This window comes from Dermochelys coriacea, chromosome 4 (assembly GCF_009764565.3).
Source record: "Dermochelys coriacea isolate rDerCor1 chromosome 4, rDerCor1.pri.v4, whole genome shotgun sequence".
Taxonomy (NCBI): Eukaryota; Metazoa; Chordata; order Testudines; family Dermochelyidae; genus Dermochelys; species Dermochelys coriacea.
The window spans coordinates 137,401,553-137,545,731 of record NC_050071.1 but is presented as its reverse complement, the minus strand read 5'-3'; the positions used below and the strand labels follow the sequence as shown (position 1 = coordinate 137,545,731).

Sequence of the window (144,179 nt, the reverse complement as noted above, 5' to 3'; positions counted from 1 at the left end):
AGTCTCACAATAGTGGATATTATTTTCTGAGTTGCTTTGATGTCAATCAGAGAATCTTTCATCTTTTAACTATTTATTTCAGCTAATATTTCCCTTGAACATAAGAACATGAGGGTATGACTATCCTCAACAGCTGTCATTCCAACTTGAGTTTTTGATCTTCCAGTTTAGCTAGGTCCTTAGCTAGCTCACTTCCACGCACACCAACATTTGATGGAATCCACTGAAAAGTCAATTTATTGGCTCCCTTTCCAATCATCTGCTCCTTCTTGTGAATTGCATTGTTGCTAATGTTCTGATTTCTTTGAAAGGAACAGAGGATCACTGACCATAAATCAACAAACATCACATCATCTGCCTCTATTTTTGACATGTTTGTTTCTTGCAGTGCAGTGAAAATAGCTTTCAGTTTGGCCGTATAGTTCGAGTTAATGTATCCTGAACTAGAGCTCTTTATTGTACTCTCTCTATGAGGCCACTAGATGAAGACACTACAACTATCATTCTTGAAGGATTTGTCTAATGAACCATCAGTGTACACATGAATCTGTTTGACTCATGACTGATACCATTGGGTAGTCTTATCTACAATTTTCCCTGGTGTGGCCAAATCCGTGTGTTCCTTTGAGCAAGGTTCCAAAAGAGAGAGACATTTACTAAAGGAAATAAGGTTATGTGGAGGAATTACTGGGTATACAAACTTCTTCATGCACTCTAGCTTCCTAACATCATCAGATGCTTCCATTTCTTTAGTAGTCTTTACATACTGTGACAATACTCTGTCCTTGCCTCTGTGGGTCCCGCGTTTTCTGGCAGATTTCGCTAGCCTCAGAGGCTCACTGTGACCCTCCATGTAACCCTTCTCTCTCTAGAGACAAGGGTCACAGTCTACTGAGCCATTTTCATCATAAGCCAGCGAGGGAGATGAGGAGAAGTTATCCTTCCTTGCAAAGTCTCTGTTGTCTCCCAGTCTCAGTGATTAATCAGGGGCAAAGGTGGGGGGGGAGCCCAGGCCCACCCTTTACTCCGGGCTCCAGCCCAGGGATCCTAATAGTATCAGCTATGGTAGCTGACCTTTTAGAAACATGACATGTACAATTCCCTGGGCTACTTCCCCCACACAGCAGCCCTCACTTCCTCAAGCTCCACTTCACCCTTACCTCAGGGCCTCCTTCCTTGTGCCTGATACGGTGTGTACTACTCAGTCTCTCCAACAGCGCAACTTCCTCCCACAGCTCCTGACATGCACACCCACCTAACTAACTGGGAGGCTTTTAACTAGTTTCAGCCAGCCCCTGATTGGCTTCCGATGTCCCAATCAACCTAGCCTTCTCCCTGCCTTCTGGAAAGTTCTTAAATGGCCCCAGGTGTCTTAATTGACCTGGAGCAGCTGCCATTTCACTTATCCTGGTACCAGGGATTTGTTTAGCCTGGAGCTAATATATCTATCTCCCACTACTTTTCTATAGCCATCTGGCCTTGCCCCGTCACAATACCTTTTGAAACAAAATGATCATTTCAACTTAATTTGGCTTTCCAATTTCTGAACAGACCTGAGCAGTGATGACATTCAGGTAGGGAATGAAGACAGTTTCTATACTGAATTTGATGTTCTTTTCTTTGATTGAACATCAGACTCTTGTTCACAGATTGCTTTTGGAATATCTCTTACTGCTCCAATTATCATGAGAATTGCAGACAACAGCACAACATCCGTCTTAGCAAGATTACCAGAAGCAGAACATGATCAGGCAGGTAATGGATATTCAAATTTTGGGCGAATTATTAAGCAGTATGTTGTTTTCAGTGTCTTAACATGTGAACCTCAGTTGGTACTGGCAATACATCATAGAAGATTATAGCCTATAGAGCTAGCTTAAGCTATTTTATGTAGCAGCTACACAAGAAACCTACAGGCCTACATCCTGTAAAGATAATTAGCTTAAATACAGGTTTCAGAGTAGCAGCCGTGTTAGTCTGTATTTGCAAAAAGAAAAGGAGTACTTGTGGCACCTTAGAGACTAACAAATTTATTTGAGTATAAGCTTTTGTGAGCTACAGCAATAAATAAATTTGCAATAAATTTGTTAGTCTCTAAGGTGCCATGAGTACTCCTTTTCTTTTAGCTTAAATAGTTAGCTTAAGGCTTTGAGGCCTATCTTCTGAGTGTATGCGCAATGTGCCTCAGGTGGCATGTGACCAGGATTTATCACCGAATTTGGTCCCCTGGTTGGATCATTAGCTTCCTGGCCCAGGTCGGGTACTGATGGGGAGCACAACACGAACACTGATCCATGCCCTCCCTTTGAGGCCTATGAGCCTTAACATAAGTGTGTTACCCAACAGTGGCAGCCATCTTTCCGACTTGTGGTCCAAACCTTAGTTCTGTGTCCAAGGTCACTCCAAAGTATACCAGGTTCCTCTAAATGGCAATACCTTCTCCAGCTAGTGTCAATTTTGGCCTGTAGTTGAGCCTCCTACAAGTTGTGGTAAAGTAGGTGGACTTTATTTTTGCTTGATTCAGCTGGAATTGATGTTCCTTTGCCCATCTAGTTATAATGTCCAAGTCTTCATTTAATTCATTCTCCAGAACATCTATTTCATGATCTATGATATGAAGCATAATATCATCTGCATATGGACATACAGTTGATTTCAAGCAGAGCTCCCTCTGACTTCAGTGGGCATTCCATGTGCAGAATGGGCCCTTTTTTATACCTCGAGCATGGGGTCAAGTGAGGACCCCAGCAATGGGGTTTTTTCACACTTAAAAAAAAATACAGCCCAAGGTGACTATTAAAAAGCAAGACATGTGAGGAGGAGGGAGATCAGGATTATGCAAGGCACCAAGTGATGCACAACGTGAGGAACTACAACGACACTTCAACTGCTAGAAGAGGGCCTCATCCTCCCTGATTGAACTAACCTAGTTATCCCTAGCCTGATTCTTGCTTGCATATTTATACCTGCCTCTGGAAATTTCCACTACATGCATCCGACAAAGTGGGTATTCACCCACGAAACCTTATGCTCCAATACTGTCTGTTAGTCTATAAGGTGCCACAGGACTCTTTGACGCTTTTACAAGTAAATGAGAACCAAACCCACTTGTATAACACAAATGGGATTGCAACGTCAGTGTGACAAAACCCAGCATGACTCATCACATAAACACCACCCTATACCGGAAACCTACTGACCGCTATGCTTACCTACATGCCTCCAGCTTTCATCCAGACCGCACCAAATGATCCATGGTCTACAGCCAGGGTCTACGATATAACCACATTTGCTCCAACCCCTCAGTCAGAGACAAACACCTACAAGATCTCTATCAAGTGTTCTTACAACTACAATATCCACCTGCTGAAGTGAAGAAACAGATTGACAGAGCCAGAAGAGTACCCAGAAGTTACCTACTACAGGACAGGCCCAATAAAGAAAATAACAGAACGCCACTAGCCATCACCTTCAGCCCCCAACTAAAACCTCTCCAACGCATCATCAAGGATCTACAACCTATCCTGAAGGACGACCCATCACTCTCACAGATCTTGGGAGACAGGCCAGTCCTTGCTTACAGACAGCCCCCCAACCTGAAACAAATACTCACCAGCAACCACACAACAGAACCACTAACCCAGGAACCTATCCTTGCAACAAAGCCCATTGCCAACTTCGTCCACATATCTATTCAGGGAACACCATCATAGGGCCTAATCACATCAGCCACACTATCAGAGGCTCGTTCACCTGCACATCTACCAATGTGATGTATGCTATCATGTGCCAGCAATGCCCCTCTGCCATGTACGTTGGCCAAACTGAACAGTCTCTATGTAAAAGAATAAATGGACACAAATCAGACGTCAAGAATTATAACATTCAAAAACCAGTCGGAGAACACTTCAATCTCTTTTTGGTCACTTGATTACAGACCTAAAAGTGGCAATTCTTCAACAAAAAAAACTTTCAAAAACAGACTCCAATGAGAGACTGCTGAATTGGAATTAATTTGCAAACTGGATACAATTAACTTAGGCTTGAATAAAGACTGGGAGTGGATGTGTCATTACACCAAGTAAAACTATTTCCCCACGTTTATTCCCCCTCCAACCCCCCCCCCCCCCCCGTTCCTCAGACGTTCTTATCAACTGCTGGAAATGGCCCACCTTGATTATCACTACAAAAGGTTCCTTCCCCCCCCACTCTCCTGCTGGTAATAGTTCACCTTATCTGATCACTCTCATTACAGTGTGTAAGGTAACACCCATTGTTTCATGTTCTCTGTGTATATAAATCTCCCCACTGTATTTTCCACTGCATGCATCCAATGAGTTGAGCTGTAGCTCATGAAAGCTTATGCTCAAATAAATTTGTTAGTCCTCCTTTTCTTATCACTAGAGTGGAAACTTTTCCTTTAATTTCAGTGGCTGACAGTTGGGGCTTCTAAGGGCTATTTCAATACAAATTATTATGAAGTCACAGATTGTCGAAAGATCAGGCACCTGACTGAGGTAAGGACAGATACAGGAGATAGCCTTTGATTTAAATATGAAAAAAAATTAGTGGTCCTGATTCACAGCACAGAACCCGTCCCACAGTAGGCACTGCCTAGCCCCTAGGCTGGCAGCCTCATTAGATAGGCCAGAATTGATTGAGCATGGAGAGAGACCTCTTCTCATGTTTAGAGGCTTGTCCCTCACACTATCTATGACTTACCTGCCCTGGATAAATAGAGGACTTTGGTCACGCAGGGGGCTATCAATCCAGCCATGTACTTACAAACAACCACCATATTTACTTCCAGAGAGCTTGAATGGGAGATTTCTCCCTCACTGACTGAGTTCTAATCCCTGTGGAATCTCTAGCAGATTGACCTGCAATGGCAGTGGCTGGGAGAGAACGGTTTGTCGCAAATGCAACATTGATTAGCTCTAGTTTAATGCTAAATTATGTTATTGGAATTCAGAGGTTTGCAGCTTAGATGGCAAATAGCGAGCAGTTTAACAGCAGCAGCTGGGACTGTTTTCTTAATATGTACAGACTGCAAGAAGGTGCTGGCTGGGATGTAGTTTAACGACTATCGGGATTAGATACGACCATGGCTGACATAGTGCAGAGATCTAGGCCGAACAATTTCTATATACTGTTTTAGTTGCCTAAGTACATGTTCTGCAGGCTTCAAGAGAATGTTTCTGGATCAAAGCCCTAGGTGTTTTGAAGAGAGAGTACAGTTTCATGGCATGAGCAGGGGACTATGAACCTGGGCTCTTGGCTCTGCCTAAATTAAATTCATCACTTATAAGATGACTATCGCTGTAATGTCTAGGCTGACTCACTGTATGACCTTGAGCAAGTTACACAGGATCAAAGGCTCAAAAGCAGCCACTCAATTTGGGAGTGTCCACTTGGCAGTGTCCAACAGTTTAAGATATTTTTGGCCACGTGTCCTAAAGGGCTAAGCACCCCTGCATGGGGCCAGGTTTTCAAAGGTGCTTGGCTTCCATGTAGGCAACCAAATGAGTAGCTAGCTTTTCAACAGAGGCCAGCATGCTGGGTGCTGAAGGGTTGTGAACACCTGGCCAAAGCAGCACAATACATCGCTGCGGGGTGCTCAGCAGTTCTGAAAATCTGGCTTGACTTTGTTCCTAAATATGAGCTGAGCTCTTTTGAAAACATGGGCCCAATGGTGCGCATGAAGAGCCCAATTTGCAAAAATGTACAGCTGAAGCCCATTGAAGTTGAGTACTCAACACCCTTGAAACATTACCTCATTAACCTTTTCCCTCCCATTTCTGTACAATGGAGTACTCCCTGCCTCACAAGGAGGCATTAGTATGTGTAATTCCCTCCAAGGTCCTTGGCTGGAAGATACCACCCGCAACTAAGTGAGTTGTTATTTCTTGTCCTGTTCTTACAAAGGAACAAAGGAGGGAGTTGAACCAGCTCCTTGGCTGGAGCCAGGCCTTCCTCCAGTTCCGCTCCCATTCATGACCTAGGTTTCAAAGGGTGGACCCTAGGGCTGTCGATTTACTCGCAGTTAACTCATGCGATTAACTAAAAAAAAAATTAATCATGATTTAAAAAATTAGCCATGATTAATTGAAATTTCAATTGCACTGTTAAACAATAGAATACCAATTGAAATTTATTAAATATTTTTGGATGTTTTTCTACATTTCCAAATATATTGATTTCAATTACAATACAGAATACAAAGTGTACAGTGCTTCATATGTTTATATTATTTATACTTTATATTATTATTTTTGATTCCAAATATTTGCACTGTAAAAATGATAAACAAAAGAAATAGTATTTTTCTGTTCACCTCATACAAGTACTTTAGTGCAATCTCTTTATCACGAAAATGCAACTTACAAATGTAGATTTTTTGTTACATAACTGTACTCAAAACCAAAACATTGTAACACTTTAAAGCCTACAAGTCCACTCAATCCTACTTCTTGTTCAGCTAATGGCTAAGACAAACAAGTTTGTTTATATTTATGGGAGATAATGCTGCCCTCTTCTTGTTTACAATGTCACCTGAAAGTGAGAACAGGCATTCGCATGGGACTTTTGTAGCAGACATCGCAAGGTATTTCAGTGCCAGATATGCTAAACATTCGTATGCCCCTTCATGCTTTGGCAACCATTCCAGAGGACATGCTTTCACGTTGATGATGTTTGTTTAATAAAAATCATGAGTTAATGAAATTTGTGAATGAACTTCTTGTGGGAGACTTGTACGTCCCCTGCTCTGTGTTACCCACATTCTGCCATATATTTCATGTTATAGCAGTCTCAGATGATGACCCAATACATGTTGTTCATTTCAAGAACACTTTCACTGCAGATTTGACAAAACGCAAAGCAGGTACAAATGTGAGATTATTAAAGATAGCTACAGCACTCAACCTAAGATTTAAGAATCTGAAGTGCCTTCCAAAACCTGAGAGGGACGAGGTGTGGAGCATGCTTTCAGAAGTATTAAAACAGCAACACTCTGATGCAGAAACTACAGAACCTGAACTACCAAAAAAAATAAAAAATCAACCTTCTGCTGGTGGCAACTGACTCAGATGATGAAAATGAACATGCGTTGGTCCACACTGCTTTGGATTGTTGTCGAGCAAAACCTGTCATCAGCATGGATGCATGTCCTCTGGAATGGTGGTTGAAGCATGAAGGGACATATGAATCTTTAGCATATCTGGCACATAAATATCTTGTGACATCAGCTACAACAATTCCATGTGAATGCTGTGCTCACTTTCAGGTGACAATGTAAATAAGAAGTGGGCAGCATTATCTCCCTTAAATGTACACAGACTTATTTGTCTGAGCGATTGGATGAAGAAGAAGTAGGACTGAATGGACTTGTAGGCTCTAAAGTTTTACATTGTTTTGTTTTTGAGTGCAGTTGCTTTTTGTACATAATTCTACATTTGTAAGTTCAACTTTCATGACAAAGATATTGCACTACAGTACTTGAAATGGGGGAACTGAAAAATACTATATTTTGTTTTTTATAGTGCAAATATTTGGAATAAAAATAAATATAAAGTGAGCACTGTACACTTTGTATTCTGTGTTGTAATTTAAATCAATCTATTTGAAAATTTAGAAAACACCCAAAATATTTAAGTAAATAATATTCTATTATTGATTAACAGCACAATTCATCATAATTATTTTTTTTTAATTGCACGATTAATCACAATTAATTTTTTAATAGCTTGACAGCCCTAGTGGACACTGATATTAGACCTGACAAACACAAGTATTTTCCTGTAACATTTTAGATTATAGCCTCACATAGGTCTCTGGGCACTAGGACATAACTTTGCCTGCTGTTTTACATCTGACAGCAGAAACTCTAGGCGCAAAAGCGTGCAGCTACAGTAGAGTTTTCTGTGTCTATGGACTTGTCCGCTGTGTGTTCTGTTGTTGAAAGGAAGAAGGGATTTATCGTGTCTGATCAGAACAGTTGTGCTTCAGGTTCAGTATTGTGCTTTCTGCAGTGCCAACCTGCAGTACAGAGCGGCAGTGTTGAAATTGTTGTTCATTGTTTCTACATCTTCCTCTAGAGCAAGCAGCGGAGCAAATTTTCTGTCGATCATTGCTTGGAATTACTCTGCAATGCTTCGGTCTCTAAGTGTTTCTAAGTCAAACTTGATTCTCGTGAACTTTGGCCTAACGATTTTCCTTAGCTGCAGTCAAAAGTTTAGCATCACAAGGTCATGATCACTTCCAATATCAGCACCTGCGAAGCTCCTTGTTTTAGCTCTGTTGCTCTCAGAACGAAATCTGTTTTGCACCATGATGTAGTCGATCTGACTGTGATGTAAACCATCAGTGCATGCCACATTGATCATCTAGATGCTTTATGTGCTCCTAATGTGTTTGCAAGAACCAGATTGTTATAGTTGGCAAAGTCCAAAAGTCTCAGTCCTCTCTCATTGGATATCACATTACAGAAAGGGCCACAATTATCTTGCCAATCTGCCTGGGCGTTAGTACCCACTTTAGCATTCCAATATCCCTGTACAATCAGGATATCTTTCTTGTGTACCTTATCGATGATGTCTTGGAGCTGATTGTAAAAATCTTCAATTTGCTTATTGTCATAGTCTGTTGTAGGGGCATAGACTTGTACCACTGTGATATTGAACGGTACTGCCTTTAGACCGATGGAAATAAGCCTGCTGGATATTGGGTGGCATCCTAGTACAGAATTCTTGATATGTTTTTATGCACAAGAAATCCTACACCATTGACATGTTTGTCCTCTTCACTGTAATAGAGTACATGACCTTCTTCCGGTAGTGCCTCTCCAAAGTTCTTCCATCTAACCTCAGAGATTCCTAGGAGGTGCCAGGTGTATTGTTCCATTTCGTACATGAGTTCTTTCAACCTGCCTATTTGTCTCAATGTCCTTACATTCCCTGTGGCTATGGTGATGTTATCTCTTCCACGGTAGAGAACCTCTTTGTTGGGGTTACACCAGTAGTATACTTGTCATGTCCACCCTGGTGGGAGATGATTGCCGCGGTCATTATTAACCCAAGACATGGAACCTAACAACAGAACTTGAATGGAAAAACAGGTAGTAGAGATGAGATACTTCTGTAAAATTCTGGGCATCTCCTACTTGGACCACATCACTAATGAAGAGGTCTGCAACATCATCACCCAACGTGCTGGGTCATATGAAGACTTCCTGATGACTGTGAAGAAGCACAAGCTGAAGTGGTATGGCCATGTAACACGATCATCTGGCCTATCCAAGACCATCCTCCAAGAGACGGTACAGGGGAAGAGAAGAAGGGGTAGACAGAAGAAGAGATGGATTGACAACATAAAAGAGTGGACAGGAATGGACGTCGCGGAGACTCAAGCACTGACACACAATCATCGGGGTGGAGACAATTGGTTGATTGCTCATCAATGATGGTGCCCCAATGACCAATGTGGTTATGGGAGTGATGATGATGTTGATGAAGAAGCAAGAGTTACAGACTCAGGTATGGTTCCAAACAAAACAAAACATGCTTTCTAGGGACTGAAACTCAGTTGTAGCAAGTACAATCTTTGCTTAGGCAGTTTTCTCTCTTACACGCAGTGATCAGCATCTCCAGCCCTCCAGGCCAGAGGATCCAACGTTCACAGAATCAGTGTGTGCCACCCTCTTTGTTCCCTAACTGAGCAATAACTAAGGAGTTCTTTCTCCTTTTTATAGTCCACTAAACCTTTGAAATATATTTTTGCAAAGCAAACCCAGACAAAGTTAATCTCCCCTGCTGGGGTGAAGACGCCATGCTGTCTTCCTCATCCTCTGGTCAATTTGCTTTTTCTATTGGCTTAATCACTTTGTTTACCGTAGATGTAAATGTACTTCCATTGTCTCTGGCCTCACCTTGCTCCACTTACATTGGAGATCCAGGTGAAATAACATTCCTTTGTCTCCGACAACTGTGTTTATTCGCTCTGCTCAGATTGCTTGGTCTGAACCTATTTTAGGAACATATCCCCAGCGCACGCGCACAGTTCTTTACACACTAACCATACATACATCACTCACTAATATTAACAACCAGTGTGTTGCTGGCTTGTATATGACACCTTACAAGACACTGGCTACATACTGGGAGCACCCTTTGCCAGTTGGCATAAAGGAGCTCTTAGGGTCACAGTCAACCCTGACTATTGACCCTATAACTTGCTGAAATAGGGCTGGCCATGCCCCCGGCGCTCCCACTTAACCTGGTACAGAGGAGGCATCCATTCTTCCTTCTCCTATCTCATTAGAAGGGGCCTAAATAGCTCAGCCAGGCCCTCTAACTCACAAAGACAGGTGGCTACCAGATTACCTCAGGGGGATTTGTAGGCTGTCTCAGTGGGTGTTGTGTAGCAAGCCAGGGGAGTAGGTAAGTGTTAAGAGAGGCCACTGTGTCATGGTCTCCATTCTCGCTCTGAGATGTGACCTCACACCAGCCCTGCCTAGCCTGCCGCTCTTGGCTTCAGAATCTGGCTTTCTGCCCCCTCCTCTGGCTCCCCTGGTGAGTCTGGCTTTCCTAGGCTGGCTGCCATGAGGCAATTTTTAAAGTGAAGCCCCTCTTTTTATTTGCCTACGGAGTGGGTGAGTGGCTAGAAGACACCTTGTCTTGGCCCATTGCTGGGAGGAGGGTGTAGGGGATGCTGTCTCTTTGCTTTGACCATGTGGTGCCCACAGCACTTAACAATTGTCTGCCCAGTGTGAGCTGAGTTGTGCTCTGTACCTCCCCTCTTGCAGGGGAGAGAGAAGACCGGAGAGTCTGGCTTCTCCCCTGCTAGCCAATGAGTGCCCCAGGACAAAAGAAGTTCACTGTAATCACTCTTCCTGAACCATTGCCCCACATCTTGACTTCCCTTTATCTTAGCTCTGACTAAAAGCATTCTGGGGGCAGAGAGCATCCATTATAGTGTTGTGGAGTGCCACTTACTACTGCAGAGCTACCTAAGTGAGATCAGTAATAATGAAGCTTTGTTGGGTTAATTTAACAAGAGCCTGTGCTATGCAAACAGTGAAAAAAAATCTTGCTTGAAATTAATTCTTGCCTGACTCCTGTAAGCATCATGGAAATGAAACCTGGTGCTTAGTCCCCAAAGCAACAAGCATCACCTACCCAAGCATTTGAAAATCATGAGTCAGACCCCACAAACTCATGACATTTTTAAAAAATAATAAGTATAGGGCACTTTTGATTTGCCTTCTGGTTTCTGAGCATTTAGGCTTTATGTCTTCAAGCTTTACTCTGTAACCTGGAGAGCTAGACAGTTACAGGGACTTTTGTTTCAGAGGGGTAGCCGTGTTAGTCTGTATCAGTAAAAACAACGAGGAGTCCTTGTGGCACCTTAGAGACTAACACATTTATTTTGGCATAAGCTTTCGTGGGTTATAACTCACTTCATCATATGCACAGAGTGGATTTTTGTGTGGTTATTTTAAATGAAAGCAGTGATCCTCATATAATTACTTGACTCAAAGAGACAGTGCTTTAACAAAATACCCAATATCATGAGACGCATGATAAAATAGCAAGAGAGGTCTTTCGAAAGGTGCAAGATAGCTGAAATGCAGCAACCAGAAGTCAAGGTTTGCCAGAGTTGAATCATGGAACCATAGGGTTAGAAGGGAATTCAAGGGTCGTCTAGTCTAACCCCATGCCAAGATGCAGGTTTTGTTGTGTCTAAACTATCCAAGACAGATGGTTATCCAGCCTCCTTTTGAAAACCTCCAGTGAAGGAGCCTTCCACAACCTCCCTAGGCAGTCTGTTCCATTGTCCTTGTCATAAATATTAAGGGAAGGGTAACCACCTTTCTGTATACAGTGCTATGAAATCCCTCCTGGCCAGAGGCAACATCTTGTTAGCTGTTAAGGGTTAAGAAGCTCAGCTAACTTGGCTGGAACCTGACCCAAAGGACCAGTAAGGGGACAAGATACTTTCAAATCTTTGGGGATGGGGAAGGCTTTTGTTTGTGCTCTTTGTTTACATGGTTATTCTCTCTTGGGATTGAGAGAGGCCAGACAGAAATCCATCTTCTCCAACCCATCCTAATCCAAGTCTCCAATATTGCAACCAGTATAGGTGAGCCAGGTAAGACGGATTAGTTTATCTTTTGTTTTATGTGAATTTTCCCTGTGTTAAGAGGGAGGTTTACTCCTGTTTTCTGTAACGTTAAGGTTTTGCCCAGAGGGGGATCCTCTGTGTTTTGAATCTGAATACCCTGTAAAGTATTTTCCATCCTGATTTTACAGAGATGATTTTTACCTTTCTTCACTTTGGTGACCAAAACTGGACACAATACTCCATCTGAGGCCTAACCAGTGCCAAGTAGAGCAGTACTATCACCTCCAGTGACTTGCATGCTATGCCTCCGTTAATGCAACCTAAAATTGCATTTGCTTTTTTTAATCTGCAACAGCATCGCAATGCTGATTCATGATGAGGTTGTGATCCATCACAACTCCCAGATCCTTCTCAGCAGTGCTGCTACCAAGCCAGTTTCCCCCCATTCTGTATTTATGCATTTGGTTTTTCCCTACGTGTAGCACCTTACATTTGTCTTTGTTGAATTTCATTTTGTTGACAATAGTCCAGTTCTTCAAGTTATCAAGATCCCTCTTAATTTTTGCTCTTTCCTCCAAAGTGTTGGCTTAGCTTTGTGTCATCTGCAAATTTGATCAGTATGCTGTGTATATTCCTACATCCAGGTTCTTAATAAAGATGTTAAACAACACCGGGCCCAGAACAGATCCCTGTGGAACTACACTTGAAACTTCCCTCCAATCTGACACCATTCTATTAATAGTTACTTTTTGGTTGCCGTTGTTTAACCAATTATATATCCACTTAAGGGCAGTTCTGCCGAGCCTGCATTTCTCTAGTTTACTTATCAGAATGTCATGTGGGACTGTGCTAAAAGCCTTGTTAACGTCCAGGTATATCATGTCCACCACATTTCTTGCTATCCACCAAACCAGTCACCCTATTAAAGAAGGAACTCAAGCTGATTTGGCATGATTTGTTCTTAGTAAATTCATGCTGGCTGCTAGTGATCACCCTTCATCCTCCAGGTATTTGCAAATTGAATGTTTCAAACATTGCTCTTGTAGCTTCCCAGGTATCAAAGTCAGACTGACTGGTCTATAGTTCCCCAGCTCCTCCTTTCTCCTCTTTTTAAAGATGGGCACCACATTAGCATTTCTCCAGTCTTCTGGGACCTCTTCTCTTATCCATGAGTTAGCCCATGGCTCTGAGATTTCTTCAGCTAATTTGTTCAATACCCTCGGGTGAATTGTATCCGGCCCCGCTGATTGAATTCATTCAAATTGGTCAGAAGATCTGGCATGTTCTTGACTTCTCCCAATCTCCATCCCTTCCCCCTTATTGTGTACTATGGGAACTTCACAAGTTGCCTGGTCATGTTATTTTTTGTGAGAAGATTGAAGCAAAGGAGGCACTGAGCAGCTCTGCCTTCTTATCATCTTCTGTTACCACTCACCTTTTCCATTGAGCAGCTCTGCCTTCTTATCATCTTACGTTACCACTCACCTTTTCCATTGAGCAGCGGGCCCACTTCATCCCTGATCTTTCTTTTTTTCTCTGAGATATTCTTTTGTCTCTAACATTTCTTCCCAGCTGTAACTTATTCTTTGCCTTTGCTTTCCTGATTTTGTCCCTACACGCTTGCACTATTCCCATGTATACTTCCTTTGTGACATGTCCCTCCTTCCATTTCCTGTATGTATCCCTTTTGGCTTTTTAGATCACTAAAAAGATCCTTGTGCAGCCACATTGGCCTTCTGTGGCTTTTCTTATCTTTCTTCTGCATCGGAATAGCTTGATGTTGAACCTCTAATGTTACATCTTTTAGGAACTGCCAGCCCCCTTACACTCCTTTTCTTCCTAATTGGTCTTTCCATGGGACCTTGCCTACCGTTTCTCTGAGTCAGGTGAAATCTGCCTGTCTGAAGTCCATTGTCCTTGTTTTGCTGTTCTCATGTTCTCCTTTCCATAGGATCTTGAATTTTATCAGATCATGATCACTTCCTTCCTTGAACCTCCAAAGTTTTGAATTTTCCTCTCTGTTTAGAACCTATGATCTGTGAAAAGGTTCTACGTGTGGCAAAACAACTTCTCCTCATTTGGATACAAATACCTTTAAAAATATTTTAAAGATTGGAATAACACTCAACAGTGAGAGCCCAATGACATCTTCCCCTGCACAGGGGTGTCAGAAGGAGCTCAGAGGGTACCTTCCACCTCATCCAGTCTGGCACAGAAGGCAGATGTTGTTTGGCTAGAGGCCGTTTGCATGTGGGATATTGGCTAGCACTGATCCAATGCTCCAGAAGGGGTGTGGGTGTCTAGGTAGGATCATGGCCCTGCCCACAACCGCTTCCCTCGCTGCTTGCCAGGAGACAACTAGCCGGTTGCAATGGAGTAGTAAGTCCCATTGCTCGCCAAGGGGAGGGATAATGTCTTTCGACAGCATAATGCATCTTGACACTGACATTGCAGCTGTGCACCTGCTCCTGCTCTCCAGAACAGCTTTGCTGCTGAAGAAGCATAATTTAGCCCTTGGGGATGGAGCTTTTTTTATTTGGGGCTACATGCTTGATGACCAGGATAAAAAGATATTTATTGCCTCTAACTTTTCCCCCCTGGGCTATGTAGTGACTCTGCTCTTTGCCCTTCTCCCTTTAGGGAGTTCCCTCCCCACTCATCTAACAGCATCAAACCACACTTTCCTATTAATGGAGGAGGCTTTCCCAACCCCTTGTAGGGCACATTTGACATGTGGAAAGGACTATGATGTCAAGAATGGTTGCTGAGGCAACAGAATGTCCAAGTGCATGCACCCCATAAAGAAATGCAGTTGTGGCTCAGGCCCCGGCCTCTGGCTTAGTTTTGCCTGAGCATGAATTTCTTCTGAGGAGCTGAATGGGATCCAGACTGTGGGTGAGATGTTTGGAGGCAGGCGCCAGCCAACTCTAAACAGAGAACCGCTCCAAAAACTACACTGGACACAGGGAAATGTTTTTCAGACAGATAAGTGACTTCTGTATACAGGAGTAATTGGATCTCTACAATGGTGGGACCTCATCTTGGAAAAATGCAGTGACTGGCAGTGTCAGAAAGAGAAAAGAAAGAGCAGAAAGAGAAAGCAAGAGAAAAGGTGCAGAGAACAACAACAAAATGATTGCAGGGTGGGGGTGGAAGGGAGGTTCTGTAAGAGTTTTTAAAGAACAAAGCTGTTCAGGAGTTGAGCCTGTGAATACACAGCCCCTCAAGAGACTAGCTGAGGGCCCTCAGATCCCATAGACAGCAGTGGCCCTCAGCACTTCTCCAAGAAATGCTTAGTTTCTCGCAGATTTGGTTCCATTACACAGGAATACCCAATGGTATAGGAGAGACTAACTGGGTGTTCCTGAAGTCCCCATCCCATTATGGAAGATTAAGAGACCACTCAATAAAATTAAAAGGGCAAGTAATTTCAAAAGGGTAAACGAGAAACATTTTTACCAAGTACGTTGCAAGGAATTGGCTACACTTTGCACCACTGCTCTCTCTGCAGGAGAGAGAGTTGAGCTGCTCAGCTGTGTGACATCAGCCTTATGTGGCTAATAACGAATGGAAATTCTTTGTCAGGGCAGGAGCCTGTGCTTTTGCAGTAAGAAGGAGCCGAGTTCTCTCCCTGCTGTAGCCTTGAAGTTCCAAGTGGCCGTGTTGGTTTACGGAATGCTATTAACTGGGAAGATGGCCATAGATTTATTATAGCATAACCTGTGGAACTCCCTGAAGGCTACATTGATACAAATACTGAAGTATCATAAGTTTCCAAAAAAGATCTGCCATCTATGAATAAGAATAGTGTCCTTCAGTTGTGTTAGCTAACCAAAAAATGATGTGGGTTATCAATATTCCTCCTTTGAATTGCCAACTCCTTTCAGCTGGAATCACTGAGAAACCTCCATGGCGCAGTACAAAATGTTGTTAATATGCTGTACTACAGGCTCAGCACTGTGTTTGTTTTTTACACATTTTCCACAGAAGCATTTGATATTGGCCCCTGCTGAAGGCACCACGTAGGCCTAGCTGGAGCTGGAGCTGCGTGACCTAAGGAAGTAACTCATGATTGCTTTTGAGCCTGAAAAGTTCTCTGGTTACTTCTCAGGACAATGTTTTACAACTGTGACCGTAATTGGCCCCCGTGCAGAGGGCCAGCCTAGTCATAGTACTGCTTAGGTCCCAATTTACGAGGTGCCTACGTCCAAATCCACAAAGGGACTTAGGCTTTGTGACATTCAACCACTATACAAAGAATGGGGGGAGAGAGGTGCTTAAGAAGGTGACTCACAAAAGTCAGCAAGCTAAATGGGGAGCTGCCTAGAGTAGCCAATGGGAAATGCCAGCAAGAGAGGTGTGTCCTAAGTCCCAGTCCTCTCTCAGAGTTAGGCATCTAAGTCCAGGGTAGAGGGGGGTGCCTCACTTTGCTTGCGATTCACAACCTGGACCCCCTCTCCTGGAGTCAGGCAGTGTAGGTGTCTGTAGTGTTTCTTGTGAGAATGACTTAGGCACCTGCCACACTCCACCAAAACAGTAATGATGCCCACCCTGTCACCCTGTTAGCCCTGTGGTTAGAGCAGTCACATGGTATGGGGGAGACATAGGTTCTATTCCCCCCACTTTGCCTAGGGAGGATGATTTAGTAGGGCATGTGCTTAACTTCAGGCACATGACACATTTTAGTCAATGGGACTTAAAAACTAAGCATGTGGTTCAGTGCACTGCTAAATTCAGGCCTCAAAGGGCACCCAGGGCAGGAAGGGGCAAAGGGCAGCTAAACATCTCTCATTCAAGTAAAGGAGAGTCAAACTGCTGTGTGTTCTTTACCCAAAAGACAAGAGAAGCTCTGCTCTAAATAGTAAAAAAAAAAAAAAAAAAAAATAGAGTCCTCAGTCCATCCCTCAAAATACTCCTCACTTTAATACATTGATGCAGTGAAGTGTGAGGGCATTCTCATAGTTGCTCCAGTCCGACAAATGTGAGGCAGTTTTTTTTAATGGAAAACACACGTGTTATGGATGCAATTGATCTGATGGCTATAGCACAGCAAAGCTGATTAGATCACTGTAACTATATGCAGTGAAGTGTCATTCTTGCTTTTATAAATAAAGGTCAAGCGCAAGGCACTTCCTGTTACTCTTGCTGACACGTGGCTGCCCTTTAATGATTCATAGTCTCTACACACTGCTTGGCAAACAGATGGCTTTGTGTTTGTTTTGTTTTTGAAACAGTTTTTGACATATACAAGCACAGCACAGGATCTTAAAGGGACATGGTTAGATCCATGCAAAGTGCAAAATGTATTCCAAAAAACCTGTTCACAAAATCTAACCTCAGTAGAAATGAATCCGTACAATTAGTTACACTTCTACGGAGATTTATTACTTTTAAAAGAATAACTTTTCCTTGCAATGTTTGCAACACAAGCATTACCTCTGCAAAAATGCTGTATGAGAACCAGAACCTGAAACTGATTAGAAACTGACAGCATCAAAATATTAATATCTTGCACTTTACATAATGTTTTTATTTATATATCTTAGGGCTGTCAAATTATTACAAAAATTAATCGCAATTAAACACACTTAAACAATAATAGAATACCATTTATTTAAATATTTGTGGATGTTTTCTACATTTTCAAATATATTGATTTCAATTACAACACAGAATACAAAGTGTACAGTGCTCACTTTATATTTATTTTTATTACAAATATTTGCATTGTAAAAATAAAAGAAATAGTATTTTTCTATTCTTCTAATACAAGTACTGTAGTGCAATCTCTTTCTCATGAAAGTTGACCTTACAAATGTAGAATCATGTACAAAAAATAATTGCATTCAAAAATAAAACAATGTAAAACTTTAGAGCCTACAAATCCACTCAGTCCTATTTCTTGTTCAACCAATTGTTCAGACAAACAAGTTTGTTTACATTTTCAGGAGATAATGCTGCCCGCTTCTTGTTCACAATGTCACCTGAAAGTGAGAACAGGCGTTCACATGGCACTGTTGCAGCCGGCGTTGCAAGATATTTACATGCCAGATGTGCTAAAGATTCATATGTCCCTTCATGCTTTAACCACCATTCCAGGGGATATGCGTCCAGGCTGATGACAGGTTGTGCTCGATAACAATCCAAGGCAGTGAAGACTTGCACATGTTCATTTTCATTATCTGAGTCAGATGCCACCTGCACAAGGTTGATTTTCTTTTTTGGTGGTTTGGGTTCTGCAGTTTCTGCATTGGAGTATTGCTCTTTTATGACTTCTGAAAGCATGCTCCACACCTCATCCCTCTCAGGTTTTGGAAGGCACTTCAGATTCTTAAACCTTGGGGTGAGTGCTGTAGCTATCTTTAGAAATCTCGCATTAGTACCTTCTTTGCGTTTTGTCAAATCTTCAGTGAAAATGTTCTTAAAATGAACAACATGTACTAAGTCATCATCCGAGACTACTATAACATGAAATATATGGCAGAATGCGGGTAAAACAGAGCTGGAGACATACAATTCTTCCCCAAGGAGTTCAGTCAAAAATTTAATTAACACATTATTTTTATAACGACAGCATGGAAGCATGTCCTCTGTAATGGTGGCTGAAGCATGAAGGGGCATACAAATATTTAGCATATCTGGCACGTAAATACCTTGCAATGCCGGCTACAAAAGTGCCATGTGAAAGCCTTTTCTCACTTTCTGGTCACATTGTAAATAAGATGTGGACAGCATTATCTCCTGTAAATGTAAACAAACATGTTTGTCTTAGCGATTGGGTGAACAAGGAGTAGGACTGAGTGAACTTGTAGGCTCTACAATTTTACATTGTTTTGTTTTTGAGTGCAGTTACGTAACAAAAAAATCTAAAGAGTATTAGATAAATAAATAAAGAGATTGCACTACAGTACTTGTATAAGGTGAACTGAAAAATACTATTTATCATTTTTACATTGCAAATATTTGTAATAAAAATAATAATATAAAGTGAGCAGTTTACACTTTGTATTGTGTACTTGTGGCACCTTAGAGACTAAGAAATTTATTTGAGCGAGCTGTAGCTCACGAAAGCTTATGCTCAAATAAATTTGTTAATCTCTAAGGTGCCACAAGTACTCCTTTTCTTTTTGCGAATACAGACTAACACGGCTGCTACTCTGAAACCTTTATATTGTGTGTTGTAATTGAAATCAATATACTTGAAAATTTAGAAAAACATCCAAAAATATTTAATAAATTTCAATTGGTATTCTATCATAGATTCATAGATACTAAGGTCAGAAGGGGCCATTATGATCATTTAGTCTGAACTGCGGCACAACGCAGGCCACAGAATCTCACCCACCCACACCTGCGAAAAACCTCACCTGTGTCTGAGCTATTGAAGTCCTCAAATCATGGTTTAAAGACTTCAAGGAACAGAGAATCCTCCAGCAAGTGGCCCGTGCCCCACGCTACAGAGGAAGACGAAAAACCTCCAGGGCCTCTTCCAATCTGCCCTGGAGGAAAATTCCTTCCCGACCCCAAATATGGCGATCAGCTAAACCCTGAGCATATGGGCAAGATTCACCAGCCAGATACTACATAAAATTATTTCCTGGGTAACTCAGATCCCACCCCATCTAACATCCCATCACAGGCCATTAGGCCTATTTCCCAGATTAATTAATTACCAAAATCATGTTATCCCATCATCCCATCTCCTCCATAAACTTATCAAATTTAATCTTAAAGCCAGATAGATCTTTTGCCCCCACTGCTTCCCTGGGAAGGCTATTCCAAAACTTCACTCCTCTGATGGTTAGAAACCTTCATCTAATTTCAAGTCTAATTGAATCTAAATCTAATTTCCTGATGGCCAGTTTATATCCATTTGTTCTTGTGTCCACATTGGTACTGAGCTTAAATAATTCCTCTCCCTCTCCGGTATTTATCCCTCTGATATATTTATAGAGAGCAATCATATTGCCCCTCAACCTTCTTTTAGTTAGGCTAAACAAGCCAAGCTCCTTGAGTCTCCTTTCATAAGACAAGTTTTCTATTCCTCGGATCATTCTAGTAGCCCTTCTCTGTACCTGTTCCAGTTTGAATTCATCCTTCTTAAACATGAAAGACCAGAACTGCACACAGTATTCCAGGTGAGGTCTCACCAGTGCCTTGTATTACGGTACTAAACCTCCTTATCCCTACTGGTAATACCTCTCCTGATGCATCCCAAGACCGCATTAGCTTTTTTCACAGCCATATCACATTGGCAGCTCGTAGTCATCCTATAATCAACCAATACTCCAAGGTCCTTCTCCTCCTCCGTTACTTCTAATTGATGCGTTCCCCAGTTTATAATTAAAATTCTTGTTATTAATCCCTAAATGCATAACGTTACACTTCTCACTATTAAATTTCATCCTATTACTATTACTCCAGGTTACAAGGTCATCCAGATCCTCCTGTATGATATCCCAGTCCTTCTCTAAATTGGCAATACCTCTCAGCTTTGTATCATCCGCAAACTTTATTAGCACACTCCCATTTTTTGTGCCGAGGTCAGTAATAAAAAGATTAAATAAGATTGGTCCCAAAACTGATCCTTGAGGAACTCTACTGGTAACCTCCCTCCAGCCTGACAGTTCACCTTTCAGTAGGACCCGTTGTAGTCTCCCCTTTAACCAATTCCTTATCCACCTTTCAGTGTTCATATTGATCCCCATCTTTTCCAATTTAACTAATAATTCCCCATGTGGCACGGTATCAAATGCCTTACTGAAATCTAGGTAAATTAGATCCACTGCATTTCCATTGTCTAAAAAATCTGTTACTTTCTCAAAGAAGGAGATCAGGTTGGTTTGGCACAATCTACCTTTTGTAAAACCATGTTGTATTTTGTCCCATTTACCATTGACTTCAATGTCCTTAACTAATTTCTCCTTCAAAATTTTTTCCAAGACCTTGCATACTACAGATGTCAAACTAACAGGCCTGTAGTTACCCGGATCACTTTTTTTCCCTTTCTTAAAAATAGGAACTATGTTAGCAATTCTCCAATCATACGGTACAACTCCTGAGTTTACAGACTCATTAAAAATTCTTGCTAATGGGCTTGCAATTTCGGGTGCCAATTCCTTTAATATTCTTGGATGAAGATTATCTGGGCCCGCCGATTTAGTCCCATTAAGCTGTTTGAGTTTTGCTTCTACCTCAGATATGGTAATATCTACCTCCATATGCTCATTCCCATTTGTCATGCTACCATTATCCCTAAGATCCTCTTTAGCCTTATTAAAGACTGAGGCAAAGTATTTGTTTAGATATTGGGCCATGCCTAGATTATCCTTAACCTCTACTCCATCCTCAGTGTTTAGCGGTCCCACTTCTTCTTTCTTTGTTTTCTTCTTATTTATATGGCTATAGAACCTTTTACTATTGGTTTTAATTTCAGTTGCAAGGTCCAACTCTACTTGACTTTTAGCCTTTTTCACTTTATCCCTACATGTTCTGATCTCAATTAGGTAGCTTTCCTTGCTGATCCCTCCCATCTTCCACTCCCTGTATGCTTTCTGCTTTTTCTTTTTGCGAATACAGACTAACACGGCTGCTACTCTGAAACCTGCTTTTTCTTAATCACCTCTCTGAGATGCTTGCTCATCCAGCTTGGTCTACAAATCCTGCCTATGAATTTTTTCCCCTTTCTTGGGATGCAGGCTTCCGATAGCTTCTGCAGCTTTGATTTAAAGTAATCCCAGGCCTCCTCTACCTTTAGATCCATAAATTCTTCAGTCCAATCCACTTCCCTAACTAATTCCTTAATTTTTGAAAGTCAGCCCTTTTGAAATCAAAAACCCTAGTTGCAGATTTATTTTTGTTAATCCTTCCGTTCAGTTTGAACTGAATTAGCTCATGATCACTTGAACCAAGATTATCCCCTACAACCAATTCTTCTATGAGGTCCTCACTACTCACCAAAACCAAATCTAAAATGACATTCCGTCTAGTCGGTTCAGCAACTACTTGATGAAGGAATCCATCAGCTATCGCATTGAGGAAGATCTGAGCCCTATTATTATTCCTAGCACTGGTCCTCCAGTCTATATCTGGGAAGTTAAAGTCTCCCATGATCATGCAGTTTCCATTAGTATTTACTTTATTAAAAACATTAAAGAGGGCTCTATCCATATCCAAATTAGATCCCGGAGGTCTATAGCACACCCCAAGCACTATCGTAGGAGAGGCTTTACTAGTTTTCTTCCCCAATGTAATTTTTGCCCAGATGGGCTCTGTCTTATCCATTCCATCGCTTCTTATTTCTCTACATTCTACCTCATCCTTGATATACAGTGCTACTCCACCACTTTTACTGTTTTAAATCGCAATTACTTTTTTTGAGTTAATCACGTGAGTTAATTGCGATTAATTGACAGCCCTATGTATAAGCACTGCTATTTCTAATACGCAGATGGCAAAAACTGAGGCTCAGAGAGGTAAGAATGACTTGCCAAAGTTCACCTACTGTGTCAGCAGACTCAGGTTTCCTGATTCGCAGCCTGGACTTTTGCCACAAAGGTGAAATTCACAAGATTGATTTAATTATCCAGGCAGAAGTGCAAAAAGCTTGGATGTGATTTTAAGTTCCTTAGGGAAGGGACCATCATTTTGTTCTGTATTTGTACAGCACCTAGCACAATAGAGTCCTGATCCATGACTGGGGCTCCTAGGGACTCCTGTGATATAAATAATAAAAAGCAAGCAAATGACATTAATAGTGAAAAGTGCATTTGATTTTAAAAAAATTCTATTGGATTTAATATCTGGTGCTACTGCTAGTGATTTAAGTAATGAAATCTTTTATTTTAAAAAGTTGATATTTGACCCCAATAGTAGCGATAGTGCAAAACTATGGGCAAAAAGTCTCATCCAATCCTTGGATGCATAAATAGAGAAATCTTGAATAGGAGTAGAGAGATTATTTTACCTCTGTATTTAGCACGGATGTGACTGTTTCTGGACTGTTGGGTCCAGTTCTGGTGCCCACCATTCAGGAAGGACGTTGACACATTGGAAAGGGTTCAGAGAAGAGCCACAAGAATGATTAAAGGATTAGAAAACCTCCTTACAGTGACAGACTCAAGGAGCTTAATCTATTTATCTTAACAAAGAAAAGGTTAAGGAGTGACTTGATTACGTGTATATGTATCTTCCTGCGGAAGAAATAATTAATGCTCTTTGACCTAGCAGAGAAAGATATAACACAATCCAATGGCTGGAAGATGAAGTTAGACAAATTCAGTCTGGAAATAAGGCATAAATATTTGACAGTGAAAGTCATTAATCATTGGAACAACTTACCAAAGGTCATGGTGGATTCTCCATCACTGACCATTTTAAAATCAAGACTGGATGTCTATCTAAAAGATCTGCTCTAGGAATTATTTTGAGGAAGTGCTATGGCTTGTGTTACACAGGAGGTCAGACTAATTGCAATGGTCCCTTGTGACCTTGGAATCGATTAATCAAATTGAAATGAATAATCAAACTTTAATTTTATTTGAAAAAAACCTTTCCATTTTATATTTTAATTTACAGTCCACTTACAGTAAGAGCTGTTTTATCCGGCATGTTGGGGGGAGCCACTAAATGAAAAATTCCGGTTAACTAAGAGGGAGGGAATTTGGATGTGGGAGGGGGCAAGGGGTTGGGGCATGGGAGGAGGTGCAGGGTTGTGGGGTTCTTGATCTGGGCGCGCCTACCTCGGGCGGCTCCTCTCAAGAGGTGACCTGTTCCTGCTGCTCCTAAGTGGAGGGGTGGCTAGGCAGATCTGTGCACTGCACCTGCCCGCCCCAAGCGCTGGCTCCGCAGCTCCCATTGGCCAGGAACCGCGGCCAATGGGAGCTGTGGGGGCAGCGCTTGTGAGTGAAGGAAGCACGCAGAGATGCCTAGCTACGCCTCTGCCTAGGAGCAGCAGGACAGGTTGCTGCTTCTGGGAGCCACTCAGAGTCAGGTACGGAGCCTGCTGGCCCTGTGCCAACCGGACTATAAACCGGACTTTTAATGAAGATCAGAAATGCCAGTTTAGAGAGCTTTCGCGGTGGTAATGTGCCAGATAACACAACTTTTACTGTATATAGCTGAAACACAAGCTGATTCTGATTTAAAGATAACTGAATTAGGAAGGGTGTTCTCCTTATAAAAAATAGTAAAGCAATGGGCCCAAATACTGCAGCAAACAGTGCCTTGAACATTAGCATTTTGGATCGTGACTGAATGCAGAAGACTATAGTTGCTCTTTTTATATAGCATCAACATTTTCATTATACCCTGATAGAGCTCTGCTAGATCTCTTATTCTAATTAAAAAAAAAATGAGTTGATCCTAAACTTTCTTGCTGAGGAAGAGCTGCTAATTAGAACTGGGCTGAGATGCAGGAGCTGGGAACCGTGTGTGAACATTAATTCACATACGAACCATAATTTCTCTTTGATGTTTGGCCCTTTCAATTCATTTTTTGTAAACAATTTTACTTTATTTTCTGTCTGTTCACTAGAAAGTGCAGGTCAGTGGCAGAGCTGGGTACCATGGTCCTATCCACTAGATCAGTGGTTCCCAAACTTGTTCCGCCACTTGTGCAGGGAAAGCCCCTGCTGGGCCGGGCTGGTTTGTTTACCTGCCACGTCCGCAGGTTTGGCCGATTGCAGCTCCCAGTGGCGGCGGTTCACTGCTCCAGGCCAATGGGAGCTGCTGGAAGCAGCGCAGGCTGAGGGATGAACCGGGCGCCACTTCCCACAGCCCCCATTGGCCTGGAGCAGCGAACCGCGGCCAGTGGGAGCTGCGATCGGCTGAACCTGCTGATGTGGCAGGTAAACAAACCAGCCCGGCTGGGGCTTTCCCTGCACAAGCAGCGGAACAAGTTTAGGAACCACTGCTCTAGATCATGCCACTTCAGTAACTTATTCAAAGCTGCTTCCTGGTTAGGGAGCCGAATCAAATAGTATGTGATTAGGTCACAGAACACAAACATCACACTAGAAATAGCAAATCATTGCAGCAATATGAATAATCCATAGACTGAAATTTAGTCACCAAAAACATGACCAACGGCTTTGAAAAATATAGCAAATCTGTAGAAATGCAAGTCTGTTTTTGCATCCTTTGTGAACAGAAGTTATTCTCTAGGCATAGTTTGCCCAGCTCCAGTATTAATCTGAGGTCCCCAATTTGTGACGGTGTTTGCTGAGATCATATCACAATTCTTGCTGACTTGAGGTTCTTTTTTGCTGTTGGCAGAACAAGGCTATGGGATAGTGTTCATGTACTGTTTGTCTAATGTCACGGTAACAGGATGCTCAGCACCTAAAAATATCGTGTTTCATCAGCCTTTTTTTTACTTTGAAACTTAAAGCAAAAAAAAAACGTGTAAACCAAAACATTAAAAAAAAGCAGATTACGGGTATGTCTACACTGTGATAAAAAAACCCGCGATACTGAGTCTGAGTCAACTTATTTGGGTTGGTGAGGCTCGGGTGCGGGGCTAAAAATAGCAGTGTGGACGTGCAGGTTCAGGCTGGAGCCTAGGCTCTGAGATCCTCCTCCCTCATGGGGTCTCATATGCTCAAGCCCAACCATCTGCACTGCTATTTTTAGCCCTCCAACCGGAGCCCCACGAGCCTGACTCAGCTGACCCGGGCTAGCCACAGCCGTGGTGTGGGTCTTTTATTGCAGTGGAGACATACCTTTAGAGAGAGATGAAACATAGATACTTGGCCAAATTCTAATCCAGCATAAATCTGAATTTAAACCGGTGTAACAGAAAACAAAATTTGGCCCCTAGTAATAATGATGCTTTTTAGAAGGCTTCCAAGTTTACATTCCTTGTTACCCTCTTATCTGACTCAGGATATATGCGTTCAGATGAGGACTAGCTGGACTTTGGGCCCAATCCAAATTAAGTCAAGGGCAGAATTTCCACTGACTCCAGTGAAACCAAGACTGTAGTGGTCCAATGTAAGGTCTGTAAAAGAAGAATAGAATTGGCCAAACTTTCATCCCTCCCTGGTATGGAGTTAGTACTTAATGAATATCCTAGCACAGTGTCAGGGGCCAAGAAACGATAGCGAATTGAGATTGTGACTCCTTGTGGCTATTAAGGAGCTCATAGGGATTTTTATATCTACAAGAGTAGGGTTTCCCTGATGTCCTAGCCAAAATCCAATCTGGGTAATTACATACTATCTACCTAAAAATCTTTGGTTTCATTTGCACATAATATTCTTCCCTTCTTGACCTAATCGGCAGTGTGATGCTGCTTTCTGTGTCCCACTCCATCTGGCAAAAGAAGCAGAGCACCAAAGTCCAAACATCCTGGTCTAACTGCTAGGCATTACTGCCTCCTTTTTGCACCTTCCTGGGAAAACATAACCATGTAAAAAAATTCTAGCAAATGTGTCATTCTTATTTTAGCAGTACTGCTGCTTTTTCCTTTCTTATTCTACACGCTGGACACACATCAACACAGTCTGCAACTTCTGAATTATGTTATAGAGTTTTTAACGTTACAGCAGGCAAAATAGTTTAACAAAGGAAAATTTTGTACCGACTTTAAAGAGCAATAGCTTGCTAATGTTCCCTTGGGAACTAGCCATCAATCTAGCTTGCTGGATTCCTTACTGAAGTGCGTGTGGGAGGGGAAATTCTTCACTTAGAAATAGTTCTAGTTCATAAGGAGGGATGCAAGGTTCTTCATCCTTCCCTGGTTTTTAAGCTGGTTGATATGGACTGGTTTTTGACCCTTGAAGTGCCCCTCTTTAACAAGGGGGAGGATGATGCTCTGACATCTACTTGTGGTGGCTTTCGGCTGTGCTGCTGCTGGCATCTGACTGTGTGATGGAAGAACAGACTTCTATAAATAATTAATCTTTTGGGGGGATTTTAGCTCCAACTGTCAGTATGAGGAAATACTGGAAATCCATTGTTACCTGCTTTTTGGTGCTATAAATGGACTTCTGCCGTGGAGGTCAAGCATAGTCCCTTCCTAGCTGCCCTGAGGGTCATGTCGCAATGACTATATTTCCACATTTAAGATGTTGCTTCTGTATTTGCTGTCTTTCTGCTTCCTCCATGCATCTGGCCCCTTTATACAAGGGGTGGCCCATCTGGATGCTATTGCCTTTCTCCTATGTTGAATTTGGCTGGCTGGTTCTATTTTTCTGCCTCTCTTAAAATTCAGTATTATTTTTATTGGGTCAGGTTAATGATGCATGGATTTGCCGCTTTCCAGGTAGGAGTGCTGCTTCTACACCTCTGTGTCCCTTCCCATTGCCCCACACGGATGCTATGATTGGCTAGAATGCAGCATCCCAAATCTCCTCCCAACAGAGGGAGTAGTCAAGGAAAATGCTGCATAGGGAATTTCAAGGGATTTCCTCCTCCCTTGTTTGGTTTAACACAGGGGTGACTTGAGCCATTGTTTGGTATTTAGATGATTTACCATTGTTAGATTTATTTACAATGCACTTATTCATCACTCTAGACATCTTGCAAAATGTTTATTGAATAGTAGTAGGGATTAGCCTTCCTTAATATAGCTGAATTATTGTAGCTGTGTATGGAACGGCAGATAGCGTAGAAGGCCTTTGAACAAAGGACAGTCAGTCTCTGTGAACAAGGTTTTTGGAACCAATCATAGCTTGCTTTGGGATATCCTTCACATATGATTTGAATGAAAAAAACTTTCAAATAGAGACTGCTAGGTTTTTCAGGTCCCAAATGTAGGTGTTGTAAACCTTCTGTAGAAATATTGTCTTGAAATCGCAGGAAGAGGTGGAGAAATTCAATGAGAACTGGGGTTTTTTTTATTGTCAACATTCTGCTGTTGAAAATGCATCCGATGAAGTGAGCTGTAGCTCATGAAAGCTTATGCTCTAATAAATTTGTTAGTCTCTAAGGTGCCACGGGTACTCCTTTTCTTTTTGCATTCTGCTGTTGTGTTTGTGACCCACAATCTGTAGCATTGCACTAAGAATTCATCCATGAGCACTGCCTCAGAAAAAGAATGTAGTAGTAGAATTTTGTATCTATTTTAGAATATTTCTCTCTAGCACACATTTTGTGGTGTAGCACTCTGCTCTACTTTTAGGTTTTGTCTTATAAGTGCTGTGACACGGGTAAACGAAGTGCTCTGGCTCTGGCCAAGGTCATAGGCGCTAGCTAAGAACTGACAAACTCCTAGCTGGAGACCAAACTAGTTCACCTGTATGTTCTTTTTGTTCAAAATAGATATTTGTCTTATAAGGATGTATTTAGTGTTTAGATTCTATGAAATGCTTGTAAGTTGCTGCATGCATTAATCTCACTTGTAAAGTCTGTATTCCATGCTACAAGGTAAAATATAAGGCCAGGTTTACATTACAATTTACATGTATAAGTTGCTCTGGGGTGTAAAAAATCCACACACTGGAGCAACAGTTATATTGACCAGTGCTATGTCAATGGGAAGGCTTCTCGCGTCAAGGTAGCTACCGCCTCTCGCAGAGGTGGATTGGTGACACCAGTGGGAGAAGCTCTCGTTGGTGTAATAGCGTCTTCACTAATGTGTTACAGCTGAGCAGCTGCAGCGTTTTAAGTGTAGACCTGCCCTTAGTTTGTTTTATAATTGTAAAAATGCCTGCTCTGAACTTGTGAACTCAGGGCAGCTCTACACTTTAAAATGCTGCATCATCCAGCTGCCATTTAATGAAGATGCTCTAAGCCAGTGGTTCTCAAACTTTTTTTTTTTTTTTGCGGACCACTTGAAAATTGCTGAGGGTCTTGGCGGACCACTTAATGATCTTTTCTAACGTCATTTGTACCGTTAGCTAACTGTTGTAAAGCACTTTGGATAAAAGCGCTATATAAAACAAATGTTATAATTAATGGGTTTTTTTCTACAAATAAAAGCACACAACTCATATTTTAATATCAGTAGTCTTACCTTTCTAATGTGATGAATATGCCCTCTCTCCCCTGCCGTAGCAATCCTCGAGCTGAGGCTGGAAAGGAGGGCGGTCTCTCCCTTTCTCCCCAGCCACTGCAGCCCCTGAGCTGAGGCTGGGAAGGAGGGCGGGGGATCTCTCCCCCACCACAGCAGCCACAGAGCTGAGACTGAGAAGGACGCCGTCTCTCCACAGCAGCCGCAGCCCTGGAGCTGGGGAAACTTGCCTCTTTCTCTAGCCGCTGCAACCCTGCATGTCCCAAATTCCCCCCACCTCCTCTTCTCACCCCACTGCTCCCTCCCACCTACCCCCATGCCCTCCAAGACCAACACCTCACCTTACATGTGTGTCTTCTCCAGGGTCCAGGCACCTAATTAGTGAAGCTATGCCTGCACGGCTCCACTAATTAGGTGGGTGGCCCTTCATTCTGTTGTGTGTGCGCACCTTAGAGGGTACTATCTGTGGCCATCAGAATGAAACTCAGTCCGTGGATCACAGTTTGAGAACCTCTGCTCTAAGCCAATGGGAGAGAGCTCTCCCGTTGGTTTAGTTAATCCACCTCTGCAAGAGGCAGTAGCTACATAGCACTGTCTACACCAGTGCTTAGGTTGGTATTACTATGTTGCTCAGGGGGGTGGATTATTCACACTGCTCAATGACGTAGTTATACAGAAGTAATTCTGTAGTGTAGACGAGGACTCAGATGGGAAGAGGGACTCCTTCAGCCCATCCAGGAGGACTATCAAAAATTAAGTGGGCCATCATAGGACAAAAGCTTTGTTAATTGCCCCATCTACACATCAGGAAGTATGTGTAGAAGGCCTCATCCTAACAGTTTGAATGCTGGAAGAGGGAAATAAAAATATTTGACATGTAAATGTTTCATCTCTTTGCTGTTTGAGCTCTCACAGGGCCAGACACATTAAGGCAAAAATCCCTTGTGGTTACCCCTGGGTCCATCCTGAAAGACCTTTTGAATGGACAGATTACTACTTCTCTGTCATCTTTGGGAACCGCAGATGGTAACTCGTGTGTGTATGCTTGCTTGCTATAACCTGTAAAAAGAAAAGGAGTACTTGTGGCACCTTAGAGACTAACAAATTTATTAGAGCATAAGCTTTCGTGAGCTACAGCTCACTTCATCGGATGCATCCGATGAAGTGAGCTGTAGCTCACGAAAGCTTATGCTCTAATAAATTTGTTAGTCTCTAAGGTGCCACAAGTACTCCTTTTCTTTTTGCGAATACAGACTAACACGGCTGCTACTCTGAAACCTGTCATTATGTATAACCTGTAAATAACTCTTGTTTCTTTTCCCTAGTTAATAAGCTGTTAGTTAGTTTATTACAGGATTGTCTACAAGCACTGTAAAATAGCCAGAGCCTCGCGAACCAGCTGAGCGGCAGCGAACCAGCGGAGCAGCGGGGACAGCAGAGCAGCTCACAGCAGGAGTTTGCCTGGGACTGGTAAGTATCCGAGTGTGTGTGTTTGCTTGCTGAGGAAGTATCCGAGCGTGTGTTTGCTGGGAGGGAGCCTGAGTGAGTGTCCGATTGGCTGCTAGCCTGCAGGGGGCGGGCATTAGGGTGTCTGTGTGTTTGCGTCAGGGAAGCCTGGCTGTTTAAAAATAGCCAGAGCCTCGCGAACCAGCGGAGCAGCGGGGACAGCAGAGCAGCTCACAGCAGGAGTTTGCCTGGGAGTTCGCCTGGAGTGAGCCCAGTGAGGCTTACATCTTGCCAACGTCTCTGAGGAAGCTCCGTAGTAGGTAGGTGATATGGAAGGGGGGGATTCAGCTGTTGTGACCTGCACTGGATGTGCCATGTTTGTCTTTCTTCCACAGGACAGAAGCGACTTTGTCTGTACAAAGTGCAAGCTGGTCTCCATATTGGAAGAGAAGATTGAAGGTCTGGAGCAACAGGTAACGACCCTGCGTTGTATACGAGAGACTGAGGATTTTCTGGACCAAACTCAGGATAGCCTTCTAGGGGCACAAAGCTCTAAAGATGTAGAGCAGGTTGCACAGAGGAGCCAAGAGGCCAGTGAAGAAGCTTGGCAACATGTGACCTCCAGAAGAGGTAAGCGGAATGTCCGGGTTCCAGTAACACAGACACAGGTAACTAACCGCTTTCATGTTCTCTCCACAGGTACCAATGCGGAGAGTGGACCAGATGATATGTCTGGGGGGAGAAAGCGGAAGGAGACTCCGCTGGTTGGGAGGCATGAGATGCGATGTCCTGAGGTTAGGGGTTCCACGACCACCACTCCCAAGAGGAGAAGGCGGGTGGTGGTGGTCGGGGACTCTCTCCTCCAGGGGACTGAGTCATCTATCTGCCGCCCTGACCGGGAAAACCGAGAAGTCTGCTGCTTGCCAGGGGCTAAGATTCGTGATGTGACGGAGAGACTGCCGAGACTCATCAAGCCCTCGGATCGCTACCCCTTCCTGCTTCTCCACGTGGGCACCAATGATACTGCCAAGAATGACCTTGAGCGGATCACTGCGGACTACGTGGCTCTGGGAAGAAGGATAAAGGAGTTGGAGGCGCAAGTGGTGTTCTCGTCCATCCTCCCCGTGGAAGGAAAAGGCCTGGGTAGGGACCGTCGAATCGTGGAGGTCAACGAATGGCTACGCAGGTGGTGTCGGAGAGAAGGCTTTGGATTCTTTGACCATGGGATGGTGTTCCATGAAGGAGGAGTGCTGGGCAGAGACGGGCTCCATCTTACGAAGAGAGGGAAGAACATCTTTGCCAGCAGGCTGGCTAACCTAGTGAGGAGGGCTTTAAACTAGGTTCACCGGGGGAAGGAGACCAAAGCCCTGAGGTAAGTGGGAAAGCGGGATACCGGGAGGAAGCACAGGCAGGAAGGTCTGTGAGGGGAGGGCTCCTGCCTCATACTGGGAATGAGGGGCGATCAACAGGTTATCTCAAGTGCTTATATACAAATGCACAAAGCCTTGGAAACAAGCAGGGAGAACTGGAGGTCCTGGTGATGTCAAGGAATTATGACGTGATTGGAATAACAGAGACTTGGTGGGATAACTCACATGACTGGAGTACAGTCATGGATGGTTATAAACTGTTCAGGAAGGACAGGCAGGGCAGAAAAGGTGGGGGAGTAGCACTGTATGTAAGGGAGCAGTATGACTGCTCAGAGCTCCGGTACGAAACTGTGGAAAAACTTGAGTGTCTCTGGATTAAGTTTAGAAGTGTGTGCAACAAGAGTGATGTCATGGTGGGAGTCTGCTATAGACCACCGGACCAGGGGGATGAGGTGGATGAGGCTTTCTTCCGGCAACTCACGGAAGCTACTAGATCGCATGCCCTGATTCTCATGGGTGACTTTAATTTTCCTGATATCTGCTGGGAGAGCAATACAGCGGTGCATAGACAATCCAGGAAGTTTTTGGAAAGCGTAGGGGACAATTTCCTGGTGCAAGTGCTAGGGGAGCCAACTAGGGGGAGCGCTTTTCTTGACCTGCTGCTCACAAACCGGGTAGAATTAGTGGGGGAAGCAAAAGTGGATGGGAATCTGGGAGGCAGTGACCATGAGTTGGTTGAGTTCAGGATCCTGACGCAGGGAAGAAAGGTAAGCAGCAGGATACGGACCCTGGACTTCAGGAAAGCAGACTTTGACTCCCTCAGGGAACAGATGGCCAGGATCCCCTGGGGGACTAACATGAAAGGGAAGGGAGTCCAGGAGAGCTGGCTGTATTTCAAGGAATCCCTGTTGAGGTTACAGGGACAAACCATCCCGAAGAGTCGAAAGAATAGTAAATATGGCAGGCGACCAGCTTGGCTTAATGGTGAAATCCTAGCGGATCTTAAACATAAAAAAGAAGCTTACAAGAAGTGGAAGGTTGGACATATGACCAGGGAAGAGTATAAAAATATTGCTCGGGCATGTAGGAAAGATATCAGGAGGGCCAAATCGCACCTGGAGCTGCAGCTAGCAAGAGATGTCAAGAGTAACAAGAAGGGTTTCTTCAGGTATGTTGGCAACAAGAAGAAAGCCAAGGAAAGTGTGGGCCCCTTACTGAATGAGGGAGGCAAGCTAGTGACAGAGGATGTGGAAAAAGCTAATGTACTCAATGCTTTTTTTGCCTCTGTTTTCACTAACAAGGTCAGCTCCCAGACTGCTGTGCTGGGCAACACAAAATGGGGAAGAGATGGCCAGCCCTCTGTAGAGATAGAGGTGGTTAGGGACTATTTAGAAAAGCTGGACGTGCACAAGTCCATGGGGCCGGACGAATTGCATCCGAGAGTGCTGAGGGAATTGGCGGCTGTGATTGCAGAGCCCTTGGCCATTATCTTTGAAAACTCGTGGCGAACGGGGGAAGTCCCGGATGACTGGAAAAAGGCTAATGTAGTGCCCATCTTTAAAAAAGGGAAGAAGGAGGATCCTGGGAACTACAGGCCGGTCAGCCTCACCTCAGTCCCTGGAAAAATCATGGAGCAGGTCCTCAAAGAATCAATCCTGAAGCACTTAGAGGAGAGGAAAGTGATCAGGAACAGTCAGCATGGATTCACCAAGGGAAGGTCATGCCTGACTAATCTAATCGCCTTTTATGATGAGATTACTGGTTCTGTGGATGAAGGGAAAGCAGTGGATGTATTGTTTCTTGACTTTAGCAAAGCTTTTGACACGGTCTCCCACAGCATTCTTGTCAGCAAGTTAAGGAAGTATGGGCTGGATGAATGCACTATAAGGTGGGTAGAAAGCTGGCTAGATTGTCGGGCTCAACGGGTAGTGATCAATGGCTCCATGTCTAGTTGGCAGCCGGTGTCAAGTGGAGTGCCCCAGGGGTCGGTCCTGGGGCCCGTTTTGTTCAATATCTTCATAAATGATCTGGAGGATGGTGTGGATTGCACTCTCAGCAAATTTGCGGATGATACTAAACTGGGAGGAGTGGTAGATACGCTGGAGGGGAGGGATAGGATACAGAAGGACCTAGACAAATTGGAGGATTGGGCCAAAAGAAATCTAATGAGGTTCAATAAGGATAAATGCAGGGTCCTGCACTTAGGATGGAAGAATCCAATGCACCGCTACAGACTAGGGACCGAATGGCTCGGCAGCAGTTCTGCGGAAAAGGACCTAGGGGTGACAGTGGACGAGAAGCTGGATATGAGTCAGCAGTGTGCCCTTGTTGCCAAGAAGGCCAATGGCATTTTGGGTTGTATAAGTAGGGGCATAGCGAGCAGATCGAGGGACGTGATCGTTCCCCTCTATTCGACACTGGTGAGGCCTCATCTGGAGTACTGTGTCCAGTTTTGGGCCCCACACTACAGGAAGGATGTGGATAAATTGGAAAGAGTACAACGAAGGGCAACAAAAATGATTAGGGGTCTAGAGCACATGACTTATGAGGAGAGGCTGAGGGAGCTGGGATTGTTTAGTCTGCAGAAGAGAAGAATGAGGGGGGATTTGATAGCTGCTTTCAACTACCTGAAAGGGGGTTTCAAAGAGGATGGCTCTAGACTGTTCTCAATGGTAGCAGATGACAGAACGAGGAGTAATGGTCTCAAGTTGCAATGGGGGAGGTTTAGATTGGATATTAGGAAAAACTTTTTCACTAAGAGGGTGGTGAAACACTGGAATGCGTTACCTAGGGAGGTGGTAGAATCTCCTTCCTTAGAGGTTTTTAAGGTCAGGCTTGACAAAGCCCTGGCTGGGATGATTTAACTGGGACTTGGTCCTGCTTTGAGCAGGGGGTTGGACTAGATGACCTTCTGGGGTCCCTTCCAACCCTGATATTCTATGATTCTATGATTCTATGATTCACTGTTGTTGGTGTGTGATCTGAGATACAAATTGATTTGTGTTATTTGACTGGTCCCATGGGACTGGAAGTAACCTGAATATTTTGTGATCTTTGGTATGGGAGACCAGTTATCATGTCTAGCTTGCCTGGGTAGCAGGATAGACCGGAGACCCTAAGGGGACTGTCGTGACTCCATGGTAAAACTGTTATAGTGATCCAGGAGTTTACATTTGTTACTGGGTTGGGGAAATCTAATTATAGGACATACCACCAATTTGGGGCATCTGCCATTTTTGACAGTCTGCCCCAAGGTTGGCACCCATGGTTGTAAGCTGCTCCAGACTTTGTGACAGTGGTGTACATTTTTGCTTGATTAGTCAAATGTCACTGAAGTGGATTGAAGGGATAATAAAATACTGTATCTGAGATTTATAACTACATTTGCTATGTCTGCTTGATCTTTGCCTTTTTTATATTTTAATGTTTAATTAATTTTTTTTAAAGATTGCAGAAAGCAAAATGAGTTTGTCTTTTCAAAATAAACAAAACAGCATAAGTGGTGAAAAAGTAAATTGGACTGTTCTGGATTATTCTAAATTATCTAAAGTATAATACAGTTTATTTTTTAAAAAGTTATTATTTTAATCTGACAATGTCCCTTTTGAGTAAAAATTATGCCCTGATCCTACAATGACTTAAACACGTGCTAAGCTTTAAGCATGGTAATAAGTCCCTAAACTTCAGTGGGCCTGCTTGAGTGGTTAAAGATAATCACGTGCATAAATCTTTGCATGATTGAAGCCTTAATCTATAAAGCCTCGTGTGGCCCCATGGATTGGGCACTGCAGTTGGAACATCAGTATTATTAAACTATTAATTTGTAAACTTAGAGGATAATAAGGTGAAAAGCAATAGCCAACATGGACTTGTCAAGAACAAAGTGTGCCAAATCAACCTAGTTTCCTTCTTTGACAAGGTAACCAATCTAGTGCATAGAAGGGAAGCGGAAGATGTGATATATCTGGACTTTATTAATGCTTCTGAGACAGTCCCACGTGAGATTTTCATGAGCAAACTAGGGAAATATGGTCTAGAGAAAATTAGTATAAGGTGGTTGAAAGACAATGCTCAAAGAAAAGGAGGACTTGTGGCACCTTAGAGACTAACAAATAACTAACTAGTGCCACAAGTCCTCCTTTTCTTTTTGCGAATACAGACTAACTCGGCTGCTGCTCTAAATGCTCAAAGAGTAATTATCAATGGTTCACTGTCAAATGAGAGGATGGATCAAGTGGGGTCCTGCAATCCATCCTGGGCCCGGTACAGTTCAGTATTTTCAATTACTTGGGTGACGGAGAGGAGAGTATGCTTATAAAATATGCAGAGGACATCAAGCAAATGGGAGATAACTAGCAAGGCAGCAGTGCTGCATAAGACCCGGGTCCAAATTGTCCACATTGTTCTTAAAGTGTGGCACCCAGAACTGGACACAATATTCCAGCTGAGGTCCCCTCAGCTCTAAGCAGAGCAGAACAACTGCCTTCTATCTCTTATATATGACACTGCTGTTAATGTGTCCCAGAATATTAGCCTTTTTCACAGCTGTAACTCATTGTTGGTTCATATTCTATTTGTGATCCATTATCACCCCCAGATCCTCTTCTGCTGTACTAACTGCCAAGCTATTGTTCCCTATTTTGTTTTTGTGCATTTGATTTTTCCTTCCCACATGGACTACTTTCCACTTTTTATTGAATTTCATGTTCCTGATTTCAGAGCAATTCTCTAATTTGTTAAGGTCATTTTGAATTCTAATCTTCTTTTGAATTCTCAAACTGCTTGCAACCTCTCCCAGCTTGGTATCATCCATAAATTTTATAAGCGTACTCTCCACAGTGTTATCCAAGTCATTAATGAAAATATTGACCAGACCCAGGACAGACCTCTGCACGACATCACTAGATATGCCCTCCCAGTTTGACAATGACCTATTGATAACTACTCTGAATATGGTCTTTCAAACAGTTATACACCCACCTTATAATTATTTTCATCAAGACCACATTTCCCTAGTTTGCTTATAAGAATGGCATGTGGGACAGCATAAAACACCATAATAAAATCAAGATATAACATGATTACTGTTTCCCCCCATCACTAGGCTAGTACTGGTAAAGAAGGTAATTCGGTTGGTCCACGGGAGGGTGGATAAGGTATCTGGGGGATGGTGGTTGAGGATCCATTGGGTATTGGTTGGATAGTGATATAGGGACTATGGAGGGCTGGACTTGGAGGGCGTATTTGGTAAATGGTGGTATAGGGGGTCTTGGAGGATGGGGATGGTAGCATAGGGCAGTGGTTCTCCACCGGAGGTCTGCGGTTCCCTAGGGCAGTGGTATCCAAACTTTTTGAATTGTGCACCCCCAGGGCCAGCTCTGGGGAAACAAAGAAACAAAAAACAAGAGCTGCCGCCAGTGTGCCGCCGAAGACGGAGGGGGAGAGCCGAGGTGCCGTCGAAGAATCAAAGGTCCAGGAGTGCTGTTGCCGCTGCGTCGGAGGTGCTCCTTTGGCGGCGCTCCTCCTACCACACCCCCCCCACGGATGGTCTTGCGCGCACCTCACTTTGGAGACCACTGCCCTAGAGGTCCATGAGCCCTTTCATGGGGGCTGCGGGGCCCCACGGCAAAAACCGTGCGCCGAGCCCTGGCGTTGAAGCTGGGAGCAGCGCGGGGGGCTGAAGCTGGGAGCCCCCCCGCCCATACACAGCCCCTTGATACTCCCTGCCTGCGCACAGCTCCTAGCTACTCTCTGCCTGCACCCTGAGCGGTTTTCAAACTTTTTGAGCTTTGAGTTATATTTTTTGGTTGCGTCCCTCCACAGCCCAGACATGCTCAGTGGCCTCCCAAGTGAGTCAGGGGGTGGAGGTGGCGCTCCCTCCCTGGATCCCGCTGTGCGGAACAGGCTTGAGCCCTGCCAACCCTTATCCCCCTATGCCCAAGGGATCCCCCTTTCCGCCCCGGAGCTCCGAGTCACCATACCTGCCATGGCTCCTACACCAGGGGTTCTCAACCTTTTTCTTACTGAAGCCTGCCTTAACATGCTATAAAAACTCCAGGGCCCAGCGGTGGGGAGGGGCATGGGGAGGCAGGGACAGGGTATGGGGAGACTGGGCACTAGCGGGCTGGTGGTGTAGGGGTCAGGGGGTTGTGCCAGGGTATTGGGGGACGGAGGTACGGTGGGGCTGGGTGGGGTACTAGTGGTGTAGAGGCTGCAGGGGGTGGGGTACCAGTGGGATGGTGGTGTTGGGCCCGGAGGGCTGGGTTGAGAGATTGGGGTATCAATGAATGGGGACGCTGGGCTGGGGTACCACTATTGTAGGGGCTGTGGGGTATTGGGGGGGGCTGGCCGGGGTACCAGTGGTGTAGGGGCTGCGGGGGAGCGGGCGGGGACAGGGTATGGGGGAGTAAACCGGGGGGCTGGCAGCGGGGCCGGGGGGCGGAAGGGCCCGGGGGGGGCAGTACCGGGGGGCGGAAGGGCCCGGGGGGGGCAATACCGGGGGCTGGCGGCGGGGCCGGGGGGCGGAAGGGCCCGGGGGGGTCAATACCGGGGGCTGGTGGCGGAAGGGCTCTGGGGGGGCAGTACCGGGGGCTGGCGGCGGAAGGGCCGGGGCAGCAGTACCGGGGGGCGGAAGGGCCGGGGGGGCAGTACTGGAGGCTGGCGGCGGGGCCGGAAGGGCCGGGGGGGGCAGTACCGGGGGCTGGCGGTGGAAGGGCCGGAGGGGGCAGTACCGGGGGGCGGAAGGCCCCGGGGGGGGGCAGTACCGGGGGGCTGGCAGCGGGGCCGGGGGGGCGGAAGGGCCCGGGGGGGTCAGTACCGGGGACCGGGGGGGGCAGTACCGGGGGGCTGGCGGCGGGGCCGGGGGGCGGAAGGGCCCGGGAGGGGCAGTACCGGGGGCTGGCGGCGGAAGGGCCGGGGGGGCAGTACCGGGGGCCGGGGGGCGGAAGGGCCCGGGGGGGGAGTACCGGGGGGCTGGCAGCGGGGGCGGAAGGGCCCGGGGGGGTCAGTACCGGGGACCGGGGGAGGCAGTACCGGGGGGGCTGGCGGCGGAAGGGCCGGGGGGCGGAAGGGCCGGGGGGGGCAGTCCCGGGGGCCGGGGGGCGGAAGGGCCGGGGGGGGGGCAGTCCCGGGGGCCGGGGGGCGGAAGGGCCCGTGGGGGGGCAGTCCCGGGGGCTGGCGGCGGGTCGGGGGGGGCAGTACCGGGGGCCGGGGGGGGCAGTCCCGGGGGCTGGCGGCGGGGCCGGGGGGGGCAGTACCGGGGGCCGGGGGGGGGCAGTCCCGGGGGCTGGCGGCGGGGCCGGGGGGGGCAGTACCGGGGGCCGGGGGGGGGGCAGTACCGGAGGCTGGCGGCGGGGCCGGGGCGCTAGGTCCGTGCTCCGGGGATGGGTCCCGCTCGCTGCGGGTCGTGTCGTGTCGGCGCCGGGCTCCGGCCTCCAGCTCCGCTCCCCCGGCGCGGCGGCCCCCGAGGCAGAGGCAGGGCCGGGGCCGGGGCCGGGGCCCCGCGGGCTCCAGGCCAGGCTGCCGGGCGGGCGGAGGGCCCGAGGCGGAGCCGGGGCCGGGGCCGGGGCGGGCCGAGCCGAGCGGGGAGGAGGCTGCGGAACAGGCCGCCGCTGGTTGTCGCCTCTCAGCGCAGCAGCCGGGCGAGCCGAGCCGAGCTGGACAGGCTGCAGGAGCCCTTCGCCGCCGGCCCCCGCACAGCCAGGTACCGCCCGGCCTCCGCGCTTCTCGGGGGCGGGTTGGAAGCGGGGGGCAGCCTCGGCCCCCCCCATTCCCAGGAGCAACTCGGCCCCCGGGGCCCCCGGTGCTGCTTGGGAGGGGGAAATTGGGGTGCTCCGTCCCGTAAGCCCCCCGTCTTCCCTAGGGGACCACAGACCCCTTCCCCCTAGTCCTCCCCAATGCTGCTTGGGAGGGGGAAATTGGGGTGCTCCGTCCTGTAACCCCCCCAGTCTCCCCTAAAGGACCACAGATCCCTTCCCCCAGTTCTTCATGGGAGAGGGAATTGGGGTGATCCATCCTGTAACCCCCCCCCCCCATTCTTCCCTATTGAATTCTCCCCCCACGCCCCCCCTTTCCCTAGCGGAGCGCCTACCCTGTGCCCCCTGGGCACTGATCTTCTGTCATAGCTTCAGCTGCCCCAGGAATTGGGCGGGGGGGGGGGGGGCTTTCACCCTGGGGATCTACATATGAAACAGCCTGTGTAGATAAGGTGATCAGATAGCAAGTGTGAGAAAGCAGATGGGGGGTAATAGGTGTTTATGTAAGACAAAGCCCTGAATATTGGGACTGTCCCTATAAAATCAGGACACCTGGTCATCCTTCTGGTAGATATTATTCCCCCCCCCCCCACACACTTTTCAGAACCCTGCTTTGGTGTGTTTGTTTCAGATTCTTCTCGAGTCAGAGTCAGACTCCTGCCATGCAAATGCTGTGCAGTTAGTGCTCACTGAGGCTCCCTTCTTGACCTCTTTATGGTCTTCTGTTGTTGTTGATGTTGCAAATTGATGGATGGAAAAGCCTTGAATCCTGAAACAAAGCCGGTTCCTTTCCCCCCAGTCACATTACTACACAGGGTTTTGACACTGACTGCTGCTGCGTCTCTCACTGCAGTTTGAGATGTGCTCCACTTAGATAATGCACAGTGAACTGTGTGTGTTTATGCATGCACACTCCAAAGCATAGAGCATATAATAACGATGGCGGTGTGTGTGTGTATTTTTTGGTGGGTTCATGTTTCATTATATAGAAGTAGTGAGAAATTGTGGAATATCCAATGTAGCCCAAGGCCAGACTTAAAAAATTGTCTTGGAAATTTACCAGGCACCCTCCAAAATTTCCCAACTCTTCTGTGCTGAACCTTGATAATATTAAGGAAACAGCTAATTATACTTTCACTTATACGTTTTTGAAAAAAATTGCTCCAGGCAAGTAGAATTGTGCAAGGTGGGAGTGAGACAATTATTAATGGCTTCAACCTTATCTTTATGTCAGCTCATAAAGTAGTTGTGTGTGGTTGGTTATGTATGTGTGTGAGTATATTTATATTAAGGAGTTTTTCTGGTAATAACATGACAACAAAGCTCCAATAATAAATGTCGTCAACATTTCAAGATTATTGATGTAAATTATGATCTGCAAATGTTTTAAGTGTGCATTAGGTGTTTCTTGTTTGTACATGGGTGTAATAATGCTGTGGTTTTGGCACTAGTTTCTGATCTCCTGTACTCAAGTAATTTAATTGATGTTGGGTGGAGTTATACAGATTTACATTGGTGTGACTGAGATCAGAATTTAACTCCAAAGCTGCAGTATTATAATACCTTGGTAGCCCTGTAGTGTCAGAGTCACCGTAAAACACCTTATGTAAATTACTGGCTACGAAAGCTTTGTATTTACATAAATAATCTCAGGATTATGGTGACATCATGAGACTAAAGCTCAAGTAGTATCAGTAGAAACATCCTAATAAAAAGAGTGTGTGTGTGTGTGTGTGTGTGTGTGTATATATATATATATATATATATATATATATATATATATATAAATACCCCACCTCCAAATCCACTTCGTAATCTAACCAAGATAAGGTTTGTGCTTATCAATAATTGTCCTCCTGTATATGATACAATTACACACACACACACACACACACACACACACACACAAATTCATTTTGCATATATATGTATAAAATTACACACACACAGATTTTCTGATCTGCCATAAAGACAAGGTTGAGGCCAAAACTCTGTCCTTACCTCACCCTGATGATGCAAGCTTTACTTAATATGCACAATATAGTATGCTGTACTGAGAGTAACCAGGCTGGTTGAGTTAAGGACATGGTGTCAGCCTAGAGTCATCGCAGTGTATTGTGTAAGAATCGTGTGTGTTTTGAGTCTCTAACAAACTTGGTTTATTGACATACTGATAATACTTAGCATTTATATAGCCCCTTTCCTGTTTTTAGTGTTAACCTAACATTCATTAATTCCTTACAAAGCCCTTAGGAGTTGGTGAACAGTTGTCACCATTTTATAGTTGGGGACATTAAGACAGAGAGTTTGATGTGCTCAAGGCCACTCATGGAGTCAGGTTCATTAATGGAGATTAGAGTCCTCTTTTAGTCATTACCCCTCTGGACCATGCCTCTTTATTGAAAACAGTCTGACATTGCCAGTCCTGGACAGGCCTGTCCACTGTTAAACTTGTTTCTTAGCTGCTGCTGCTTCTTTTTTTTTTAATATCTGTAGTGCTGAAGGATGGCAAAGTACTTTAACAAGTTAATTACATTACCACTGAAATGCAACCACCCCTGGGGTGGAGGATAGAAACCAGCTTGCGCATAATGTTGTCTGGGGTGTGGAAATTGTGGATGAACTAGTTTGAAAAGTGCCATGGGATCTCTAATGTCCACATTTAGCAGACAGAACATCTGCTTTTTATGGGTTCATTTGCAGGACCCTCTGCTTTTAATTACATGCATGGAGCTAACTTATCCACCTCAGCCAAAACCAGCCTTAACATTTTGGGTTTGGCCCCGGAGACAACTTTTTATGAGTCCCCACTCCTAAAATGTACTGGGATAGCCTAGGAAGGTTGGAGAGAGTTAGTAGGGTGACTCCTTGGATACGTGTCCTCTTGAGCTGGTGGTACAACTTTCAGCATGGGAATATATATATATGTTAGCTTTGATAGAGCTAGTGTGCTAAAAAATAGAAGTGTAGCAGCAGTGGTGCAGGCAGCAGGGTAGGGTATCTGCCTGAGAAAGTACCTAGGGTCTTGGGGTGAGGGGTGGGGGAGTTGTATTCAGGCAGCTAGCCCATGTTGTTGCCTGCACTGTAGCAACCACTTCCATTTTTAGCACACATACATCTACTTGAGTTGCAAGAGCCTTCAGCTCAAGTGTAGATGTACGCTTTGGCTACATAACTGGCTCATTTTATACTAATGGTGGTTTGTCCACCCATGCTGCAGAAAACTCTCTTTCCAGGAAAAATGACTAGAATTTTTTTAAAATGAAAGCTGAGATTCCTTTTTTAATTTCAAATCAGAGTGGAAGGACAAAAGCTTTGACCTCTGAAGGTTGAAGCAGTGAGTCAACCCTCCTGGGTCTTAATTTATATGGGTACATATTATATATCAAAAGAAATACAAATAAAAAATGCATATCCCCTGCACTGGGTAACTTTGACAAAATACTAAAGACAGATTCTACCATATTCACAGACCTAGCAGCCTCTATGACCACCATTAACCAAAACTAATAAATGTAGAAATATCCTCACCCATGGCCATAGCCACCACTCCTTATCATGCTTTCTCTCCCAAAAAGGAATGAAAATATATTGAAATATTGGGTTTCACAGAGTCCAGATGTTTCATACGTTGGAGTATGGAGTGTATTTGGCTATGAATAGCAATAGTTATACTCTCACTAGTGGTCACCATGGCAAACCTTTGCAATTGCCACTTGCAAGTAGCTAACATTACTATGGTATTTCCTGTAACAAATTCCAGGAATAGTGTGGGTGGTAATGTGAACTATTTACAACAGAAGATTTTGATGGCAACCACTGCTAGAGCCAAAGCCCCATGGGCTGCACAATAAACTAGGCTTAAATGATGTAGCAAGATCTTTGGGTTCTGTATCATAGCAGCTTCATTTAAGGTGAGGTTCTACTCTGAAAAGTGCCCTTGTAAAAACATTACTGTGAGGTTCTTTTTCAGCAGTGCTCTGTATACATGTACAAATATTTTGAGATGTGTGGTTCTCTTCCCTCCTTCCACCCCCAAAAGAAGAAGAAGAAGAAGAAAAAAAAACCCTGCTAGCTTTGCAAACTCAGCCTGAGTTATATGTTTGCACATCATACCTATAATAAAAGTTCTGCAGGTTAAATTAGCTTCTCATTGACACAAGTGCAACCCGTTGTCTTCCACTGGAATTGGCACCCATAACTTTTTGAATAAACTGGTGTCTTTTTTTTGTTTTAACTAATTTTTTTTTAAATAAAAAGGAGAGTCTTTGATGAATTTAGTATAAATGGCTTCTATTGTCTGGATATGTTTATTTTGCATTTCCCCCACACTTTCAGTTCTTGATGTCCTGCAGATTTTTGTCTTGACAACCTATAATTGCATCACAGAAGTTGTCAAGGGAAATGCTGCAGGGAGTGGTTTGGCAGCTGGGTAGAAGACATTTGGGGGTTTTGGCACCTGGGAAGGCATGGGATGCAGTTTGGATTGGGAGATAAGAACATTAAATGGATACCTCTGATAAAATGACCAGAAGCAAAATACGTAATGTTGACTTTAAATTGTTATCTTCTGGTTTCATCACTGAGCTGAATGGAATACGACACTGTTCTCTAGAGCCACTGTTTAAGATTTTCTGCAGATCTCAGGAAGACAGCACTGTTTATTCTGTATTTATGTTTTCAAGGTTACCTTCAAAAGCCTGAAAACTAGAAATTTAGGCTTAGATTCTGAAGCACTGCTTCACAGGCAGAAAGATTTGCAGCCATCGATTTGAGGCATACTCAGGGCCTTGGTTGTAGAATATTTGCTCTTCAAAGATAGGTTTCAGAGTAGCAGCCATGTTAATCTGTATTCGCAAGAAGAAAAGGAGTACTTGTGGCACCTTATGCTCAAATAAATTTGTTAGTCTCTAAGGTGCCACAAGTACTCCTTTTCTTTCTTCAAAGATAGTTTCCACATCGCCCCTCTAAGATAAATATTATCTCCATTTTGCAGCTAGGCAGAGAGGTGAAGGCTACATAGAAAATCCATAGTAGAACTGGGATTAGAGTTTTTGGGCCAAATCCTCAGCTACTGTAAGTCAGTTTAACTGCATTGGCTTCAAAAGAGCTACATCAATGGTCTCCAAACGTTTTAAGCCCACAAGCACATTTTAAATTTAAGTGCAACCCAGGATTTACCTCAAAGAAAATGTAGAAATAACAGTAATCACACAAACCCTGTCCCTACCCTGCCCCATCTCTGAGGCCCCATCCAGCTCACTCAATTCCACCCCCCCGTTGCGTGCTCTCTCCCACCCTCATTCACTTTCATCGGGCTGGGACAGGGGGTTGGGGTGCAGGATGGGGTGCGGGCTCTGGGCTGGGGCCGAGGGGTTTGGAGTGTGGGAGGGGCTCTGGGCTGAGCCTGAGGCAGGGTTTTATGGTGCAGGAGTGGGTTGAGTGCTGGAGGAGGAGGTTGGGGTGTGGGAGGTGGTGCGGGGTGCTGGCTCTGGGAGGGGGCTCAGGCAGCGGGTTGGGGTGCAGGGTGCAGGCTCTGGGAGCGGGCTGGGGCAGGGGGTTGGGGTGCAGGTGGGGGTATGGGGTGCAGGCTCTGGGAAGAGGTTGGGGAGTAGGAGGGAGTGTGGGGTTCCGGAGGGGGCTCAGGGCTGGGGCTGGGGCTTGAGGTGTGGGGGGGTGGGGTGCAGGCTCTCACAGGGAGTTTGGGTGCTGGGGGGGCTTAGGGCTGGGGCAGAGGGTTGGGGTGTGGGATGCGGGCTCTAGGAGGGAGTTTGGCTGCAGGAAGGAGTTGAGAGTTGGGGCAGGGGGTTGGGGTGCAGGTGGGGGTGTGGGGTGCAGGCTCTGGGAAGGGGTTGAGGAGCAGGAGGGAGTGTGGGGTATCGGAGGGGGCTCAGGGCTGTGGCTTGGGGTGTGTGTGGGGGTGGGGTGCAGGCTCTCACAGGGAGTTTGCGTGCTGGGGGGGCTTAGGGCTGGGGCAGAGGGTTGGGGTGTGGGATGTGGGTTCTAGAAGTGAGTTTGGCTGCAGGAGGGGGTTGAGGGCTGGGGCAGGGAGTTGGGGTGCTGGAGAGGTTTGGTGTGGGGGCTCCAGCTGGGTGCCGCTTACCTCAGGCGGCTCCCAGGCGACGGCGCAGCAGGGCTAAGGTAGGCTTCCTGTCTTCCCTGGCCCTGCACTGCTCCCGGAAGTGGCTGGCATGTCCAGCAGTGGCTCCTGGGCGGGAAGGGGCAGGTGGCTCCCCCCCATCCACAGGCACTGCCCCCGCAGCTCCCATTGTCCGCAGTTCCCCGTTCCCGGCCAATGGGAGCTGCAGGGGCGGTGCCTGCAGGCGAGGGCAGCACGCAAGACCCCCTGCCTCTCCCCCCACCAGGAGCCCCTGCCAGACATGCCGGCTGCTTCTGGGAGCAGCGTGGGGCCAGGGCAGGTAGGGAGCCTGCCTTAGTCCTGCTGCGCCACCAGACTGTAAGCGGCCAGTCTCCCTATTTGGCTGCAGGAGAGTTGGCGACCCTATTGCGATTGACTGGTCGATATTGGAGCCTGTGACTGAAACTGAGATAGACTGTCAGAGGCTCCATGATACACCAGTTGATCGTGATCTGTCAGTTGGTGACCACTGAGCTACACTGATTAGGAGGATTTGGCCTCATGAATTCATAGTTCAACTGTGTTAAATTTCTGATCACAGATTTTTTTTTATTAAAAGTGCCATATTGACTTTGTTGACATCCTGTATCAATTTCTTTTAAATCTGCCTTTCCTTTTCAAAATTAACAAGGTAAAGGTGTGTGAAAGGAGAGGAACCACCTGAAACAGAAAAATTGTCATATTCTCACAGTTGATATAACTTCAGAACTGACAAACAGTGGTAGATCTCTTCCAAAGAACTGATGATTGTTTGTTCTGTTCTTCATGGTTCATTATTTTGCTGTGTAATGACAGATTTGTTTAAAATGTTTCTCCATAATTAGCTAAATTTAATTTACCAAAGTATATTATTGGCCTGTTTAGAATTGCATGTTTTCATGCCATGAAGAAAAGAATAGGTTTTATTTTTAGGTTTGGTTCAACACTGAAGTTAAATAAACACGTAGTTCACTAATGCAGAAATAGTCAGTTGCAGCTACCTTGTAGCTGAGGTGTCAAGAGAATAACCTATGTTGTCTCAGCAGAGAGAGGTGAAAGCAGTACAGTCTTACATTACCCCAATCCAACTCTCCTGTATATAGGGAGTACTTCTCCCCAATCCCCAAGAATTTAGAATCTGTATTGTAGATGTGGCCTATGGCAGCCTAACTATGCCAACATAACCTGCTAGTGTAGACATAGCATATGCCAACAAGAGGTGTTCTCACAGCATAGTTACCACCACCCATAGGTGGCAACTTCATTTGTTCCTAGGGGGTGCTTGACCTCCGCTCCGGCCCAGGCCCTGCCCCCACTCCACCCCTTCTCCCAAGCCCCCACCCCGCTTCTTCTGCCCTCGCCTCACCTCTTCCCTCTCCATTCCCCCACCTCTTCCTGCCCCCACTCCTTCCCCTCCCCTCCAAACCTCCTGCACACCACTGAACAGCTGATTCGCTATGCGTGGGAGGTGTAGAGAGGGAGGGAGAGGAGCTGATTCGGGGGGAATGGGCATCTGCACATCTACCAATGTGATATATGCCATCATGTGCCAGCAATGCCTCTCCGCCATGTACATTGGCCAAACCGGACAGGCTCTATGTAAAAGAATAAATGGACACAAATCAGACATCAAGAATTGTAACATTCAAAAACCAGTAGGAGAGCACTTCAATCTCCCTGGACACTCAATAACAGTCTTAAAAGTGTCCATTCTTCAACAAAAAAACTTCAGAAACAGACTCCAATGAGAAACTGCAGAACTGGAATTAATTTGCAAACTTGACACCATCAAATTAGGGCTAAATAAAGACTGGGAGTGGCTGGGTCACTACAAAAAGTAATTTTCCTTCTGTTAATATTCACCCCTTCTTGTCAACTGTTGGGAATAGGCCACATCCATCCTAACTGAATTGGCCTCATTTGCACTGACCCCCCACGTGGTAAGGCAACTCCGATCTTTTCATGTGCTGTATATTTATACCTGCCTACTGTATTTTTCACTCTGTGCATCTGATGAAGTGGGTTATAGCCCATGAAAACTTATTCTCAAATAAATGTGTTAGTCTCTAAGGTGCCACAAGGACTCCTTGTTGTTTTTGTTGATACAGACTACCAAGGCTACCCCTCTGAAATTTGACAAATTAGATGTCTTCAAGTCACCAGGGCCTGATGAAATATATCCTAGAATGCTCAAGGAGCTGACTGAGGAGATATCTGAGCCATTACTGATTATCTTTGAAAAGTCAAGGAAGATGGGAGAGATTCCAGAGGACTGGAAAAGGGCAAATATAGTGCCCATCTATAAAAAGGGAAATAAAGACAACACATGGAATTACAGACCAGTCAGCTTAACTTCAGTACCTAGAAAGATAACGAGCAAATAATTAATCAATCAATTTGCAGACGCCTAGAAGATAATAAGGTGACATGGATATGTCAAGAACAAATTCTGTCAGGCCAACCTAATAGCTTTCTTTGACAGGGTAACAAGCCTTGTAAATAGGAGGGAAGCAGTATATGTGGTATATCTTGACTTTGGTAAGCTTTTGATATTCTCTTGCATAACCTTCTCATAAACAAACTAGGGAAGTACAACCTAGATAGTTGAAAAACCATCCCCACATCCCTAGAGAGTAGTTATTAGTGGTTCACAGTCAAGCTGGCAGGACATATTGAGTGGAGTCCCCTAGGGATCAGTTCTGGGTCCAGTTCTGTTTAATATTTTCATTAGTGATTTAGATAATGGCATAGAGAGTTCACTTATAAAGTTTGTGGACGATACCAAGCTGTGAGGGGTTGCAAGTGCTTTGTAGAATAGGATTATAATTCAAGATGATCTGGACAAACTGGAGAAATGGTCTGAAGCAAATAGGATGAAATTGAATAAGGACAAATGCGAAGTACTCCACTTAGGAAGGAATAATCAGCTGCACACATACAAAATGGGAAATGACTGCCTAGAAAGGGGACTGCAGAAAGGGATCTGGGGATCATAGTGGATCACAAATTAAATATGAGTCAACAGTGTAACACTGTTGCGAAAAAAGTAAACATCGTTTTGTGATGTATTAGCAGGAGTGTTGTAAGCAAGACATCAGAAGTAATTCTTCCGCTCTACTCCACGCTGATTAGGCCTCAGCTGGTGTATTGTGTCCAGTTCTGGGTGCCACATTTCAGGAAAGATGTGAACAAATTGGAGAAAGGCCAGAGATGAGGAACAAAAAATAGTAAAGGTCTAGAAAACATGACCTGTGAGGGAAGTTTGAAAAAATTGGGTTTTTAGTTTGGAGAAGAGAAGACTGAGGGGGGACATGATAGTTTTCAAGGACATAAAAGGTTACAAGGAAGAGGGAGAAAAATTGTTCTCCTTAACCTCTGAGAATAGGACAAGAAGCAATGGGTTTAAATTGCAGCAAGGGCAGTTTAGATTGGACATTGGGAAAAACTTCCTATCTGTCAGGGTAGTTAAGTTTGGGAATAAATTGCCTAGGGAGAATTTGCCTGTGGAATCTCCATCACTGGAGATTTCTCAGAGCAGGTTAGACAAACAGCTGTCAGGGATGGTCTAGATAATATTTAGTCCTGCCACGAGTGCAGGGGATTGGACTAGATTACCTCTCGAGGTTCCTTTGAATCCTCTTACGTGATTTAATATTGTTCATTGTTGAGAATGCTGACTCACACATGTATGTTGATCCAAGCATAGTCAAAAAGTTAAATGCCATCTTCCTCAAGTGTGGATACTTGGAGTCCAGCACAAGAGTTGTCCAGAACATTTCAGATGTAGTTTGTATGCCGCACCTTAAGCACTTCATCCGCTTGTAAATCAGTACACTCTAGCTGTGGTTTTGCTTTTTTCAACATGTGGAAAGGATGCTTTTGCTTGATCACACCAAGTGCCATTTGCTTGTACTACGAATGCGTTCCTTACAAACAGGAAGCTGTCATTAACACTTTCAAATTCTTGGAAACTCTGCTGGAAGTTTTGAAAAAGCCTGTCTAGAGATGATGCCATCTGATTTACGTCTGGTGTGTCCTGACAACTTAGCAGCGTTGGGAAATGCAGCATCTCCCCAGTTTCCAAATCACTTTTGAAGAGATTCAGTTTGTTTTGATAATGGGGATCGACTAGATTGTGATTTTGTCCTCTGTAGCTTTAAGTTGAAATCATTTAAGTGGCCTGTCAAAGCAACAAGGATGGCCAGGATGCTTATGGTTGCAGCATATCTCAAAAATGCATGGAGCTCTTCTGCCTTTTCCCTGGAATGTTATGTAGATATTCTTCCACGTGAACCCAAATTTCCCACAGCCTTCTTAGACTTGTCCTCTGCTCAGCCAACAGATATCATTATGAACCAATAGGTCATCGTAATCTGCAAATATTTCTGAAAGAAAGCTTTTGAACTGTCTTTGTTGTGTTGATGACTTGGAGCGAAGGAAGCTGACAACTTTAATCACCATTGACATTACAGTAGTATACTCATCTCTAAGCTTTGCACAAAGTGCAGTTTGGTGGATTGCACTGTGATAGGAAATCCAGTTGGGGTTCAGATCTTGCAGGCGTTTCACAAGCCCTCAGTGAGTACCGATCATGGCAGGAGCGCATTCTGTTGTAATTGACACAATCTGAGTCACATCAAAACCTTAATTAGACAGAACAATTTGAACAGAATTTAAACATATCCTCATCTGTTGTGCGATTGCTATGCGGTATAAAGGACAACGCATCTTCCACAAATTTATCTTCATCAAAAAAATGTACATACAGCGCTAGCTGTGCTGTGTCCCTGATATCACAGGATTCATCTACTGCCATGGAAAAATTTCTAATTTTCAGTTTCTCACACAACTGCTTGAAAACGTCTTGTGCCATCATGTCAGCACACCTAAAACGTGATGTCTGAGAGTAGCAGTTGTCTGAAGACATCAACAATGTGTCTCTTCTCCACAGAAAGGGTTTCAGCTGTAATAATGATACACTGCTTAATAATGTCCGCCTGGAAAAGGATTTCTGTGTTTTGCCATTACCCACACATACCCCTCAGTGAATCCTCTGTAGCGTTTTCCTAAGCACAAATAGCCTTTGAGATAATATTTGTGCTCTGAAAATATGCATCCTTTAATGAACTGATCTTGTCTGATCTTAAACAGAATCCCAGTGGGTCTTTGTGGTCAAAATCCATGTGCTTCATTTCGTAGTGCCTTTTGATGTGGCCGCTTTTAACAATAGCCACAGTCTCTGTACAAATTAAACACACGGGTTGACCATTTGGATGTTGTGGCAAAATAAAATAGTAAGCGTCAGTCCACTCTTCTTTAAACGAATGATTTTTGGTGTCAACTTGCCTTTTTTTTTGATGCCGTGTTTAAACACGGTGCCATTAAACATTGAAAGTGCCAGAGGTGGGACTACCTTGGCTCACCTTTGCTCCTCCTGCTGTTCCTGGGGCTCTTCACCTCTCCCCCCCACAGTTCAGGCAGGGAGAGAAGAAGAGGGAGCGGCACAAGAGCCCTTCCCTTCTCACAGGAGTAGAGGGAAGAGAAGAGCAGAGCTGCAGGAAGCCCCTGAACCTTTTCTTCTCCTTCCAGTCTCCGGTCAGAATGGCGCCTGCTGAGGGGCAGGGGCAGAGAGCACTGCTGGCTACCTGCAGCAGCCCTGATTGGCAGCAAGAGAAAAAGCAGCCAATCAGAGGAGGTTTCTCCAAGACAGACAGGAAATATGCACCTCTCAGAAGCCTAGGTGGAATTGTGGACGTTTTAATTGCGGGGTTCGTGACCGAGGGGCGCCATTTCAGATTGTGATTGGGGCAAAGGACGGTGACTTTAACTATGGTTCATAGGGTTGCCTCCCCCCTTCGCTTGCTGAATTGTCTCAAAGAGCCTGCCCCAAGGTAGGAGACAGCCCTGGCTGAGCAGGGCTGGCACAGGTTAATGACCTGGTGTCTCCCCCTGCCCCACGGTAATGGGATTTTTGGTTTGGGTGCCATTTAGGGTTGCCATGTCCCCTTTTCGACCAGACTTTGGGTGGAGTGTGGGCGTGACTTTGGGAGGAGACCGAGTGGGGGCAGGCCTCAGGGCGTGGTTACGGTCTGGGCACATCCAGCCTCCCCAGATGGAAGAGCCATGCACTGCCCGTGGTAATAAACCATAAATCCAGTGTTTTTATTAAGCCTGTGATTTTTAGTGACCAGCAAGGTTATGAATTTAAATTCCCAAACTCATCTTTTGAAGGTACTGTGCAGGTTTTCTTTGAGAACAATACCAGAGAGGTCCGATGTGGCATTATTGCTTTGTGAAAAATGTTTGCCAATGGGTGATATGGTGTTTTTCATCTTTTACCTTTTTTCTGTGTGAGTTCATTTGAGAATGTAGTGGTTGTCCTATTTCACCCACATAGTTGTTATTGGGGCATTTAGTGCAAATGTTCCTCATAGATTCCCACCACAGCTTCAACAACCACCATCCATCCATCAGTCAGTTTCTCTCTAGAACACTCCCACATCAGCATCACCTTCTTGGACACCACAATCAGCGTCAACAATGGATCCCTATTTACAAGAAACCCATGGATCACCACATTTACCTTCAGTAACCACCCCAAACACACAAAGAAATCTGTTATCTGCAGCCAGGCACTCAGATACCACAGAATATGCTTCGAGGAGAAAGTCTGGGATACATACCTTAACACACTTAAAAACCACCGTCACTAAACAAGGATATTCCATCAGAAAAGTAGATTGCATCTTGGAACGAGCCACCCAAATACCCCGAGAACTTGCTTCAATACAGGAAAAAAAAAACCACCTCTCGCCACACACCCTACTTGTCACCTACTGCCCTACACTGCAACGCATACTGGGTATCATTAAACAGTTAAAATGTATACTTGATGGGGACTACTACATCCTGAAAGAAACCCTTCCTGAACCTTCTCTTCTGGCCTTCAAACAACCCACCAACCTTGCCAATCTCATTTTTAGACGCACGCTTCCCACAGATCAGGACACACCAACTCGAAGCAGCACCAGACCCTACCATAATAACAGATGCAAAACCTGCAGACATATCTCCACTGTTGCGATGATCAATACTCCCCACAACACATCTTTCATGATCCATAGGTCCAACAACACCTTAAAAAGATGAGCCTGGGAGCTTAATACATAACTTTTCTGGACAGTAAAAATCATGGACTTAATAAAGGCACTGGATTTATGGCTTATTAGAACAATCTATAACCCTCTAACTCCCCTTTTTTGTTCTCTGACTGCAGAGATGTTAATTGGTCACTTCTCCTTGAATGGGGTTTTTTGCTAAGTCATCTGTTCCACCTTGTGTTTAGCTGTGATACTCTGAGTACCTTTCCCAGACCTGAAGAAGAGCTCTGTGTTAGCTCAAAAGCTTGTCTCTTCCACCAACAGACATTGGTCCAATAAAAAATATTACCTCACCCACCTTGTCTCACTGAAAATACAATGCTATTATATAATTCCTGATATGCTCTCACCTGGAATACGGTGTTCATTTCAGGAGATCCCAAGACAAAAAATAAATAAAAAATGCAGAAACAGAAAGGCTTTAGAGATAGGTGACAAAAAGGATTAAGAGACAGGAAGATATATTTGCCTGGGCAGAGATTGAAAAGACTGAGGTTGCTTAGTTTTGAAATTTGATGAATATCAGGGGACGTGAGAGAGAAACAGGGCATTCCTAATACATATTTTAACAGTACAGGAACAAATAGACCTTCAATGAAATTGAGGGCTAGCAAACTTAAAACGGACAAAAGGAAATAATTTTTAACACATAATTAACTTGTGGAGGTTATTGTTGAGATGTCACTGAGGCCAAGAACATAATAGAGTTTTTAAAATGATTAGATGCATGCTCCCCACAGATCAGGACACACCAAATTGTGAGAGGCTAGTTCGTTAAGATGAGCTATTATCAGCAGGAGAAAAAAACTTTTGTAGTGATAATCAAGATGGCCCATTTAGACGGTTGACAAGAAGGTGTGAGGATACTTAACTTAGGGAAATAGATTCAATATGTGTAATGGGTCATTACTAATTTAGCCTCTCACAGTTTGTATGGCAACTTCCAACTTATTTGTATGTATATATATATATCTTCTTACTATATGTTCCATTTTATGCATCCGATGAAGTGGGCTGTAGTCCACGAAAGCTTATGCTCTAATAAATTTGTTTGTCTCTAAGGTCTTGTTCTTTTTCCCAGTATTTGGTCACACACAGCTACTATTACACACTGCTTTTCATATGAGGCATAGAAGTTTACATGAATTACTATAGATATGTTGAGGAGAAACCTTTTACTGTGGTGTCACTGCTGCTGTGTTTCTGTGTGTATAGATATATCTCATGACTTTATATCTTTTGAGGCATTATAAACCAATGCACAGAGTGGGTAGGGTTTTCACAGTTCATGGGAGCCACGTGCTGCAGGAAATACTGTTGGTAATGCTCTTCTTTAAGAACTGATATTAAACCACCTCCTGAACATGGTCTTCTGCTGCTTGAGGTGCTGGCTCTTCTATGGGATGTAAAATGTAGGCCCGTTAAAATCTCCAGGCACTCTTCAGGCTGTGCGGCGGACCAAAATTATACATAGTTATGAACACATTGGGAATGGAGGTCTTCGTAATTCTGAACAAAATGTTATGGTACTTTCAAAAGTTAATATTCATATTTTACGGCTGATCATTGACTTAATACAGCTTTGAAACTTTACTATGCAAAAGAAAAATGCTGCTTTCCCTTGCTGCTACTAGTTTATGTTGAACACAGGACTGTACTGTGTTTGCTTTTTTTTTTTTTCCCTGTCATCTCTTCTACTGCCTGATTGTATACTTCAGTTTCCAAATGAAGTGTGTGGTTGACTGGTCAGTTTGTAACTCTGGTGTTCGTAACTCGGAGGTTCTACTGTGGTTTGGATAACCATGTTCTGCCTATCTAATCTCTCCCTTCAGTTTTAGTTGGACGATGATATTCTGCTTCACTTCATATCCTAAACTGTTATGTACCATAGTGTCACCAAGTGCTGTTAAACAGCTGATGCATTTCACCCCAGAAGTACATTTCAGTGGTGGGTAAAATTATTGCTTTGCATGTACGATTGGTAGTAGTTGGGCATTTGGAGATGAAAGATGCTATTTAAACACAAGGCATTATTATTACATAGCAAATGTATGGGGACAAATGTTAGAAACATTATTTATGAAGATAAGCTACTAAACTGAGGCATGTATGAAATCTGTAACATATAATTGCAATTAAACTACATTTAAGCACATCATTTGAAATCACAGCTGTCCTTTAAATATACATAATTTAAAATCTCAGCCAACCTCAATAGTAACATTTAACTGGTGTTTGATAATTGTCATTGCTTGATTATTATGTCCTTAGTAAAATGATTCTGAGAAGCAGTTGAGTAACAAAGGAAGCAATTGGATTGGCATTTGATGGCTCTTGGTGGTTCTATGTAAAATGAATTTGGCCTTTTCTGGTTTCAAACAGACAGGTGTCCACATCACAGAACACCTCAGTGGCACTAGTTGAAATCTACGTGGGAAATCTTTCATATTATGTTCATATCAATTATCATGGGGTTTTAAAAAGAATATTAATTATTCATGCACAAGGCAATAGCCTCACTCTAAACTGAAAAATTTAGATATATTCATTTGAAACTAAAGGGGAAATTTTATATAACAGAATGTCATTATCCCAGTTGAAATTGAGCTGCTCCCATTTTCAAGATTAACCCTTAATTCAGATTTAATTTTCCTACGTGTCCCTGTGTAGACAAGCCCCAACAGTGTACAAAGGGTGTTTTTATGGGATTAACTGAGGGAGCTAACCCCATTGTAAAGGCTACCCTGGATATTCCTGAAACATGCAAGCAACAAATGTTTGTGGTTTACCCCTGGGATTAATTTATGTATATCACTTACTCTCCCCCCGCCTTGCTATCAGGGAGGATTGATTTAAATCAAAGCCATTTAAATCACCAATTTTAATTGTGATTTCCATCAGCAAGCAGGAAACCTTGATTTAAATAATTGATTTTAATTGTTTTGAATTTGTACTTTTTATTTATTTTCCTAAAGAAAGGTGGATTCTCATTGGTTGTTAACTATTAAAAATATTGATTTGCAACTAAATATTTACATTAAATTTGGTGCTTCTTTTTGCTAACCAGGGTAATATATCTATACACATTTATTTAAATAATTCTATAGTTTAACATATATTTATTCAGATTCTTAATTTTTACATTTTTATTATGTTAGAAAATGGTGAATGATGCATTTCTCATTGGCAAGATGATAAATTTTGTATTTGTGTCAAGCTCTATTTGGATGGACATTCAAATTCCTTAAAAAATGCACAAAAACAGCATTTTAAAATTTTTTTATTAAATAAAACTACGTTAAATGTGCTGGATACATAAGAAAAAAGTTTATCAAAGAGTTTATTGAAACAAGTTTTGCATTTCAAAGTAACTGATTTACTGAACAAAGGAAGTTATTGAATTGAACTGATTGTTTCTGGTCCCCATGTCCTTCAAGATTTTAGAAATAGAAGATCTCATAGTCTCTCACACCTAGTTTTTATTCATAGAAAGGAAGAGGAAAACAAGCTTTCCTGCTTTTTTAACTCCCAATTAGTTTCTTAACTGTGATTGAACTAGTCATTGAACTGAACTAGTTGAATAAACTGAAATGAAGAAAATATTCTCTCTGCACCAGCAGAAGCGGCTACTGCTGTCAAAAGCTGGTTTAGCACTTCAGTAAACTCTGGTTGCAAGTGCTTAGCCAGTAACTTCCACCAGGTCAGTGGCATGAGTTTCTTTAAAGCTTCAGGAGCAAACATGTACTGCTTAATATTTTTTGTATTTAATTTAAATGATTGTAATGGATTATAATAAATTGAGACCTGCTCAAGTCTGGTCCTGCTTTGAGCAGGGGATTGGACTAGATGACCTTCTGAGGTCTCTTCCAACCCTGATATTCTACGATTCTATGTGGCCTTATCATAGGTTGTCAGTTTCAAATGTAATTTTAAATATGTGTATTTTAAAAAAATAAACTTTTATTTAATTTAAATTAAAAAATCCAATTTAAAATTTTTTAAAAATTGTTTTTCTTTTTCTTGTTTTGTTTTTAATCCACCTTGCTTGCTGTTAGTTCTTATGGAGCTTAACCTTACATCTGCTCAGACAAGACACATATTCATATGCATCTTTTATATGGTACCTTGTCCAATGTGTAGCTCCAGCTTTCCTTGAACTTTGAAACATCTGGCTGTGGTAGCCAACAAATACACTTGCATGATGTCAAGTATAAGAGGGTAGCCGTGTTAGTCTGTATCCACAAAAACAACAAGGAGTCGGGTGGCACCTTAAATCTGTTAGTCTTTAAGATGCCACTGGACTTCTTGTTGTTTTTAACAAATACGCGATATTTTCTTCTTTAAAAAAAATGTTTTCGATGAACTTAATGCTGGCAAAAAGTAATTTTATTGACAACCTTTGACACCAAAGTCCCGTTTATCACTGAATAGATACAGCACAGTCAGCTGTTGTGCAGACTTCCTCGCCAATGTGTCTTTACTCTGATCTGTGGGGAGAGGTTGGGTGGAGTCCCTCTGACACTTTCAAATCTTATGCCTCTGGAGACTTGCTTACGAGGGTGTTGGTTAGGATGTATAAAAGGAAAACAACTCCGGGCTTGTCTACACAGGGAGTGTATTCTGGAATAAAATAGGGTGTGAATTTAAAAAGCAATAGCTCCCAATGTGGATACTTAAAAAGAAGAATGCCTTTTACTGATTTAGCTTAATTCACAAAGTGGATTCTGGTCAATTTCCCTGTATAGACAAGCCTTAAGACCACAATTGAGTTTGTATAAGCCACTGAACAGCTGTCAGATACATCAGACTGTGTTGCAGCTGACTTGGCCAGATTTGAATTTTTGACCTACAATACAAGTGAATTATAGCTGTTTGTTGTGCAGTGCGAGAGTGTCTGAATTGGGTTGAGCAGATGGTTACACAATTGTGGTTACACAATTTCCCATCAGAATTTAGTCTGATCATTTGCTCCCCTCTCTTTCCCAACAGCCCTCCCCACCCATGCCTGCCTAATTGGCCTGCCTCGCTGAGCCCCCACACCAGCTCTCAGTAGTAATGTAGTATACTCTGAGCAGTTAGTCTACAGGGCTAGTAAGAGAAGAGAAGAAACACTCTTTCCAGCCAGGCTAATGAAACTAGGTCATTTAAACAATTTAAAAATCAATTTCTTGTATGCATTCCCTTACTGATTCTAAATACCGCCAAAGAATTTCTCCTTCTGCCTATGCTGTTGTCTGGACACATAACCTGTTTATAGATGTTTAAGGCCTTAAGGGACCATTATGATAATTTTATCTGACCTCCTGCATAACACAAGACAACTTCATCCAGTAATTTCTACATTAAGCCAATAACTTCTGTTTGAGCTACAGCATCATTTTTAGAAAGATATCCAGTATTGATTTAAAGGCTTGAAATAATGGAGAATCCACCAGATCCCCTAGGTAAGCTTTTCAGTGCTTAATTATTCTCACTATTAAAATTTTCCACCTTCTTTCTAGTCCAGATTTGTCTAGTTTAGGCTTCCAACTATTGGATTTAATTATACCTTTTTCTATTACATTAAAGAACTGTCTGTTATCAGAAATCTCTTCCTCATGTAGGTACTTGGAGACTGTGATCAAGTCACCTCTCTGAACCTTGTTTTGGGTAAGCTAGATCGGGGTTCTCAAAGCCGGTCTGCCGCTAGTTCAGGGAAAGCCCCTGGCGCGCCGGACCAGTTTGTTTACCTGCCGCGTCTGCAGGTTCGGCCGATTGCAACTCCCACGGTTCGCTGCTCTAGGCCAATATGGCCTGCGGCCAGATTGCGCTCTTTCAATACTGCTCCCCCAATTTTTGCGTCATCTGAAAACTTGATCGTTGACGATTTTATGTTTTGTTCTAGGTAATTGATGAAAATGTTAAATAGCATAGGGCCAACAACCATCCTTGTGAGACTCCACTGGAAGCACACCATCTTGATGACGATTCCCCATTTACAATTATGCTTTTTGACCTGCCTGTTAACTGATCTGTAATCCATTTAATCTGTGCCAAGTTTATATCATTTTAGTTTTTTAATCAAAATGTTGTGCTATACCAAGTCCAATGCCTTGTAGAAGTCTATTACATCAACACTATGGCCTTTATCAACCAAACTTGTGATCTCATTAAAAAAAAAAAGATACCAAATTAGTTTGAGAGGATCTGTTTCCCATAAACCCATGTTGATTTGCATTAATTACATTACCCGTTTTTAATACTTTAAGAACTGAGTCTCATATCAGCCACTCCATTATCTTGCCTGGGATTGATGTCAGACTGACAGGCTTATAAATACATTGGTCATGTGGATGTAAGAACCATATCTTTGCTACTTAAGGTTCCAGTCTTGCTTCCTCTGAAGTCCATGACAAAACTCCCACTGGCTGGAATGAGAGAAAGAATAACTTTATCTGCTTCTGTTGTGTAAACTTTGCTTGAAGTCACTGGGTCAGGTTCTGTTCTCTGTTAGACCAATATATGTCTGTCTGAAATGTCCGTAACAATTGGCTGTTGGGGAAACGTCCTAGAGTTAATTGAAAAAAATTTGACGGAACAGTTATCCATTGAAAAATGCTGCGTCTTTGAAATTGACATTTTTGCGGGAAGGTGTTGATTTCAATATAATTTTTGATGGTAAAATTTTTAAAATTATTTTAAATTGAAATGGGAGTATTTCATTTCAGTTTCCTTTTTTCAATTTATTTTTTAAAATGTAATTTTAATATTTCCGTATTTACATATGTAACATTTTGACATTATCAGAACAAAACATTTCTGTTGGGTTTTTTTTTTCATGTTTTCTAACTGAAATATTTTTGGAATTTTCATACTGCACATTTTGGCTTTTCGTACCAATTCGGGTTGAAGTTTTTTCAAAATGTCAGAATTTCCCGTGGGAAGGAATTTCCGTTTTCTCACCAGCTGTAATTTGTCCATAAATGAATTTGTCCATAAATGTGATTTTCAATATGGGAATAAAAGGTAGGAGTCGTTGACTTCTTAAGCCACAGTGTGATGGGGTGTACAAACCTCACACTGAGCAACAAGGGCTTAAGGGCTCATTTTGGGCTCAGCTAGCCCTGCCCCGCCACACCTGCAGCAAATTTTCCATCTTCTGGAGGAATTAAAAGGTAACAAATTAGCTCAGTTGGTGAGCAGCGCTGAAGGTGAACAGACCTGCAGCCCACAGCTCCAGCAGAAGAGAGCAGAGCAGAGCAGAGTGAAACCTACAGGCTCTGATGCAGCTGCCGAAAGGGGCCCTCCATGAGGAAAGGGAGGATCCTTCACAGAAAGAGCAGAGAGGGAAGTATCCTGTGGCCCTGGACAGTGGCGACTCCCTCTTGCTTCCTTTTGATTTGAATTTTCCCAGCAGGCAAAGGCTTGGACTGAGGTGACTCCAGGGAGGGAGACAAAAGGAAGAGGCCCAGGGAGGACAGGTCTTGGTTGCCAGGTTACTGGTAGCCCAAAGGGCCCTGGGTCAGAGCCCAGTGGAGTGGGAGGGCTCGGGCTCCCCTCCCCACAACCCCCTTGGAAGTCCGGGGTTGTGGCCGTGACCACTAGGCCACGCTTCCCAACCGGACCCTAAGTGGAGATCATTACACACAGGCAGTCGGAGCCCAATTCTCATCTCACACTGGTGTGAACTGGGAATAACTCCATTTTCTTCAATAGATCTACTCCCAATTTACAGTGGTTTAAGTGAGATCAGAACCAGGCCCCCTGTCTTTATAAAGAAGCACTGATAATTAATAAAGTTTTGTTACAGTTGTGTCCGAAGACCCCATTCAGGATTGGAGTTCCATTCTGCTGGCTGCGGTGCAAACAAAGGCATGTAGACTCTTCCCTAGGGAGTACACAGGAGAGAAAAAAGTGAAGTGATGGAGGATGTGGGGCCATAACTTAGTACTTTGCTGCCTGGCTTGTCTGGTTTATTTGTTGCCATTTGCATCCCCCTATTCCAAGGCAGATTGAATGTGATATACTGATGCCGTTATGAAGTGTACTTTCTATTATCCAATTAAACAACTAGCTAGAAGTGAGTAGCAGCACGTAGGCACAGTAAGCTGGTCCAGACTAGACATGTTCCTTATTTCTCGTGCACTTGCAGAAAGTGGTTTAGGGTTAGTTCAAAGACTGCTTTGAAGACTGGTTTTGTATAACAGTTTAATTTCATTTTAGGCCCATAAATGCATCACGCTTGTTTCCATTTGAGTTGTCATATGGCAGCTGTTCTGTTATGGAAAAAGTTCTGAAAAATCTGGTTTAGCTCACATTTTCACTTCCAGTATGGACAGAGCAGACGTCTCCAAAGTTGGGACTGCCAATAATAATAGACCCTGTCTATGCTAGCAGCATAATTATGTTTAAAAACACATATCTGTTTTAATTGTTAAACTCCATTTTAAAATCTTTTATTAAAAGATTAGCTATTTAGAATGGTTAAAACTCAGTTTGGACCCCAGGGCATTTCAGCATTGGGAAGCTACCATATTATAACATGGTACTCTGACATGTAGCAGAAACATTATCTCAAAAAGCTATATCATAATATGGAAGAAAATGTAGTGTAAACAGGGTCAGGAGGCTTGCAAAGACCAGAATACAGAAATTAGAACAAAGAATTCAGTACTCAGAAAAAGTGTATTTTTAAAACCTCATGAATGCTCCAGAAGTCTTGCTTTCCTTACTGAGAAGGAAAAAAGGTGGTGCAATAAATTTGTCCCAGGAACAAATGGGTATAAACTGGCCGTGAAAAAATTAAGGCTGAAAATTAGAACGTTTCTAATCATTAGAGAAGAGAGGTTCTGGAACAGCTGTCTAATGGGGACAGACAACCTAACTAGTTTTCAGATAGAGCCTGACAAGATTTTGAACAGGATTTTACGATGGAATTGCATGGGGTAGCAGGGGACTGGACTTAGTGACACGGGAGATCCTTACCAGTTCCTATGTTAAGGAGTTTTACCTTTTTGAAAAGGTTTGTAGATGAAATTACTTGCAATAAAATTTAAGAATCTATATAGAATAGATTAGATTAGAATAGGAAGATATTGTAATATCCACTTCATTCTTTAGAGGTGTTTCTTTGGGAGTTAGAGCTTTAATCTTGGTAATAAATGTAATAATGGTCATGATTTTCAAAAGTGACTAGTGATTTTTGAGAGTGTCTCTTTTTGGGTGTCCAGTCTAGCATTTTAAAAGGGACTGTGTGCTGAGCACTTACCCCTTTGAAAATCAAGCCCTGTCAAGATGTCTCAATATGAGCATACAAAAATCACTAGTCTCTTTTTTTAAAAAATATTGACCTATATTCCTGAAGATGACATTGTAAAGAGGAGGACCACTTGAAATCGTGCGTTTCCAACCAAGTACTTTCTATTATTATTGGTTGAGAATGTTAATCAGAACTTTTTGTAAATTGAGGACACTTTACTTCCTCCCAAGTTTTCAAAACAAGCTTTCCAAAAACAGGGACTGTGCTTTATTCAAGTGTATTTTTTTTTCTTTTTGAACTGGAAGTTAGCCCAGGGGGAAAAACAAACAAAACTAAACCTCCCCAACCTTCTCTGAAGGACAAACCCTCATGGTTGCAATGGAAAAATGAGGTGGGTCAGACTGGCTAAACAGGAAGGGGAAATAAAAAAACCCTCTCACAGGGTAAGGGAAACTCTCTAGTCTAAGTTTAAAAGAGAGTCCTCCTATGAAATACCTTAGATTTGCATTGTCTTTGAAGCATTATACTTTGGCTGACATTTATATCTGTCTAAACTTACTGTATTTCTTGTGGACATGTCATCTGATCTGTAGTAATGCATTCACCCTGTAGTTTCGGGCTTAATGTAAGAATTAGTAATTGAAATTATATGGTACTGTGTTAAGGAGGTGAGTTAACATCTTAAATGTACACTTAAGGCTTTTGGAGCCCTTTACAAATATGAATGAAAACACCCTTTTGACGTAGTTAAATATTATCCCTTTATTACTCATGAGGAAACTAAAGTGTAGAAAGGATAAAGTGCAACAGGCCGAATGCAATCAACTCTCCTCAAAATACATGGAAATTGAGGGTACTTAGTAGTTCATGGTTAGAATTTTATGTTTATTATCCCAGATCACACAGGAAATCTGTGGCAGAGCCAGGAATAAGACACAAGTCGTCTGATTCCTAGTCCTCTGTGTTAGCCATGTGACCATACTCCCTGCCCTGCCAAAACTTCCCCTAGATCTAAAATGTCACTTTCCTTCTTAGTCTGTGCTTAACTTTTCTCTTTCTGCATAATTGTTTACTTCTGAAGGCAGTTTGGGATACAGTTTATTAAAGATGTAACACAAGATAAAGTTCCATTTGTTTAAAATGCAGTATATCTTGGTAATCATTAAGAAATGTCACTCTGATTTAACCAGTGTCACTCTAATTAAGCCATGGTGGGGAAAACTGAAAGCTGTATTGTACAGATGAATAATCCATAGTTTATGTACATCCTAGTATATATAAACCTGGGATCCAATGATCTCAATCCAAGAGGTCAGTTGTCCCCAGAGCCCCAGGATAGAATTTCAGTCGTATACTCTGTTGGAAAAGAACTGTCTGTTGTTACCATGCATTACTAGTGCATTTCCAAAAAGAAAAGGAGTACTTGTGGCACCTTAGAGACTAACAAATTTATTAGAGCATAAGCTTTCGTGAGCTACAGCTCACTTCATCGGATGCATTTGGTGGAAAAAACAGAGGAGAGATTTATATACACACACACAGAGAACATGAAACAATGGGTTTATCATACACACTGTAAGGAGAGTGATCACTTAAGATAAGCCATCACCAACAGCAGGGGGGGGAAAGGAGGAAAACCTTTCATGGTGACAAGCAGGTAGGCTAATTCCAGCAGTTAACAAGAATATCAGAGGAACAGTGGGGGGTGGGGTGGGAGGGAGAAATACCATGGGGAAATAGTTTTACTTTGTGTAATGACTCATCCATTCCCAGTCTCTATTCAAGCCTAAGTTAATTGTATCCAGTTTGCAAATTAATTCCAATTCAGCAGTCTCTCGTTGGAGTCTGTTTTTGAAGCTTTTTTGTTGAAGGATAGCCACTCTTAGGTCTGTGATCGAGTGACCAGAGAGATTGAAGTGTTCTCCAACTGGTTTTTGAATGTTATAATTCTTGACGTCTGATTTGTGTCCATTCATTCTTTTACGTAGAGACTGTCCAGTTTGGCCAATGTACATGGCAGAGGGGCATTGCTGGCACATGATGGCATATATCACATTGGTAGATGCGCAGGTGAACGAGCCTCTGATAGTGTGGCTGATGTGATTAGGCCCTATGATGGTATCCCCTGAATAGATATGTGGACAGAGTTGGCAACGGGCTTTGTTGCAAGGATAGGTTCCTGGGTTAGTGGTTCTGTTGTGTGGTGTGTGCTTGCTGGTGAGTATTTGCTTCAGATTGGGGGGCTGTCTGTAAGCAAGGACTGGTCTGTCTCCCAAGATCTGAGAGAGCGATGGCTCGTCCTTCAGGATAGGTTGTAGATCCTTGATGATGCGTTGGAGAGGTTTTAGTTGGGGGCTGAAGGTGATGGCTAGTGGCGTTCTGTTGTTTTCTTTGTTGGGCCTGTCCTGTAGTAGGTGACTTCTGGGTACTCTTCTGGCTCTGTCAATCTGTTTCTTCACTTCAGCAGGTGGGTATTGTAGTTGTAGGAATGCATGATAGAGATCTTGTAGGTGTTTGTCTCTGTCTGAGGGGTTGGAGCAAATGCGGTTATATCGTAGCGCTTGGCTGTAGACAATGGATCGAGTGGTATGATCTGGATGAAAGCTAGAGGCATGTAGGTAGGAATAGCGGTCAGTAGGTTTCCGATATAGGGTGGTGTTTATGTGACCATCGCTTATTAGCACCGTAGTGTCCAGGAAGTGGATCTCTTGTGTGGACTGGTCCAGGCTGAGGTTGATGGTGGGATGGAAACTGTTGAAATCATGGTGGAATTCCTCAAGAGCTTCTTTTCCATGGGTCCAGATGATGAAGATGTCATCAATGTAGCGCAAGTAGAGTAGGGGCATTAGGGGACGAGAGCTGAGGAAGCGTTGTTCTAAGTCAACCATAAAAATTTTGGCATACTGTGGGGCCATGCGGGTACCCATCGCAGTGCCGCTGATTTGAAGGTATACATTGTCACCAAATGTGAAATAGTTATGGGTCAGGACAAAGTCACAAAGTTCTGCCACCAGGTTAGCCGTGACAGTATCGGGGATACTGTTCCTGACGGCTTGTAGTCCATCTTTGTGTGGAATGTTGGTGTAGAGGGCTTCTACATCCATAGTGGCTAGGATGGTGTTTTTAGGAAGATCACCAATGGACTGTAGTTTCCTCAGGAAATCGGTGGTGTCTCGAAGATAGCTGGGAGTGCTGGTAACGAAGGGCCTGAGGAGGGAGTCTACATAGCCAGACAATCCTGCTGTCAGGGTGCCAATGCCTGAGATGATGGGGCGTCCAGGATTTCCAGGTTTATGGATCTTGGGTAGCAGATAGAATATCCCAGGTCGGGGTTCTAGGGGTGTGTCTGTGCGGATTTGTTCTTGTGCTTTTTCAGGGAGTTTCTTGAGCAAATGCTGTAGTTTCTTTTGGTAACTCTCAGTGGGATCAGAGGGTAATGGCTTGTAGAAAGTGGTGTTGGAGAGCTGCCTAGTAGCCTCTTGTTCATACTCCGACCTATTCATGATGACGACAGCACCTCCTTTGTCAGCCTTTTTGATTATGATGTCAGAGTTGTTTCTGAGGCTGTGGATGGCACTGTGTTCTGCATGGCTGAGGTTATGGGGTAAGCGATGCTGCTTTTCCATCTCTCCCTTCTCATGCTGTCTCTCTTTACTCTTCTGTTCTTCTCCTCCCTCATTTCACCAGCTAGGTCTTCTCTCTCTGCTCTGGGTCCAGGCACTAGTAATCATGAGGACAGTGCAGAGTGGCTTCTGGAGCTACAGCAGGGATAAATTTGGCCTTTTCAGTATAAGATGATTTTCCTTCATGGTAACATAGTGATGATTTGTCTTATTTCCTACCACTGTCACCAAACAGTCAGAAGTTAGACATCAGCTAGCTAAAAGCTTCTATGTGCCTTTGCCGCAGAAACATCTGTAAGATAAAAGGATGTGCATTTCATATTCAAAAACACACCCTTTGATCAGCATTGGGGAGATGCCTTAATCTTCAATAAGAGGCTCCTTGATTGAAACTTCATGAAGAAATTGGGAAGGAATCTAGTCATGGGTGTATCATAAATCTCAGAAGCCCATCCATCAGTGTTATCAGAGAATTTAGGTCTGGTTTACACTAAAGTGTTAGGTTGACCCAGCTATGTCACTCAGGGGTGGGAAAAATACATCCCCCTGAGCGATATAGTTAAGACCACCTAACCCCCGGTGTAGACAGTGCTAGGCCGATGGAAGAATTCTTCTGTCAACCTGACTACTGCCTCTTGGGGAGGTGGATGACCTATGCTGCCAGTAGGACCCCTCCCCTTGATTTAGTTGGGGTTGGTCCTGCTTTGAGCAGGGGCTTGGACTAGGTGACCTCCTGAGGTCTGTCCAACTCTAATCGTCTGTGATTCTATGGTGTTGGTAGTGTCTACACTGAAGCATTGCAGTGCTGCAGCTGTAGCATTTCAAGTGTGGACAGGTCCTTTCAGGAAGCCTCTTCCCATCCCACCCCACCCCACCCTACCCTACCCTTCTTCAACAAATTAACCTTTTACTGTATGTTCTTCCTCCACATACTACCTTTGTGACACTTGCTGCAGTAAGAACTGCTTTGGATTAATGATAATTCTCCTCTGTAAGAAAAATTTGAAATATCATCTGCTTTGTGTCTGTTTCTAGTTAATTATATTTATCAGGCCTTCCTTCCTGCCTTACACCGGGAATTTTAAAGTGAGGTGTGGAGTGTTAAGGTTTATGTTGTAGGTGTTTTGCAATCCTTAAGTTAGTCTCTTGCGTGGGGCTAATGCAGGGGTGGGCAAACTCCCTGCCCGCCCTGGCCCGTGCTGCTCCCGGAAGCGGCCAGCACCACATCCCTGTGGCCCCGGGGTGCGGGGGCAGAGGGCTCCATGCGCTGCCCTTCCTGCAGGCACCGCCCCCCACAGCTCCCATTGGCCGGGAACGAGGAACCACGGGCAGCCTGCCTTAGCCCTGTGGTGTGCCGCTGCCACCCTGGAGCCGCTCAACGTGAGCAGAGCCCGAACCCCTTCTGCACCCCACACCCCAACCCCCTGCCCTGAACCCCGTGCCACACCCTGCACCCCTCTTGCACCCCAACCCCTGCCCTGAACCCTCTCCTGCACTCCGCACTCCCTCCTGTGCCCCAGCCCCTTGCCCTGAGCCCCTTCCTGTACACCGCACTCCCTCCCACACCCCAGCCCTACATTCATGGCCCTGCAGGCAATTTCCCCACTCAGATGTGGCCCTCGGGCCAAAAAGTTTGCCCACCCCTGGGCTAGTGAGAATTTAGGATTCTGCTGCTTCCTCCCATGACAGTACTTGATGGGCAATTAGAATTCTAGAAGGCCCTTCTAAATCTGTATCCAATGGGTCAAATTCTGCACTGATTGACTTCAGCAGAAATAGGCTAGGTGTGAATGATATTGTTGTGGGGGTGAATTACTGTAGAATCTGGCCATGTCTATCTTTGTTTAAAAGCCAGGGCTTCCATTACATTTAATTATTTTTCCTGTGGTTTGCAAGGGAAAGGTGTGGTTACTGCTTAAGGGTAGCTTTAAGTCAAAGACTCGGAATATGTGTGGCTTTCAAATATAGCATAAATGATGCTGTTTAGAGAACTGTGCTGCTACTACATTGCAGTCTGTAATGTCTGGATTCTAGGAAGTGGTTCTTTTGATGTAGTGTCCTTAATGCAACATGTCCTGAATAGGTGTTCCTGCCTATGCTGTAGACACAGTGAACATAGCTTCCTTAACTGATTCACCTCCCTTTACATTGGTGAGTTGTACCCAGAACTCATTGCATCCAATGAAGTGAGCTGTAGCTCACGAAAGCTTATGCTCAAATAAATTTGTTAGTCTCTAAGGTGCCACAAGTCCTCCTTTTCTTTTTGCGAATACAGACTAACACGGCTGCTACTCTGAAACTCAGAACTCAGGCATCGCTCCTTCGCTTACTATAACTCGTTTACAAAACAGTCAAAATCCCAAAGCATTCCAAAGTGTAATGTGAATAGGGGCATCTTCATTTATTTGATACAGACCCCATTTTGCTCAGCGCTGTATAAACATTATAACTGAGGTCAGGAATCTGATTTTAAGACTGATCTTATTGGGTTAATAGGAGAGAGAACAAGAATAAGGTTAATAAGATCATGTGGTTATGTGGCCTGGGTAATGCACAGCTGTGCCCTGGTGTGCTACAGATACAACCACCTAAGGGAACCTAGCTGCAGCACTAGTCCAGTTTATATCAAAACATGGTTCCAGTTTCTAGTGCAGACTGACCCTCAACCCGCTCTCATATCGCCTCTCAGTTTATTCTCCAATTTACATAAGTTGTCTCATGGACCAAATCCCCTCCTGTTTGCAATTCCTAGGTGTTTTTCCCTTCTGTTCATGATCTTGTACCATCTCCATGACAACTACAGTACTTACCTTATCTGCCTGTTTTACTGTTCCAGGGATCTCCTGTATCCTTTTAACATGTCTTAGGCCTGGTCTACACTACAGAGTTAGGATGGCTCAAGGCAGCTTTTGTTGACCTAACTATGGAAGTATCTATGCTTAAATTTGACTCCCCCTGACATAAGTGTTCTGCTACACTGGCTTAATAACTTTATCTCCACGAGAGGCTTAGAGTCAGTGTTGATGTAATTAGGTCGACGCAGCATCAGTGTAGACCCTATGTTGCTTACGTCGACTGTTACTGGCTTTCAGAAGCCATCCTACAATGCCCTGTAGGCATTGCACAGTACAATCAATACAAGTGTTCCGTCGACACAAGGAGCATAGTGTAGACACTCACAAGTGATGTAATTACTGTGGTGGCTGTATGCCATTGTAAGTTAGGTCGACTTAATTTTATAGTATAGACATGCAGCTAGAAATGAGGAGAAGAGTTAGCACCATGTGAGCTTACAGCAGACCCCTAGGGTCCATGGACTACAGTCTGAGGCATGCCAGCAAATAACATAGGCTTAGGAATTTGGGGCTATATCATCCTTTTCTTCTCCAGGGGTAGAGGGGGAAGCTTCCCATTTCCTGTGGCAATGGGGACACATTGGAATGGTCCAGGAGCATTGTTGCTGCTGCTTCTCCCATAGAAAACCACAGGTACTGGGCTGTAGCAGGAGATGATGTAGTGGGAATGGGGGGTGGCTGCTCTGTGTGTTACTATACCCTTCCCATCTCATAGGATGCTGACCCCTCAGCATTAACTTACTTGTGTTTTCCTGCTCCTTGTTGTGGAACTGGGGATGAAGGGGAGCAGGGGATTCACTGGCAGCCCTTGCTTTTCTTTCAGGAGACATTTCTATAGAAGGATGTGGGAGAAACATAGTTAACAGTAAAGGCATTCAGAGTGAGGTGGGCTTTAAACTAGGCTTGATGGGGACAGGAGACTAAAGCCCCTGGGTAAGATCAAAACATGGAGATCCAGTGGAATTTGGGGGGAACATGGGCAATCGTAGTAGGGACAAAGGAGAGACAAAAGGGAATATAGAGGGGAAAACCAATGAATATTTTAGATGTCAGTGTCCTAATGCAAGACGTTTGGGGAGTAAACAGGAAGAACTAGAAATACTAGGGAATAATCATAATTACAACACAGTGGGCTTCACAGAAACTTGGTGAGATAATTCACCTGACTGGAATATTGGTATAGAAGGATACAACTTGTTCAAGAAGGACAGGCAGGGGCAAAAAGGGAAGAAGTGTTGCCTTGTATGTCATAGATGTTTACATTTGCACTGAGGTTGAGAGAGAAGTGGGAGGCAGACCTATTGAATGTCTCTGGGTAAGAATAGAAGGGGTAAAAAAACAAGGGTGATGTCATGTTAGGGGTCTGTGATAGAACATCTAACCAGAAAGAAGAGCTGCAAGGGAGGTTTAGGTTTGACATTAGGAAAAACTTCCTGACTGTCAGGGTAGTGAAGCATGCAAACAAATGGGCTAGGGAGGTTGTGGAATCTCCATCATTGGAGATTTTTAAGAGCAGGTTAGACAACGCCTGTCAGGGATGGTCTAGCTAATACATAGTCCTGCCTTAGTGCAAGGGACTGGACTAGATGACCTATCGAGGTCCCTTCCAGTCCTACATTTCTATGATTCAGTGAACTGTACCAGGGAAAGAACACACTGAACCCAAAGTTATACCCTTGCTGCAATTGTAAAATTCTCTTTATCTGTATCCTGTTTAACACTGAATCCTCCGACACATTACTCAGTGAAGGACCATTGCTTAAGTATTCTGACCTCATAAGCTGGGTGGACAGAGGAACGTTTGAAACCCAGGCCACAGAGCATAGGAGAACCGTTGTTGTCTCATTCCAAGACAAGTTGGCAACCTTTGGATGTTCAAAGAGCTAAAGGTTGCATAAAATGGTACTGAAGGAATTGAAGCTTCTGCAAGAGCTGGCTGACAGCAGCTAGTCCATTCCCTGCCAGTGGAGGAGGCCTCTGCAGTATGTTCCTCAAACCCTATTAGGTTAATTCTTAGCTCATGCCTCTGGGAATCATTGCAGGATGGTCACTGACATCTTGGCAGATGGATTAAGACTTCCTATCGTGGAGGAAATACTCTAGGATTTACCCTCCTTGGTGTAACTTCATCTCCACTTATCCTCAAGCTCTGCAGGAACAAAGCTGACCCTCTGACTGAGCTCCACTCCAGGAGCTAGTTAGAGGGGTGTGACATTCCCCTGGTGTTATCTGGACCAGTGATCTGCTTGGTCACTCCAGTCCTCGACTCTGGGAGCCAGCCTTACCCCGCTCCCGGGCTGTTCATGCACAGCCTCTGGCATGTAAGCTGCTCCCAGCTATGTGAGTGAGCACTTTTGGCCAGCCACTGCTTGGGTTGTGCAACCGAATGACGCTAGCCAATATCTCCGGTCCCAGATACAACCCTAGGAACTCCGTCTTGCAGTGTCCAGTTATGCCCACTGGACGCTGCAAGCTTATATGAGTTCATCAGTTTAACAAAGAAATTGATATGTACCAGACTTGTTATCCCAAGGGGAGTCTCTGACATGCTTCAAACCAAATGCATTGCTTTAGGTATAATAAACAAGCAAATGTATTAACTACAAAAGATAGATTTTAAACGATTATAAGTCAAAGCACAACAAGTCGGATTTGGTCACTGCTCTTACAAACTTAGATGCTTCTCATCACAGGCTGGCTGGTTGCCCTTCAGCCAAGCGAGATCTCCCCTTTGATCGGCGCTTCAGTCGCTTGGTGGTGGTGTCTGTAGGTGTAGGTGGAAGAGAGAGAGAGCATGGCAAATGTCTCTCCCTTTTATCATGTTCTTTCTTCTCTCTTGGCTTTGTTCCCCCCCTTCAGAGTCAGGTGAGCATTACTTCATTGTAGTCCCAAACTGACCAAGGGAAGGGGGGTGACTCACTTGAGAGTCCAACAGATCCTTTGTTGCTGCCTAGGCCTGTATCCTTCGTTCATGTGAGGCTGGGCTAGGTTTGTCCCATACATGCCCTGGTGAGGTGTGAACTGCCCCTCTGCTCCTGGAGAGTTTTGTCTGGGCTTGTTTTAAGCTATGAGGACACATTTTCAACCTCATAACTATACACATGGAATTACAGCCTATAATATTACTATAACTCCAATGCTCAGTGCATCATGAGCCTTCCAAAGACACCCGACATGACAAACTTTGCATTGGATACCACACAATCATATTATAAGGATGAACATGGGTTTGCAGGGTCTTCCCCTGAGGTACAGAGTGTCAGAAGGGGTATTTAGAGAGCAGTACAAGGTGCTCCGCTCACCCCCTGGAGCTGGCTGAGCATGCTGTATCTGCAGCACACCCTAGCCTCAGGAGTAAGTTAAAGAGCCAAATGTGGGCCACCCAATTATTTTTTCCCTCTGTCTCTGAGATCAGAAGGTTGAGAAAATGCACAATGGTAGGTTTTATGAGAGTTGTAAACAGACATGAGTCACATTCTGAGCACCTGGCATGATGATCTTCAATTTATTATTTTGCTATACTGCTAGTTCGGAGCACTATATCGAAGTGCCCTTTGGCAGAAAACCTGTTCTGCCCATATGTTAGCTTTTTTTAAAAAAACCCAGGGAAGTCTTTAGACTGCAGGCCAAGATGCTTGGCAGCTTGTTAAATATCTTCAGCTTAACAAAAACTGAATTTAATAAATTGCTTTCATGTGAATCAGCTTCAGACGAGTTCATTTTACCCCAGGAATGTTTGCAGACAGTAAAACACGTCCAATCACACCTGGTAAAAATGTGCAGTGCTTTGATGATCAAAAGCTCCATCCAGTGGCCTTTGTTTAAAAAAAGAAAAACGGTCTGGGACAGAGAGATTTTACTGTTAGCAACTTTCTGGCGATGTTTGGGAGAGTAGGGAAAGTTTGTTGGGTCAAATGCTTCTTAGCAGACACTAGGAAATTATTAGAACCATATGCTTAGTATTGAATATTGTAGCTATTGTCACCTTCTAGAGGGATCCCAAAGCACATTACAGCCTCAATAGAGGCATTGTTTCACTCAGCAGTGGCCTGTGGATTGCAACACGGGAGTTCTTTTTGATGCTCAGCGGCATTACACAATGATATAAGGAAGAAAATGAGGAACCGTTACTTATCTGACTGAAACAGCATGGAGTGCTCAGGTAGGGAAGAAATAATTACTATGACTGGGACTTGTGTAAAATACTAGGGTTATCCTTTCGCTTGCAAAAAGTGTCACAGAATCTATAAAAAGCACGAAAAAATGGCAAAGTCAGGATCCCTGGTTGCTCTCTTGTCCTAAAGACAGCAAATCAGCAGTCCAGTACCCATTGCCATGCTGATTGGTGGGAAATGAATGCCAAAAACTGTATCACCATAGATTCATAGATACTAAGGTCAGAAGGGACCATTCTGATCATCTAGTCTGACCTCCTGCACAACGCAGGCCACAGAATCTCACCCACCCACTCCTGTGAAAAACCTCACATATGTCTGAGCTATTGAAGTCCTCAAATCGTGGTTTAAAGACTTCAAGGAGCAGAGAATCCTCCAGCAAGTGACCCATGCCCCATGCTACAGAGGAAGGAGAAAAAACTCCAGGGCCTCTTCCAATCTGCCCTGGAGGAAAATTCCTTCCCAACCCCAAATATGGCGATCAGCTAAACCCTGAGCATATGGGCAAGATTCACCAGCCAGATACTACAGAAAATTCTTTCCTGGGTAACTCAGATCCCACCCATCTAATATCCCATCATAGGGGATTAGGCCTATTTACCATGAATATTTAAAGATCAATTAATTACCAAAATCACATTATCCCATCATACCATCTCCTCCATAAACTTATCGAGTTTAATCTTAAAGCCAGATAGGTCTTTTGCCCCCACTGCTTCCCTTGGAAGGCTATTCCAAAACTTCACTCCTCTGATGGTTAGAAACCTTCATCTAATTTCAAGTCTAAACTTCCTGGTGGCCAGTTTATATCCATTTGTTCTTGTGTCCACATCAGTACTGAGCTTAAATAATTCCTCTCCCTCTCCGGTATTTATCCCTCTGATATATTTATAGAGAGCAATCATATCTCCCCTCAACCTTCTTTTAGTTAGGCTAAACAAGCCAAGCTCCTTGAGTCTCCTTTCATAAGACAAGTTTTCCATTCCTTGGATCATCCTATTAGCCCTTCTCTGTACCTGTTCCAGTTTGAATTCATCCTTTTTAAACATGGGAGACGAGAACTGCACACAGTATTCTAGATGAGGTCTCACCAGTGCCTTGTATAACGGTACTAAAACCTCCTTATCCCTACTGGAAATACCTCGCCTGATGCATCCCAAGACCGCATTAGCTTTTTTCATAGCCCTATCACATTGGCGACTCATAGTCATCCTATGATCAACCAATACTCCAAGGTCCTTCTCCTCCTCCGTTACTTCTAATTGATGTGTCCCCAGCTTATAATTAACTTTCTTGTTATTAATCCCTAAATGCATAACCTTACACTTCTCACTATTAAATTTCATCCTATTACAGTATCCAGAGACTGCCTTGAACTTCTCCAGGTGAGTATTAGCCATAGCCAACTCTGCTTATCTGAGAGAACCTAAAGCCCAGTGTCACGCGGAAGTGATCCGAAAGATTCTTAATGTAATCTTTAGTCATTGGAGATGGAATAGGACTGCAACCTCACATTCTGATTTCCTCTTTGTTACTGTACAGGTGCTAGGAGGAGATTAGGGACCAGACTGAGTCCTCATATAAGCAGGTGTAACTCCTGGAGGGAAGCGGCTTTTTTACAGGAACTCTGTGTTATTATTCAGTGGGATTCACCCTACGGGACATGAGATCCCCAGCAGCATAGGTGGAACCTGAAGGCTCCCAGGTGGTGGGTGATCTGTTATATGTGAATGCTGTAAAAATTACAGATTTTGTGACTGCGTGATGCTTTTGTGATTTTAACATATTGTTTTGTTGCATCAACCTCTTTAAAAATTAAATTGAAAGCATCTGTATTCAGAACCTCTTTTTGTAAAACCATATTTGTTCATAAAATTCTCCCCGGTCTTTTTGTGGCACATTGTGCTTTTTGTTGCTGTGTTCACCTTCTCAGCCACCCGCCTTGTTAGCTGTGCAAGTCATCTCGCTGTGATGAAGTTTGCAAGCATTTGATAAGCACGGAAAGTGAATCATTGCAACACAATCCTGTCCTGTCCCGGGACATTTTGAAGACCATGTCGTCACCCAGGGGAATGTTGTTATATTTAGGTTTCACTCATTTGATGGCTTGTTTTACTGATTAGTCAGATTTAATAATTTTATTAAGATAATGTTGAAGTAAAAAGAAAATGGTACAGAGTTTAGGCATAGAAGTTTCTGGTTATCAGGGAATAAAGTACAGATTATCAACGGGTGCGAAGTTCAGTTTAGGAGTGGGTGGCGTAAGGAATACATAATCTGCAATCTCTCCGATTGGGGGGTAAAAGTTTAATGGGTCAAAGTACAGACATTGAGATATGGGGGTATGTTGTCCATATAATGGCTATGTTCAGGTGTGGAGTATAATGAGCGGGTACAATGATGAGGATGGATCTACCCCACTACACACTATCTCACTTCAACTCTGGTTGCGATGAGATTCTGTGTAGCATCTGAGTAATCAGTGAAACAGTCCGAAGAGAGGGTGAACTAGTGCCTATTGGCTGGTGGTAGGGCTTGCCTGGAGCCTTTCACATCTTGTTTGCATAGCTGTAAATACCTTTAAAATGTAGGATTTGAGTGTTTAGCTTTCTCTCCCTCACATTTTCCCTTGATGATGATGTAGGAAGAGACAAAGGGAATGGCTGTCTTGGATGACTTTTACAAAAATATATCTTGGTTTTTTTGTCTAAGAACTTAAACATTTATATTTATTTTTCTATGAAGTTTAAAGACTTTAAGTGCTACTCTTGATGTATTATATTGAGGTCCTTTGTCTCTATAGTATCTAAAGTTCATTAGTATAGTACTTAAAACTAGAAATTAACTTTACAAAGATGGGTCTTTATTATACCATTTTTGGTGGGTGAGGGAAACTGAGGCACAGAGCTGAAGTGGCTTGCCCAAGGTCACACACTGCATCAATGGCCAAACTGGGAATAGGAGCCCAGTCTGGTGCCCTAGTCACTGTGTTAATAGGAGTTGTATGTATGTATTGAAGATGCAGGTTCTCAGCCAGGGAGATGCAAACATGTGTCAGGGGATTGCAGTGCCCCTGCCTTTCTGATAATGTTAAATGGGGGTGGAGGGTGGCTAGATGGAAGCAGAGGGACCTCAGGGGTAGGGAGGGTCCTGACATGGAAAAGGGGGTCCTGGTCTAGAGAAAATGGGAGTTCACTGTAGGCTGCTCTAGTGCAGGGATTCCAAAACTTGGTTTGCAGCTTCTTCAGGGTAGGCTCCTGGCGGGCCATGAGACACTTTGTTTACCTGAATGTCCGCAGGTACGGCAGCTCGCAGATCCCAGTGGCCGCGGTTCACCGTTCCTGGCCAATGGGAGCTGCGGGAAGAGGTGGCCCAACCTGCGTCGCTTCCCGCAGCTCCCATTGGCCAGGAACGGTGAACCGCAGCCATTGGGAGCTGTGAGTGGCCGTACCTGCGGACGCTCAGGTAAACAAAGTGTCTTGTGGCCCGCCAGGGGCTTACCCTGAACAAGCCGTGAACCAAGTTTAGGAACCCCTGCTCTAGAGGGATGACCTTGTGTTACTCCCCTTTGCAGACCCTGGCACAGGGGGAAGTGCCCAGGCAGGCCTGGAGCTAGGGAGGCAGGAGGGGTGGTATGCTTGTAGCTTCAGTGCTATGAGGATTCTGGGCTGCAGAGCAGGTGACATGCAGTACTGGTAAGGCTGCCTTTTTAGGCCCTCAGGAGTCCAGAATCTGGGCAGGACAAAGGTGGCTTAAAGCTGTCCTTCTGCCACCCTCCTTTCCCCCTCCTTCTGGGCTGTGTCTTTTGGGCTGCATCACTCAGGTGACACAGCACAGAATCTAGCCTGAGATCTCCATGCTGCCTCCAGATAGGCTGGCTTTAAGGTGATGTTGGGACGAGTTGGGATCAGGGCCATAGGATCTGCAAGTGTACAAATCCAGTGGCCTGAAAACCATGCGTGGGGGACATGGGAGGGCAGCGGGAGCTGCTATTCCAGCCAATGAGGGCATGCGCTATGCTGTGTGCACAGCTAGTTTAAGTGAAAACATGCTCATATCATCATCCTCATTATCCTTCCTTGTTTCATCCACCTATTGTGTCTTGTCAGTAAACAAAACTGTAAGACTAAACAAGACTTCGTGACAAGGACTGTCCTTTTGCTGCGAACTTGTGCAGCGCCTGGCACAAAGGGGCCGTAATCCCTGGTTGGGGCCTTTAGGGGCTAATGTAATACACATACAATTGATTTGCATTCCCCTCTGTCCCCTCAACATCTGCTTAGCATCCCGCACAAAGCCTGATTGCTTGGGTTTTGTGTGGTGAGGCTGACTTTCACCAAAGATTAAAATCTTAGGAAAGTCATCTTTTGATTTATAAACTAACCACCAGCCCTGTAAATTTCATCAGCACTCTGGAAATCAAGCCACCTTGTTTCTGCGTCTTGAGTCGTTGCTTTGGTGTCTGTAATGGGAATACAGCCAGTGATGCATGAAGCAGAACGGGTCACGCAGTGCTATCAGGAGTAAAAACTTGTTTCTTTCACTTAAATAAGCGGATATGACTGCAGAGAGGGAGCTGATGTGAGTAATAATACTTTGCCCTTGTATGTATTACCTTTCATCTGAGGATCTCAAAGTATTTTACAAAGCTGTATTAGAGTTTGGAGATGGGACACTTGCTGGTGGTAACATATTTGGTGGGAAAAGTAGGAGTGAATCCCTGTAACACAGTCCCTTGCTTTATGCGCTAGCCAGTGCTGCTTTCAAGTAAGGAGGTGCTACTTTTTATTTTCCCTGCAGTATAACAGCATTTTAATGTTTAATTCTCTGCATTTAACTATCTGCAGTGTATTTATTTATTGCCCACAATGAAATGCTAAGTACAGGGGTGTGACTGTTGACAATGGAGAGTAAAGAACCAAATCTGAATAAACAAAGTCTGAGGCCAAGGATGAAGATGGTGAAATGACACTGAGTGAGGTGGTGGTGTTACAATTGGAATTCAACACACAAGTGTAAAGTTGTAATAGTTAGATATATAGGAATTTTATAACAGTAGCAGGTTGATGTGGTGTACTTGAGTTTTATTTATTACTTATTCTGCCTTCAGTGAAATGGTGCAGGTACTTAACCTGCGCTGGTGTAAACAGTAGTGCTGAAAAGCATCGTGAATGGTCTTAATTTGGCTGCCAGCCTGGGAGCTTGGGAAAGGAGCAGGGGGGGAATCAGGATGATATTTCAGTTGGGCAAGTTTAGTTTTGATAGCACTGACATCATGTTTCAGAGCAACAGGCAGTGATGTTTAATTCACTTGTTGTTAAAGAACTAATTAGAGTGTACAAGAGGGAGAAATTACAAAATGCTTGTTTGTTGTTCCGGGAGACAGGATGACTGCAATTAAGATGCGGGAGGTACTGGTGATAGGCAGTGTAGCAACAAACAGTACAATCCTCCTGCCACTCTGCCTGCTACTTCAGGCATATTTTTTAATCTGTTAAAAAGCACACACTGTTCTGTGCCAGGCAGTGTATACCTAACGGACAGCCTGAATTTTCAGAAAGGAGGGGGTATGCAGGGAGGTAACTGCTGGCAGCCTGAAGATGTTTATTATCCTTCCAAACACTTCCTTGTCCTTACTTGGTTTAAAAAAATAAAAAATAAAAGAAAAATGTAGATTAGAGAAGATAATTGAATACTTTCTCAATGCAGTTAATTAGATAAACGTTACTCATTAGAGCCTGGCTTGTTATATGTTTGCTTGATTCGAGTAGTGCTAGGCTACTTAATGAGATAATAGCCACCCTGTGCATTATCTTTACATCGGCTAAATATATTGCCATTCCTGCTTCTGTTGTGTGAACCTTCTGTATATGGATTCCATTAGCTCTGCTTTCAAATAACAATCTTTTTTTTGGCAGGGCGGGGGGAGAATAGCCTGTTGAAAAATGCATTTTCAATCCATTTATTTAAGATTGTTTCGGATTGTTTGGAGAAGAGGAAGCATGCTTCTGGGTATTGTGTAATCCTTTTTTATTCTTTAAGGGACACTGAGAACAGCACACACTCCCATGTGTGTTGGTATATTATCTGGACACAAATTATACATATATTATTATACATACATGCCCGTTTGTGTGCGTAGTGATAGATTTCCTAGATTAAGGCCAGCAACGGCCATTATGATTATCTAGGCTGACTTGCATAAAACAGGCCTTAAAATTTCCCCCAGTAATTCCTGCATCAAGACAATCGCTTCTGGCTGAGCTAGAGCAGATCTTTTTAGAAAGACACCTTGCCATGATTTAAAAACTTCAAATGATGGGATTTCAGAGTAGCAGCCGTGTTAGTCTGTATCCACAAAAAGAAAAGGAGTACTTGTGGCACCTTAGAGACTAACAAATTTATTTGAGCATAAGCTTTCATGTAGCTCACGAAAGCTTATGCTCAAATAAATTTGTTTGTCTCTAAGGTGCCACAAGTACTCCTTTTCTTTTTTCAAATGATGGAGAATCCACTGCAGCCTCAGGGGAGTTGTGCCAATGGTTAATTACAATTACTAGTTATTATTTAGCAACTTGGTGTCCTAATCATGGGCCAAGACCGCACTGTGCGAGGTGCTGTACAAACACAGAACAAAAACAATAAAAAAATGGTCCCTGCCCCAAAGAACTTAACAATCTGAATGTAAACCAAGAGACAAGCAGATGAATACACACAGGCGGGAGAGCACAAGTAAACAGTGATACAATACAGGTCATATTCCTAGTCTGAATTTGTCTAGTTTCAACTTTCAGCCACTTGCTATGCCTCTGTCTGCTTGCTTAAAGAATCCTCTGTTATCAGAAATCTTCACACTATGTAGGTATTTTTGGATCAAAGCATCTCTTATATAGTATATAAAATGTGTGTGTGTGTGGTATCCTTACAGGTATTGATGATGTCTTAGATAATTAAAATTATTTAAATGTAAGGTCCTTCTTTTTGTCTTATGGTACTGTGTTTATCTCTTCTTCTTCTGTTGGACTGTACAATGAAAACTGAGTTAGTCTATTTCATTTTGCTGTCCCACACAAACCCCGTGCTGGTGTCTAGGTTTCCAGTGCAGAATAACCTTTCAATCCTGTTTCACTGAAATTAAAAAATACTCCATGCAACTGACTGTGTTAAATTTGTCCTTTTGCGCTTGAGGGAGTCGGTGGGTCAGGAGGGGTTTCCCCCCCCGCTGGTTGGGTATAGCTTTTGTTAATTTTAGCAGCTCAACAGGCACCTTTCATAAGCGCTAAAACGTTCATTTGAGAGTAGTGTCTAAAAAACCAAACCCACACAAATGAGCCTGGGAGTAGTATGTGGGGACACAACTCAATTTGTCCTATTTGTCCATTATTACAGCACTGTAATACAGTAGTATGCACGTACTTCAGCATGCAGCTCATACGTGTGGCTAGTGTATATTCTACAGTCTACTTTAGGTGAGTTAAGGACATTGTGGCGGCTTTGGCTCAGAATTGCCTTGTTTGCTTTTTTTAATTTTGTCTGACCCTTGGCGATATTCCTGCCAAGTTTGCTTACTGTTTTACTATTCTCTCTGATGCCCACTCCGCTCAGGGTCCTAGAGAAACAAAGCGATATCAGGAGGGTGCCACATTCCAAGAAAACAGTAAGGAAGCTGCTACGGACTGCTTTAATCCTCTGGGCTTAGTGCTGGAATATAATTGTCTGACTTGTGTACTGCAGGATTTTGCTGGCAAAAGTGATAAGATGAGAGGAAGTTGATAAAATGGATAGATCTCTAGGCTTGTTCAGGACTGTAGCTGCTGAATTTGGAGCACAGAAGACTAGCATTGGTTTTTGCTTCTCTAGTGTTGCTGGGGTGGACTTCTGTGTGAATGAGTGGGCAGTGCAAAGAGTATGGATGCAGGGGGTTGTCTTGCATGTGGAGGAGGGAATAACGTACAGAAACCTATTATCATTTCTTTTTAAGGGAAAATGCTGCTGGAGCAAACCTTAGCTGAACAATCAGTCCTGATTTGTACACAGATTTTTATACCAGTGTAACTATTTTCAGTTAGGAGTGTGACCTTTTTTAACCCAAATAGCTATTCCAGTGCAACTTTTTGGTTGGATGCAGTTATACCATTATAAAGATCTCTTAGGCCTGGTCTACACTACGAGTTTGTCGGATTTAGCAGCATTAAATCAAATTAACCCTGCACTCGTCCACACAACGAAGCCATTTTTTTCGGCATAAAGGGCTCTTAAAACGGATTTCTGTATTCCTCCCCAACGAGGGGATTAGCACTGAAATCGACATTGCCGTTTTGAATTAGGGTTAGCATGGACACAATTCGAAGGTATTGGCCTCTGGGAGCTATCTCACAGTGCACCATTGTGACCACTCTGGACAGCACTCTGAACTCGGATGCACTGGCCAGGTGTACAGGAAAAGCCCCGGGAACTTTTGAATCTTATTTCCTGTTTGGCCAGGCGAGCTCATCAGCAGAGGTGACCATGCAGAGCTCATCAGCACAGGTGACCATGCAGTCCTAGAATCGAAAAAGAGCTCCAGCATGGACCGAACGGGAGGTACTGGATCTGATCACTGTATGGGAAGAGGAATCTGTGCTATCAGAATTACGTTCCAAAAGGCGAAATGCCAAAACATTTCAAAAGATCTCCGAGGCCATGAGGGACAGAGGCTACAGCAGGGACGCAACACAGTGCCGCGTGAAACTTAAGGAGCTCAGACAAGCATACCAGAAAACCAAACAATCAAACGGACGCTCCGGGACAGAGCCCCAGACATACAATTTCTACCCTGAGCTGCATGCAATTCTAGGAGGGGCTGCCACCATTACCCCACCCCTGTCCGTGGACTCTGATGATGGGGTACTCTCCGCCATGCCTGAGGATTTTGCGGACGGGGAAGATGAGGAGGAGGAGGATGAGCTTGAGGAGAGCACACAGCACACCGTTCTCCCCAGACAGCCAGGATCTTTTTATCATCTTGACTGAAATACCCTCCCAACCCAACGAAGCCGGAGAAGGGACCTCTGGTGAGTGTACCTTTTAAAATATAATACATGTTATAAAAGCAAGCATTTTTTAATGATTAAGTATCCCTGAGGACTTGGGATGCATTCGTGGCCAGTACAGCGACTGGAAAAGTCTGTTAACATGTCTGGGGATGGAGCGGAAATTCTCCAGGGACATCTCCATGAAGTTCTCCTGGAGGTACTCTAAAAGCCTTTGCAGAAGGTTTCTGGGGAGAGCAGTCTTATTCCATCCTCCATGGTAGGACACTTTACCACGCCAGGCTAGTAGCAAGTAATCTGGTATCATTGTATGAGAGAGCCTGGCAGCGTATGGTCCCAGTGTTTGCTGGAATTCAAGCAAAATCTGTTCTTTATCGCTCTGTGTTATCCTCAGGAGAGTGATATCGTTCATGGTAACCTGGTTGAAATAGGGGAATTTAATTAAGGGACATTCAGAAGTGGCCGTTCCTACTGGGCTGTTTGCCTATGGCTGAAAAGAAATCCTCCCCGCAGTTAGCTACATGGTGGGGGGGAGTGAGGGAGGGCACTGGCGCTGAGCTGTTCGTGTTTGGCTAGCAGGGATCTTCCCTGATACCAGCCACGTGGTGGGGGGAGGGGTAAGCGATCATCCCAGAGAATTGGATGGGGGTGGGGGTTAGTTTGGTTTCTGCTGCTGCACATTAACAGGAAAACTGCAGCACTAAATGGCCAACTCAGCGTGCTTTGCTTGGTATGGGAGAGGAGGGCACTGCTGTTATGAAGGTTGCAGAAGCCGAAAGACTATGGCTTACCCTTTAAACGTCCAAATGCACACTCTACCACCATTCTGCACTTGCTCAGCCTATAGCTGAACAGCTTCTTACTACCATCCAGGAGTACTGTGTACGGCTTCATGAGCCAGGGCATTAAGGGGTAGGCTGGGTCCCCAAGGATAACTGTAGGCATTTCAACATCCCCAACAGTTATTTCCTGGTCTGGGAAGTAAATCCCTTCCTGCAGCCGTTTAAACAGACCAGAGTTCCTGAAGACGCGAGCTTCATGAACCTTTCCCGGCCATCCCACGTTGATGTTGGTGAAACGTCCCTTGTGATCCGCCAGTGCTTGCAGCACCATTGAAAAGTACCCCTTGCGGTCTATGTACTGGCTGCCCCGGTGGTCCGGTCCCAAGATAGGGATATGCGTTCCATCTATAGCCCCACTACAGTTAGGGAATCCCATTGCAGCAAAGCCATCTAGTATGACCTGCACATTTCCCAGAGTCACTACCTTTGATAGCAGCAGCTCAATGATTGTGTTGGCTACTTGCATCACAGCAACCCCCACAGTAGATTTGCCCACTCCAAATTGATTACCGACTGACCGGTAGCTGTCTGGCGTTGCAAGCTTCCAAAGGGCTATTGCCACTCACTTGTGAACTGTGAGGGCTGCTCTCATCTTGGTATTCTTGTGCCTCAGGACAGGGGAAAGCAAGTCACAAAGTTCCATGAAAGTGCCCTTACGCATGTGAAAGTTTCGGAGCCACTGGGAATCATCCCAAACCTGCAACATTATGCGGTCCCACCCGTCTGTGCTTGTTTCCCGGGCCCAGACTCGACATTCCACGGCAAGAGCCTGCCCCATTAACACCATGATCTCCAAATTGCTGGGGACCGCGGTTTTAGAGAAATCTGTGTTCATGTCCTCATCACTGCACTTCCATCACCTCCTCACCTGGTTTTTTAGGAGCTGGTTCTGCATAAACTGCACGATAATGTGTGAGGTGAGCTGAACGGGCTCCATGCTTGCTGTGCTATGGCGTCTGCTTGGGCGATCCAGGGAAAAGGGTGCGAAATGATTGTCTGCTGTTGCTTTCACGGAGGGAGGGAGGGTTGACTGATGACATTTACCCATAACCACCTGCGACAAATTTTTGGCCCCATCATGCATTGGGAGCTCAGCCCAGAATTCCAGTGGGCAGCGTGGACTGCGGGAACTGTGGGATAGCTACCCACAGTGCACTGCTCAGAATGTCGATGCTTGCCACGGTACTGTGGACACATACCGCCGAATTAATGTGCTTAGTGTGGATGCATGCACTCGACTTTATACAATCTGTTCCCAAAAATCGACTTCTGTAAAATCAGAGTACTTTCGTAGTGTAGACATTGCCTGGTTTGTTGTATTTCCCTTCCCTTATGTGGATAAGCTCTACTCGTAAGAGCATCTTTATACTGATGTAACTGTTCATATTAGGCATGTTGTACCCCTTTAAATATACCAATATAGTTAGTGGTACATCTTTTGTGTGTAGAGAAGGCCTAAGGGTTTGTCTCCACTGTGAGGTAGACACATACTATAGCAACGAAGGGATTCTTCCATTACTGTCATAACTCCACCTCCCTAAGCGACTGTAAGTAGGTCAAGGAAAGAATACTTCCCTTGACCTAGCTGTGTCTACACAGGGAATTAGGTTGGCATGGCTGTGGTGCTCAGCGGTGTGGATTTTTCACACCTCTGAGCGCCATAGCTAAATAGACCTACATTTCAAGTGTAGACAAGGCATAAGAGTGGGTAAGAATTTGAATGGTAAAAAAATGAGATGCCCAAGATATGGGCCAAATGCTGAAGTCTTCACTCAGGTCGAACTTCCGCTGAAGGAATGTTGAGCCCAAAGTGCTCAGTGGGAGTGTGCTTGAGTAGAACGGAGTATGGACTTCAGAATTTGATTGTAAGCTCTTCAGGACAGGGCAAGTCTTTTTGTTCTTTGTTTGTACAGCACCTAGCACAATGGGGTTCCTGGTCCATGACTGGGGCTCCTGGGTGCTACACTGCTACTAACCACATCATGATAATTTGGCTTGCCCAGAATTAAACAGGTTGTGCTGTATTGTGCTCAGTTTGTAATAACTATTTATTTGTATTTTGGCAGGCCCCATTATGCTAGACACTGTACAAAAAGAACAGAAGATAGTCCCTGCCTCGAAGGCCTTGTATTCTGAAAGATAAGACAGAGAAACAGAAATAAACAAGTAATTGTTAATAGCTATATTAATTATTTATAGAGGGACCAAAATAAGCTAGGTGCCTTCAAACAAATAAGACTTTTTCCCTGCCCAGAACGCTTACAACCTAAGACCTTGATCCTGCAAGTGGATCATCCGCTTTGACTGCCCCTCTTGCGTGCTGTCCTGCCGGAAGTCAAAAAGGCTCTGCACAGATGCATGGGCCCACCCAAAGGGAACCAGCTGCAGGATCGGTGGTTGAACTGAGACGACCACTGGAGATAAACATACAGGGAGTCCATAGGCGGTGAAGAGAGCAAGCACTGCAGTTACACGCCCATGAGTTTGCTTTGATGTTTCCATGCACGTCTTGGTGATGGATTTATTTTTGCAGACATGTGTTGATACTTCTTGGAAGCAGGATCATGGCTTGTTTAACTCTGTGAAGTAGGAATAGAGAAGAGGGCAAGTGGTGAGGGGAGATGAATGAAAGTAGGTGGGGTGGGTGAGGGAGTAAGGAGTGGAGAAGCAGGTGGAGGAAGGTGAGCAGGGAAGTGCAGGTAATTAAAACCAGAATGGAGGCAGTAGTGGGTAGATGATGAGGCTAAGCAGAAGTGGGGAGATGGTGAAACTAAAGGCTCTGTCTTCCCCGCAGAAAAGTTGGGGTTTTTACAGCAGGATAAAAATCCTAGTGGTGATGAGGCACTTGCAATTTGACTGGAAGGTGGCTGGGGGAGGTCAGCACTATATTCGTCTGGTTTACCTCGCGGTCAAACTACAGATGCCTTGTCTCCACTGGGATTTTATCGCAGCCTAGCTAATGTGCGCTAGTTCTCTCATGGAAAAAACACCTCCCCTCCCCCTTTTTTTTTGGCAGTGAAGACAAAACCTTAAAAGCCCAAACCTTGCAAACTTCTTTCAGTGTTGGAGTGAAGGGTGATACTTACACATTGGCTTGGGTGCTGTCTTGCTGCCTGGCAGATACCGAAGGCATTATGTCTAATAGACATGTGATTCATGCACTCCTCTTTCTTACAATCCCGACACACTGTATTGATTGACAGTGAAATAATGTGCAGTGCAGAATTATAGGTTTTATATAGTATCTTCATTTTACTGCATATCACGGTTTAGAAGCCTAGGATCCTATTATTTTTATTGTCTTCCCCTCTGTAAGTTGTATAGTAAAATTTAAGCTAGCTAAATAACGGTGGTTGCTAAATTGTATATGGCATACGAAATACCCTGTTATTGTCTCATCTGTCTAGACAGATCTTATATTCCAAAATTAAAATGCTGAACAGAAAGGGAACCCACATGTTCTCTAAGTTTTTGGTGGCGTGAGAACATCCTCTTTATTAAAGTCAGAATGCTGTACTGGAGATCTGAGACAGTAGTTCCTGTTTAAATCTTACAGTATTATAGACGGTAGAGGGGGCTTTTCCATATCTAGACCTTTATAACATACTCATCAATATGGTATCTGAGAGTTCCCACGGCTTGGCATGGTGAAGATGATTGTTTGAAGAATTTTTAAAACTCATATTGGATGCATTAAATCCTAAAATACATCACCATATTTTACCTGAGTGAAACAAAGTACTCAGTTTTAATTATAGTATAACCTTTATAACAGACATTACTTTGCACTTTGTGCTTTACAAATGGTAGTTGAGCTTCAAACTACCTCTGTGAGACTGTTATAACCCCAGTTCGCAGATGGATAAACTGAAGGACAGGGAAGTGATATTATTTTCACACAGTGATCCAGTGGCAGAACCCCAGGATCCTGGCTCCCTGTCCATCTAGTATTTCAAAGAAACTACGGCTATCGATTAATCGCAATTAACTCAAAACAATTAATCACACTGTTAAACAATAGAATACCAATTGAAATTTATTAAATATTTTTGGAAGTTTTGCTACATTTTCAAATATATTGATTTCAATTACAACACAGAATACAAAGTGCCCAGTGCTCACTATACTTTATTATTTTTATTACTAATATTTGCACTCTAAAATGATAAACAAAAGAAATAATGTTTTTCAGCTCACCGCATAAAAACACTCTTGTGCAGTGGTTCTCAAACTTTTGTACTGGTGACCCCTTTCACACAGCAAGCCTCTATATACATTAAAAACACCTTTTTATGTATTTAACACCATAATAAATGCTGGAGGCAAAGCGGGGTTTGGGGGAGGTTGACAGCTCCTGACCCCCCATGTAATAACCTTGCGACCCCCTGTGGGGTCCCAACCCCCAGTTTGAGAACCCCTGCACTAGTGCAACCTCTTTATCATGAAAGTGCAGTTTACAAATGTAGATTTTTTTTGTTACATAACTGCACTCAAAAACAAAACAACGTAACACTTTAGCGCCTACAAGTCCACTCAGTCCTACTTCTTGTTCAGCCAATTGCTAAGACAAACAAGTTTGTTTACATTTACGGGAGATAATGCTGCCTGCATCTTATTTAAAATGACACCTGAAAGTGAGAACAGGTGTTCGCATGGCACTTTTGTAGCCAGCATTGCAAGGTATTTACGTGCCAGATATGCTAAACATTCATATGCCCCTTCATGCTTCGTTCATTTTATGTCTCTTGCTCTGTTTTGCCATATATTTCATGTTATAGCATGCCATATATAACATGTTATCGATGATGACCTAGCACAATTTGTTCGTTTTAAGAACACTTTCACTGCAGAACTGACAAAACACTAAGAAGGTACCAATGTGAGATTTCTAAAGAAAGGTACAGCACAAGACCCAAGGTTTAAGTATCTCCAGTGCCTTCCAAAATCTGAGAGGGATGGGGTGTGGAGCATGGTATAAGAAGTCTTAAAAGAGCAACATTCTGATGTGGAAACTACAGAATCTGAACCACCAAAAAAAGAAAATCAACCGTCTGCTGGTGACATCTGACTCAGATGATGAAAATGAACATGCATTGGTCCACACTGCTTTGGATTGTTATCGAGCAGAACCTGTCATCAGCATGGACACATGTCCCCTGGAATGGTGGTTGAAGCATGAAGGGACATATGAATCTTTAGTGCATCTGTCACGTAAATATCTTGCAACGCCGGCCGCAACAGTGCCATGCGAACACCTGTTCCCACTTTTAGGTGACATTGTAAACAAGAAGTGGGCAGCATTATCTCCTGCAAATGTAAACAAATTTGTTTGTCTGAGCAATTGGCTGAACAAGAAGCAGGACTGAGTGGACTTGTAGGCTTTAAATTTTACATTATTTTATTTTTGAATGCAGTTTTTTTGTATATAATTTGTAAGTTCAACTTTCATGATAAAGAGATTGCACCACAGTACTTGTAATGGGGGAACTGAAAACTACTATTTCTTTTATTTTTTACAGTGTTATACCAATAAAATAAAAACCAGCAGGATCTTATTAAAGGGGAAAAGGCAAAATGCCACGTTTATTGTGAATACAGAAAGAATCATAGTAAGCAGTTAGTTATAGCTATAACATTCCATTCAGTTTCATATTTATTCACACATTCATTCATACACACACACACACAGGTTCTGCAAGGTTGTTATCATAGTTACCAGCCTTAGAGTTGCTCATGCCAAGCCACTGGCCAGGTGGTCTGGACATGAGGAGGGAGCAGGGCCTTGTCAGATGATCATCTGATGCTCCTGGAAGTTGGTTTGCAGAATCAGACCCCAAAGTTCTCACTTTCTAGAATCCATTTGTATAGGAATTTCTTCCTATGCCAGTCTATGGGAATTGCTTCATCATGCTGTTGCTGAATCAGTCAGCAGATAGCACATTCCTGACGGCTCCTTGCTGCCAGATGTTATCTTGTTCTTTGGTTCTCCCATTATTGAGGCTGTTGGGTGGATTCCAGTCTCCCCTCAGGGGGTCCTCTGGTTATTTCCACTTGACGCCTTCTTCAGCCAATGGACACTGGATTCTTAGGCTGGCACCTCCCTGATCATTCAGTTATTATCCACACCAAGCATCCATCCACATACATCCTCTATCTCTATTTTAATCACAATTGTTAACAAAGCGAGATGAATACAACAAAAGGGCGGGGAGTCTCTGGGTGCTGTTTCTGTTGTTACAGAGTATTGCTTTGAGTCTCTGTGTGAGTAGTTGTTAGGAAGAATTGCTTTGAGAACAGACTCTGTCTTAGAATGTACTAACACAATTAGCAGCTTGCAAGTTTCACACACAGAGGGAGAGAAACAGTACCAAAAACCAAGAGACCTCTTAGTTAGTAATACCCTGGAATTTAAACTATGGGGAATCAAACTCGTTTGTGATTTTAATACAGAACTTCTTTAATATGATCTAACAACAGTGGAAATATTTGTAATAAAAATAAATATAAAGTGAGCACTGTATACTTGTATTCTGTGTTGTAATTGAGATCAATATATTTGAAAATGTAGGAGACATCAAAAATATTTAAATAAATGGCATTCTATTATTGTTTAACGGCGTGATTAATCACACAATACATTTTTTTAAAATTTCTTGACAGCCCTAAAAGAACCAAAAGTGTTTGACTTTCTACCTTGAGCAGTGTAAGATTCTTGAATTTGTTTGTTTGGAATTGGTAGGAATAGATTGATTTTACAGGCCACTGGTGCACGTTGGAACAGCAGGAATTGAGAAATCTACTAGACACCTTCTATCGGGAGGTGGGTGAAAAAGAAATGAGGTATGGGTGAGGGATTGGTGTTGAGGGGAAGGGGAGACATGCCATGATAGGAAGCCCAGTGCCCCTATGACTTAAAAATAGTGAGAAAGGGGACGGTGCCGTTATGTTTATCCGGGTGCTGTCTATAGACCCCGTTTACAGGGTGTGCGTGTGCTTCATCTTCCATATCAGCCTCTGGCTCCTAAGTGTCTAAAACCGGAAGCTGTAACCCATCCCCAGCTGCTGAAAGAAAAGAGTTTTGTGTCTTTGCCCTACTCAAGAGCCTGTATGCAAAACAAAGGAGAGAGTTCTCTGCTATTCTTTCAGCCTCCAATGTTCGGATCCAACTTCTCCATGAATAACTCCAGTGCACACCCCTGCTTGCCCATAGCCAGCAACGGTGGCCAATAGGTTCTAAATAACAGCAATGAAATTGACTGGAGTCTTGTTAATTAAACACTGCTGCTTAGAAATGTGTCCACACCATGAAGACCAAGTCTACACTACCATCTTTTGCTGGTGTACTGATGTTGGTCAGGGGCGTGAAGAGGTGTGATTTGTGGCAGACATAGCAGTGCTGGGAAATCCTTTATTGTAGATGCAGATAGACTGGTAAAACTGTCCCTTTGCTGTTATAGCTTATTATACTTTGGGGGACTGGAATGAACTATACTGGCACAAGCACTGTTTTGATGGTATAAGCTATGTCCATACTAGGATGACCATAATTGTATATACTGATTGTATAGGGACAGTCCCAATATTTGGGGCTTCTTTTTTTATAAACACCTCTGAACCCCCATCCCGTCCTGATTTTTCACACTTGCTATCTGGTCACCCTACTCCACACTAGGAGTGCTTTGCTGGTATAATATAGATATACTGGCAAAGGCTTCCAATTACAGACCTGGCTGAAGTTGCACCAATTTAAAACCAGTTTCTAAACTGATTTAAAATGGCACAGTTTTAAGAAATAGCATCTTGATGCTAGATGGATGCAGTTTTGCTATTTATACCACCGTTTACATGACTGCTGAACTTGGACCATCATCTATCTCCTCCATATCTGATCTCTGCATACTACAGAGAGTTGGAGAAGTTCAGTTAATATGTGCAAAGTGCTTTGAGATCCTCAAAGGAATGGTACCTCAGAAGTGAAAAGTAGTGTGACTGTTTTCTGATCATTAGTGCATTTAGTCACATTTCTTAACAATGCAATAATCAAATGGCCTTCTAACGAGCAAACCCGAGATTCTCCTCCCCACCTGCACTTTCGGTTCAGCTATTGGTTTGATATCTGGTCTTCCTGTTTTGAGCTAAATCCCATTTACCTAGTATCATATTTATATGATCTAAAGCTTATGCTTTGTGGTTGCCACAGAAGCAGAATACAGTTGCATTACTTCTTTGAACAGCTGGTTGTCACGGGGTGTGTGTTTTTGCTCTACCACAAAATTGCCACCTCAGTAGGTTATATAAAGAGACAGGAGGTCAGAAATCCTATGAATTTGCTGGAAATTGTTACATGGTTACAATGTAGAGAGTGGAAACTGCAGTAGATTCAACTATTGATGCTCCAGAGTCAAGACCAGAAACTCTTACATTTCAGGCTGATCTTTGTTGCCCTTTCTATGGTTTCCATTTGAAAGGGCTTGTTCTAGTTCATAGGTTGACTTTCTTTTCTGCTAGTCATATATCTAGAGACACCCCCAAATTTGCTTCTGTGCTGAGAGAAAAAATCCTCATGAAGCGTGGAGAGTTGTTGGCTTAGTTCCTTGAACCTGTTTGTTTGCTCTTCCTTAGATTCCTTAGAAAGAGAGCTTGGACGGCATGCAAAGTTGTGAAACATCTTCAGACAGCACTGATGATCCTCTTAGTAGTGGCCTACGGAGAAAACGACAGCCTCGAATAGTAGTTATTGGTGCTGGCCTTGCGGGCCTGTCAGCTACAAAATCTCTCCTGGAAAACGGTTTCACGGATGTAACAATCCTTGAGGCATCTGACAGAATTGGAGGCAGAGTGCAAAGCGTCAGACTTGGTAAGGAAAATGTTGTTGTACAGTTGTATCAGACTCTCTCATCTCACACTTCTGGCAAGAGTTTGTATTATTACGAGGGTTAATTTGTTAGATATCCTCTTAAAGCCATTTCCTGGTCATTTGCACCTGCAAATGGGTATTTTAGCAAGCGATTACCCAGCTTCAGGGTGCAATGGGTTATTGTGCATGTGTGGGGCACAGAGCTTCCCAAGCACTCAGAGCTTTAGATGAAAAGCTCTGCAGAAGTGTAAAGTATTATTGTGAAGTGAAGGTGCTGGTGATCAATTGGCTTTATAAACAGAATTCAGCGTGGCTGAGGGTGGGGAAGGGTATTTTTCTCCAGTAACTTGAATGTGTGAACTAGGAAGTCCCATCCTTCCCAGACCAGCCAGGACTAGCAGCTGAGCCTGGCACAGGGTAGGGAGCCGGGTCTTCCCCAGTCCCACCCCTTACCCCACAGTGATTTACCTCTCTGCTGGCTGCCCTGGGCACCTGAAACATACTGCTGGGGAGGGTCGCATGACTGCTTTTGTGGCTACCCTTTGCTGCCCCGTCAGAAAGTCATTTTTCTACGGGGAAGCAAAGAAATCTGCGGGGGACATACATTCTGCGCATGCACAGTGGCACAAAATTCCCCCACAGGAGTAACATTAACACTACAAACTGCCCTGTCTTCATTAGGCATTTACCTCACATTACTTTCCATGAATTAGCTAACACGGGATAGGAATACGAATTCTAATCTGATCTCATCCCAGCCAAGATAGACTGACATACACTAGCTCTACTCCAGCTAGCATGCTAAAAGTAGCAGCATGGATGGTGTGGCTTGGGCAGCAGCCCAGGCTAGCCACCTGAGTGCCAAGCCAGGGGGTCAGGTAGCCTTGCCCTCAGGTGACTAGCTTGTGCTGCAATGTCCACACTGCTATTTTTAGTGTTCTAGCTCAGGCAGAGATAGCGTGTCTGTCTATTCGGCCTGGGTGACTCACTCCCAGCTGCAGTGTATGTGTACTCCAAGATCCCTACGTTCTGTGGTCAGCAGATTACTGAATGTTCTTAGCCAACAGCAAAGGTTGGATGCCATAGGAAGAAACTTCCTCTTCCCCTGCACAGCATCTGGGGCTGGGTCCCTCCTCCAGCTGCAGGAAGCTCTGTAAACTACACCCCACCACTTCCTGCACCCATTGCTCTTCAGCTGCAGGGGGAGGGATCCCTGTACAGCTGCTGCTCCCCCAACCACCCAACCCCCATGCATCTGGACCCCCTCATACCCAGATCCTCCCATCGATCCTCACCCCCTGCATTCAGAACCTCCCTGATAAGCCCCACTTGCCCTGCACCTGAACCACCCGGATGAGCCATCACATCTGGATTCTTACTCCACTGAGCCCCACCCCCGAACACTTGGACCCCCCACAGAGTTCCCCACACCCAGACCCCCTGCCTAGCTCTATCCCCCACACATACAGAGCCTCCCTGCTGAGCCCCAACCACCTTCACCTGGACCCCCCTGCAGAGTCCCATTACCATTGTGCCCCAAAACCCCCAACAAACCCCTGTGCATCCAGATCCCCCCCACTGAGCCGCCTGCACCCTGATTGTCCCACACAGAACCCTCTCAACCCACACCTGGATCCCCCCACACTAAGCCCCTCCACACTTGGATCCTGCCTGCCCACACCTGGTGCAACTGGCATGGAGGGGGGGTGGTGTTTCTGGGGCAGGTCCAGTCCTCGTACTGTGTCAGGGTCAGGTGCAGCCTCACTGCTGAGTCCATTTCCCAGGGGTGGGGATGCTGCAGGGTGGTCTCCCACCTTCGTGCAGCCAGTGGCCTGTGCTTCCCAGCACCATGCTGGAGCCTCCACATTTATTCAACAAATAAAATTTGCAGAATTTTGCAGAATTTTAAAATGTCGTGCGCAGAATTTTTAGTTTTTTGGTGCAAAATGCCCCCAGGAGTATAACGTGTATTACCTAGTTGAGGTAAACCTTAGGCTCCAAATTGCCTGTCTTCACTAGGATTTTTCCTTGTGTTAGTTACCATGTGTTAGCTAACATGAGGTAAGAACACCCCTTTCTTCCTAGAGAAGGCAAGTCCACAGAGTAACATAGTGAACAGGGAAGGCAAAATTAGGCCCTATATTAGTACAGTACAAAAAATTCCACAGGGAAAATATTGGCCCTTTAATATTCCAAACCTCTAACACTCCCCTCCACTCACATGCATGATCTTGGACACAGCTCACAGGGAGTAAATGACATATTTCCCATTCTAATCTCTGTGCCAAGTCTCGCCAGCATTTGAAATGCCCTATTCAAACTCCAGAGTTTAGATTTGTCAAACAGCCTTTTCATTCATTTCCCTTCTGAAAGGTCACAGGCACTCATGTTTATTTACTGTGGTGAGTTTATAGAGTAAAATGCAGTAAGTGACGTAAGGCCGGGCTAAATAAAGTGAAAGAAGACCAGCTAGAGGCCCAAGTTAACGAATACAGAGAACCTGGTCAAAAATTAAACTAGTTAGTTGGCATTAGGGAGGTGATTCCATAAGACCGACAAGGTTCATTTACCTAATGGTAGCACAGAATGTACCTTCGTATCTAATGTAGATGCACCTGTGAGTATCCCCTTTGCTTCTGTACAGGAGCAAGGCTGGCAGATTCTGGCTCAGAGGGCCTTTCATCTCTGGATCTCCAGTCTCTTTGAAAACATTCCTCCTGGTTTAAATATTCAAAGCCACATCCTTAGCTGGTATAAACTAGCTTAGGTTTGACTTCACTGGAGTCACACCCGTGTGTACCAGCTGGTGATCTGGCCCTCTGTATTTGAGGGCATATTGTTCCTGGTGGAGGGTTCTTGGCTGTTGAATTCTTTGCTACTGGTGATCGGGAGGAGCTCAAGTTTTCCTCCTATTAGGTCAGGTTGCAAGGCCTTTATACACAGCCCCTCCTCCTCAATGACAAAGCGCAGGCCTGGCCTAGTGATCTCTTCCTTGGGGTATGTCTTCACTGCAGAGGTAACTCAGTGTTTTCTTTAGTGTTGCCCCTAACCCCCCTCGTGTCCACACACAAAGCCCTCTCATCCGAGGTTGGTAGTGATTTAAACCTGGGCTAGCTGGCCTGACTGGAGGTGTAGGCTAGAACTTGGGTACCACTTTCACTTTAGTGGGTAGCCCACCCATTTGACAATGAGGATGCTAGCTAAACCATTCAATTGCTGATAGTCCTCCAGTGCCTTCCCACAATTCCCCTCATGTTCTCTGAAGCACAGACAAGTTTTTCCATAAGTCCATTGGGAAAGAATCAGAGCAGTTCAGCTTTCTGCAGCACAAAAACTCATGGGATATGCCCCCTGAAGTCCTAGTGACACATGCAGGGGAGCATAGCACCAGTTAGGACACAGGCTTTGCAGTGTGTTTGCTCACACCTGGGCTAGGCTAAGCTGTGTGCATAGATCCGGGTGCTGATAACTCAGGTAATCTGCAGTGAGGACATACCCTTGAAGATAGTTACTTAAGGTCTAAATTCAGATACCCTTACTTAGTAGCTGCAGTTCCAATGAGACCACTCATGAAGTTAATTGCAACTCAACATAGACAAGTTTTTCAGAATTCCACTCAGGGCAATAACAAAGAAGAGGTAGAGTGTTCTGCTTTGATTATATATGTACGGCTTCTGCACTGGTCTGATATACATATTGCAACAATCATAGTAACAGCCAGGTGCTACATCACAGTGGTGCATGGGAAATACATATTATAGCTAAATAAATATGTTAATGGGAGCAGCAGACCTATTTTATGAGGACTATATACTACTCACTTACTAAGGACTTGTCTATACTTACTGGGGGGTCGACACACGGCCATCGGTGCATCGGCAGTCGATTTAGCAGGTCAAGTGAAGACCTGCTAAATCAACTACAGATCGCTCTCCCGTCGACTCCTGTACCCCACCAGATGGAGAAGAGTAAGGGGAATCGACGGGAGAGCGTTTCCTGTCGACATCCCACAGTATGGACCCCGCAGTAAGTAGGTATAAACTACAAGCGACTTGAGTTATGCTATTCACGTAACTCAAATTGTGTAGCTTAGATCGAATTTTCCCTGTAGTGTAGACAAGGCCTTATTCAAATGAGATTGGTATTGGAACTACTTGATTTTTCAAGCCCTGAAGGGCTCTGGAACTAAATGGAGTATCTGTGTAAAAGAATGGGATTAACGTTACACTTTTAAAGAATTTATCATGCCACTTACTTCAGGAAATAACTGGCTTATCTGCTTTGAGTAATGTCAGTTAATGAGTTTCTAAATATACAGGTGAGCTCGACTATTTTTAGTTTCCCTGTACAGTATTTAATTGCATTCCTCACAACGCCTCCTATAGAAAGAACACAGGGGAAAATGAAAGGAAATGGCTTTTCCTTTTTTGTTTGTGCTTTGACAATAAAATTTGGGTAAAAATAAAGAAGAATACGCTAGTATTTTGTGCTACTTTAAAAAATGCTGATAATTGAAAGAAAAAGAGCAAGATTCTATTTGGAAGTCAGTATTAATGCAAATTCATACTAGTGGAATGGGGACCACAGACTGACCTACATGTTTTATATACTATTCCTGCTAATAATCTTGTATGGTATGGGTTGTATGAAGATCCCAGGTAATAAGATCACTGTCACTTTAAACCTGAAATATTTATGAGCACTGTACCGTTGACTGCTGGACTGAATCATTTCCACCAGACTGCATGCTCTATGGGTATCTTCAGAAGTTGCAATGCCTTAAATATTAACACATTTAGGCCCTGATTTTGCAAAGACTTGAGCACATGCTTTATGTGCCCATGTAAGTCTTTGCACATTCAGGGCCTTGATGGGTAACTTCCACTGGCACTTTATTTCCTTTTGAAATTGTTCTTGGCTTGGAAAACCAAATGTCTGGGGATTTGCTTTGAAATAGTGACTCATTTGTACAACTTGATAGCATCACTTCTAACAGTGAACCCACTGTAAATTTAGCATACTTGGAATGGCATTTTTTAGAGTAGCAGCCGTGTTAGTCTGTATTCGCAAAAAGAAAAGGAGTACTATTGGCACCTTAGAGATTAACTCTAAGATGTCACAAGTACTCTTTTTCTTTTTGGAATGGCATTGTGACTGTATTTACATGTTAAGCACTATGTGATGGTGTAATCCAGCGATTCTCAAATTGTGGGTCGGGACCCCAAAGTGGGTCGTGACCCCATTTTAATGGGGTCACCAGGGTTGGCATTAGACTTGCTAGGGCCTGAGGCTGAAGCTGAAATCCAAGCCCCACCACCCGGGGCCAAAGCCCTAGCCCCACTGCCTGGTGCCGGGGCTGAAGCCCAAGGGCTTCAGCCCTGGGTGGTGGAGCTCAGGTTACAGGCCCCTTGCCTGGGGCTGAAGCCCTTGGGTTGCACTTTTGCCCCCCTACTCGGGGCAGTGGGGCTGGGCTTTGGCTTTGCCCCCGAACCCCACCTGGGTCAGTGGGGCTCTGGCGAGCTCAGGCTTCAGTTCTCCGTCCTGGGGTTGTGTAGTAATTTTTGTTGTCAGAGGGAGGTTGCAGTGCAGTGATGTTTGAGAACCCCTGGTGTAATCAATTACACGATTCTTATCTTCTTCAGTAGGAAGTTATTGAGAGTGAAAACATCTAGGCTAGTAGCTAACCTGCTAATTCCTAATAAAATGTCCACGTAAACTACAGGACATGTTGCATTGCATGGGGTTGACCATGATATTAAAGGGACAGTGTTGGGTTAATTTTAGTCCAAACTTTTGTTTTTGTACAAGTGAGCTTTTACAAACCCTAACTGTAATAAGAAATAATTCCATAAATTAAGATAAAATCCTCTAGAAATAGTGTTTCTTTTTAACCTAATAAATATCCTCCTGTGTTATCAGCTTAAATTTTACAGAATTGGGCTAATACGTGAGAGTCTGAGGGCAAAACTGATGAGACCTAGACTAAAGAGAACCATGTAACTGACTAATCAGTTTGCATTGTCCAAACTGAGAAATGCAAAAAGCAAACAAACAGCATAGGTAGTGAAAAATAAATGATATTTTTTAATGTGACAGTGCATCTTTTTAAAGAAATCTTTCAAAGGCACAAATAATAAAATATGATCTAATTTCACCTTATGGATATGCAGGTAGCTTGGGTCCTTTTGGTAAACAACACACATTTTTAATTGCAGAAGAAAGCTTTCCTGCATGCTAAAGTAAGCAGCCTCAGGCTGCCATTACAGGACAGTCTCAGTCTTTCCTGCATTCCTCTGCTTTGGTGGAACAGATGCCTTTTTGCCCTGTACTTGAATAACAATCACCTTCCCTCCCCTTCCCTCAAACTAAATTTGATGTTTGAAGGCTTTGGGTAGCTTACTGATGCTCTTATTCTTTCCCTACCACTTCTTCAATATTTATGTAAGTATTGATTTATATTCTGTTTGCAGTTTTACAGTACAGATAGCCAACTCCTCTTTTCGTCCCCTAACCCCTCACACTTTCCGAGCAAAAGAGATCAATACACCCTCTGGTGCACTAAATTCTAATGATGTTCGTAGGGCAGACACCATTGAATTCTGCTGTTACACTGCTCAGAATCTGATACCAGAATATATAAAATACTCACATAGCTCTTTTGAAGGTATAAAGCACTGTACAGAGGTTCTTCCAACATCCTTGTGGTAGGTAAATGAATAGTATCCCTATTTTATATGTGGGAAGGATGAAGTAGAGAGGCTAAGTGGCACCTGTTGAGCTAGTGACAATCATGGATTAGGACCTGGAGTCAGGGCTTCTGCATTGTTCTTGAACTATTAGAGACCATTGCTGCTGCATACCTTGGAATCTCTTTAGGGAGCACCCTTCTTGTGATTGATCCCCTTTTGTAGCACTGTATGACACTTGTTGTGTAGAGACCTAGGATGAACAAACATTAGTATGACACTTAAACTTGTCCTTAAGTGAAAGCACTTCTTCAGTTCTTCAGTGTTGTTTTTTTGATGATGTGGCATCATTGGGTAAATGTCCTATTTGTGCTCTATTTACTGCTCTTCATTTGTAGACTGGGGTGTGACATACAACATCTCTTTTTAAACAAGTTCATCGTATTGGTCTAATTGGATTGTTCCCCCCTAGAGAACGCCACTTTTGAACTGGGAGCTACGTGGATCCATGGTTCAAATGGAAACCCAGTCTATCATCTAGCAGAAGACAATGGCTTACTTGAAGAAACTACTGATGGTGAGAGAAGCGTTGGCCGTATCAGTCTTTACTCCAAGAATGGGGTGGCTTATCACCTTACCAACAATGGGCAGAGGATTCCGAAAGATGTGGTTGAAGAATTCAGTGATTTATACAACGAGGTTGGTATTTAACAGTCCCCTCCGGTTGTACATTGGTCTGAAAACCACTAGACACTTTTCAGTGCTGAGACGGTAGAAAAAAACTTTTAATGCCTTCAGTTTCTCTACTTAAAATAAGTTTTGGATTTTTAAAAACCAATATGGTGCTTTCTGCTTAATTCCGTCACCGGTTAATGTGACGGAGCTCCTCGAACCAAATCACACCCTAGAAGAATGCCCCTTCTGTCCTGCCTTATGATCAATTCTGATCCCTTCTAGCAAATATTGTGGGATAATTTAATCAATAGCTGTAGACTTGCCACTTAGCTAATAATAAAGAAGGGGCCCAAACGAGGCAGAACATAACTTAGGAAGACCCAACTAAAAGATGTGGCAGTGAGACATTATTATTGACATTATAACTACTACACTGTGCTGTGTAAGTTATGACATTCATCCTGATATGAATTACAAGCTCGATTTCATCACAGGTGCTGTGACAAATGTTACAGGGTTAAATCTCATTTCTCTCTTGGAGAGAGCTTTCATTTTTATGGTTTGGAAGCTACTTGTAATGTTCATTCCTCCATCTTAAACGATTTTCTCCAAAGATCTATGTAAACCAGTGCCTAAACTCATGATAGAGACTCCAGACCAAGGAAAAATAGAAATGAAAGCACTAAAAATAGTAATAAATGGAAAATGGCAGAATAAAAGTGGAAATACAGGTTCAGTAATGAAACGTGTCCTAAGCAAATACCCAAGGAAAAATGATCTTCGATTTCCTAGATAGGTAGGGTCACTCTCACTTTGGTGTAAATCAGAGTTTCAGGGGGGCCACACTGAGATTGCTTAACCAGGGAAGACTGCAAAGAATAGGGAAGATGATTCCCAAAACTGGTGGTTATTCTAATACTTAGATTTACCAGCCAGCAACAAAACAGCTTCTACAATACCTTACTGAAAAAACAACGAGGAGTCTTTGTGGCACCTTAGAGACTAACAAATTTATTTGGGAATAAGTTTTCGTGGGCTATAACCCACTTCATCAGATGCATGGAGTGGAAAATACAGTAGGCAGGTATAAATATACAGCACATGAAAAGACAGGAGTTGCCTTACCAAGTGGGGGGTCAATGCTAACAAGGCCAATTCAATCAGGATGGATGTAGTCCGTTCCCAACAGTTGAGAAGAAGGGGTGAATATCAACAGAGGGAAATTAACTTTTTGTAGTCACCCAGCCACTCCCAGTCTTTATTCAGGCTTAATTTGATGGAGTCAAGTTTTCAAATTAATTCCAGTTCTGCAGTTTCTCATTTGAGTCTGTTTTTTAAGTTTTTTTGTTGAAGAATGGCCATTTTTAAGTCTGTTATTGAGTGTCCAGGGAGATTGAAGTGCTCTCCTACTGATTTTTGAATATTACAATTCTTGATGTCTGATTTGTCTCCATTTATTCTTTTGCAAAGAGCCTGTCCGGTTTGGCCAATGTACATGGCAGGGGTGCATTGCTGGCACATGATGGCATATATCACATTGGTAGATGTGCAGGTGAACGAGCCCCTGATGGTGTGGCTGATGTGGTTAGGTCCTATGATGGTATCCCTTGAATAGATATGCGGACAGAGTTGGCAACTGGGTTTGTTGCAGGGGTTGGTTCCTGGGTTAGCGTTTCTGTTGTGTGATGAGTAGCTGCTGGTGAGTATTTGCTTCGGGTTGGGGAGCTGTCTGTAAGCGAGGACTGGCCTGTCTCCCAAGATCTGTCAGAGTGTGGGATCGTCCTCCAGGATAGGTTGTAGATCCTTGATTATGTACTGGAGAGGTTTTCGTTAGGGGCTGAAGGTGATGGCTAGTGGCATTCTGTTAATTTCTTTGTTGGGCCTGTCCTGTAGTAGGTGACTTCTGGGTAGCCTTCTGGCTCTGTCAATCTGTTTCTTCACTTTCCCAGGTGGGTATTGTAGTTTTAAGAATGCTTGAGAATGAAAGCTTATGCCCAAATAAATTTGTTAGTCTCTAAGGTGCCACAAGGACTCCTCTTTGTTTTTGCTGATACAGACTAACACGGCTACTTCTCTTAATACCTTACTGATTACCCAGAAGCATCAAACACAATTCCCTTAAAACAATGCAGTCTTGGGCTCCCACCCGGACAGCCAAATCAAATATAATGAGGATTACTGAAAATCTTAATCACCATGTAAAAAGTTCTACTAATCCCAAAGGATCAGACACATTGCCCATCAGGTCAATGAATATTTTAGATCTTATCCAAATACATGCTTACAGCTAATTCTTATGAACTAAACTAAGATTTATTTTAAAAGAAAACAGAGTGTGGATTAAAACATCATTATACATACTGGTATGAATAGAGTTCTTAGGTCAGTTTCATAATAGAGATGGTGAGCTTTAGAGTTGCAAAAGGTTCTCTCAGCATAAGTTCCATAGGTTATAGCCCAAGGTCCAATATCTGAGTGATCCTGTCTGGAGCTGGGGACCTCAGTCTTGCTACTCAAACTTCCCCTGAAGAAACTTAAGCAGATATGAGATAACAGGATCAAGGCCCAAGAGTTCCTTTTATAATTCTCTTGCAGTCTCTTGACAGCAGGTGAATAATAGGTGAAGCATTGTGGCTTTTAAGTAGAACTTCTATTTCCTCAGCATCACGGATAATCAGCTACATGGATCAGCATAAGGCAACTGCCCATCTCCTGCCATTTACAAGTTTATTACATACTTCAAAGAGAAATGAAGACAATGATATTACCAGAGTCACAGTTCATCTAAATGTTAATGTTCCCCTTTGATCTTTGAATCAGTGAAACATAGTGACAGACAGGAGCCGTCTGGTTACATTGTTAATATCTAACAAGATAAAGGTAAACATAGACTATTACAGTCACTATCTTTTCCCAGTTCTTTAACAATACAAAGTCTACATTTCAAAGCTCTTTTAGAGTAGCAGCCGTGTTAGTCTGTATTCACAAAAAGAAAAGGAGTACTTGTGGCACCTTAGAGACTAACAAATTTATTAGAGCATAAGCTTTCATGAGCTACAGTTCACTTCATCGGATGCATTTGGTGGAAAAAACCCCTCAAAGCTCTTGTCTATCTAACATGGCTTTGCTAGCTATTTACAAGGAATATCCCTAATTACCATTTACATACTTTCCTAATATGTCTTTAAAGGTAGAATTTGGGTCATTTAGCCTGCAAGTTGCTTAACCCTTTCTGGCTTAGTGTCACACTCACTTTTACCCCTTTTAACTTCATTCATCTCCCAGAATGTGGTGTTCATTGCTGAGAAAGGTGTGTTTTATATTGATGTAAAATTCTGGAAGAGACAAGGCACAGGTAGTTTCCACCTTGATGGAGCTAGGCGAGGTAAACCCTGGGTGAGGGGTGGTGTAGTGTCGATCTTGATTAGCTACCTCAAGGTAAAAACAACAGGGCCTTGTATCTGTAGGATTTTACACTATTAACAATAATAATGTAAGTACCACAGTGCCTAAGTGCCCCATCTTCAGTTTCAAAACATGCCTATCTTGTGCAGTGAAAACATAGCACAATCGGCCCCACCTCAGTGACCCTTTTTCCGGTTATTATAGTTAATGGCCTCAGAGTCGGTCAGCATTCCCCTATGTGGTGGACGGTTGGTGGGTGAAGGAGGTAGCTGGAGAATGACTGTTCTCTTCCCCTCAGGCTCCCACCCTCTGCTGAGCTTTATGCCAGCTCAGGACTAAGCTGTGTCCCCTGCATCATAGTCTATCGCGCTACCATTTGCCTGGCCCACTAGATACCGAGGGCCTGGTTTGTACTGGGGTTACACTAGCATACGACTGGCATGAGACAGTGGTATAAATCAAGCCCTTAGTTTTAAAACCGAGTTAGAAAGAGTGCTTGAGGTGAGTTCCGACAATCCTTAGGAAACTTTTGGATTGAGATGTGCCATCCTGGCCTTCCTAATTCAGCACTGAATAATTTATAAAATTCGCTCTTCAACATCTGGCCTCTCGGAGATACTGTCTCTTTCCCTTTGGGACGCAGCCAAGGTTGTGATGAGTGGAGATGCTGATGCCCTGCCTTTCTCACTCTCTAATAGAGAAGGGGCTGTTGGCGGGCGCAAGGCTCTGGAACACCCTTCTGTTCCTAGTCTGAAATAACCCAGATTGGCTGATTTGGGGCACGCAACAGGACCCATTTGTTCTTCTCAGCCTCAGAGAAGAGTTTGGCCAATTTTCCACTCTGCCCTGTTTGCTGGTATGTTACCGTCTGTATTTAGAGCTGCCCCTTGGTGGAAGGGGTAAGATGACATTAATATTTGACTTTGGAGTTTTTGCTAATTGACCTGGTGCTGTCAGATCCTGCGTACATTTGCTTTCTAAATGGAAAGAAAATCAGTAGAATCTTGTACACGGTCCTGTGCATTACATCTTGCCAAGCTCTTTGAAATAAACCTTATTTGGAGTCTCTTGGGTATGCTTTGGTAGCTATGTGGTAGCAAAAATAAAATTAAGTGTTTTTCTATGTCCTGTATTTCAAAAATGCCATTTCTCAGTAACTTTAAATGGAGTCTTGTAAACTTGTTGATGTTGTTTTCAGGTTTTTGTCTCAAGAGACAGCCTCAAGGTATCTCCAAATGGATGAATACAGTTCTGTCTCCCCTTTATTAGAAATTTTTATTAAACACACAGTCTTGGTTTGACCTTTGTATGGTCACTTACAACAGATTTTGCTCTGTGTGTGTATATATAAAGGATACACTTCCGTTTTTGTGTGTGTGTGCGCGCACATTCTTTCCATCCTTAGAAGCATAAATATCCCTTTCCACAAGTAGATTTAGGAAGTGTGTTCAATCCTAAACTCAGTCAATACTCGCTACATTATTAAGAGATACTTCAGTGTAAGATTCTCTTGGCATTTCCAATCTCACTTCTTTGCATGTTGCTGCTGAATGAGCTGCCATTCACAAAATCATTTAGCAGTGCAGGCCTGTGACTGGGGCTCCTTGGTGCTACCATAATAAATACTGATGTTGATATTTTCCTGTTGTCTGACCAGCTGGATCACATACTTGGGGGAAAAAAACCTCATTTGGTGTTTTCCCCACTGAGGGAGAATATGTTTTTCTCTTCTTTCCTCTGGTGCCCAGTGAATACTACAATGGACAATGAAAACATGCCTATGGCTAATTTAGTCTCTGGGCCAAGGGGTTACTGGACTTTAGTACAGCTTTGCTTGTCTTGTGAATGTGTTATCTGCTTATCGTCTGCAATCAGCTTATGAAATTATGCCGAGGCAAGGTCTGCAGCAGCTTTGAGCAGTACTTGTTGGAAGTGGTTAGACCTCAAATCTGTGCCACAGTGTAGGCCCATGAACTGCTGTGTGTTGAAATTCCACAATACTTCTGATTTGGGGGCGGGGGAGAGAGACCATTCCCCCCCATCTACTGCTAGGGACTCCCAACCTCTCTTGTTTTGAAACCCCTGTGCTTTGGGACAGCTCTGTGCCGCAATCAGTACCCCAGGTTCCTTCTCTTTTCCTATTTTCTACCAGTTTCCTGATTCTCTTCTGCGTTTCTTCCCTTCTCATCATTTCTTTTTCTATGGTTTGGTTTTTTCTGGTACTGCTCCTTCATTTTTTTTCTCTCCCCCCGGCCCCAGTTCACTTCCTGTCTCCTTTCTCTCTGTCTATGTTTATTAAATAAAACTTCAAACCAACCTACCCAACAGGGGGGCAGTACACAGAGGCAAAAAGGAAACATCCAGCCCCCTCCCCCCGACTTTACCTGAGACGTAAAAGATCAATTTGATATCATAGTCCACAGTGCCAATTGCCATTTTGCCAAACTCATCTGTTTTTTCTTAGATATTTTTAGCAGCTGAATTACTGCACAAATAGCCTGAACTAAAGTTTCAGGTGAGCCATCCTGTGCCTGGAAACAGGCCAAACAGCAACTACTGCATTAACAACTGCGAGGGTCTCAAGGAAAATACATGGCAAATGTCCGTCCTTCCTTATCTAGGTAGATGCTGAATCCCCGGGCGCTGGAAAACTCCAAAAGCCAGTTGTCTGTACGTCTGGCCACGTAACAGCAGACCTCTAAGTTTCGAGGTCAACAGATCCTTTCTCTCCCTCTAAAAGAAAAGGAGGACTTGTGGCACCTTAGAGACTAACAAATTTATTAGAGCATAAGCTTTCGTGAGCTACAGCTCACGAAAGCTTATGCTCTAATAAATTTGTTAGTCTCTAAGGTGCCACAAGTCCTCCTTTTCTTTTTGCGAATACAGACTAACACGGCTGCTACTCTGAAACCTGTTTCTCTCCCTCTGGAACCACGGGCTTGTGTTTTGTGTCTCACGCTGCTCACTGGCAGCCAGACCTTGGTAGTGCACCGAGGGACTGGGATAGAACACGGGGACTAGCAGTGGCCCTTGCAGCTTCTTATTACAAGCCACAGGGATGGGCGTGCCAGGATCCTCCCACCTCTCTTCTGGCTGGGAATTGCAGCTATATGGAAGGTGCAGGGGGCAATTAGTTTTAACCATTTTCCATAATTACTTCTCAACACTGGTATGTTGAAACCATGAATATCCAGTTGTGTCAGAGAGGTCAGTAGTTTTAATCCAAATACCTTAGATGGGAAAAAATCTCCAACCAGAGATCTTGTCTCTGCTTATAAAGCACTGTGCTTCCCTGTAGTGCTAGATCGGGGTGGGCAAACTACAGCCCGCAGGCTGGAGTGCTCCCCATGGTGCCGCAGGCCCCACGTTGCTCTCAGAAGCGGCCGGCACTACGTCCCTGTGGCCGGGGGGGAGGGCTCTGTATGTTGCCCTACCCTCCAGGCACCGCCCCCGCAGCTTCCATTGGTCGGGAATGGGGAACCGCGGCCAATGGGAGCTTCGGGGAAGGTACCTGGAGGCATGGCAAGGTCAGTGCATCGAGCCCTGTGCCTCCCCCTCCCCCAGGGGCCGCACAGGGAGGTGGTGCCGGCTGCTTCCCGGAGCGGCATGGGGCCAGGGCAAGCAAGCAGGGAACCTGCCATGGCTCCGATGTGCACCGCTGCCACCCCGGAGCCGCTTTAGGTAAGCAGCGCCGGGCCGGAGCCCGAACCCCTCCTGCACCCCGCCCCCCAACTCCCTGCCCTAAGCACCCTGCCTGCACCCTGCACCCCCGTGCACCCAACTCCCTGCTCTGAGTCCCCTGCTGCACCCCGCACCCCTCCTGCACCCCAACCTCCTGTCCTGAGCTCCTTCCTACAGTCCACACCCGTCCTGCACCCCTGCTTGAGCCCTCTCCTGTGCTCCGCACCCCTCCTGCACCCCAACCCCCTTCCCTGAGCCCCCTCATACACTCCGCACCCCTCCTCTGCCCCATACCTTGCCCTGAGCCTGTTCCTGCACGCTGCATCCCCTCCCACACCCCACACTCCCTCCCGCACCCCAACCCCCTGCCCCAGCCCTGTATACAATTTCCCCACCCAGATGTGGCCCTCGGCCCAAAAAATTTGCCCACCCCTGTGCTAGATAAATGAGAAGGTGGCACAGATTCTAGACAAACAGGTTGTTCCTGGGATTGCTTGTACTTCTGTGATTTATCTTTAAGGGCTTTCCTGCCTGTCTTTGTTCTGGTAAGCTTTTCCTTTGATATGAAGTACCATGAATCACAGTTAAGCAGTTCTTGGAATCATCCTAACAAAAGAAAAGGAGTACTTGTGGCACCTTAGAGAATAACAGATTTATTAGAGCTTAAGCTTTTGTGGGCTACAGCTCACTTCATCAGATGCATAGAATGGAACATATAGTAAGAAGATATATATATATATATATATACATACATACAGAGAACATGAAAAGGTGGTATTTATATTGTGACAAAGCTCCTCCTCTGCCTTGGTGGGTCCTGCGCTTATTGGCAGATTTGGCCATGTCAGAGGTTCACGGCAGTCCTCAGTTTGGCCACTTTCGTGGCTCAAATCTGCTGTTCACTCAGTTAGCTTCATCACTGGCCAGCATGGGGAAAAGGAAGAAGAACAATCTCCGCAGTCCACCTAGTGGATCGAGGAACAGGCCAGAGACCTTCCCCTCTGGTGGAAGTCACAGTCCAGTCCACTCCTCCGGTATCAAGTAGAGAGTTGGGGAGATGGAGGGATGGGAGGAACCCGGGCCCAGCCTCTACTCTGGGTTCCAGGCCAGGGCTCTGTGGATTTCAGCTGTCTACAGTGGCTCCTGTAACAGCTGTGTGACAGCTACAACTCCCTGGGCTACTTCCCCATGGCCTCCTCCCAACACCTTCTTTATTCTCACCACAGGACCTCCCTCCTGGTGACTGATAATGCTTGTACACCTCGGTCTTCCAGTAGTGCGCCTCTTGCTCCCAGCTCCTTGCGCCTCTTGCTCCCAGCTGCTTGCACATGCATCATAAACTGAAGTGAGCTCCTATTTAAACCCAGGTGCCCTGATTAGCCTGCCTTAATTGATTCTAGCAGTTTCTTGATTGGCTGCAGGTGTTCTAATCAGCCTGTCTGCCTTAATTGTTTCCAGAAAGTTCCTGATTGTTCTGGAACCTTCCCTGTTACCATACCCAGGGACAAGGGACCTACTTAACCTGGGGCTAATATATCTGCCTTTTATCACTCTCCTGTAGCTATCTGGCCTGACCCTGTCACAATATGTATACCTTTTTACTATATGTTCCTTTCTATGCATCCGATGAAGTGGGCTTTAGCCCACGAAAGCTTATGCTCAAATAAATTTGTTAGTCTCTAAGGTGCCACAAGTACTCCTGTTCTTTTTGCGGATACAGACTAACATGGTTGCTACTCTGAAACCAAATAAAAGGCTTGATTATTCCAGACGCACACAAGTGGTTGGTGGTGATGGTTGTGTTTAATAACAGCTTCCTCCTTACCAACAGTAACAATGACACAACTTGTTGGGTCATCTCGTTATATGAAACACCTTCTCAAAAAAAAGAATTATAACTTGATATCTTTTGATGAGATTACAGGGTTGGTCGATAAAGGTGATAGTACTGAAGTAATGTCCTTAGATTCCTGTAATGTATTTGACTAGGTACTGCATGACATTTTGATTAAAAAAATTAGAAAGTTATTAAATTGACATGGAACACATTAAATACGTTAAAAGCTGGTTAACTGATAGGTCTCAAAATGTAACTATAAATGGGGAATCGTCGTCAAATGGGTGTGTTTCTAGGGGGGTCCTGGAGAGATCAGTTCTTGGCCCTATGCTATTAAATATTTTTATCAGTGACCCGGAAGAAGACTTAAAATCATCACTGATAAAGTTTGCAGATGACACAAAAATGTGGGGAGTGGTAAATGAGGAAGAGCATGGGTCATCATTATAGAGTGATCTGAATTGCTTGGTAAGCTGGGCACAAGCAAACAAAATGCGTTTTAATACAGCTAAATGTAAATGTATACATCTAGGAACAAAGAATGTAGGCCATTCTTTCAGGATGGGGGATTTTATCCAGGGACACTGTGACTCTGACAGAGATTTGGGGGTTGTGGTGGATAATCATCTGAACATGGCACATGCTGAACAGTGAAATATAGTGGCCAAAAGGGCTAATGCAGACCTTGGATGCATAAATGGTAATTTTGAGTAGGAGTAGAGAAGTAATTTTACCTCTGTTTGGCACTGGTGCGACCAGTGCTGGAATCCTGTGTCCAATTCAGGTGCTCACAATTCAAGAAGGATGTTGATACATTGGAGAGGGTTCAGAGAAGAGCCATGAGAATGATTAAAGGATTAGAAAACCTGCCTTTATAGTGGTAAGCACTGCCTAAGGAGGGTGTCAGACATGGGGTCTACACCCAAGAGCATGCCTGGAGACCTATAGCTAGGTACGGTGACCAGTCACTGTCTGGACCCAGGGGGCTTAGAAGCGTGTGGGATTGAGTGGATAGATCCCCTCACAGTAGACTAATGTCCGTCCAAAGCATGTGACAGGGCCAGGTTGTGACAGTCTGAGAAACACAAAATCAGAAATAGTAAACCCAGTCACTCTTCCTTCAAAAGAAGCCATTTCCCCAAACCAAACATTCTCCAACTCCATTCGCACCCTGACAAAAATCCAAACTTCAACCCTGCCTGTACAGAAGCAGTGTTCGGGCATAGGTGCTCTCTGGTCTGCAGCCTTTAGAGGGCAACTTGGCCACAGACACAGTAGCAATATTGGTACTGTAGCTTGAATAGCAGGATTTAGCCACTTGAGGGTGCCATGATTGCACAAGAAGCTCTGTCCTTTCCTCCAGTGGAAGGTAATGGTGAAACACCCATATTTTGGGAGGACTGACAGACATAGTGTGTTCCGAAATGACCTGCCTAAAATGTTCTCTGGTACCTAGAGTTCTTCCAATTTGTCTTTGACCCTCTGGTTTCCTATCTTCTGCTGACTGATAGAGCATCTTGTGAAGGGCAAAATGTGATAAAATAAATTCCCAAAGCCCTCTGGTAACTTTTAGGCTTGAGCCTCCCGCTGTGAAATTTGTTCCCCCATACAGTGGGGTGGCTTGAGCATACCGATCCTAGGCGAAGAGGAGTACGCACACTGCTCAGGACTTGGATTCTGCACACTCGAGCTAGTTACTGTGAGTGACACTCTCCCTCTTTTGGTCCTGTCTCTGGCAGGTCTATAACCTGACTCAGGAGTTCTTTCAACGTGGTAAACCAGTCAATGCTGAGAGCCAGAATAGTGTGGGCGTCTTCACACGGGATGTGGTGCGCAAACGCGTGAAAGCCGATCCAGATGACTCGGAGACCACCAGGAGGCTAAAACTAGCCATGATCCAGCAATATCTTAAGGTATGTTTAAAAAGGCAGCTCAATCATGGGACATTAGAAACCTGGCTAAGACTTACATCCCATCACTAAGGAATTACTTATATTTGTCGTCTTTGCAGCTGGGATATTTCTGGTTCATATATTACATTTTTCTCATAAGCTGGACATCTCCACAATGGGCTGGCAAGTTCTGAGATGTCTCATCAGTTCAGTTAAATTCTTCTGTGTGATGTTATAACATTCAGTCCTCTATCCTGCCACTTACCAGCCAAAGACAGCCTAATGCCAACTCCATTTAGAAATGGGTACCTTTTTGCCCCATACCTTGGACCATGTGCTGCAGGCAGTGTGTCTTTTATCCCCTTTTGCCTTTCTCCAGAGCTTGGAAACCAGGAAAATTGACTCTGATAATACAATGCTATTGGAGCAATCCCTGCAAAATAAATCCCAAAGCATCTTAACATTCATTTGAAAGGGGAGAGAGAATCAAATAAAAGGTAAACTGTGTTCATTAGTACCTCCACACTATTTGCCAAGTAGATCCTGCCTTCTCTGTATCCTATCTTGAGGCTGGGACTTGTGCAGCACCAGGCACTTAATACAGAATAAACGTTAATAATAATCGGGCAGTTTTTGTTCTTTGAAATTGTAATGTGAATTAAAGGCTTATTAAGGAAGGCAGGGATGCCACACGTACAACACTCTGGCGCAGTAGGTAAGTATACGTATCCACAGTTTACGTATGGGAAACTGAGGCAAAGAGAGACCTAAGGTCACACAGGGAGTCTGACAGCTGCTGTGACACTCTTCCCTCTGAGTCATTATTAAATCAGTAATAGCCACTTGTGGTCATTAAAGAACCCAGGGCCTTTCTGGTAAGAAAATGGGTGTTAACTCTGGTGTCTTGGCCAAATTCTAATCTGGATAGTTGCATTTTGCCTCCCCAAGATTCCTTCTATAATTTTGGTGCAGAATCATTGTAATAACTTGCTTTTATTTATTTAGATTTGACAAAATGTTTCCACCATAGCCAGAACAACTTATACAACTGCTACCTATCCTCTAGCCCCAGACTGCAGATTGTCCCATAACCAGGGAAAGGAGAAGAGCAGAGACTTTAAAGTCCATTAGGGACCTCATTCTGCCAGTCTAATTGAGTTGATAGGCGTTCAGATATTACACCGATGAGGTGGTGCCCATGGAAAACTTTAGGATAGATAAAGCACCTGTCGTTCTAAGTAGTATACAGTAAATTAAATACAAAAAAGGACAAATTCCCAATATAAATGATATAAACATTTACTGTATTACTATATCTCTGAAAGTTGTCAACGCTCTTTGGTCTTTCAGGGTAGATTATAAAATTATGGCAGACTTCGAGTGGGAGTTGGGCAGTACTTGCTGCAGGTGACATGTACTTAGGGAAAAGGCATGTTTAACTTTTTAGGCTTAGATCTTGCAGCTGAACCCACACTGGTGCCTCCATGCTTGTGCAAAGCACACTGACGGCACTTAGCAGGCGCAGGGCCATAGGCTGTATTTTCTTCAAGACGCTTATCATATCCTCTCTGCTTGTAAAGTGCTTAGCACTGAGTGTGCGTCTGGCATCCCAGTCCACCTGAGCATGCAGACGGTGTCTTGCAGTAACTAGGAATGCAAAGCACGGTGTGTGGATGCCCCATGCTGAGAGGAGGCTGGGTCTGCCAGGCTTATAAACTACACTTGAAAAGCCTAGGTAATAGGCTAAAAGGTGAGATGGATAATTGTAATTTTCATAACTACATAAAACGGCGAAAACAGTCACAGATGCGGAGATCAGATCCAGAAATTAGAAACCTAGAAAGAGAAGGTGGGAAGGATAAAGGGCCACCATTCCCCAGGCACCACTGGAAACTGACAACAAAAGGCAGGCCTAACATCCTGCCCTGAAACATGGGATCAATGCTAGCAATAGCTGTGCTTACCAGTTTTGATGGGTGTCCCCAAACTCTAGACTTTGCTAATCAAAGTATACATAAGATTGATCCTCCCAACCTCACCATGTCTTCCCTTCCCACATGGTCACTGGAACCCGTCCTTTCAGCTGCAGGTCATTAGCTAGTTGAATGCTAATGTTCATGGCATGCTGAGATCTACGTCCGAGGGGGTGGCTTTGAAACCTTTTTGTTCTACAAATGTCTCCTTATGGAATGGGAATCTCTGTCAACATCGGCTACTGAAAAAAGTGTTTAAATAAGCATGGCATCAGCCTCAGTTTGAGCAGCACGTCATAGCTGATCCATGTTTAGCACCCCATCCCTTCTCTAGCAGAAAAGTTCAATGGGATTTTTACATAATCAAAAGTGGCCAGGGCCTTGATCCAACATCATGCAGAAGATTTGAACTTCCCAGCAGTGCTGTAACCCATACAGCCATGCTGGGGAATCAGAGTACTATAGCAGAACACACTCAATTGGTCCTTAGAGAGAGAGGGAGAGTTGGTAGGCAGTATAACGAGATCTGTTTTGTCTAGCTCTTTGGTTCTCCGGTGCCATATCGATAAACGTCAGTGTGGCCTACTGCAAGGGACTGGGACTCAGGACTCCTGGGTTCTATTCCTGTTTCTGCCATTAACTTGCACTATTCTGTCTGTACCATGGTTTTGTGTTGCTTTCACTAGGTGGAGAGCTGTGAGAGCAGCTCCCATAGCATGGACGAGGTCTCGCTCAGCGAATTCGGAGAATGGACTGAAATCCCTGGGGCCCATCATGTCATTCCTTGTGGCTTTATCAAGATTGTGGAGATCCTGGCCCATTCCATTCCAGAGTCGGTCATCCAGCTCCGCAAGCCGGTCAAGTGCATCCACTGGAACCAATCGGTCAGCAAGGAGATTGAGCGTGTGGCCGACCACAACAGCGACCGCCCCGAGGAGGACCAGGGCTACCATGTCCTTGTAGAGTGCGAGGATTGCGAGTTCATCCTCGCCGACCATGTCATTGTGACCGTATCGCTGGGGGTCCTGAAGAAGTACCATGAGAGCATGTTCCACCCTGGCCTACCTGAGGAGAAGGTGATGGCCATTCAGAAACTGGGCATTAGCACCACCGACAAAATCTTCCTGGAGTTTGAAGAGCCCTTCTGGAGTCCTGAATGCAACAGCATCCAGTTCGTCTGGGAGGATGAGGCAGAGAGTGAGAGTTTGACTTACCCTGAGGAGTTGTGGTACAAGAAGATCTGCAGCTTTGATGTCCTCTACCCACCAGAGCGGTATGGCTATGTGCTGAGTGGCTGGATCTGCGGGGAGGAGGCTTTGATCATGGAGAAGTACGACGATGAAACTGTGGCAGAGACATGCACTGAGATGCTGCGTAAATTTACAGGTCAGCAACGCTCTCATTCCTTTTGTTGGTGAAGAAGAAAGGGGGGACCGAGAGGAAGGAAATGCAGTGAAGTAGTCAGTAGCTCTTTGGCTTTTTGTTCCTTTTGAAAGGATGTGCAAATGCTTTAGAAGCATCTGCTGCAGAGTTGCACTCTGTGTACTTATCCAAGTGCCACTGCTCTAAAGGCTTGAGTATGTTTTGAGACTCATTTATATAGAGATGATGATGAAGAACTGGAGCACACTACATCGAATGGTGGGTTGAGTGCAGTCAGACTCCAAGTGCTTTTTAAAAAAATCTCCAATATCATTTTATCAGCTTTAACAGTTACAGCGATGCACTGACAGTCAGGATGTCCAGGGCCAGATCCTCAACTGGTGTAAATCAGCATAGCTCCATTAAAGACAATGGAGTTACACCAGTTGAGACCAGCTGAGAGTCTGACATTTGGATTCTGTCTCTGACTCCCACTCACTGCATGTGTAAGTCACATGGGACTAAATTTTCAAAAATGAGCCACCTGGGGCCTTACTTTTTCAGAGGCTCTGAGCACACTTCAATTCAATGTTAGCTGCCAGTAGTTTACAGCAGTGAAAATCAGGGAGCACCCTAAAATGAAGGCACTCCAAATTAGTGACCTTTTAAAAATTCAGGCGGTAACAAGTCTATTTGTCATTTCTGTATTACCCTTCTAGCTTAGCTGAGGGAAGGGGTATGTTTGTGAGGTTTAGTTCATTCATGCTGAAAAGCTCCATGAGATCCTCAGAGGAAAGGTGCTTATAAATATGCAAATCATCACTGAGTCAGTGTGTTTCTAGTGGGGATGTCCAGGGATCAGTTCTTGGCCTGATGCTATTTAACATTTTTATCAGTGACCTGGAAGAAAACATGAAATCATCACTGATAAAGTTTTCAGATGGCACAAAAATTTGGGGACTGGTAAATAATGAAGAGCTCAGCTCATTGTTATATAGCAGGGATTGGCAACCTTTGGCACGCGGCCCATCAGGGAAATCCGCTGCCGGGCAGGGACAGTTTATTTACCTGGAGCATCCTCAGGTTTGGCCGATCACAGCTTCCACTGACCATGGTTCACCGTTCCAGGCGAATGTTGGCTGCAGGAAGTGGCGGCCAGCACATCCCTCGGCCCGCACCGCTTCCTAAAGCCCCCGTTGGCCTGGAATGGTGAACCATGGCCAGTAGGAGCTGCGATCAGCCAAACCTGCAGACGCTGCAGGTAAACAAACGGTCCGGCCCGCCAGCGAATTTCCCTGATAGGCCGCATGCCAAAGATTGCCGATCCCTGTTATATAGAGTGATATGGATTGCTTGGAAAGCTGGGCACAACCAAACAATATGTATTTCAATACAGTTAAATGTAAACATATGCCTCTAGGAATAAAGAATGCAAGCCATACAATCCCCCATGGGGGATTCTATTTCAGGAAGCAGTGACTCTGAAGAAGATTCGGGGGCCATGGTGGATAATCAGCTGAACTTGGACTCCCTGGGTGATGCTGTGGTCTAAAGGGTTAAAGTGATCCTAGGATGTATAAACAGGGGAATCTCGAGTAGAGAGGTTATGTTACCTCTCTATTTGGCACTGATGCAAACACTTCTGGAATACTGTATCCAGTTCTTGTGTCCACAGTTGAGAAATAATGTTGATAAATTGGAGACGTTTCAGAGAAGAGCCATGCAAAAGATTAAAGGATTAGAAAACGTGCCTTACAGTGATAGACTCAGGGAGCTCAACCTGTTTAGCTTAACAAAGAGAATCATAGAATATCAGGGTTGGAAGGGACTTCAGGAGGTCATCTAGTCCAACGCCCTGCTCAAAGCAGGACCAATCCCCTACTAAATTATCCCAGCCAGGGCTTTGTCAAGCCTGACTTTAAAAACATCTAAGGAAGGAGATTCCACCACCTCCCTAGGTAACTCATTCCAGTGCTTCATCACCCTCCTAGTGAAAAAGTTTTTCCTAATATCCAACCTAAACCTCCCCCACTGCAACTTGAGACCATTACTCCTTGTTCTGTAAACTGCTACCACTGAGAACAGTCTAGATCCATCCTCTTTGGAACCCCCTTTCAGATAGTTGAAAGCAGGAATCAAATCCCCCCTCATTCTTCTCTTCTGCAGACTAAATAATCCCAGTTCCCTCAGCCTCTCCTCATAAATCATGTGTTCCAGTCCCCTAATAATTTTTGTTGCCTTTCACTGGAACTCTTTCCAATTTTTCCACATCCCTCTTATAGTGTGGGGCCCAAAACTGGACACAGTACTCCAGATGAGGCCTCACCAATGTCGAATAAATGGGAATGATCACGTCCCTCGATCTGCTGGCAGTGCTCCTACTTATACAACCCAAAATGCCATTAGCGTTCTTGGCAACAAGGGCACACAGTTGACTCATATCCAGCTTCTTGTCCACTGTAACCCCTAGGTCCTTTTCTGCAGAACTGCTGCCTAGCCACTCGGTCCCTAGTCTGTAGCGGTGCATGGGATTCTTCCATCCTAAATGCAGGACTCTGCACTTGTCTTTGTTGAACCTCATCAGATTTCTTTTGCCCCAATCCTCTAATTTGTATAGGTCTTCCTGTATCCTGTCCCTACCCTCCAGCGTATCTACCACTCCTCCCAGAAGGTTAAGGGATGTCTTGATTACAGTCTATAAGTAGTTACATGGGGAAAAATATTTGATGATGGGCTCTTCAGTCTAGTAAACAAAGGTATAACATGATCCAATGACTAGAAGATGAAGGTAGGCAACTTCAGAGGGGAAATAAGGCACACATTTTTAACAGTGAGGGTAATTAACCAACCACTGGAACAATTTACCAAGGGAGGTGGTGGATTCTCCCTCACTGGCAATTTTTAAATCAAGATTGGATGTTTTTCTAAAAGCTCTGCTCTATAAATTTTCTGGGGGAAATTCCATGGCCTTGTTATACAAGAGATCAGACTAGATTATCACAGTGATCCCTTTTAGTCTTGGAATCTTTGCAGAAATGAAGACCAAAGCATTGTACTGTCTTGGTCCAAAGATTTTCAGTTTTAAGGACTACTCCATACTAGATTATAATTTTTTTTAAAAAAGAGGTGCTATCAAAGATGAGAAATCCTTCTGTGCTTCCAGAAGCTTCTCTCTAATTATTGACATATTTGTATCCACACATCCATCCCATGCTATCCAAACCTTACTTTCTGATTAACTTCCATCATGTCTCCCTGTTCTATTGACCCCCAGACATTTGAACATATTTTGTGTTTTCACATGGTATTAACCGTCAGGTTTCTGCTGTGCATACCAGCCAATCATGGTTTACAGCTTAGCTAAAGGAAGATGATAAGTTAGCAAAGTTCTCTTACCTGTCTCTTGGCTATGAACAATACTGAGATCTTGGGCAATGATAATTGGATCAGCTATGCTGATGAGTACTTGCCAATTGGTTGCTGCCATTCAAGAGGCAAATAATAGCTTCTTGTGGATGTAGTCTCACTTGAACATGTAGATACAGAGTCTAAACTTCTGGGGTAGAGACCAGGGGTGAAATCCTGGCCTCATTGAAGTCCATGGCAAAACTCCTCTGGACTTCATTCAGACTAGGATTTTGCCCCATGTTTCCTCTTTAGTTTTGTACATCATGGAGTACCCTCTCACCATTCATATAATAGACTATTTAGCGGAAAAGGATAGCTGTTACTCTTTTTTCTCTTTTTAAATCCCTGGCTACAGACCTTCTCCAACACTCCCAGTGAAGACATTCAGAATGTATTTAACAATACAGATTTTGACTTGCAATTTTACTGATGGTCAGGATTTATTATTCCTCAAGATAAATATTGGCCTAGACTTCCTCTGTCAATACTTATCCCTCCACTCATCAAGCTTCAGCTCCAGTGCCCATTGAAATCAATAGGAGTTGAATTGGGACCTAAATCTTGAAACTCACTCCAATGTAAATCAATAGCTGTTAATTCTAATAATAAGTGGGACTTGTTAGTGACCATAACAGGACAGAAGTTAACTGATGACTTAGTTGCTTTATTTTGCAAATACATTCTCTTGGCCAGTGGTTTGTTGCTGGTTGAGCCACCAGGATACCTCAGAGCCATTTCTGGCAGTAGATTAAATTCATGTGGTAACTTTGACTTTAAGAAGAAAGAGGACTTGTGGCACCTTAGAGACTAACAAATTTATTTGAGCATAAGCTTTGGGATGCATCCGATGAAGTGAGCTGTAGCTCACGAAAGCTTATGCTCAAATAAATTTGTTAGTCTCTAAGGTGCCACAAGTCCTCCTTTTCTTTTTGCGGATACAGACTAACATGGCTGCTATTCTTTAACTTTAAGAGAAATCTACGACCTTTTGCTCAGCAGTCTGAAAGTTCACATGGCAAGAAACATTTCTCACCATGCACAGCATTAAGAACAGTCATATGTGGTTCTGGAAAATACTATGCCGTTAAATAGGGGTTTAAAGCTACATTGCCTCCCTGAATTGGGGTGTTATCATCACCACTTCCTTCTTCTCCTCTTCGACTCCATCTGCAGCCAAAACTGCCTTAAGCACAAGCAAGACAAAGATTCTGCTTGGGGCCCAGTGTAGCCTGAGCAACTCATTATTTATTTCCCACCTCCATCTGTTTAGACTAGGGGAAAAATTACAAGGCTCAATTTTTCATCCTTGGGACCTTCGAATTGCAAGGTTAATCCAGCCTGAACTCCACTCCACTGCATTCCACTCTTCTCCTCTTGTTCCCATCCCAGCCTCCACTGAGATTATAAAGAGTGCAGTGGTATCTTAAAAACATCCCTATACATTATATTGAAATTGCTGTTCTTACTATTTACAGCAGGTCAGCTCCAACCTTCCATAAAGACCTTCCATCTCTTCTTAACATCAAGTTGTTTTAGTGCTCCATGATGATGCTTTCCAAATCTTAGAAATAATCTTGATTGCCATTGTTCCTTCTATTTAAAACTGTTGAGCTTCTTTTTCTAAATTATTTTATTCAGCGGGAACTAAATTCTTTAGCTTTCCTCCTCTCCTACTTTGAACCTACCCTCTTACAAATAGGGTTAGTTATGAAACTCTCTCTCCTCCCCCCCCCCCGTCTTTTCAGGGAAAAATAGTTTGAAATTGGAACTTCTGTGTTCACTATGGTTGCTGTTCCAGACGATACAACACCTGCTTAGTGTCCATCAGGTTCCTCAACCATGCCAGCTGTAACCCATCTTCGTGCTTGTAGTCATCTAATCCTGGGTCAGAATCTCTGGTTAAATTTGCCAGCTATCTAACTCAAATCTCCACAGCCAAACTGATCTCCTCCCTCTCAGGCACTCATCACTGCAGGGAAAAGAGGGTTCTTGGAGCATTTCCATTCTGCCTTGTGTCCAGTTTCACCGATGCAATGTTCATGGTTTGATTCATTCCCCCCAAGCAAGTCTTTATCTGTGGGAAAGTTTTTTTCACAATGCTCATAGCTATTATTTCAAACCTCCCTGGGATAATGAGGCATTTTTTTCATTTGTGTTTGCTGGGTGAATTTTGGTGCTCCAAATCCGTACTTGGATAACTAACTAAGCAGCCTGAGCTCCCACAGCCACTGTTCAAGCTCACCCTTTTCACAGTCAAACCACTTATTTGGGTGCTTCAGATGCTCAAGTCTGGAGATTTTGGCCTTCACCGTTCTGTGTCTCTTTAAAATGACTGCACTCCTCTGTAAAATGGGAGCAATACTTCCCTGCCTCACAAGAGAGTTGAGAGACATAATCAGTGTTTTGAGATGCTCAGAGGAAAATGCTCTATAAGTCCAAATGATGATTACTGTTGCAGGGAGTAGGACTACTTGTGTGCTAACTCAGAACTTGCCACCAGCAATCTAGAAATAACCATAATCCTCTTGTCCCTCAGGACCCACTATGAATGCTGTTGATTTTTATACCTCTGGGTAGCTTTCACATGGGGGTGGGCATGAAGGGACAGTGTGGTGCTATCTCATGCTCCTTTATAAACAGAATACAGGAGGCCTTAGGACTTCCCTCTTCAGCTGTACATTTAAGTTACAGGCTCTGGTCCAGTGCCCACTGAAATCAGTAGGACTCTTCCCATTGATTTCAGTGGGTGTTGGATCAGGCCCATGTTCTATTATTTTAGGCTCAGCATAATTTTACTCTTGGTATGCTTCTTGGAGGAGGAGAGGAGATGAGCTGCCTCTGGAAGCTTAAATTTCACATACAAGTGAGAGTAGTGGATTATCTATATTTGCTATGAAAGCCCTCTAGATTTTGCTGGCCTGAGAACCACTGACAATTCCAGGAATTCACAACCGGGTGTTTGAAAAATGTAGTCCTCTAAATCTGATTAAAATAGAGTGCCTCTAGCCCATGGGCCTAGTTTGCCTGCTGTATTTGGGGTAGGAGGCTGCTCCAGCCAGGCCAGGGTTGTGTGGGAGGCGGGTGGGGGGGGAGACATGTTCTTTCTCTCGCTCCCCACTTTCACTGGCTCTCTTCCCCCTCCTGGAGTGGTGGGCACTGCGGCAGGTTGCGCACTACCTGGGCTGCCGGTGCTGGGGGAGTGGCTTAGCGGGGGAGCCCTGGAGGCTGATGCTGTCTGCTGTGCTGACCTGAGTGCGGGAGCTGTGGCCACTCTGGCACCAGCTGTTGCAGCTGGACTGGATGCTGCGTTTTCTGGTGCCTCCCGGTGCTGCTGTGGTCACCTTCCTGCCGGGGCTGCTGCTGCCGCCGCCGAGGGGACACCGCATGCTGGGCTCCCGCTTTCCCACTGCACCACACAGAGACATGCAGCAGCGTGGGACCCACCAGGACCACCAAACAGCCAGCACACTGGGCTGCTGGTGGACAAGGAGGAGAAAGTTGGAGGTCAGGGAGCTGCTGGTAGGGGCCCAGCTAAGAGCATTAAGTTAAATGCACTGATCCTTGCCCCCTGACCACGGCGCCTCCCTATAAGTCTGGCCTTATTTGAGGGGCAACGCCCCCCCCAACTACGCCCATGCTCTAGACAGTCTGAGGCCTTGTACCCATGGCTTGTTGGCTAAGCTCTCAGTGTTAAGAATTTGCATTTCTGGGAGCCTATGGCCAAGGCACTCACTCAGCCATGCAGTGTTTTTCTAATGCTGATGCATGCTGTATTAAATCTGTGCCCTCCCTGTGAAATGTGCTTTGTTCTTTCTGCATCATACATGTTTCAGCTTTTAGACTTCCACATTTTCATAATGTTTGCAAGTGCAAAATCTAAAATAAATGTTCAGCTGTGCTCATACTTTTCAGTTTAACTTTTGGTTAAAGTTTTAACATTACTGGACTTCCTGCAATAATGTACAACGCTCATGGAGTTCCAAAAGATATTCAAAGCTACAGCTGAAAAGCTTGACCCCTCAGTCTTCATGAACACTTGGATCCTGGTCTGTATTTCGTGGGTGGCTCCTAATTCTACAATGGACCAAACTAAGGGCTTGATATAAAGCCCACTGATGCGAATGAGGCTTTCCATAGACTACATTGAGTCCTAAATCCCCAGATCAGAACACCACCCAACTTTTGGAGGAAGTTAGCTCTAGACCCATTTCTAGGAGGAACTGATCCAAAGGAAGTACATCAGCTCTGCCTACTCACTCTTAAGCAAGTTACAAGGCTGACTGATGCTGCAAAACACACAGGCAAAATTCCGCTCGATTTCAATGGGAGTTACTTACGTGCATGCACACACATTCATCCCTCACCAGGCCCTAAAACTATGATACCCTGGTTTGTGTACTGTAAATCCACATATTCTTCCCTCATAACTAGTAGTATGAAAACAGAATAAAGAGAGGTTGGTTTGGGTTCCATGGATTCCCCCTCCATAGATTCAGAAATATGAACCCTGGTGGTATAATAATGGGTACACTCTGTGATGCTTCCCAGGAGTACTCAGGGTGCGGAGTCACCTCGCTACCACCTGCCCTGAGCATGAGGGAGCGTTGTCTGTGCCTTCCTGGGGTCTACGTCCAGACCCGCCAGCCATAGGCAGCATGAGCACTCTCAGCCTAACCAGGCTCTGTCGTCCCTTTGCAGGTTAGTGATAGATACGCGCCAGTCCCTTAGTTCTCTGAGCATCCGCTGGAGTATCCAGCCCCGGATCCAGTGCACACTCACGGAATTCACAGATCCACTACTCCCAAGGGAACAGTATGCACCGGACTATCAGTGTCACCTCAGGATCACCGCTACACTTAACACACGGCGCTTAGATATATTTATTTGACAAGGAACCGTGATTGGAGAAGAAGCAAGTAGGATTAATAGAAAGAAATGATTACATATAAAATAAAATCGTAACACACATTCTGGAGCCTAATCTCATAATTAGCAAGTTGTCCTCCTGTTAAATAACGTGTTGTTCACCCAAAGTCCTTCTCACAGTGTTTTTCAACTGGATGGCTGATCACCTCCCTTTTGTAAGACCAAGCCCACTGCCGGCTTGTCTTCCCAGATGTCTCCCCAGGGTGTCTCTCAGCACCCCTCCATGTAACAGACAAGTCCTTTGCTCTTCATCTCTAAACTGATTTCTCCCCCTGCTGTTCACTTCTTCCAATTAATTTCTTCTGAAGTCCCCGCAATCTTCTCATTAGCATTTGACTCAGTATGCAAACAGACTCCTGTTGTAAAACACACAATACACAAAGGTCAGCCAAGCATTTAAGAACATAATTTGCAGTATATATACATGTCTCCTTACATATTATCCACTCATACATTTTGCAAAGATTAGGATGACCAGTGTGACACAGGCTTTCAGTAGAGACCTGAAGTGATACTTTTTGGTGGAGTGATATGTAAATACCGCACCCAGGGTATACCTCTAACCCTTATGCATCCCTCTGCCAGTTGGCATCAAGAGGTTCTAGGTCACACACTCCTATGTTAACAATAGCCAAAGTCTTTGTACAGCCATCATCTCTCTATTTGAATAGTGCATCTGTGATCCTTTCTTAGGGGTTTCCACATCCACATCAATGCATTTATTTGATCTGTGGACAAACAGAAGCAGCCAGAATATCCAGCTATCTACAAAAAAATGTTATATGAGTATCCTATTATATGAGTTTCTTGACAGATTTTCAGCTGAGTTTTGCTTCCCTGCCAGGCTGAGGTAGCATTCCTAATTGGTTTTCTTCTTCTCCAAGGGAGCACTGCAACATTGTGGCTTGCGGAGTTTGTCTTTCATGTTCTCATTTCCCCTCAAATGGAGCCTCCCTCTATCTGTCTGCAGTGACTGGCCAGGTGGAAGTTAAAGACACCCTAGGATTTCTATTGCCAAGTTGAGGGATAGTCTGTTTCTTGACCAGCATTCCCCACCCCCCACAATTTCTCACCCCATATGTAACAGGTTTCTTATATTTAAAGTGGCATGAATGGTACAGTCAAATGCATAATAGATGCTGCTGTTTTTCTTCATCTCCACTATACGCTGCCCCCCGACTTACACAATCGTTCCATTCTGGAAAGCCTTGCATAACTTGAATTTGGCGTAAGTCGGAAACGTATACCTGTACGTTACGCAATAATTTCCGCAACTCGAAAATCCTATTTCTGGCATATGGAACTTTTTCCGTAAGTGCAAATTTGCATAAGTCGGGTCTTTCATAACCCGGGGAGCGTCAGTACTGTGAAGAGGCGGATGGTCTGGGCACAAGAACAGGGCTGAGAGTAAGGAGGTCTCGGATCTGCATTTGACTCTGCCACAGATACTTCGGTATGACCAGGGGCAAGTCACTTTATCTCTCTGTGCTTCAGTTTCCAGTTAGTGATATGGGAATGATGCTGCTTCAATCACAGGAGGACTGAAGCTAAACTCATTAGGGTACTTTTGGAGATCTTCAAAAAGGAAATACAAAGTTGTTTTTTTCACAAGTATCCAAGTCATTGCTTTATTAAGCACACTGATTTTATACAACTGCCATTCAGGCTAGAGATACCCCAAACTCTCTTCATTTCACAAATTCAGTAGTTCCCTGGCTTCTGCAATGTGTTTGCATACTCCCCAAGAGCCTCTGAATGATCTCTTTTTAATCTCTGTCCCTGCTTTTGTATGATTCTCAATTTAAAATTCAGTACTTGTTGTAAGGGCAATGTCATGTTCCCAGCGTTATCAACTTTTTATTATTGTTCTGTTATGTATTGACGCCTGCACCTAAAGGCCTCTGGGCACCTTGACAATATAAAATGAGAACATGCACCCTTTACAATGTGAGGGCAACAAAGGCTCATTTCTAATCACCTCCTCTTATTTGGATTGGCATTACACAATACATTGTGTGACTTTTGTGTAAGTGCTTTGGAATGTGCTCTGTAAGAAGACTTTAGAGTACAACAGTATTTGCATTGTGTTATGGCACTTGCTATATGTTCTCTTGGGCTTATGCTCAGCCTTTTAAAAATAAAATGTGACAGCAATTTCCTTGACAAATCTGATATCTTAAAATGTGGCTTCCTATTTCTGCACAGCTCCGGCACTTCTCAGGCTTTTCATTTCAAACCCAAGTCATTGCCTGGAACCATTGCTGGTCCTGCTCCTAATTTTCCTGGAAGAGCATATTTTTAATTCCTTTGTTTTATCCTTGAAATTTTACTAAAACCTACAAATGGCTGCGTACATATTCCTTGACTGTGCAGGTTGAAGAACAAAGGTCTTGCTTATTTGTCCATCTATACTATACATCAGTTCCATAATGTCACAACATACGCTTCTGTGAAGGAACTTTCTGTTGTATGCCCACCTAATATTCTTTCAGCGTTGTAAGCATACAAGGGGTGAGCTGTAACCAGAGGAATAACCATCCCCTGTCCTCAAGAGAACTATTTTAGGCTTGTTACATACGGTTGTCAGGCTCAGTATGGTTAGGCATTTATAGTTGTATTTTAAAAATGTGAAGAAATAACTAACTGCGTGGGCAGGTTGCTGAGCTCCCCAGTGGTCGCATCCAATGCCTTTGGCACATCGATGTTGTAGCCGCTTTTCTCTGGACTTTGTTTTTTTTTGACCCAGGGAATCCAAACATTCCGAAACCTCGCCGCATCCTGCGGTCTTCATGGGGCAGCAATCCCAACTTCCGAGGATCCTATTCTTACACCCAGGTTGGGTCTAGCGGGGCTGATGTGGAGAAACTTGCTAAGCCACTGCCTTATACGGAAAGCTCCAAGACGGTTGTAAGTATTGAACACTAGAGAGAGAGATAGAATTAGAAAAAAAATGACTTTATTAAGGAGAGTTGCTATTTTCCAGCTCACTAGATTCCATGATTTGTAGCCTACTTTTGATACAATATTTATACTGATCTGTGCGTGCCTCCATTCTCCTCTCCTTGCAGTTCTTTTTTTTTTTTACCTACTGGAAATCTGCCCTCAAATATTTTAAACCTGTTCTTGGGATGATTTTATTCAGAGAGGTTTTGCCTCCCTCCTTCACCTGCCTGTTCTTTTTACTACTACTTTTGGGGGTGGCTTGGGGGAATTGAAGACAGAGAGGCACCTTCGGACATTTGCTCCCCATCAGCCGGGGCAGGCACCTGTAAAAGAATCTCAGATTGGTCATGATTGGCTGATGTGTTTTTAAACACTACTTTCTCTGTCTATGCTAGATGCAAAGTCCTGTTTGAAATTGTGGGTGTTACAATAGCGATAGTTTAATCATTTTAAAACACATCCTTTTTTTCATAGGTTTCAGAGTAGCAGCCATGTTAGTCTGTATTTGCAAAAAGAAAAGGAGTCCTTGTGGCATCTTAGAGACGAACACATTTATTTGAGCATAAGCTTTCGTGAGCTACAGCTCACTTCATCGGATGCATTCAGTGGAAAGCTTATGCTCAAATAAATGTGTTAGTCTCTAAGGTGCCACAAGTCCTCCTTTTCTTTTTTTCATAGTGTTCCTGGGAAGCAGTGACTCTGAAAAACATTTGGGAGTCATGCTGGATGTGCTCCCCAGTGTGATGCTGTGACCAAAAGAGCTAATGTGATCCGGGGCTGCATAAACAGGGGAATCTTGAGGAGGAGCAGAGAGGTTATTTTACCTCTGGATTTGATTCAGTGCGAATGCTGCTGGAATCCTGTGCCCAGTTCTGGTGCCCACAATTCAAGAAAGATGTTGATAAATTGGAGAGGGTTCAGAGAAAAGCCACAAGAATGATTAAAGAATTAGAAAAAAACCATACCTCATAGTGATAGGCTCAAAGAACTCAATCTATTTAGGTTAACAAAGAGAAGGTTAAGGGGTGACTTGATTACAGTATCTACATGGAGAACAAATAATAATAATAATAAAGGGCACTTCAGTCTAATAGAGAAAGATGTAACAAGATCCTAAGGCTGGAAATTGGAGCTAGACAAATTCAGACTGGAAGTAAGGTGTACATTTTTAACAGTGAGGTTAATGAACCATTGGAGACCGGTCATTTTTTAAATGAGGAGAGGATGTCTGTCTGCTCTTGGAATTATTTTAGGGAAGTTCCATGGCCTGTGTATACAGGAGGTCAGCCTAGATGATCACAGTGGTCCCGTCTGGCCTTAGAATCTATGCATCTATGAATGAGTGTTAAACATGGCCTCAGTTGTGACTTATCTTGAGGGCTAATTCAGAATATGCCAGAGCAGTGTATTGAGAACTCCTTCTGTGGCTGTGCTAGTACACTAAAGAGATCCTACCCCTTGTTGTGAAGCTCATGCATTGGGAGTTCTAGTCTGTGTGATAAAATATTCTTCTCAGGCAGTCCTAGTTGTTTGAATGTAGCGATAAGAAGACATGTGAGGTGTCAGTTACGTCTGTGCAATTTCCCAGGCTACTTGCTTTGTCTCAGGGTCTAGACCCCCTTCCTAGAGAGATGATGACTTATCAGACAAGAAGGGTGCAGAAAAATTGGAAAGAGTTGCGGAGGGCAACAAAAATGATTAGAGGACTGGAGCACATGACTTATGAGGAGAGGCTGAGGGAACTGGGATTATTTAGTCTGCAGAAGAGAAGAATGAGGGGGGATTTGATAGCTGCTTTCAACTACCTGAAAGGGGGTTCCAAAGAGGATGGATCTAGACTGTTCTCAGTGGTAGCAGATGACAGAACAAGGAGTAGTGGTCTCAAGTTGCAGTGGGGGAGGTTTAGGTTGGATATTAGGAAAAACTTTTTCACTAGGAGGATGGTGAAGCACTGGAATGGGTTACCTAGGGAGGTGGTGGAATCTCCTTCCTTAGAGGTTTTTAAGGCCAGGCTTGACAAAGCCCTGGCTGGGATGATTTAGCTGGGGATTGGTCCTGCTTTGAGCAGGGGGTTGGACTAGATGACCTCCTGAGGTCCCTTCCAACCCTGATTATTCTATGATTCTATGAATCCGACTGCTGTGATCTTGTCTCTTCTTTTGGCTATACATTTTTTGTATAATTGTGTGGGGCAGAGGTGTCTATTAAAAGGGGTAGTTGAGATTTTGAATCATTTAAATTCTGTGAACATCTCTATTTCCTGTGGAATTCACCACTTCGAAGCCCCTGTAGCCTTTTCCCCTTTCATCTCTCTCATGTGTGGGGGAATTTAATTAATAAAATCTCTGGATGAACCAGAGCTTTTTCATTTGTGGTCCCCTTAACAAGCACATAGATCCTGTGGTGAGAGATGTTATAAAATCAAGAGAGATGCCACTATTCTCTAAGTCCGGGAATCTGGTGGCTTTGGGATATATCTTGTCAAACTGGGAAAAATTAAACGTAACCCTCAAAAAGAATACAGTGAACATGGCATCGTGTGAGATGAAAGAAGCAGAAATTGAATCCGCAGAGAAGGTAAAACTTTCAAACCTCCTCTAGTGTAGATGTGCTGCAGTGAGATAAAAAATGATTTGCACCAGTACAGCTGCATTGGGGTGTCCGTGCCCTCAGAGGATGATACTAGACAGTCACTCTAGCCAGTACATATTTGGTACTCATAACTGCATGTAGCTGTGGCACATCTCTGTGGGGTGTAAAAGGGCAATAGACTGTTTGACTCTGTCCCGGAGCTGTAATGGATGGAACTCTGCAACTTCCACTGACTTTCTTGTCTCATCTCCAGCCTATGCAGGTGATGTTTTCGGGGGAGGCCACTCATAGGAAGTATTATTCCACTACCCATGGTGCTTTGCTTTCTGGCCAGAGAGAGGCTGCTCACCTCATTGAAATGTACCAAGACCTCTTACAATGCAGGAACTGAAAGGCTTAATGTTTGAGAAGGAACCACTAACTCGTGATACCTTTTACAGTTGTGTGTAGGTTTTTTTTAAATTAATAGTAGAACGATTTTTATCTTTTTATATAAAAAAGCCCTAACTGTTTAAAAACAGTCACCTGTAGCTTATTTCCATTACTGGATTGTTAACAGAGGAGGGTGCTCTTTCTGTATGGTAAACTTTTTGTGTGTGTATGTGTGTCATTTTAATTTTAATTGCACTCTCAGTGCCTCTTCAATTTTTTTCTGTATTGTAAGTGCCTTCTCTTCTAAAATAAATGTTGTAATAAAATATCTGAGTGGTGTGGTACATCCTGTGCGCTTGTTTGGGAGCTTCTGCTCAATACCTTATTTTTCTCTTTCCAAAAAGTTATAACAAGGTATGGATTTCTGTTCCTTGCCATGAGATTTTGAATAGGAGCGGTCTTTTCTCTTAAGGTGTGTCTTCACTGCAGAGTTAACTTGGGTGATTGGCACAGCTTAGCCTAGGCCAGGTGTGAGCAGTCACACTACAAAGCCCTGCCCAAGTTATTGTGTCTTCACTGGTGTAGCATTTCCATTGGACTTCTGGGGGCATATCCCATGGGTTTTTGTGCTGCAGTAAGTTGAGCTGATCTATGATTTTTCCCAGTGAATTGTGGGAGAACTTGTCTGTCCTTCTGGGCACACGGGGGGGAATTGTGGGAAGGCCCTGGAGGACTCTGAGTACTTGAGTGGTTTAGCCTGTATCCTCAGGGAAAGTGGGCAGGTTATCAGCCTGAGTGAAAGCAGCATTAGCCTATATCTCCAGCTAGCCTGGGTTTAAAGGGCCACCAAACTCAGGTGAGAGCGTTTTGCATGTGGATGGGAGCAAAGTCAGGGGTAACACCCGGGTAAGTACTCAAGCTAACTCTGCAGTGAAGACAGATACTTAGTTCTGTTTGTTTGGTGGCAGTGCCCCAGATACGCTTTCCAACAGAAGAAGACAAGGGGCCAAAGTCATTTGAAGTCTGAGACTACTCACAATAGTAAAGGCCATGCCCAATAGCACTTGTTTGCAGGATTGTGGATGGCTGGATCCAACCATGTTATAACAAAACCAGGTGTTTTAAAAAGTATTCTGAATGCTCTAAATACACTGGTAGACATGGACCTGAGCTAGATCCCCAGCATCTAACCATCAGGAGGCTGGATGTAAGCTGTGCACATTTGAGACAGCATATCCTCAGAGGGGAGGGACCAGCCTTCCCTCCTCGGCCTGTTCCATCTCTAATTCCCTTGGTTCTGTGAGAAGGAATACTCTGTGCACACACCCCAGGCGGTGCCCAAATGAGAATACAGAGCATGTGCTCTGTTGTTTGAGGCGATGCGTACTGTGCACTCAGGTTGGGGCTAACTGTTTTAAACATCTTTGGGTTGCCACCTAGCTTAATCTTGTCATATATGTGGGGGTTGGAGGATTTTAGTTTTTGCATGTCTCGGTGATCCCTTTGTGAGGCCAGCTTTCCGTAAGAGGCCTAGGTTCTGGGGCAATTGGATAAAATAATGGCATGACACCTCCCCCCACCTATGTTTTATTGAAACCTCATATTCCATTATGTCTCGTACCGAGAGCCTGGCACTGATTTAACAATCCAACTCCACATTCCATGAGGAGCCTAAACATCGGGCAAAAGATTAGGGAATCTCTCTGCCAAGGTTTGTTTATGGTGTACTCCGTCTCTTTCTCTTTGCATGTCTGACCCTGGTGTCAGCACCGACTGGGGTGGCACAGGTTTATCAGGGGAGCATCCCAAGGCAATGATACCAGTAGTCGTAATCCAGCAAGCTCAGCCCTAGCCACATTTGGCTTATTTGAAAAATGGTTAAAACTGAAGTTAGATTAAATTTCTAGCCCACAGCCTAAATTTCTAAAGCCTTGAAAATGTAATCAAAGAGGGAGAGAGCTTGAAAAATGATACAGCCAACTGTTGCACCACAGGCCTCTCAAAATGTCAAGGATAGCTGAGCTGGAATTTAAATTTTCCAGCACCAAAAAGACAGACCCTTTCCACTTGAGCTAAAGGAGAAGCTTGTAAGAACCTAAAAAAGGCCATACTGGGTCAGACCAATTGTCCATCTAGCCCAATATCTTGTCTTCCAACAGAGGCCAGTGCCAGATGCTTCAGTAGGAATGAACAGAACAGGGTAATCTGAGTGATTCATCCCCTGTCACCCAGTCCCAGTTTCTGGCAGTCAGAGGTTCAGGGACAGCTGGAGCATGGAGTTGTGTCCCTGACCATGTCGGCTAATAGCCATTGATGGACCTGTCCTCTATGAGCTTATCTAATTCTTTTTTGAACACAGTTATACTTTTGGCCTTCACAACATCCCCTGGAAATGAGTTCCACAGGCTGACTGTGTGTTGTATGAAGAAGTACTTCCTTATGTTTGTTTTAAACCTGCTCCCTATCAATTTCATTGGGTGACCCCCTGGTTCTTGTGTTATCTCCATTAGCAACTAGCCATATAAACCATATGGCATACAGTTGAACAGTTCTGTTTGCATCCAGGAGAGGACAGTGTAACACATAGAGCCGTGCGCAGATACAAAATTTATATCCACATCTGATCTGTGACCCACAACAATGGTACACGGATATCTGCAGATTTGTAGGTCTCTACACATAGTCATCCCTCAGTGTACCAAATTGTTTCTGAAGGGGCACTTCAGTGATCAGGTTTTCCAGCTGTAGTTTGTATTCCAGCAATGCAATCTGGACCATGAAAATCTGTTTCACTGTGAAATGAGGAGGAGGGCACCAAATGCATAATTAGTAGAAACCTTCTGTGCCAAATCCCCAGACCTACTTAACAGTTTAAAGGAGAATTCTCCTAAGGTCTAATTAGGCTTATCAAAAAGAAACTCACTGTTTATTTTTAAAATGTGCTTAATTGGGTATTAGCATTAGCAACAGGCTGAAGCATATGTGTGCTTGTGTGTCATTTAATTCTCTTGAAGTTTTTTCCTCATTTGTGTAAAGCAAATATTTGCCAGAGCATATGTTCCTTTTTTATTGTAAACACAAATGGGCCATAAAACAAAACCCAACTTTTCAGCAAATACTGAACAGGGACCTGGGTGCAAATGCAAAGTTGCTTTTAGTTTATGCAGATTGTTGTTCAGGGTTTTTCGGCTCCCCTGAATTCTGTGGGCAGATAAGAAGCTTGACTAAATGGGTCTGGTTTAGACCCTTTATTGCAAAAAACAAAAATCTATAGTTGAAGCCTATAACGTCACTGGTAATCACACACTCACATCCATCCCCTGTCTCCTCTGTCATCGGATTAGAACACCAGGAATTACCATATTGGGTCAGACCTAGGAACCATCTAGTCCAGTATCTTGTCTCTCTGACAGTGACCAGTATCAGATACTTTAAAAGAAGGTGCAAGAAACCCTGTGGTAATGAATCTTGAAATAACGTACCCAGGGGCCTGTAATTTTGGAGTGCAAATAATTTTGTTTTTCTGAGAATTATAAATCTTTTTAAAGAAGAATGAACAAAAATAGACACGAAATTATCTTTAAAACTAACAAAAATGCTGTTCTAAACAAAACTTGTGGATCTCAGACGACACATGGCATGTGCCCCTCCTTAATCTCTTAGTTTGTTGTTGCATTCTGTCCACTGTCTGTCTGTCTACCTGGACAAGGGGATTATGCTTTGGTGCTAAAGTGAAGCATGTGTGCACATACTTGCAGGATTAGGAGCTTTAAACTATTAACTCTGTTAGATGGGGATCTTCTTTTCATGCATTTTTGCAAAGCACCTAACTTTCTGTGACTGGTGGGTAAATAATGCCTCTGCTGTGAAGGTTCTGAGTGGCAGCAGAGTGTAACATAGCGTGGCCTTCCGATTCTTCCTGGGTATGTGTATAGTGAAAAATACCCCTTGCAAAATGAAGCTGGAAAATGTTACCATTTCATAGATTCATAGATACTAAGGTCAGAAGGGACCATTCTGATCATCTAGTCCGACCTCCTGCACAGCGCAGGCCACAGAATCTCACCCACCCACTCCTATGAAAAACCTCACCCATGTCTGAGCTATTGAAGTCCTTAAATCATGGTTCAAAGACTTCAAGGAGCAGAGAAGCCTCCCTCAAGTCAACCATGCCCCATGCTACAGAGGAAGGCGAAAAACCTCCAGGGCCTCTCCAATCTGCCCTGGAGGAAAATTCCTTCCCGACCCCAAATATGGCAATCAGCTAAACCCTGAGCATATGGGCAAGATTCACCAGCCAGATAACGAGGAAAGAATTTTCTATAGTAACTCAGATCCCATCCATCTAATATCCCATCTCAGGGGATTTGGCCTATTTACCCTGAATATTTAAAGATCAATTACTTACCAAAATCCCATTATCCCATCATACCATCTCCTCCATAAACTTATCGAGTAGAATCTTAAAGCCAGATAGATCTTTTGCCCCCACTGCTTCCCTTGGAAGGCTATTCCAAAACTTCACTCCTCTGATGGTTAAAAACCTTCGTCTGATTTCAAGTCTAAACTTCCTGGTGGCCAGTTTATACCCATTTGTTCTTGTGTCCACATTGGTGCTGAGCTTAAATAATTCCTCTCCCTCTCCTGTATTTATCCCTCTGATATATTTATTGAGAGCAATCATATCTCCCCTCAACCTTCTTTTAGTTAGGCTAAACAAGCCAAGCTCCTTAAGTCTCCTTTCATAAGACAAGTTTTCCATTCCTCGGATCATCCTAGTAGCCCTTCTCTGTACCTGCTCCAGTTTGAATTCATCCTTTTTAAACATGGGAGACCAGAACTGCACACAGTATTCTAGGTGAGGTCTCACCAGTGCCTTGTATAACGGTACTAAAACCTCCTTATCCCTACTGGAAATGCCTCTCCTGATGCATCCCAAAACCGCATTAGCTTTTTTCACAGCCATATCACATTGGCAGCTCATAGTCATCCTATGATCAACCAATACTCCAAGGTCCTTCTCCTCTTCCGTTACTTCTAATTGATGCGTCCCCAACTTATAGCTAAAATTCTTGTTATTAATCCCTAAATGCATAACCTTACACTTCTCACTATTAAATTTCATCCTATTACTATTACTCCAGTTTACAAGGTCATCCAGATCCTCCAGTATAATATCCCGATCCTTCTCCGAATTGGCAATACCTCCCAGCTTTGTATCATCTGCAAACTTTATTAGCACACTCCCACTTTTTGTGCCAAGGTCAGTAATAAAAAGATTAAATAAGATTGGTCCCAAAACCGATCCCTGAGGAACTCCACTGGTAACCTCCCTCCAACCTGACAGTTGCCTTTCAGTAGGACTCGTTGCAGTCTCCCCTTTAACCAATTCCTTATCCACCTTTTGATGTTCATATTGATCCCCATCTTCTCCAATTTAACTAATAATTCCCCATGTGGCACGGTATCAAATGCCTTACTGAAATCTAGGTAAATTAGATCCACTGCATTTCCTTTATCTAAAAAATCTGTTACTTTTTCAAAAAAGGAGATTAGGTTGGTTTGGCACGATCTACCTTTTGTAAAACCATGTTGTATTTTGTCCCATTTACCATTGACTTCAATGTCCTTAACTAATTTCTCCTTCAAAATTTTTTCCAGGACGTTGCATACTACAGATGTCAAACTAACTGGCCTGTAGTTACCCGGATCACTTTTTTTTCCTTTCTTAAAAATAGGAACTATATTAGCAATTCTCCAATCATTCGGTACTACTCTTGAGTTTACAGATTCATAAAGTGGCTCCAGTTTTGTAGGCGTTTTGTACCTAGCAAAACAAGCTACAGTAATTCTGCTGAGCTCCACAAACAAGGCACGTTCGTGTTGATATTTAATCCAATTCTAATATGGATGCCAGCAGAAGAGCCGGAACAAGCCACACCTGGAGAGTTTATTTCCCCACACATGACACGCTCTGTACGTCACAATGACTCATTAGGATTATTTCCTAGCAATCAGATCTATTAGAAGGGAATAATCTCCCAAATGAAGTAGTGGAAGCCCCATCACTTGAGCACACAATGTGCAGAGACATCCTATCTCTGGAGATTAGCTACCATCCCACACTGCAGTTTTCAGGGGGCACACTCAGGGCTTGTCTACACTACCGCGCAGGGTCGATCTAAGATATGCAACTTCAGCTATGTGAATAGCGAAGCTGAAGTGGACGTACTTAGATCTACTTACCGCAATGTCTTTATTGTGATAAGTCGACAGCTGATGCTCTCCCATCGACTACGCTTGCACTTCTCATTCTGGGGGAGTACCAGAGTCCATGGGAGAACGCTCAGCAGTCGATTTATTGCGTCTATACTAGACGTGATAAATCTAACCCCCTTGGGTCAATTTCTGCCCGATCTGGCGGGTAGTGTAGACAAACCCTCAGTTGCTACAGCATAGACCAGATGTGGGCAAACTACAGCCCACAGGCCACATCCGGCCTGTGGGACCGTCTTGCCCAGACCTTGAGCTGCCAGCCAGGGAGGCTTGCCCCCGGCCCCTCCCCTGCTGTGCCCCCTCCCCTGCAGTCACGCCGCCGCGCGGGCAATGCTCTGGGCGGTGGAGCTGCAAGGTTCTGCCAAGCAGAGCAGCAGTGTGGTGTGGCTCCGGCCGGGCGGCATGGCTGCCAGACATGCTGCTCTGAGCAGCATGGTAAGGGGGCAACGGCCGGGAGGTTGGATAAGGGGCAGGGGGTCTTGAGGGGGCAGTTGGGACAGGGAGCAGGGGGTGGTTGGATAGGTGTAGGGTCCTGGGGGCCTTTCGGGGGGGCAGGGGTGTGGATAGGGATTGGGGGACTGGGAGCAGGGGGGTTGGATAGGGGGTGGGATCTTGGGGGGTGGTTAGAGGCAGGGGATCCCGGGAGGGGGTGGTTAGGGGACAAGGAGCAGGGGGGGTTGGATGGGTTGGGAGTTCTGAGGGGGGCAGGAAGTGGGAGGGGGCGGATAGGGGGCGGCAGTCAGGGTGTTTGGGGTGGCACAGCCTTCCCTACTCGGACCTCCATACAGTTTTGAAACCCCAATGTGGCCCTCGGGCCAAAAAGTTTGCCCACCCCTGGCATAGAACATATTCCCAACATTCAAAGACTGCACCTGCTCCCTCTGTGCTTCTGGAGGCAATTTATGGTGCTGTCTCTCATCTGTAAAGCCATATGTGGGTTGGGCCTTAGTTACCTGGCTCTTTCCCCGCGTGCCAACGTGGTAGCTGAGGTCATCTGGAATGTGTTTGCGGAGCATCCCAGATGGAACGACTGGGGCTGGAGACATTTTGTTTAATGGAGGGCCATTGCTCTGGAACTTGCCTCCCCAGCTAATCCACCAGCGGCTTTGTCAATTAGCCTACAGCTCTGAGGCATTTAGTGGGTAGGTGGAGCCTGCAATAGTTTATTAGAAAGTGTCTTCCAGTGTAGACATTAGGACAGCCAGGTCTGTCTGTCTGTTTTCACGGCTTTTAGCTCGGTGCCTATGTGACAAGCGCACATAAATGAAATAAAAACAACTCTGTCTGCAGTGCAATACTCCGTAGTGTCTTCATCTGCAGTGTAACCCAATCTGGTGGAGTCAGATGGTTACCAAATCAAAGCAGAGGCCCTGGAAAGGAAGAGAGCCTGGCAAAGAAGGGAAGACAGTGGTGGTTTGTGAGATGTGAAGGAAGCTAGGCTTGATGATGATACAGGAAGGCAGTGCTAGATGGCAGAAGCTGCAAAGAAAGAAGGCACTTGGCCCAACCAGTAGAGAGAAAGAGGGAGTAATACCCAAGGAGGTAGCTATGATCTGATCAGCACCCCGCTAGCTGATGTAGCTATGCGAGCAAAATCTCAAACGCAGATGCAGTTATGCTGACAGAAGAGTGCTTCTGTGGGCTTGGCTATTGTTTGGGGAGGTGGTGTAGCTATGATGGCAGAATTCCTTCTGTCGGCTTATGCTGCATATCCACTAGGAGTCTCTGCTGACATATCCATGTTGGCCAGGGCTCTGTAGTGTAGACAAGTGTTAAGATACAGCTAAGTAGCCTCCCACCTCCGAGTACGGTGCCCGCTGAAGGTAGTTCCCTCCTGGAACACTGCCCTCTTTGGAAAGTCACAGCTAACCCCCTTGTCTGTTCAGGCTTTGAATCCGTGCCCACTGTCCTGAAATCTGAACTCTGGGGGTGTAAATTGAGGAGGAACCTGATGCACAGTCACACATCACCACATTAGATGTGTGGCAAGCCTGGGAAGAGAGCCCCGGTCTCCTGGGTGCCAGTCCTGTGTTCAGTCCATTGTCCCACGCTGCCTCCTGTTGAATGGAATTTCTTGTTCGCAATTAGTTGCTTCCCCCAAACAGCCTTAGTAATCACACATTTTTTCACCCCATCCTGATGCCCTAAATTTAGCAGTTGTTCCCAGACAGGCCCTGGGGAGCATTTGCAGTGGTCAGAGGGCATGAAATACCTAATAAAAGGTGACCGTACAACTCTCCCTCCCCCTTCCCTACAACCTATCACATGATCCAAGATGCACACAGCAGACAGAAAAACCTACAGATTCACCCAGATGGGCACCCATTGTTGACCCGAACAGTGGAGGAAAAGGAGGGATGATGGCTCTGATCACATGCAATCTCCCAGCAGCCCCCACTTACAGAGAAATCTTTAGGGAAAATTCTCCCTTAGTAGCTAACTCAGAAGAGCAACACAAAGTCAGAGCTGGGCCTCCAATGGCTGTTTGCTGTCAGTCTCCTAGCTGGTATAACATTATGATTAAAGCTGACCTAAAAAAATGACAGCAACTGATCCAGGCAGCTGTAATGCTGCTTGATGTGTCACTTGTCAATGGAATCATCCAACCCCTACATTTCACTCACTCTGCAGCTTGCAGAATTGATAGGTTTAAGCATCACGTGGTGATGAATGATTTACGTGTCTGGCCTATGCTGGGTGGAATATGAAGTGCACCTGATTGTTGGCTCAGTCTACAGGCTGGAAGAGGAGACTTTCTGTTTGAGCTCAATAGCTAGATGTAGTTTTGGTTTTGATGGGTAAATATCAAGATGACCCCAAACCACCAAGGCTGGCCCTGGATCCAAATTTCCGCAAAGTTCAGTAGTGCTGGAATCTGGTCATCCCATCTCAAAAAAGATATATTGGAATTGGAAAAGGTACAAAAAAGGGCAACAAAAATGATTAGGGGTATGGAACAGCTTCCGTATGAAAAGAGATTAATAAGATTGTGACTTTTCAGTTTAGAAAAGAGACAACTAAAGGGGAATATGATTGAGGTCTATAAAATTATGACTGGTGTGGAGAAAGTAACACAAGAACTAGAGGTCACCAAATGAAATTAATAGGCAGCAGGTTTAAAACAAATCAAAGGAAGTATTTCTTTACGCAATGCACAGTCAACCTGTGGAACTCTTTGCCAGAGGATGTTGTGAAGGCCAAGACTATAACAGGGTTAAAAAAAAGAACTTGATAAATTCATGGAGGATAGGTCCATCAATGGCTATTAGCCAGAATGGGCAGGGATGGTGTGCCTAGCCTCTGTTTGCCAGAAGCTGGGAATGGATGACAGGGGACGCATCACTTGATGATTACCTGTTCTGTTCATTCCCTCTGGGGCACTGGCACTGGCCACCGTTGGAAGACAGGATACTGGGCTAGATGGACCTTTAGTCTGACCCAGTATGGCCGTTCTTATGTTCTTAATCTGGAGTGTTGGTTTTGGCCTCTTGTTCTGAATTGTCACTGACATTAGGTGACAATGGTAGGATCTTTTGCAGCTATATGTTCTGATTGCACCTAAGCCTGAGTACCTGGTATGAGCCCACTCTGGCATCATAGGAAGGGCCAATAAACAGGGAGTCTCTTCTAAAAAGGAGGGAATATCTGGGAGACATGCGTCACATGTTGCAGCAAGTAACTCAGACCATGTCTACACTACAAAATTATGTCGACTGAACTTACATTGGCACACAGCCACTGCAGTGATTACGTGGTTTGTGTGTGTGCGCATTTGGCTCCTTGTGTGGAACGGCTCCTGAAAGCCAGTAACAATCGACGTACGAACGCAGCATCTGCACTGACACTGCGTTGACCTAACTACATTGACCTTGACTCTATGCTGCTCAGGGAAGTGATGTTACAAAATCAGCGTCGATGGGAGCCAAATTTAAGTGAAGACCCTTTCACAGCTAGGTTGACGCGAGACCTACAGCTTCACAGCTATGGCACTGCAGCTGTGCCGCTGTAGTGTAGACACTTACTACAGCACCGGAAGGGATATTTCCATTGCTGCAGTATATCCACCCCCCTGGAGCGGCAGTAGTGCGGTCAATGGAGGAAATCTTCCATTGGCGTAGTGGTGTCTGTGCCAGGGCTTAGGTTGGCTTAATGACGTCTCTCAGGAGTGTGAGTGATGTAGCTATGCAGGCCTACGTTTTAGGAGTAGACCAGGCCTTAGTTCCTATTGGGTCTTTCTGTTGCTGACAGCAGAGGGCCAAATTGTGGTGTGAATCTAGAAAAACTCTTCTGAAAAGAGCAAAGTTCTGGGGGGTTACAACAGAACAATATCACCAATGCTGAGTGTTAAAAAATCATGAGCCAGGCCTAAGGAATAATGAAATTGCCTCAAAACCATGAGATCTATATGACTAATTTAGGTGATTTTTGTTTGTAGAAAGGTTTTTGAGTCTTCGGGTTGAGTGTGTGTGTCACATTTTCAAGTTTTTCTCTGCTGTTTTTTTTTTTTTAATGAATGCTGAGGTTCTTATGTAATCATCTGACTCCAAGATCTGGGGCTTTTAAGGAAAACAGGAGAGATTGCACAACACAATAAAAGCACAAGAGTTGGCCATACTGCCGGTGTCCCCACTTTCTGTCAGGCTTGCGGGTCAGACTCAGGGACCAAGCAAGCTCTGTGTGCTGGATGCTCCTAAGAACCCTAGCCAGCCCCTCCAGATGTGCTAACTTATTCCCGTGTGGCTCTCTGGTTAAAGGGCTGCAGCACTTCCTGGCTGCGGTGCCCTTTGTTGACACACAGCTGCCTGTCCCTAGCCGGGTCTGTGGCCCTTACAAAACCCATGTGTCCCTCTTCTCTCACTCCCCTTCAATGCACCTGCATGCTGCTCCTCTCCTGTCCGTGGCTAACACTTTGATGCAGCTTCATCTGTGACTTCTTATGGAAGTGGTGGCCAACCTGTGGCTCCGGAGCCACATGCGGCTCTTCAGAAGTTAATATGCGGCTCCTTGTATAGGCATCGACTCTAGGGCTGGAGCTACAGGTGCCAACTTTCCAATGTGCCTGGGGGTGCTCAGTGCTCAACCCCTGGCTCTGCCACAGGCCCTGCCCCCACTCCACCCTTTCCTGCCCTTTCCCCTGAGCCTGCCATGCCCTCGCTCCTCCCCCCCACCCCGAGAGCCTCTTGCACGCCATGAAACAGCTGATCGGGAGGGGCTGATGGGGGGCTGTTGACATATTACTGTGGCTCTTTGGCAATGTACATTGGTAAATTCTGGCTCCTCAGGCTCAGGTTGGCCACCCCTGTCTTATGGAGATTATTTAGCGAGGGGAACTTGCATATTTGCAGCGTTGCAAACTCTCACCGGTGTTAGCCCCTGCTCTGGCCAGTGTCACCGTGATGCCAGGAGCTCTCCCCCTGCGTGGCAGTGGCACCGGTACCTACTGTGACAAGGTCGGGCCAGATACCTACAGGAGAGTAATAGAAGGCAGATCTATTAGCCCAAGGTTAAATAGGTCCCTTTTCCCTGGGTAAGGTAACAGAGAAGGTTCCAGAACAATCAGGAACCTTCTGGAGACAATAAAGACAGGCTGATTAGAACACCTGCAGCCAATCAAGAAGCTGCTAGAATCAATTAAGGCAGGCTAATCAGGGCACCTGGGTTTAAAAAAGGAGCTCACTTCTTTTGGAGTTTGTGATGTGCGTGTGAGGAGCTGGGAGCAAGAGGCGCTAGGAGCTGAGAGTGAGAACGCATGCTATTGGAGGACTGAGGAGTACAAGCATTATCAGACACCAAGAGGAAGCTCCTATGGTGAGGATAAAAAAGGTGTTGGGAGGAGGCCATGGGAAAGTAGACCAAGGAGTTGTAGCTGTTGCACAGCTGTTCCAGGAGGCACTCTAGACAGCTGCATTCCACAGGGCCCTGGGCTGGAACCTGGAGTAGAGGGCGAGCCCGGGGTTCCTCCCAAACCTCCTAACTCCTGGTCAGACACAGGAGTTGACCTGGACTGTGGGTTCACAAAAACGGCCAAACAGAAGTTGCAAGGCAAGCAAATCTGCCAATAAGCGCAAGATCCACCAAGGTAGAGGAGGAACTTTGTCACACTGCCTATCCACTGGAGAGGCTGGAGCCAAGTCCAGGAGCCAGCCAGCCAGCCAGTTCTCTCCATAAGGAATCAGCAGCAGAGCAGAGAGCAGCTTCTTGAGGCTCCAGCACCAGCAGCTGCTCGTCTGATGGCAGACGTGACACTGCCAGGTTCCCTTTTCGACCAGACTTTCCGATCGAAAACCTGGCAACCCTATCTACCACACATAGCTGGGGCATAGGAGGAGTTCATACACAAGGTTATTTCTGGCTCCAAAATCATGAAAAAAAACCCTCATGGTTATTTGGGGTCTGACTCATGACTTTTGAGTTTGGCCAGACAGAGTTTACAAATAATCCCCCTGTGACATTCTGCACCCAAAAGCAATGCCCTGGCACCCTCATATTTATCATGGTGATATAATTATGATATGTTTTGTACAAAGTCTGTCTTGTGAGATATCATTTTAAGAGTCTTGATCTGTTGAACATAAATATAGGATTGTACATGCTGTGTACAATATGGGAAGTTATGAACTTTTGCTATGTGTGTTACTGAAATATGTGGCGAGGTTGGGAACACCCACAACCAACCTGTCAGGTACAGCAAAGGAGAAACTAGACAGCATGGATGGCCCATTAAGGGGAATCCGCACTGCAAAGGAGTAATCAAGGAACTGTACACAAGGAAAACCTCTCAGAGAGAGCAGGTAAACAACGGACAGGGCTTGATGCATGTAATAGCAAAAGATCTCTCCAGCAAGTTGGAAGAGCCTATAAAGAGGGGAAGTGACATCATCATTTGGCCTCACATCATTTGACATCATGTGGCCTCGCCCACAACCCAAAACCTGGAAACACCTGGAGACCAAAGACTGAACTGTGGAGGTGGTCCCAGGCTGGAGGGCATTTCCAGCTTGTGTATGGAAGATCTGTAACCTCCTTGTATTGTCTATCAGGGTGAGACACAGCTTGATTCAAATCCTGTCAAGTCTATAGAACTCAGATCGCGATTTTACTTTTTACTTCTTAGGTAACCAACTTTGATCCGTACGCTTACTACTTATAATCACTTAAAATCTGCCTTTTTGTAGTTAATAAATCTGTTTTATAGTTTACCTAAGACAGTGTTTTTTGCTTGAAGTGCCTGGGGAATCTGCTTAGTGTACAAAAGCTGGTGTACATTCTCTCCACACTGAAGGAGGGGCAGACTGGGTAATAAACATACACTGGCCAGACTTCTGACCAGGACAAGACAGTACAGCTCTGGGGTTCTAGGCTGGGCAGCTGGAGAAATTGGCTGGAGTCTTCTCTATTGTTGGTGATTAGGAGAAGCATTCATGCAAGTCAGTTGAGTGTGTTCTTGCCTGTGGATGTCTGTGTACGTGCAGGACCTGGAGAGGTTTGCAGCTTGTCACAGCATCACAGGGTGAGAGGGAGCCCAAGTTGGTGAGACAGAGGGCTCAGTGCTACCCCAGTTCTAGCTTTCAGCCCGGGGAACCTGTAACCCCTCGTTGGTTTTGATCCCATGGCCTTCCCCACCATTCTAGCCACTGTCACTGCTGATGCCACTTCGCCTCCCCCAGCCAGGGGTTCCACGCTGGCCAGGTTCCCTAAGGGAGCATAGAGGTTGCCCAGCTATCTGCACCAGCTGCCTCAGTGATTCCCGGTGGCCAAATGGCCGCTCCCGCAGGAGGACCAGCCGGGCTGTTGGAAGCAGACAGGGCTGCCAGGTGCATAAGCATCACGTGAGATGCGTGACACTCAGCAGCTCCACCCTGTGCCAGCTAACACTACTGCAGCATTCCTCTGCTGTCCCCTTTCCTCCCGCTAACTCCCCTCTGGCCTCCTCATACTCCACAGTCCACGGTTCATGCCCTCACCTTCCCCGGCTGTGCACTGGTATGATTGACACACTGCTCGCCCCAGGGTGTGCCATCCCCTCAGAGGTGTGGGGTCCCCTAGGGCGGGCCATGTGGCTGGAGGTGAGCTCCCAATGTTGGCAGGGTGTTCTCCTTACAGAGGGGATGTGAGGGTAGAAGTGGTTTATACCTGCCGCCTGGCCCCCCGGACACAGCCAGGCCCCAGAAGCTGGAGTTTCTCCTGGCTCATGCTGACTCTCCCTGTTCTTGTGGGGGCCAATCTCCTTGACTGGGTTACAAGCCTCATTGATTGCCGACTCTAGGGGACATCAGCAGCTGCCTAGGTCCCATGCCAGCACCTCCCCAGGGTTAGCCATGGACTCAGTCCCCCACCGGTCTGTTCTTGGGGACACTGCTAGCCCCACTGCATTGCCCAGGTGAGGGCTCCTACCAGGCTGATTGGACTACTGGCAGATGCTTCTAATCTGTGGGTCAGTCTCTGTGCTCTTGTATCACACTGGGGGTGTCTCTTGCTCTGCAGAGAGACTCTGCCACCTACCCCTGTTCCTGGTCACCCTAAGTAGGGGGCTTACAAAGCAAAGGTCATATCATGAGCCAGCTCTTATCCAGCTCCTCTCATTTCTTCTCTCTCACTCCTGGTTATCTCATCAGCTGGATCCCATATCATCGCTGGGATTCCCCATCATCGGACCCTTCGCTCAGCAAAGCAGTCCCTGGGCACCCTCTCCTGGAGAGCATTAGGTAGTACAGCTAGGAGGATCTTAACCGATATATTGAATTAGGGGCACTAATGCAGTTGATAAATGATATATTGGGGAAATATTTAAAATAGCATGTAGGTCACACTAACAAGCTGGGGATTGAATTCTGGAAAGCAGTGACTCTGAAAAGGCTACGAAGCAGAGGCAACGAATGGGGGGACATGTGCTCCCCCCCAATTCCTGCGAACACCGAGCTGCCTTTGCAGGGCTTGCTCTGTTCTCATGGCTGCGGGGGGCGAGGGGTGGGCTCAGCCCTTCTCCTATTGTGCCGCCTCCCTGCATGTTTCCAGCTCACTCGGCCCCTGTCCCCAGCACCTCAGCCTGGGCGGGGAGTGGAGGGGGTCGGCCACCGCTGCCTCCCCAGCCGGGCTCGCTCACAGACAGCCATCATTAAAGATAAGAGTTTTGTCATGGATATTTTTAGTAAAAGTCAGGGACAAGTCCTGGGCAATCACCAAAGATTCATGGAAGCCCGTGACCTGTCCCTGACTTTTACTAAAAATAACCCTGACAAAATGGGGATGGGAGGATCCAGCACCTGCAGCGGCTGGGAGCTCTGGGGTACCCCTGCTGCCCAGCGGCTGGGAGCTGCGGGGGGCAGGGTGCGCTCCGTGCCATAAGGCACAGAGGCAGCACCACTGAGCGGCCACCCTCAACAGGTGTGAGAAGCGGCTCCATCCTGCCTGAGGTATCTGCGAGGGCCTGGGAGCTCTGGGGAGTAACTGTGTTATTGTGAGCCACCCCCCACAACTGGGGCCAGCCCAGAGGCATGTGCTGCCCGCTCCTATGACCCCAGCCCCCCTGGAGCTGATGGAATTGGCTGTCCTGGCCCAGGGAGATGGGGCTGGAACTCTCCTCCTAGAGTCGACATGTGGGGCGGTCATGTGCCCCCCCCTTTACATTTAACCGCCTGCCCCAGAATCAGCAGGTATGAGGTATCTCTGCCTTGACGGTCAAGGTGGATGGACTGAATGTGACTCCCCCTCGCCCCCCTACACACACGCACTGTGCTGCTGGGGCAAAGCGAGCACACGTGAGTAATGGAGGTGGAACCAGAAAAATTTTGAGCAGGAGTAGGGAGGTGGGCTTAGCTCTGAACACAGCCCTGGAGGGACCATTGCTGGATGCTGAGTCCAGTTCTGGTGGCCCCACCTCAAAAAGGGTGTAAACCTGTGAAAAAGGGTTCAGAAAAGAGCCACCAGAATGATTCATGGTCTGGAAAAACAGTGTGCCCCGAGGTGAGAGACTAGCTCAGTCTCACTAGTTTATCCCAGGGACGGATAAGAGGTGACTGGTTCCCAGTCTGTAAGGACCTACATGGGGAAGAGATTTCTGATAGGAGAGGGCTCTTGAGAGGGCAGGCAAAAGCAGAACCAGTTGTAATGGCTGGAAGCTGAAGCTAAGCAAATTAAGGCTAGAAAGAAGGTGCAGTTGTTTTTGAACCATGAAGGTAATTAAACATTGGGAACATCTTCTCTAGGGCCAGGGTGGATTGTCCAGCACTTGAAGTTTTAAAATCAGAATGGTTGGTCATAAGAAATGCTCTGACTCACCCACCAATCATGGACTTGATGCAGGAATCACGGGGGGAGAGTCTCTGGCTCATGTTGTACAGGAGGTCAGAGCAGATGATCACAATAGGCCCTTCTGGCCTGAGAATCTATGAATAAAAGCTAATGCAAATACAGCTGCACTCAGAGAAAAGCTTTCTGGAAAAATGTCACCACTTCCTCAACTGAACGACTCCGAGGATGAAATTCACCTGGTGCACAGAGCCAGCAGGTCCCTGCATGCCTTAGCTTCCACTTCGGTCCTCAAATTAGGACTTCAGTGGTGCCCAGGCTACATGCTGGCCCTTGGCATGGGGTGAACTCCATCCCGT

The 144,179-nt window shown here is 44.4% G+C and overlaps 1 protein-coding gene across 3 annotated transcripts; it reads left to right on the top strand.

The window, feature by feature from the left end:
• The first annotated feature begins 39,444 nt into the window (after window positions 1–39,444).
• SMOX (spermine oxidase) lies at window positions 39,445–127,636 on the top strand. 3 transcript variants are annotated; one of them, XM_043512745.1, is made up of 8 exons: window positions 39,447–39,592; window positions 89,446–89,507; window positions 91,310–91,544; window positions 98,703–98,929; window positions 109,568–109,741; window positions 112,380–113,079; window positions 124,136–124,296; window positions 127,178–127,634. In XM_043512745.1, the coding sequence occupies exons 3-8, from the start codon at window positions 91,337–91,339 to the stop codon at window positions 127,313–127,315; spliced, it is 1,608 nt and encodes a 535-aa protein (XP_043368680.1). In that variant the 5' UTR covers window positions 39,447–39,592; window positions 89,446–89,507; window positions 91,310–91,336; the 3' UTR covers window positions 127,316–127,634. The 3 variants fall into 3 exon arrangements, with proteins under 3 accessions (XP_038255959.1, XP_043368680.1, XP_038255957.1); XM_038400029.2 differs by lacking the exon at window positions 89,446–89,507; XM_038400031.2 differs by lacking the exons at window positions 89,446–89,507; window positions 124,136–124,296 and having other exon boundaries at window positions 39,445–39,592; window positions 127,178–127,636.
• The last annotated feature ends 16,543 nt before the right edge of the window (window positions 127,637–144,179 follow it).

Coding starts and splice junctions, on each gene's coding strand:
- SMOX (XM_038400029.2), top strand. CDS start 91,337: ATGCAAAGTTGTGAAACATCTTCAGACAGCACTGATGATCCTCTTAGT. Junction 109,742..112,379: donor TGATCCAGCAATATCTTAAG/GTATGTTTAAAA, acceptor TGCTTTCACTAG/GTGGAGAGCTGTGAGAGCAG. Junction 124,297..127,177: donor CGGAAAGCTCCAAGACGGTT/GTAAGTATTGAA, acceptor TCTCATCTCCAG/CCTATGCAGGTGATGTTTTC.